Raw genomic sequence first — 144,179 nt, 5'->3', positions numbered from 1 at the left:
AGGAGAAGATGAAATATGTAGAAAGACAAGTAGAGTTCGAGTCTCGGTCCCGGACACAGTTTTAATCTGGCTAGAAGTTTCCTAGTAGAAATCTTTGGGTAACAAGAGAGATACTGATTTAATTCATGAACGGACGAAATATAAAAATGCTGAAACCAAAGCAGGCGAAAGGGAATACAAACGTCTGTGTTGTTGCTGCGTTTTGACGCAGCTCTCCATGTTACTCTATCCTGTACAAGCCTCTCCATCTCTGAGTAACTAATACAACCTACATCCTTCTGAACCTGCTTACTGTATTTATCTCTTGGTCTCTCTCTAAGATTTTTCCCCTCACACTTCCCTTCAGTATTAAATTAGTGATCCTTTGATATCTCAGTATGTGTCCTACAAACCGACCCCTTCTCCTGCTCAGGTTGTGCCACCAACTTCTTTTCTTCCCAGTTCTATATAGTACCTCCACATTAGTTAAGTGATCTACCCATCTGATCATCAGCAGTCCTCTGTAGCACCACGTCTCAAAAGCTTCTATTCCCTTCTTGTCTAAACTGTCTATCATCCACGTTTCACATCCATACATGGCTACACTCCATACTTTCAGAAAAAACTTCCTGACAGTTAAATCTACATTGGATTTTAACGAGTTTCTCTTATTCAGAAACGCTTTTCTTTCCATTGACAGTCTATATTTTATATCAGAATGATATTTTCACCTTGCAGCGAAGTGTGCACTGAGATGAAACTTCCTGGCAGATTGAAACTGTGTGCCGGACCGAGACTCGAACTCGGGACCTTTGCCTTTCGCGGGCAAACGCTCTACCATCTGAGCTACCCAAGCATGAATCACGACCCGTCCCTACAGCTTTAATTCCGCCAGTACCTCGTCTCCTACCTTCCAAACTTCGCAGAAGCTGTCCTGCAGACCTTGCAGACTAACATTCCTGGAAGAACGGATATTGTGGAGACATGGCTTAGCCACAGCCTGGGGGATGTTTCGAGAATGAGATTTTCACCCTGCAGCGGAGTGTGCGTTGATATGAAACTTCCTGGCAGATTGAAACTGTGTGCCGGACCGAGACTCGAACTCGGGACCTTTGCCTTTCGCGGGCAAACGCTCTACCATCTGAGCTACCCAAGCATGAATCACGACCCGTCCCTACAGCTTTAATTCCGCCAGTACCTCGTCTCCTACCTTCCAAACTTCACAGAAGCTGTCCTGCAGACCTTGCAGACTAACATTCCTGGAAGAACGGATATTGTGGAGACATGGCTTAGCCACAGCCTGGGGGATGTTTCGAGAATGAGATTTTCACCCTGCAGCGGAGTGTGCGTTGATATGAAACTTCCTGGCAGATTAAAACTGTGTGCCGGACCGAGACTCTATCTCGGGACTTATGCCTTTCGCGGGCAAGTGCTCTACCATCTGAACACACGCCGGTGCAGGGTGAAAATTTCATTCTGTAAACATTCCCAGGCTATGGCTAAGCCATGTCTCCGCAATATCCATTCTTCCAGGAGTGCTAGTTCTGAAAGGTCTGCAGGAGACCTTCTGCGAAGTTTGGAAGGTGGGAGACGAGGTGGGTAGGGCTATAAGTGCTCTAGTTTTCTACATTTTCTAAGTGCTCTACTTTCTTACATTTTACTCTACGTCAACGTTCAAGAAATCAAATTGACAGGAAGTGCAAAATAGCTAAGCAGGAATGGCTAGAGGACAAATGTAATGATTTAGAAGCATGTTTCACAAACGGAAAGGTAGATGCTGCGTAGAGGAAAATTAAAGAGGCCTCAGAAGAAAAGAGACCCCTGTATATGAATATCAAAAACTCAGATGGGAAACCAATCCTAAGCAAAGAAGGGGATGCTGATATGTGGAAGAGGTGTATAGAGGGTGTACATAAGGGAGATGTCCTTCAAGACAACATTATAGAAAGGGAATTGGACGAAGATGAAGAGGAGGTGGGAGATGTGATACTACAAGAAAGATCTATGTCGGAACAAGGCACCGGGAGTAGATGATATACCGTCGAAACTACTGACAGCCTTGGGAGAGACAGTCATAATAAAACTCTTCCATTTGGTGTGCCAGATGCGTGAGACAGGCGTAATATCCTCAGACTTCAAAAGAATGTAAGAACTCTGACTCCAAAGAAATGAGTCGATGGCTGGTGTGAAAATGACCCAACTATCAGTTCAATAAGTCAAGTTTGCAGAATAATGAGACGAATTCTTTACAGGAGATTCAAAAACTGGTAGAAGTTTGCCTTGGGGAAGATTAGTTTGGATTCCGGAGAAATCTCGGAACATTCAAGTCAATGCTGGCCCTACAACTTATCTTAGAAATTAGGTTAAGAAAAGGCAAACCTACGTTTACAGCATTTGTAGACTCGGAGAAGACTTTAGAAATGTTGAGTGGAATACTCTTTTTGAATTTCTAAAGGCAGCAGGGATACAATACTTGGAGTGAAAGGCTATTTACAACCTGCGAAACAGAAATGCGACGGCAGCTGTAAGAGTCGATGGGTATGAAAGGCAAGCAGTGGTTGAGAAGGAAGTGAGACAGGGTTGCAGTATATGATCGATGTTATTCAAGCTGTACATTGAACAAGTAGTAAAGGAAACCAAAGAATATTTTCGAGATGGAAATGAACTTCAGGGAGAAGCTCTAAGTCTCTGAGGTTTGCCGATGACTTTCTAATCCAGTCCGTGACAGCAAAGAAAATTGAAGAACAGCTGAACGTAAATGACAGTGTTCTGAAAGGAGGATATAAGATGAACATCAATAGAAGCAAAATAAGAATAATGGAATGTAGTAGAATAAAAACAGTTGATGCATGAGGAATTAGATTAAGAAACGAGACGCTTGAAGTACTAGACGCGTTTTGCTATTTGGGCAGCTAAATAACTCATGATGGCCGAAGTAGAGAGCATATAAAATGTAGACTGGCAATGGGAAGAAAGTGTTTCCGAAGAAGAGAAGTTTATGAACATCGGACACAGATTTAAGTGTCAGGAAGTCTTTTCTGAATGTATTTGTCTGCAGTGCTGTCATGTACGGAAGTGAAACATTGACGATAAACAGTTTAGACAAGGAGCCAATAGAAGTTTCTGAAATGTGATATTACAGAAGAATGTTGAAGGTCAGGTGTGTAGATCATGTACCTTTTAAGGGGGTACGGAATACAAAAGGGGAAACAAGCAATTTGTAATACAACTCGACCTAAAGAAGGGATCGGTTGACAGGACACGTTCTGCGACATAAAGGGATCACCAATTTAGTACTGGGGAGAAGTGTGCTGGGTAAAATTGTAGAGGGAGACCAAGAGATGTAAGCAGTTTGAAAAGGATGTAGGTGGCAGTAGTTGTTCGTAGTTGAAAAGGCTCACACAGAATAGAGTAGCATGCAAAGCTCCTTCGGACTCATGATCACAAAAACAGCAAGAACAAGAAGCTACGACATATTCTAGGATATATACGATGTTTCATACACCACCACAAGGATACTTACACTATTGTTCTAACACGCATGAATCTTTCTATCGCTTGCGTTCATTTGTAAATCATCATATTGAAATCTGAACTATTTTGAGCCGGTGAATATTTAATGTACTGTGGTCACTAAATGGAATTCGTCTTCGAGTGTCTTTGATGACTATTCGAAACGCTCTCATTGTAACTGTATTGCAACTGATAAGGGTATTTTCCGTCTGGATTTCAAGTGAATAGCCTAGGACCACTTCCCTTTTGTTTGAAATGTTCTTTCTTGAATGAACATTATTCAAAATAGTTCTCTGTCATCCTCATCAATTACAGACTTTACAATAGAACCATGATTATTAAGTTATTCATTTATTTTTTATTTTTTATTTCTGTGTATTTTATTAACTCGCAATTCTAGCCTATGCAGGATCGCAGCTACATGTTATTATTTGCAGCGAATTGGCTGCGGGGCATGAAAACAGATGCGGGCAGCTTGATCCTATGATTACATCGAGCTATTCTTCAAACAGAGCCCTGCATAGCCTCTGTAACTAAAGTACGAGAAACCGCAAGTGAAGATGTAGATGCTTTTCTCATATGGACTGCTGTTTAGAAGGGGACCTACTCGGCAGTGATCTTTAGGTATCGTCGCAAGCTCATGGCCGATTTGACCAATGTCAATAAAATTAAATATAACTTCAGTTATTACTGTATCTGTAAGTAAATTCCTTTGTTACTTATAAGGAAAAGTACAAAAGTACACTATTAAGAAGCTCTTGACGTTAGTTGACGTTTATAGATTTTGCTGTTAGTTGCTACTAGAATTAGAGTGTCATTATAAAATATGGTTGAGAGATGCAGGCTGCACGAACACTTGATTCTGGCCATGTGCGACCCATGGGCCGCAGTTTCACGAATACTGATGTACTGTTTTTGGTGTGTTAACATGCCTCGAAAGATGATTCCGAGCATAGACCTTGTAAGAATGGTTGTCAGTACGAGAAGGTGCCCTCTGAACTGGTCTAAATCAAAGCGACGTCATTGCAAAATTGAGACGCCCATGTACGACAATGTTTATAATCTGTATTCTGAGCGAGGAGATAAACGCTATCTACAGATTAAGGCACAGAGGCACCCCACAGAAAATTCAACAGGACTGCAACCTCCCCTTTCGAAACCTACTTGACGGGGTCTATCGATGTAGAGAGATGCAATCATGTCTACAAATTCAGTTATGCCTCTATACTTCCTTTATGAACGACAGCACAAGCCCGCCAAGAGCCATTTCGGGTTAAGAAAGAGAGCAAGGTTACAACTGGAACGGAACTGACGTCTGTAATGACGGGATGTCTTCACTGATGATTGTAGAATTTGTCTGATGCCTGATTCTCATCCTAGTAGAGTTTAGAGGCGCAAGCAAGCATTCCCACCGGTTCAGCAGGGAAATGGACCAGTCATGTTGTAGCCTAGTACTTAATATTAATGCTGCACTCCTGCCAGCGCAATATAGGGTACTTAAGGAGATGAGCAGTTTCGACAAAGGACCATCCTACAAATTGTGAGAATGTGTTCGTTTCAAGACAATAACGCAGTACTACTCTACGGCATCTATTAAACAATGTTCTTGCGTATGCGTACATCGTTTACGGTACTTGCGGATAGTGTTGCTTAGCTACCGTTTCCTTGGCGTCAAGTGGGATTAAATGCCTGTGCAGCTCACTCTCACTGTCCACTCAGAGCTAGTGGTTTTTCGTAATATTGCGCGGATTGGCAGCTTGTCCTGGGAGCTGTGGTTGTGCGAACTCTGATGTTTATCTTGTGACACAACAAACTACATTACAACATGGGTGAAGTATTTCGGTCATCGGGCTTGCGGGGCCCAAGCAGGGCTTTGGAGGGCGTGTCGGCGGCCAGCACTGGCGGTACATCTGACCAGTGGCAGCGGCCGGCAGCCACGTGGACCTATCAGTGTCAAACTAGCGGGCGTGACATCAGTTCCGACGCTAGCATTCTACTTCGTTAGCGTTTGCCCACCTACACCGCCAACTTTAGCAGGCACACAGAAGGAAAACAAGTCTAACTAAGGAGGTGAGCATCACAATATTGCCAATATGCAGATATGAGTTCTGATTAATATATCTGAGAAGAAACAGAACCGAGATGATTTTCTTAACTGAAATTCAGAAAATCTTTAATAGCTTTTACTAAATTTATGATTCAAAAGAGATCAAGCACTCAAAGTGTAGCAGCTAGTCTTGTGCAGCTATTGAACTACACATGTTCTATAATGTACTTAATTAAGGAGTGAAACGTTTTTATTTGCTGTTTATTTTAAAATCGATGTAAAATCTGACACAAGACACGTACATAAGCGTGGCAGTTTTAGTTGGTGTATGTCATTACACATCACTTCTATCATTTAGTTCGTAGAATGGAACATTTTATTGAGTGTTATAATTAATTATTTATAAACACGTATAATTTCGCCTGTGGCTTAAAAGCCATAACAGCTATGACTATTCTGATTTCTTCTGTGGAAATAGAAGGAATAATCAAGTAAGAAAATGGCGCGATACCCACATGTATTGAGATTATGAAATGATCTTCAGCGCCGCAACAAATATTTAGCATCTGTTTAAATTATAAGTCAACTGTTGCACATAAAATTAAGTTTAAGGCATCAGTTTTGATTAAAATTATAGGGTGCAGCTAATGACACAGCCACAATTTGGATATCATTTGCGTATAAATAGTTGAGAATCAGGATGGTTAAAGCACAAAGTCATTAAGTGATGTAGGTGCGGGGTGTGTTCTTGGAGGGAGGTCCGATGCCTGAATATGGATGTGTCCATTTTGCAGTTACTTTCGGTTTCATACGAGTCTGAAGACGCAATATCTATGCTAGGCTGAGCCATGACCAACAACAAGCGTCTTCAGTGAGTTTTCCGCGTTGTTAGTTCACAGAACTTATATTCCTGCATGAGTAGTTGATTCTGGACTCTGAATCTGAGCACTGAGTTTGGACTTTAGTTTGCCGGTGTTGGGCCTTTAATTATTTTCTTTGTCACAATGATACTTTGGTTTATTGGAAAGTGTGTGGTGAGACTCACATGTAAGTCGTGCTGGGGTGCAGCATCTGTTAAATTTTAGGTGTGAACACTGTGTGGTGTGTAACGTGTCGTGGCATGTAGAATGTCTGTCTGAATGAATCGTGTTACTGTATTAATGTATTGTAAAGGCATGCAAACGCTGTGAAATGTATCGTACGGAACTGATAAAGCTTTTTTGTGTGCAGTAAGTCATTGAATGTGGGCATAGATCAATATTGTACGTTACGTGAAACTTTCAAAATATACACAGAAAACAATCTGTGTGGATACTGAATGTATTAAAATGCAGAGAGCTTTACCTTTGAAACTTGCTTTAAATTGAAGCAGCATGCACATATGTAATAGTAGTTCTCTTTGGTGGTAAGACTCAATTAATTTTTCATCTGATTTATCGGAAACCACATCTCAGCTACACGCACAAACTACAACAACACGGTATTAAAGTACCTTTAGTGGGTAGAGCTACAAGTTCCGGTTAGTAAACTCTCAGGACTATGTTTTTATTAAATAATAATTATAGTTGTTTAGTAAAATATCCAACTCTCATGAGTTACGTCCTAGCATGAACAACTGTGTGTAACATCTAGTAATATTTAAAACTTCTCTCGATAAATATTTCCTTTCTTTAAGTGTTGATAAAACGTCGTCTTTGCCATAGATTCTATTAGCACATACAAGCACGATGTTTTTACGTAAAATCCCTTCAAATTAAGCAAAATATCTATTGATTCTGAAAGTGTATTATTAGTATTAATTTTTATAAAACAAGTCTGAGTTTAATATTATTAATCAGTTCAGAAATATAGTGGAATAACGCTATCTTTCTTAAGATAGGCGACAACAATACGAATATGCGCATCTCGCGCGTTGTTTAAAATATTCATAGACACTTCTTAAAGCACAGGCTGGTGGGGTTAGCAAATACTACAATAAGAAAGTGCAAATTTAGATAAAATTTCATCTGTTGCTTGAAATTACCAAATTACACTTAACAGGAATCACGTCTGGCCTCCAGCACGCTCAAGCTACATCAAAAATGGAAGAAGAGGAAGTAAGAACAAAAAAGTCATAAATGCATTTGTTCTAAGAATGACAATGATGATAGATATTAGTTTCCCGTATAAGAGTTATTTGTAGGTCATGACACATTTTATTAATATTTTTCGTAATATTTTTGTAAAGAAAATTCATCATTATCCGTTTTTGTCACTTTATAACTCATAACGAAGGTTTTCGTGGTAAATAAAGTTTACTTTCACGAAAGTTTATCACAGAAAAGTCTGCTCCAGGACGCAAGCAGAGCAACTGCCCATGTTTCCCTGGTATTTATTTTTATTATTTTTATATAGTGAGCTCGCTAACCACCATATTGGAGGCTCGAGCTGTTTTAAAATCACTAAAGTCTGTACTTCCGTTCATCAGCCTATGAATTAATGTGAGAATCTTAAAGACAATAAAATTTTATTAGTGAAATTATAAACAATTGAAGTTGGAGTGTGTTAGTTAACGTTGGACGCATAATATTCAATCTTGTAAAAATTAATCTGTCTGATTAACATATGAAAAGCAAATTTATAAGTTAATTTTACTTTAAAAGGCAACATGTTATGCATCATTCCGCTGGTCATGGTTTGGCCAATGACTAACATGGACGTGATAAGTACCTAACTGTGAAAAATTTAATTGTGAGAGGGTATCAATTTCAAAAGGCTACTTTCAGTTTCCCTATTTAAGATTTTAGTGTCTGTTATTCCCTGAATTTAAGCCTCTTTTTTGTGCTTAGGGTGAAATGAGTGCTTTGGGGATCCTGCGTAGTGCCTGTCATTTACTTGTCATGTTAAAATAATTTGTATTCTGTTTTTGCATATGTTAGATACTGTATTGAATCATTCAAGTGTTTTGGATGTCTACGGAAAGTTAAACAATTACTGTGTAAGTCCCCATGGTTCAGGCTCTGTCTCAGGCTGATACTGATCTTCGGCCTGACATGGCTGCTTGTCCTGTTCCAGAGGTTGCCCCTCAGTCTGCAAGATCCGGGCAGTCGCAGAGGGTGGGCTTACTGGTAGTTGGGAGCTCCAACGTCAGGCGCGTAATGGGGCCCCTTAGGGAAATGGCAGCAAGAGAGGGGAAGAAAACCAATGTGCACTCCGTGTGCATACCGGGGGGAGTCATTCCAGATGTGGAAAGGGTCCTTCCGGATGCCATGAAGGGTACAGGGTGCACCCATCTGCAGGTGGTCGCTCATGTCGGCACCAATGATGTGTGTCGCTATGGATCGGAGGAAATCCTCTCTGGCTTCCGGCGGCTATCTGATTTGGTGAAGACTGCCAGTCTCGCTAGTGGGATGAAAGCAGAGCTCACCATCTGCAGCATCGTCGACAGGACTGACTGCGGACCTTTGGTACAGAGCCGAGTGGAGGGTCTGAATCAGAGGCTGAGACGGTTCTGCGACCGTGTGGGCTGCAGATTCCTCGACTTGCGCCATAGGGTGGTGGGGTTTCGGGTTCCGCTGGATAGGTCAGGAGTCCACTACACGCAACAAGCGGCTACACGGGTAGCAGGGGTTGTGTGGCGTGGGCTGGGCGGTTTTTTAGGTTAGATGGCCTTGGGCAAGTACAGAAAGGGCAACAGCCTCAACGGGTGCGGGGCAAAGTCAGGACATGCGGGGACCAAGCAGCAATCGGTATTGTAATTGTCAACTGTCGAAGCTGCGTTGGTAAAGTACCAGAACTTCAAGCGCTGATAGAAAGCACCGAAGCTGAAATCGTTATAGGTACAGAAAGCTGGCTTAAGCCAGAGATAAATTCTGCCGAAATTTTTACAAAGGTACAGACGGTGTTTAGAAAGGATAGATTGCATGCAACCGGTGGTGGAGTGTTCATCGCTGTTAGTAGTAGTTTATCCTGTAGTGAAGTAGAAGTGGATAGTTCCTGTGAATTATTATGGGTGGAGGTTACACTAAACAACCGAACTAGGTCAATAATTGGCTCCTTTTACCGACCTCCCGACTCAGCAGCATTAGTGGCGGAACAACTGAGAGAAAATTTGGAATACATTTCACATAAATTTTCTCAGCATGTTATAGTCTTAGGTGGAGATTTCAATTTACCAGATATAGACTGGGACACTCAGATGTTTAGGACGGGTGGTAGGGACAGAGCATCGAGTGACATTATACTGAGTGCACTATCCGAAAATTACCTCGAGCAATTAAACAGAGAACCGACTCGTGGAGATAACATATTGGACCTACTGATAACAAACAGACCCGAACTTTTCGAATCTGTATGTACAGAACAGGGAATCAGTGATCATAAGGCCGTTGCAGCATCCCTGAATATGGAAGTTAATAGGAATATAAAATAAGGGAGGAAGGTTTATCTGTTTAGCAAGAGTAATAGAAGGCAGATTTCAGACTACCTAACAGATCAAAACGAAAATTTCTGTTCCGACACTGACAATGTTGAGTGTTTATGGAAAAAGTTCAAGGCAATCGTAAAATGCGTTTTAGACAGGTACGTGCCGAGTAAAACTGTGAGGGACGGGAAAAACCCACCGTGGTACAACAACAAAGCTAGGAAACTACTGCGAAAGCAAAGAGAGCTCCACTCCAAGTTTAAACGCAGCCAAAACCTCTCAGACAAACAGAAGCTAAACGATGTCAAAGTTAGCGTAGGGAGGGCTATGCGTGAAGCGTTCATTGAATTCGAAAGTAAAATTCTATGTACCGACTTGACAGAAAATCCTAGGAAGTTCTGGTCTTACGTTAAATCAGTAAGTGGCTCGAATCAGCATATCCAGACACTACGGGATGATGATGGCATTGAAACAGAGGATGACACGCGTAAAGCTGAAATACTAAACACCTTTTTCCAAAGCTGTTTCACAGAGGAAGACCGCACTGCAGTTCTTTCTCTAAATCCTCGCACAAACGAAAAAATGGCTGACATCGAAATAAGTGTCCAAGGAATAGAAAAGCAACTGGAATCACTCAATAGAGGAAAGTCCACTGGACCTGACGGGATACCAATTCGATTCTACACAGAGTACGCGAAAGAACTTGCCCCCCTTCTAACAGCCGTGTACCGCAAGTCTCTAGAGGAACGGAGGGTTCCAAATGATTGGAAAAGAGCACAGATAGTCCCAGTCTTCAAGAAGGGTCGTCGAGCAGATGCGCAAAACTATAGACCTATATCTCTTACGTCGATCTCTTGTAGAATTTTAGAACATGTTTTTTGCTCGCGTATCATGTCATTTCTGGAAACCCAGAATCTACTATGTAGGAATCAACATGGATTCCGGAAACAGCGATCGTGTGAGACCCAACTCGCCTTATTTGTTCATGAGACCCAGAAGATATTAGATACAGGCTCCCAGGTAGATGCTATTTTTCTTGACTTCCGGAAGGCGTTCGATACAGTTCCGCACTGTCGCCTGATAAGCAAAGTAAGAGCCTACGGAATATCAGACCAGCTGTGTGGCTGGATTGAGGAGTTTTTGGCAAACAGAACACAGCATGTTGTTATCAATGGAGAGACGTCTACAGACGTTAAAGTAACCTCTGGCGTGCCACAGGGGAGTGTTATGGGACCATTGCTTTTCACAATATATATAAATGACTTAGTAGATAGTGTCGGAAGTTCCATGCGGCTTTTCGCGGATTATGCTGTAGTATACAGAGAAGTTGCTGCATTAGAAAATTGTAGCGAAATACAGGAAGATCTGCAGCGGATAGGCACTTGGTGCAGGGAGTGGCAACTGACCCTTAACATAGACAAATGTAATGTATTGCGAATACATAGAAAGAAGGATCCTTTATTGTATGATTATATGATAGCGGAACAAACACTGGTAGCAGTTACTTCTGTAAAATATCTGGGAGTATGCGTACGGAACGATTTGAAGTGGAATGATCATATAAAACTAATTGTTGGTAAGGCGGGTACCAGGTTGAGATTCATTGGGAGAGTGCTTAGAAAATGTAGTCCATCAACAAAGGAGGTGGCTTACAAAACACTCGTTCGACCTATACTTGAGTATTGCTCATCAGTGTGGGATCCGTACCAGGTCGGGTTGACGGAGGAGATCGAGAAGATCCAAAGAAGAGCGGCGCGTTTCGTCACTGGGTTATTTGGTAACCGTGATAGCGTTACGGAGATGTTTAATAAACTCAAGTGGCAGACTCTGCAAGAGAGGCGCTCTGCATCGCGGTGTAGCTTGCTCGCCAGGTTTCGAGAGGGTGCGTTTCTGGATGAGGTATCGAATATATTGCTTCCCCCTACTTATACTTCCCGAGGAGATCACGAATGTAAAATTAGAGAGATTAGAGCGCGCACGGAGGCTTTCAGACAGTCGTTCTTCCCGCGAACCATACGCGACTGGAACAGGAAAGGGAGGTAATGACAGTGGCACGTAAAGTGTCCTCCGCCACACACCGTTGGGTGGCTTGCGGAGTATCAATGTAGATGTAGATGTAGATGTAATGTAACATATAGTGTTTGTATGTGTGTTTCTCTAAAGTTGTATCCGTAATGGAATTCTCACGCCAACAAATGATTAAAAATGATCCTGCCGTTGACAGTCTACACGTAACTATTTCCATGAAACGAAGTTTCGTTTTGTGGTAATACTTTACTTTGGTTTAACACATTAAACCAGTCACTGCTATCAGGATGCTACTAAAGTGCATCACAGCCTGATATCGTATAATATTTATTCTCAAAAAAGACAAGTAGAGAGCAAAAAATAGCATAAATATCAAGTACACGATGTCAGATCCTGTTCTATATGTAATTTAGAAGTCGGTAGAACGTATGTTTGACTTTCCTTAGATTATGCCCCCCCCCCTCCTCCTCCCCATCATTAGATGTACACAAAATTGGCTATATTGATTAATGTTGTGAACGGCATTTTCAGAAAAATCTCAGTCGACAGTAAAATGTGAGTGTTTCTCTATCTGACGAACCAGAGTATGCATATCACGAATAGAAGTATGAACGGCAGCTGCAAAGATGATCTCTCTGTTGCCTCGTTGGTCGCTGTGCAGATGATACGTGTGGTGCACCCGTGATCCTCTGTCTACACAGTGGATGTAATAAGCTTTATGCAAACTCCTAGCACTGAAGGTACTTCAGTACAAAACAGAAAATGAGTCAAGATTTCTGTTTGCTTACTAGCCAGGAACAGATATTCGACTCAAGTACTCTCTCATAATCAAGTACTTCTGTGCGTCAGTCCACAGAGAGCTACAGATTAGTCACTTATTTGAAGAGAATAACAGCTCTGTCACAGACAAAAGACTTCGCATCTCCGTGTGTCAAAAGCAACATTTCTCAAAATGTAACTGCCATATTCTCCGCTGCAGCTCTTGCCAGTTAAATCTCTAGGTAGAATCAGAGAGGGAAGTGTCTTCGATCGATCTCAGCAGGGAAGTGTCATCCGTCAATCCCTGAAGGGAAGTGCCTCTCCACGCCATATCCCATGCACTCCTGGACATGTGTCTGTGTTTGTGCTCACTTACGAATCCCAGTGGCCGTTACAAAAACATTGCCTCCACACACATGGGTCTTTAATCTGCCAACCAATCTCAAGCTCTTACTCCTTTCTAAGGATTTTCTGGAATTTTCCATTTCCCCTCCTGCTCCTTAGCAGTCCATCAATCGGATATCCATTTGTGCTTTCAGGCGCGAAGTGTGTCTTGATGCTTCCGATTAGAAGACTGCTTGGAGGTCAGCTCGTGATCATCGTTTGTGACCCACACATTCCTTGACACTGAAAAGATGACTTTTCACCTCGTTCTGCTCCAACTCTCTTTCGCCACATACACTAGTCTGAAATTTTTTTCCGTTCCACTAGAGGACAGCGCCGGCCGAAGTGGCCGTGCGGTTAAAGGCGCTGCAGTCTGGAACCGCAAGACCGCTACAGTCGCAGGTTCGAATCCTGCCTCGGGCATGGATGTTTGTGATGTCCTTAGGTTAGTTAGGTTTAACTAGTTCTAAGTTCTAGGGGACTAATGACCTCAGCAGTTGAGTCCCATAGTGCTCAGAGCCATTTGAACCATTTTTTAGAGGACAGCATTCCGTTCCTACTGTTTATGCTACGGGGCTTCAGTGGCTTTCAGCGTTGTAAGCCGCAGCCTGCTCGCTCTGCTCACTCTGGGCAGTAAATGTCTGCTCCTGCAGAACATAAGAAATCTTCTCCCAGCCCCTCTCTTTGCTGGTAGTTGCTTCTGCGAAACCCGTGGCCTACGTCGCCCATTCTGTCAGGGCTGAGCTTAAGTTAACTTTCAGACATGCAGTACTACAAAATTTGATAGTACATAGTGCTAGCCAGTATCAGCTAATGAACTTATTAATAATCCGATAGTGCATTGTCAACAATGATCTAATATAAATGTATATCGAGAAGAGTATACGGAATATTAAATGTATGTTGCCAAGATCTTTCTGCATTGCAGTAGTATCTGGTACATGTGCTATAGGTCCTTCACTTTTCTGGTATGTTTTTGCTCATAAAATAGCTGGTAACGCCAGTCGGTTGGTTAGTACTCCCCTTTGAAGCCTGGAAGTGACATATTCTAATACTTCAGTCTTCACAGTCTACCTCACAGACAAATACTTTATTTAGAACTATAATGAAAAAATAGGCAACCAGTTCCATAAAAGAAATTTAATTTCTTTACCGGTTTCGGGCAATTAGTGCTCTTCTTCAGAAAGCTGTACAGGAAAATACACTACAAATAAGACGAAGTCAGATAACAATATTAAAATTTGGGGACGAAAAGCTTAAAACATATTAAAAAAATTAATAGATAATAAACGGTACATACTTAAGCCGATCGCATTATTCGCTAGTGTCAATTATAAAATGCGTGCAGCGAGATGCCGTGGTGCTAAAAAGTATATGCAGGAACGATAAGTAATGTAATATTGAATCCATTAATACAATTAGAGCTCTTACGTGCCTACGAGTAGTTCACAGTGTCTGCATGAAACTAGTGCAAAGAGTCGAAACAACAAGTGCAGAAGTCACACCAGAATATGAGCCAATCAGCCTGCGACATGCATATTTAGAAGATGGCCTCAAAGTAGGGGTGACATAACGATTAAATAATAAAACAAAACCAGTCATAAACAAAATTGTAAGTTTATAGAAGCAGTGTAGTAAGCAATAAAAAACATAATAATAAATCAAATGAGTTAATATCGACGACAAGTGGTGCTATGGATGAGAAATTTGGGAACTAGTCTCCATACAGCTGTAGCGAGGTCAGTAGCACGCTTGTAGGGAACCTGTCAACAAAAACAAAGTGCGAAACGCATCTTGGGGCTGGAACATGTGACTGGAGTAAGTGGAGAGATTTTAATCTATCATAAGCTAATATTAAGTATCGGAAAGTGACAGTATAGGGAAAGAAGATTTGACACAATCATATAATAATGAAATATCTAGCACTGGAATACATGCGCGTCGCAAGTTCGTTTCAAAGAATTGTTTCAAGCTGCTTTAATATCAATTGTATGTCACTGTAAATTTTAAAACACGTTGGTGAATTGGTGTAGGGGTGTAAATGGCATGGCAACAGGAAATATGTCCTCGAAAACAGCGCGAGATGCATCAACCGGCGAAAAGCAATAACTGGAGTACGTGGAAAAGCAATTAGCAGTCAGTAGCTAAAACGAAGACTCAAAATTAACATTTATTGGCTGATTGGCTCACGTTCTGGCGTGACGTCTGTACTTGCTTCGGTTCTTTGTAATAGTTTTCCGCAGACGCTGTGAACTGCATGTGGGCATCTAAGAGATCTTAATGTGTTAATAGATTCAGTATTGTATTACTTATTGCTCCTGCACTTAATTTTTACGACCATGGCATTTTACTGTATGCATTTTATTACTGACACTCGGAAATAATGCGATAGGCTTAAGTATGTACCATTCTTTAGCTTTTGATTTTTAAAATATGTTTGAAACTTTTCGTCCCTAATTGTAATATTCTTATATGACTTCCTCTTATTTGTGGTGTATTTTCTTGTACAGCCTTCTGAAGAAGGGCACTAAGTCCCGAAAGGGGTAAAACAATTAATTTTCTTTTACGCAGCTCGTTGCTTATTGTGTCAGTATACACGACTACAGCTGCTGGAGCTCGATAAAATACTTAATGTAGAATTTCCTAATTTCTATGTTTGAGAATATTAGGAGATAACAATCTCCTCTATCTCCTTTACTGATAAGTACAAATTTTTTAGATGTCTACCATAAATTGTCTCATCTTTCAGCGACGGTGCCGTCCGGTCAGCGCCCTGGGGACCCATCTACTGGCTCGCCTCAGCCCCAGGTGTTACCGACGCTGCCTTCCATTATGCCCCATGGCGACACGCCGCCGCCGCCGCCTGTTCTCCCGTCGGCGACGCCCGCAGTGGACGCGTCGCTGCAACCGCCGGGCGCCTCCCTGGGTCACGCGCCGCCGATCGCTTCCCGTGACCAGTTGTCCTCCGACATGGAACTCTTGCCCGCTCCGGACCGTATGTCGTCTTCGCCCGTCGGGTGCCCCGGCCCGATGGAGGCCGACCCTTCGGCCCCTCCTGTCTCTCTGCGGGCGCATACACCGTATGTTGGCGTGCACCCTGGAGCAGGTTTTCAGGCGTTTCCTAGCTCCCCGCGGTCCGAATGGCAGGGTGCGGGTGGCACAGCCTCGCCTGTTGTTAGGCTCCCCGCTTCGTCGCATACGTCAACATGGGGTCCTCCCCACGGTGGGCGGAAGCCTTATGCCACAACCGTACGCCGATTTGCGGGGGAGGAATGTGGTGTCACTGCCAGACACCACACTTGCTAGGTGGTAGCCTTTAAATCGGCCGCGGACCGTTAGTATAAGTCGGACCCGCGTGTCGCCACTATCAGTGATTGCAGACCAAGCGCCTCCACACGGCCAGGTCTAGAGAGACTTCCTAGCACTCGCCCCAGTTGTACAACCGACTTTGCTAGCGATGGTTCACTGACAAAATACGCTCTCATTTGCCGAGACGATAGTTAGCATAGCCTTCAGCTACGTCATTTGCTACGACCTAGCAAGGCGCTATTACCAGTTACTATTGATACTGTGAGTCATGTAACGTCAAGAGCGACGTTCACCATTAATGGATTAAAGTTAAGTATTCCACCAGCTACGCCCGTTTTTTCTAAATTCTAATTTCCTTGTCCTGTTCCAGACCTCACGCCAACCTGCGTGAGCTAAAACGCGTGCCTTTCGGCTTCCTCTAGTAACACGGTGTTGGCTCTCCTGCCAACCACAACACTCTTCATTCACGCTTGCGAGTGTGCATTTTTTTTTCTCGCTCCTGTCTACCTACGCACTTGTGATTAATATGTAACTTCACTTTCAATTCAGTATTTAGCAATTATTGACTTTTACTCACTTGTGAGTTGGAGACCGAAAATTATTACTAGTAATTAAATTTCGTACAGTTTCAGTTAGAGTTACATATTCAAATATACAATTAACTGCAGTGTATTACTTAATTCCAAACTTAATTTCACTGCGATCCTTGTCGCATGTGATTAGTATGTGGATGATCAAGCTATTGCATACTTTCGGTTAGCATTTATCATTGATATTAAAATACAGCAGCCACTTGCGCCAAGTCACCGCAAGTGGTCGTGTCGGAGGAAGGGACCGGACTCTCTGGGGCGAGTACCCGGTTGCAGTCATTCTGCAAGTACACAGTGGGAAGCGGGGCCGACGTCCCCGCTTCACTCAAGAAGGGACACGATGCGAAGGGTCAGTCTGATAATGAGAAGTGTGCCGAGAGATGATGGACACCTGCAGCCATTAGGATGGAACGCCAAGAATGTACGCCCGAAAGGCTTGGTTCAAATGGCTCTGAGCACTATGGGACTTAACATCTGTGGTCATCAGTCCCCTAGAACTTAGAACTACTTTAACCTAACTAACCTAAGGACATCACACACATCCATGCCCGAGGCAGGATTTGAACCTGCGACCGTAGCAGTCGTGTGGTTCCGGACTGCGCGCCTAGAACCGCTAGACCACCGCGGCCGGCTACGCGCGAAAGCATATGAGTTCTGCTGGCCTTGCGGCAGTCATTTTACCCGCCTTAGAAAACAGGAATGTGCTGACAATTCCAGCACCCCACGGGCACAGGGTGGAGTGTACGAACAGCGCAGGGAATCGGCGCAGGGAAGCGTGTAAAAGAAGTCAACATTCTTAAGAAGATGTTTTTTATCAACAGTGAGGACATTCCTTGTAAATGACGGACACCAACATTGAGAAGGAGCCCAAACATGAGTCTGTCCAGGGTTCACGCAGAGAGTGCAATTATTAAGAAGGGTTGTGTAGATGCTCTCCCAACAGCCTCGGAATGCACGAAAACATCTTAAGAATGTGAATGATGCTAATTCACGAGGCACCCACCAGCCCACGCCAGACAGAAAATTTCCACCCTGCACGGAGAGGCGCGGCGATAAAATGGCGATCTGTCCTTGGGCTACATTGAAAATTTCGTCCGCCAATGACAACGCCGAAAGGAGTCATCTTTCGAAGTGGAGGAGGAGTTGAGCTGAGAGATGGATGAGAAGGGAGAAAGGTGGAGTCGTGGAAACACTGCCGAAGCGAGAGGACATGGGAGCTCTTCCCCCAGCGCGAACATCCGCCCTCCTACGCCGTGATAGCATAGTTTCGGTCACGCAGCCGACAAAGTGCAGAAAACGTGGAGACCCGCCACAAAGCCGCGATTGCTGATGGGGACAGCCGACACTCGTAGCACAGCTCCGAGGCGACGTCCGACACCAACGCAGCGCCTGCCTCTGACAGCACTACACGACGAACGATAATGAATAATGGTGAGACGATTCGTTCCTTCCTCCTTCCCCTTAATAACTGAGTCGTGCCCATGGCTAGTCAAATCGGCCCTGTGATTTATAATTTTGCTTTGTTTTAATTTTTTGAATTCACTACAATTTTGGCGCCCAACGTGGGGCCACCTGATTGGTAATTTTCATGGCATGTGATGTCACAAAATAATTTCTCGAGTTGACTACGACAGTATCGATGCCTTTTCTCCAAAATACTGAACGTGAGATCACACGGATCATTATATCACTAATATACTGATGAGTACGGGCGGGTTATGGTGTGAGTTTCTCCCCTTTTCTTTCACGTACGGAATGCGGAAAGAATGATAGTTTAAAGGTCTCGGCCCGACCTGTAATTATTTTAATCTTTCTCTCGCGACTCGTACGTGAACGATACCTGTGGTGGGAGGGGGGAGAGTTGTAGTGTATTCGTAGATTAAGGTTTCTAAGATGACTGTCAATCAGCGACTGTTGTGTAATAGAAAATTTTGAAAACCACAGCCCTCAGTGGCGAACACAATTAATTTGTGACCTAGGTTTCGGTGTCACAAGGGACACCTTCTTCGGATAAAATTAAAACAAAATGTTACAGCATAACGTACCAAAAAATACGAAAGCTGCGGTCATACCTGACAGTTTTGTGTTGACTGTAGCAGAGGACACATGGCAGCCCCTAGTGGCTTGCCCCTCTGTTGCATTTTATTTTAATTTCGACCATCTAACGCTGTCAGGTATGACCGCAGATTTCGTATTTTTTGGTGCGTTATGCTGTAACATTTTGCTTTAATTTTGTCCGAAGAAGGTGTCCCTTGTGACACTGAAACCTGGGTCACTAATTAATTGTGTTCGCGACTGCGGGCTGTGTTTTTCAAAATTTTATATTCGTAGATTAATTACTTCAAACTGGTCCTTCAAACTTCGTATGTAGGCCTTCTAGGGATAGGTCACGTTTGTCTTCAAGCCTCTGCCTGTCAGCTACCTTAGCATCTCCGTGAAAAATTCCAGTTCGTCAAATAAGCCTATAACCATTCGTGCTCACTTTCTTTGTATAAGTACAGTATGCCCCGTTATTCCTATTTGTCATGGTTTCTATAACTTAAGCAATATTCGGGGATGGACTGCACGATAGTTTTGAAGGGAATCTTCTCTACTTTAAACATAGCTGCGCTACAGCAATGGTTCCACGTAAATCAGACTAAGAACAGCCGACCAGTTGCAAAGGATAAAGTAATCTTTACCTAGGTTTCAATAGATATAAATCTATCTTCTTCAGAAGACGCCTGGGGACAATGAACATCGTAATATATATTAAGGTATGAAACATGAGTCTAGAATAAAGTTTAACATATATTAGGAAAATATTGTATTACAAGATGTGAGAAAGATTCTTGGTACTTACAGTATTATAACAACATGAAGTGATATGTCCTTATCGTTTAGGCAAACATCTGCATAGTTACATTAATCATATAAAATATAGCCCTGACAACAGGGTTTGTCAAACAAATAAAATAGGTACATAGAAGTTGCAGAGCGCCTAAGCGACTGAGTAAAATCGGCCAGCGTAGTAGCACAGCGGCCAGGGCAGGTGGCGCTCATGTCGCGAACTATGTGCCGATAGGCGTACTGAAGTAACATTTGAAACATCAATTTTAAATGCGTTCTTAAATAGAGTGATAATAAGTAAATTGGCAAGCATTTGACACTCCCGTTATGACATTGTGGGAGGTATAGGAACAATAACGTAGATACATACATCAAAAAGACAGGTGGCGCTTCCGCCGTGAGTTACATGCAGTGGTCTATATAGCCAAAATATAAAGTTATATTACCATATTAGTGAAGCCCATAGAACGTATATAAGTCAAACCATCAAGAACAATCAGTAATGGCTTTTAAGAAAATTACGAGACCTGGTCCACAATCCAGTTACTACGTAATATAGAATAAGAGAAAATTACATGAGGGCCGCTGTAGTGGCAGCCATATATCGTGAAAAGAACACATTATATAAACGATAGTAAACTGGAGGATTTGAAAGTGCATTATAGCTTCCTGAGGAAATAGACTACTGAGGTTACTAACATTAATGTTATATATTACACAGTACGGGTTTAAAGCCTTCGAAAAATTGTTTACAGGCAAGATTCAACTGATCATTCAGAATATTGCCGTCTTTGAGCTCTAGATGTTTGAAAATAAATAGCTCTTCCCACAGATCTAGTCTCCGTCCTTTGACCTGTCTATGTAGGATAACCGTGTCTTCTAACTGTTTAGGCGTATGGCCGGTTAACAAGAGGTGTTCAGCAAAGGTAGAGTTGCGAATATTCGTTCCTTTTTTACCTAACAGATGTTCTTTATATCGTGTTTTCACAGCTCTGCCGGTTTGACCAATATAATAAGAGGGGCAGTTATTACAGGTTAGCTTGTAAATACCTGAATTAGAAAACCAATCGCTGGCAATCTCTACTGACTGTACAAGATTTCTTTTTAAACTGTTATCTGTAGAAAAGGAGACGTTACAGTTATATTTTTTATTCAGAAGACGTTTAATCCTATACGATAAGTTACCCAGGAAAGGGATGGAAATAAATTTTTTAGTTTCTGTGGTATCCGTGGGGAGAATATTTCTCAAAGTCGAACATTTTTGGGAGATTTTCTTATTGAGCAGGTAATCGATCATATTCTGGTTATACCCATTATTAACCGCAATCGCTTTGATGACATTCAATTCCTTTTTTTGATCCGCAGGTGATAAAGGAGTGGTTACCATTCGGTGAATGGCGGAATGAAAAAATGCCAATTTATGAGCTTTTGGATGGGTTGAGTCAGCAGGAATGACATTATCAGAATATGTTTCCTTGCGGAAGATATTAAAATGGAAGGAATTATCTTCTATAGAAATTGTTAAATCGAGAAAATTAAGTTCACGTTTATCATTTTGAAGTTCTTTTGTGAAGGAAATTTTTTCATGTAAACCGTTGAAAGTGTTAAAGAGATGCTCTAACTCATGATCAGTGCCATCAAAAGCAATGAAAATGTCATCAACATACCGTGCATAATAGCGGATTTTGTGGCGTAATTCTGAACTTGAATTGAAGAACGTTGTTTCTAGGGCGTTAATGAAAACCTCTGCTAGAATACCGGCGAGGGGGCTACCCATTGCTAGACCATCTGGTTGTACATACATTTTCCCGTTAAATGTGAAGTAATTGTATTTTAAAATGACCTTGAGCAAACCAATGAGTTCGGCAATCTGAGTTTCACTTAATTTTTTGTGTTTAAGAAGATTCTCTTTTACAAGATCTATGATTTCATCAACCGGAACATTTGTGTAAAGGCTGACGATGTCAAAGGACACCAGTCTAGTGTCAGGTGTACAACTTATAGATTGAATATTGTTAATTAATTCCTTACTGTTTTTTACAGAAAAATTATTTTCAAAAGTGAAAGCATCTTTAATTTTAAAATGGAGGCGCCTAGCAAGTGTGTGATGTGGACTGCCTATACCATTCACTATAGGGCGGATCGGGTGATTTTGTTTATGCAGTTTAAACTGACTTCTAAGCACTGGTGGTTTAGGGTTCATATTTATAAGCCCTTTCTTTTGGAACTTATTGAACAAGCTGACGGAATTCGTTAAAGTACGCCGGATTTCATTTTGCAGCTCAGTAGTAGGATCTACAGTAACCTCAGTGATGTCGTTTTCCTCAAAAAACTTTACAGTCTTCTCTATATATTCATTTTTATAAGCCACGACCACGGTGTTCCCTTTGTCACTCTTAGTGATTAATGCGTCGTGCTCTCTAAGTTTATGATTAATGCTTTTTATTATACTATATTCGCCCGATTGCTTATTAGGAGATAATTTAATTTCTTTTTCTATTATGTTGTTACATTCGTAGGCACATTTGACTTGCTCCGTTTTCTCTAATTTCAGAGATTCTAAACCGATTTTTAGATCTACAATGAGATTACAAATAACTGGATATTTATCGAGTTTAGCAGGCAAGTTATATTTAAGGCCTTTACACAACAAGTCATTTTCGGCCTGCGTAAAAGAAATATTGGTTTTATTTAGTACTCTATCGTAAAATAGGTGCTTAACACTATTGTCTGCTGTATTATCACTTTTACTTGTGGTCCTATTACTAATCTTTAAAAGCTTTCTTTCATGTCTGGCCTTGAATATTTCTTTACGATTAGAGAGCCATTCATTAATACTATTCCACAGGTGGTCAATTAGAAAATTACAAAGATCTTTAAAGGCTTTAGTTAAAAATAGGTGTATACAGTAGGCTTCACTATTAAGGACATCTTTTTTCTTGTACAAATTTATTGTGCTCTCGGAAATGACTAAATGCACTAGCTTCTTTTTAATAGAAGGCACCCTGTTACACTGTTTAAAATTTACGTACGCCTTCACATAATCAGGGATAATGTCTTTCTCTAGGCACTGGTGATTAAAGTGAATAGCCATACCTGCTTTCACAATTTTTAATTTGATGTCCATATACCTGGATGCAGCCTTTTGATACCTCGCCAGGCAAGAATTTCAGTACTTTAAACATAGCTGCGCTACAGCAATGGTTCCACGTAAATCAGACTAAGAACAGCCGACCAGTTGCAAAGGATAAAGTAATCTTTACCTAGGTTTCAATAGATATAAATCTATCTTCTTCAGAAGACGCCTGAGGACAATGAACATCGTAATATATATTAAGGTATGAAACATGAGTCTAGAATAAAGTCCTTATCGTTTAGGCAAACATCTGCATAGTTACATTAATCATATAATATACGCTGGCCGATTTTATTCAGTCGCTTAGGCGCTCTGCAACTTCTATGTACCTATTTTATTTGTTTGACAAACCCTGTTGTCAGGGCTATATTTTATATGATTAATGTAACTATGCAGATGTTTGCCTAAACGATAAGGACATATCACTTCATGTTGTTATAATACTGTAAGTACCAAGAATCTTTCTCACATCTTGTAATACAATATTTTCCTAATATATGTTAAACTTTATTCTAGACTCATGTTTCATACCTTAATATATATTACGATGTTCATTGTCCCCAGGCGTCTTCTGAAGAAGATAGATTTATATCTATTGAAACCTAGGTAAAGATTACTTTATCCTTTGCAACTGGTCGGCTGTTCTTAGTCTGATTTACGTGGAACCATTGCTGTAGCGCAGCTATGTTTAAAGTACTGAAATTCTTGCCTGGCGAGGTATCAAAAGGCTGCATCCAGGTATATGGACATCAAATTAAAAATTGTGAAAGCAGGTATGGCTATTCACTTTAATCACCAGTGCCTAGAGAAAGACATTATCCCTGATTATGTGAAGGCGTACGTAAATTTTAAACAGTGTAACAGGGTGCCTTCTATTAAAAAGAAGCTAGTGCATTTAGTCATTTCCGAGAGCACAATAAATTTGTACAAGAAAAAAGATGTCCTTAATAGTGAAGCCTACTGTATACACCTATTTTTAACTAAAGCCTTTAAAGATCTTTGTAATTTTCTAATTGACCACCTGTGGAATAGTATTAATGAATGGCTCTCTAATCGTAAAGAAATATTCAAGGCCAGACATGAAAGAAAGCTTTTAAAGATTAGTAATAGGACCACAAGTAAAAGTGATAATACAGCAGACAATAGTGTTAAGCACCTATTTTACGATAGAGTACTAAATAAAACCAATATTTCTTTTACGCAGGCCGAAAATGACTTGTTGTGTAAAGGCCTTAAATATAACTTGCCTGCTAAACTCGATAAATATCCAGTTATTTGTAATCTCATTGTAGATCTAAAAATCGGTTTAGAATCTCTGAAATTAGAGAAAACGGAGCAAGTCAAATGTGCCTACGAATGTAACAACATAATAGAAAAAGAAATTAAATTATCTCCTAATAAGCAATCGGGCGAATATAGTATAATGAAAAGCATTAATCATAAACTTAGAGAGCACGACGCATTAATCACTAAGAGTGACAAAGGGAACACCGTGGTCGTGGCTTATAAAAATGAATATATAGAGAAGACTGTAAAGTTTTTTGAGGAAAACGACATCACTGAGGTTACTGTAGATCCTACTACTGAGCTGCAAAATGAAATCCGGCGTACTTTAACGAATTCCGTCAGCTTGTTCAATAAGTTCCAAAAGAAAGGGCTTATAAATATGAACCCTAAACCACCAGTGCTTAGAAGTCAGTTTAAACTGCATAAACAAAATCACCCGATCCGCCCTATAGTGAATGGTATAGGCAGTCCACATCACACACTTGCTAGGCGCCTCCATTTTAAAATTAAAGATGCTTTCACTTTTGAAAATAATTTTTCTGTAAAAAACAGTAAGGAATTAATTAACAATATTCAATCTATAAGTTGTACACCTGACACTAGACTGGTGTCCTTTGACATCGTCAGCCTTTACACAAATGTTCCGGTTGATGAAACCATAGATCTTGTAAAAGAGAATCTTCTTAAACACAAAAAATTAAGTGAAACTCAGATTGCCGAACTCATTGGTTTGCTCAAGGTCATTTTAAAATACAATTACTTCACATTTAACGGGAAAATGTATGTACAACCAGATGGTCTAGCAATGGGTAGCCCCCTCGCCGGTATTCTAGCAGAGGTTTTCATTAACGCCCTAGAAACAACGTTCTTCAATTCAAGTTCAGAATTACGCCACAAAATCCGCTATTATGCACGGTATGTTGATGACATTTTCATTGCTTTTGATGGCACTGATCATGAGTTAGAGCATCTCTTTAACACTTTCAACGGTTTACATGAAAAAATTTCCTTCACAAAAGAACTTCAAAATGATAAACGTGAACTTAATTTTCTCGATTTAACAATTTCTATAGAAGATAATTCCTTCCATTTTAATATCTTCCGCAAGGAAACATATTCTGATAATGTCATTCCTGCTGACTCAACCCATCCAAAAGCTCATAAATTGGCATTTTTTCATTCCGCCATTCACCGAATGGTAACCACTCCTTTATCACCTGCGGATCAAAAAAAGGAATTGAATGTCATCAAAGCGATTGCGGTTAATAATGGGTATAACCAGAATATGATCGATTACCTGCTCAATAAGAAAATCTCCCAAAAATGTTCGACTTTGAGAAATATTCTCCCCACGGATACCACAGAAACTAAAAAATTTATTTCCATCCCTTTCCTGGGTAACTTATCGTATAGGATTAAACGTCTTCTGAATAAAAAATATAACTGTAACGTCTCCTTTTCTACAGATAACAGTTTAAAAAGAAATCTTGTACAGTCAGTAGAGATTGCCAGCGATTGGTTTTCTAATTCAGGTATTTACAAGCTAACCTGTAATAACTGCCCCTCTTATTATATTGGTCAAACCGGCAGAGCTGTGAAAACACGATATAAAGAACATCTGTTAGGTAAAAAAGGAACGAATATTCGCAACTCTACCTTTGCTGAACACCTCTTGTTAACCGGCCATACGCCTAAACAGTTAGAAGACACGGTTATCCTACATAGACAGGTCAAAGGACGGAGACTAGATCTGTGGGAAGAGCTATTTATTTTCAAACATCTAGAGCTCAAAGACGGCAATATTCTGAATGATCAGTTGAATCTTGCCTGTAAACAATTTTTCGAAGGCTTTAAACCCGTACTGTGTAATATATAACATTAATGTTAGTAACCTCAGTAGTCTATTTCCTCAGGAAGCTATAATGCACTTTCAAATCCTCCAGTTTACTATCGTTTATATAATGTGTTCTTTTCACGATATATGGCTGCCACTACAGCGGCCCTCATGTAATTTTCTCTTATTCTATATTACGTAGTAACTGGATTGTGGACCAGGTCTCGTAATTTTCTTAAAAGCCATTACTGATTGTTCTTGATGGTTTGACTTATATACGTTCTATGGGCTTCACTAATATGGTAATATAACTTTATATTTTGGCTATATAGACCACTGCATGTAACTCACGGCGGAAGCGCCACCTGTCTTTTTGATGTATGTATCTACGTTATTGTTCCTATACCTCCCACAATGTCATAACGGGAGTGTCAAATGCTTGTCAATTTATTTATTATCACTCTATTTAAGAACGCATTTAAAATTGATGTTTCAAATGTTACTTCAGTACGCCTATCGGCACATAGTTCGCGACATGAGCGCCACCTGCCCTGGCCGCTGTGCTACTACGCTGGCCGATTTTACTCAGTCGCTTAGGCGCTCTGCAACTTCTATGTACCTATTTTATTTGTTTGACAAACCCTGTTGTCAGGGCTATATTTTATATGATTAATGTAACTATGCAGATGTTTGCCTAAACGATAAGGACATATCACTTCATGTTGTTATAATACTGTAAGTACCAAGAATCTTTCTCACATCTTGTAATACAATATTTTCCTAATATATGTTAAACTTTATTCTAGACTCATGTTTCATACCTTAATATATATTACGATGTTCATTGTCCCCAGGCGTCTTCTGAAGAAGATAGATTTATATCTATTGAAACCTAGGTAAAGATTACTTTATCCTTTGCAACTGGTCGGCTGTTCTTAGTAGGAATCTTCTCTGTAAAATGATGGTATTTCCACAGTATTCAACGAAGGCATTGGAGTCTTGAACCTGCTTTACCTACGACTGACCCTATATGATCGTTCGATTTCATATACCCACTAATTGTTACACTGTGGTATTTGTTTGAGTTGAACAATTCCATCTGAAAATCTTTGACATCTCAGTCATAGGACACTACGTGTTTTCGTTTTGTGAAACGCACAGTTTCACATTGCTGAGCATTTACAGTTGGTTACCAATCATTACACCATTTTAAAATCTTACGAAAATCCCACTAAATATTTGCGTAGCTTTTTTCAGACAGTACTTCATTACAGTTAACCACATCACCTGCGAAACTTTGAGGTCGTTGTTGATTTCGTCCGCAAGATACCTAATACACAGTGTGAAAAACCGTGGGTTCCAACATACTTCCTTGTGTGCCCGTTAAGTTGCTTCGTCTGTCCCTGTGTGGTGTGCGAAATGTAAGACCCTCAGTACACACACCATTAGATTATTTGACTTGTCGCTCGAACGAAGTAGGCGAGTGTCATCTATGTGTCTCGTGGTCTTATCGTGGCGTGTTTATCTTCTGCCATTAGGTCAGACGATAGAAATGCCACTTGCACGCTTGGGTGACCAACTTTAAACAGAACCTGATTAATTTTCACACACATTTATTAAAATAATAACAAACATAAAAATTACTTAACTTGGTTCTGGATACTATTTACAATCGACAATCTGAAGTCCCTTTGGTATTGGTACGTTAATCTTATTCTCACATATATCTCTGATACTTGACGAAAGTGTCTATACATTTATCTTCATAGCTATGTACAGGAATATGGTAATCTTATTAGGCGCAGACTGAAACTTTACTATAGACTGGTACAGACAAATGTAGAACTCGTACAGACTGGTACAGACTAATGCAGACTGGTACAGACTGGTGCAGACAAATGCAGACTGACTAATCGGAGGCCAGTACACTCGTTATAATACCTCGCGCAGTCATGTATCACTGCACGAGTGTAATCCGCGAGGAGAAAAGATTCTACGTAAGCAGCAATCTCATTGGCTGCGTTACATATTAATACGCGGATTGGCGGAAGCAGAATTTGCTCCATCTCTATGGCAGCGCCATCTCGTAGTGCGGAGACGGACGAGCGCTGCGCCTGCGCTGTTGCGCTTAGCGGGGCACGTTGTAGTGGGAAAGTTGTGTACACGCTGACTACGCGTAACTATGGACACAACACCCTGAGTTTAGATTCTTGATAGCAAACTGCGTCCTTCCAACCAAATAATCCTCAAGCGACTTACAAATTTTGCTTGATATTCCACACGATCGTACATTCGATAATAAGTGTAGGTGTGGAACCGAGTCATATATCTGCACTTTTCGGATTCAAGAAGTACGAAATCTACCTCAGGTCCTCACTTCATCCCTTTAGTGAAGTTCTGTGAGAGAAGTGCCAACTGGGTTTCAGATGATCAAATTGTTTCGGTACAATCTTGACACCTGGACGACCTCGGAGGTGGAGATTCCCAGGGGTTTGCCTTCCACTATCTATCCGCGACTGAATGCCCTGCTACCACGTTCGTACACTCATACATCACACCGACGCTAAGTACAAGACCTCAGGACATACTGTTAATGCGGATCGCTCGTATAATAAATTTTTCGTGTTCACTTTAGTGCTATCTCATCAACAAAGCATTAATTCTAATTTAGGTACTAACGAGTGATTGTTTTCGCAGATTAAAGAAAACAGAAACGGATATGGCTCTTATGTCACGTTCAACACTGCCTGTTGTTACGTTTACTCCTACTGGTCAGTCTGGGAACAAATACATTCCTGTTGTAGCAGCATACGTCGAAATTGACGCGTCTAACAATAACAAAAATTTTTCGCACAGGATGTTATGGAATACCTTATCGTGAACCTGCAGGCTAATTTTGTGACAGTTAACAGAAAAATAGTGACATCGAGCTGAATAACGCGTTTCACATTTCGAAAACTGCGTTTTTCACACAGTGCAAGATATAAAACTAGAGTTCTTCATCGTCAGACAGTTTACCTACCACCTGTCGAAATATTGATCTGTGGTGAAGGCCATAAACCAGCTGGTAGTTATCCTACGAAAAACGTCAGTGGCTGAAGTTATATATTTTTACGGAGTTAGATTAAAAAAATGTAAATGTCGTGTGACTAGGGCCACCCGTCTCGGAGACCGTTCGCCGGGTACAAGTCTTTCGAGTTGACGTCACTTCGGCGATTTGCGCGGCGATGGGGACGAAATGGTGATTATTAGGACAACACAATACCCACTCCCTGAGCGGAGAAAATCTCCAACCTAGCCGGGAATCGAACCCGGGCCCGTAGGATTGACATTTTGTCACGGTGACCACTCAGCTACCGGTAGCGGACAAGGAGTTAGGTCATCAAGTATAATTACGAGGAGTTGGATTACATGTCGCATCAGTTCAGAACCACTGATTCCTATCTTTTCCCCAATTCAATGGCAAAAGACAGATGTTCGGATAAGCTCTTCGAAACAGCTTTAAAATGCTCGAAGTTTTATGTACAGTGTGACCCAAAAATTTGGGATCTTGTAGCAAGCACTTGAAAGAGAGGTTCAAATGGCTCTGAGCACTATAAGACTTAACATCTGAGGTCATCAGTCCCCTAGAACTTACAACTACTTAAACCTAAGTAACCTAAGGACATCACACACGTCCATGCCCGAGGCAGGATTCGAACCTGCGGTCGTAGCGGTCGCGTGGTTACAGACTGAAGCGCCAAGAACCGCTCGACCACAGCGGCCCGCCCTTTCAAGGAGAGTTTTATTTTCATTCTTTTTGTCATCAATCTTCTGATGATGAGGTCTGCCATGACTTCCTCTCCTGTACCGAGCACTTCATCTTCGTAGTATTTACGCTCTACGCCCTCAATTACGTGTATAAATTCAGCCTACGTATCCACGTAAAGATTTACCCTCTAGTGCTCCGTTAGTACCACATAAGCTTGTCACTGATGTCTTAACATATCCTACCATACTGCCCCTTCTTCTCGTTGGTGATTTAAAAATATTTTTGCCGTAGCCCATTCTGGAGAGACCTCGACATTTCTTATCAGTCCATCAAAGTTCCTATATCTTTATATAACATCTCGTCTTAAACGATTTCGTTCTCATCTTTCCATGTTTTCCCACAGTTTATAAGTCTCTGTCATCCAGACGCACAATCCTACAAATTTATTCCTCTAATTAAAGCCAATGTTTGATACTAGTAGGTCTTCTTTAGCATGAAATACCCTTTTTGCATGTGCGTGTCTGTTACTTATGACTTTCATGTGTTATTTTGTTTCCTAGATGGGAGAATTCCTTCATTTAGTGATCCCCAGTTATGATGTTAAGTTTATCATTAATCTCAGTTATGCTGCTCCCCATTGCTTTCTTAAGATTATGAAAAAGTAAGACTTTCGAAAATCGGTTTTCATGAAGGATTCTACGAATACTCCTACACGTACTGTGAGGATAAATTAGACTAGCTGAGTTATCACTCCTGCGGAAAGAACAAATTGCGTGATGACTGGGTGTTGTGTCATGTCCTTAGGTTAGTTACGTTTAAGTAGTTCTAAGTTCCAGGGGACTGATGACCATAGATGTTAAGTCCCATAGTGCTCAGAGCCATTTTTTAGAATAAATTGCGGATTTTGTTGCATAGACTTCATGGCATTTGATCATAAAATGCAAGCTTTCACTGCTGGTACTTTCCTCATTTAAAACTTCCAGGCTATCAAGGAATGGTCGATGTGTAAAACTTTCTCCTAACGTTTCCCCTCCGACAGCGGGAGACATCTTCGGTGACAAAATGGCGCCATTTTACCTTTGAAGATGTCTCCCGTTGTCGGAGGAGAAACATTAGGAGAACGTTTCCTACATCGATCAGGATCTAACAGCCCGGAAGTTTTAAACGATGACTTCATGGCGGTCTATAGTATTTAAAAGTAGTAATGACAAGTCATATGTGTATTTTTGGAAGTGCAATATGTGTATGGGGTGTGCTGAATACATATTTAAATTTCTTCAACGTCAGTTCCCGAATAAACCATAGGAAGAATGGCGGCTCTTACACCAGTAAGCGACTTCTTATTTTCTTTGTTATACCTGCATGATCTCTATGGTATTATGTTCGGGAACTGGATAATGTGGCACTTTTTCCCCTAAAGGAGCTTCTAAAAATCAAAACAAATTGTCTGGAGACGTCTTTCTCGGAATGTTCATTAATGAAGGTTTCTCAGTATTTCACATAACCTGTCTAGGCACCCAATTGTGACGATTCGTATCATCCTTCTCTGTGTACGCTCAGTACTCCCTGTTAGCCCGACGTGGTAAGCGTCCAGTACCTATGAGTAGTAATCAAGTATTGGCCGTGCACATTCAGAGGTTCATAAAAGGGTTGCATACGCTAGTTAGACTGTTGCCAGTTGCCACCTGAACGTGGACTGAAGTCAATCAAAAGAAGATAAGACAATTATACTGACAGTGATAGCGCGGCGATTTACAAGAATGAATAAAAGCATTTTACAAAAATGGTTCAAATGGCTCTGAGCCCTATGGGGCTTAACTTCTGTGGCCATCAGTCCCGTAGAACATAGAACTACTTAAACCTAACTAACCTAAGGACGTAAGACACATCAATGCCCGAGGCAGGATTCGAACCTGCGACCGTAGCGGTCTCGCGGTTCCAGACTGTAGCGCCTAGAACCGCTCGGCCACCCCGGCCGGCTGCATTTTACACATGTTCATTTCCTACTCTTCAGCCTACTGAGAACCCAGTCTGTGACTTGAATAACGTAGGTTTATTGCGAATTACATCACACGTTTTATTTTTAAAATTGTGGACTTACATTTCATTTGTTAAGAAAGGAGATGGTCACAGCAGGCGGACTCGCAACAGTTTCAACCGAGGAATTTACTCTCTCTCTCTCTCTCTCTCTCTCTCTCTCTCTCTTTCTTATACACACACATGCGCGAGTGCGTACTTACCAAACTAAATTACAACGAACATTTACACTTCTGTTTATTCAGCACGGCCATGTGGATATTATTTTGCAAATTTTATAAAGTTATTGATATTGCAAACGCTTTAAGACTGTAGCAAAGTTTAGTAAGCAATCACGCATTACTCTGAAAATCAAAACCTCAAAATAGATCATGCACTTACTCTGTTTTCGATGGTACATTATCGTAGGCAACTACTGAAATATTTTATGGAACTATTAGTTTACGCAACTTGAGTTATGAGTAATATCAAATGCTAATCGTTAAAAGAGGGTAATGATACATGGAACATTAGCCCAGTTAACTCAAGCAGCCGTCATCCTCAGGTATTTTCTTGCTAAGGAAGATTTTTGCCATGAAAGCGGCTGAATCCTTTGCAGTTCTCGTCCGGTTCGGGCTTTTGAAGTCCACCTCGTACAGCCCGAATTTCCTCCTGTAGAATAACAAAACAACACTGTAGATTCTTTCCGACAGCAAATAATTTACGAATTAGTTACATGAGCATATGTTGATAGAAGCTGTTTCGTGGTGCATGTGAATGGTAAGTAAATTTCCGCATTCCTATTGTTACACAATATTAAGGGCTCTGAATTATTGTGATAAGAGAAACAGTAGTCACCAAATCTCACATGTAGGAAGTAGGTGATTGTAATGTCACAGCATAGTTGTTGATAGCTGCAATATACCACAAAACATGGAAGTGGCCCTGTAAAGTGCTCCACGTGCATGAACTGTGTTTCATGATTAGGTAAAATTGAAACTTGAATAAATCTCAGAGAATAAACAAGTGGATTGATGGTTTATTAATGCAAGAATTGTCATTCTATTCTCTTCTCCTGACCAATAGAATTTATGAAATCTTAGATTAATGAAATTCTTGAACAACTTTATAATTGTTCAGACACAATGAACCGTCACTACTCCAACATATCCTCTTAGGAAGTCGGTGACAGACTACCAGTACCGATAAAACAATATGATATAGAGATGGAGTATAAATTTGTTTTCCTGCATATAAACAGCTGTATCTCGGTGTGGAACACTTATGACGTTGTTTGCATTAAAATAAAAGTTGGATAAGCTATCTTTTCACTGATCCCCTTCAATCGCAAGAAATACCAAGAATGAGCGGGGAAGAGTGTATAATAGGCTATGACTACAAATAAAAGCTTTGCGCTTAGAAACTGAAGAGGTTAATGAAACTGCGAGTTAACATATACGATAGCATTACAAATACGAACAACTTGCAGGAGCAGATATCTAGGTAGTAAAGGACCTTGAATCTGCAAACTGAAAAAGGGATCTTAAGCACCTAGAAAATGTGATGCTCTAACTACGCGTAAAGACGAGATGAATAAATTTTTGAATCCTTTCTGTCTTGAATATTTAGAATATTTCAGAGAGATACGTATCCCATTAAAACAACTCTACCTCACCTTCTTCTTCTTTCTTTTTCGATTAATTGCCAGCGTTTGAGCTAGTGCATCCAGATCTAGTAGAACTGGAATGTTGTATTTTAATCGGAGGTTGCGCTTCTACGCGACCAAGCCAATAACTTAAAGAATTTTCTACCTGTGAGGTACTACTCTACCTTCATCTGACCACTGATCCCTACCAAATTCAGTCTTTCCATTTCAACTTACAAATTTTCTAACTTCCTTGCAACATTCAGACTTCTCATACACCATGCTCTGACTCACAGAACATTGTAATCTGATCTGTACATCACTCTTTTCCTCACGATCACCTCAGCATAGACTGTGCCCCAGAGGAAATCCGAATAGCTGACTAAATCGGCGTAATTTACAAAAAGTCGTCATTAATATTTTTCAAAATTCAAGCTGGATTTTGTGTATACTGAAATTATATGCCTCAAAAGGAACGGTTCCCAATGCCCGATGGCAGGACGAGACACTCCTTATACAACGACTTTCCGGCTGCCTTTCTTGTTAAATCTACTTCTTAATCTACGTTCTGGTTCGGATCTAAACCAGCAGCTAGTACTTTGGGACCGGAAGTCAAGTGCACTAACTCTAGAGCACCAAGCCAATAAATTGAACCTACAATCACAAATGTACATATTACTTGACATTCAGTTCCATATATTTTCAGGAGATTGCGGTTTAATGTCATTTCGACGAGGACGTTTTTAGAGCGGGACCACAAACCCGGGTTGAGGAAAGGTGAGGAAGGAGTTGGTTCATGTTTATTTATTTCCGAAGGAATCATCCTTGTATATTTCTCAGGTGATTTAGAAAGATAACAGAAAACGTAAATTAAAGTAGCTTAATAGGGACTGGGACAGCTGTACTCACGAATACGTTTTCATCTTTCCGACCACTGCGCTGCCTTGCTCAGTTCAGTTACGTGGGAAGCAGAGTGATTACAGTTGTCAAAGCCGGAGAGCAATTTAAGACCACTGCACACGATGTCTTGAATCTTGTCATAGTGAAGATAACGAATGGAATATGAAGACCAAGAGAACACTTACGTGAATCCTTCAGTCCATTCCAGATTGTCCATTAGGCTCCACGCAATGTAGCCAATTACTGGTACTTTGTCAATATTCACTGCTTGCTGGAGCTCTGTTAGATATTCCTGCAATTGGTAGTTATGTGTTTTCTTTACAAGAAACAAAGTGGCAAGGAATTCTAAGAGTGACTTAGGAGCAGTGTGTAGGGTCTTACCTTATAATATTGTATTCTGTCTATATCGTTTAATCCAGTGGATGTCTCAACTCCATTTTCCGTCACAAAGATAGAATAGCCGGGATACTCATTAACAATCCAGTTCAATATGTTCCGAAAACCCCATGAGTGTAGCTGAAACACGAAAATGTTTAAACTGTTTCATCTCAGTTTTAATAATAAATAAAGATTATTCTTAAAAAGTAAGTGAAAAATGTTCATTGTCAAAAGATGTATTTTTTTGAATTCTCAATTTGTTCTAGATCGCTTGCTACGTAAAATACACATCCTCTTCAGTGGAGAGTAGGTGATTCGCCAAAGCAATATGTCTGGCGCATATATGAAGGACATCAAGAATTTTGCTACGTATTTCAAAATTGGAAATATATTTTATATTGTTTAAACCACTGGATCCTATTTCATTAAACAAGTCTTGGACATAACAGCGTACCGGCACCGTACAACAAATCAGAAATGATATTAACCTATAAAGCTTGCTATTGAATACTGAATAAAGTAATTCATCTTACTACGTAGCAAGCGAATGCTAATAGTAATGTATGTTCTTGAGCAACAAATTGTATTTGTGATATACATTTTAAGTACGTAGGATATACCAGTAGGGTAACCCCATGCAGTATTTATGTCTGTCTATGAAGTGACGTACGTTTTTATGCCATACCTACAGAAATATCTCCAAATTTAATTTCTGGATGCCGGCCCACATTTATCAATTTAATGTACTAGCAGTTTTGACTGTACAATAACATTTCTCGCTAGTTAATTTAGAAAGTCCAAGAAGACGTGTGTTATTTGTTGGGATTCACTCGAAACTTGGGCGTAGTGATGCACTTCACTTTATCAGTAATAATACAGAGAAGAATAACATCCGTCTAGAATTAGTTTACACTGGTGAAACTCGACTGTCTCTGATTTTAGGTAAAAGCATGATATAATCATATTGGTCAATGTAGGACAATTCATGCACAGAGTTTTAATGTATTATTAGTAAATAATAGGTACATGTGACAGTTGCTTCTTTGCAGAGAATCATGTTCGGTTTTGAGGAGTGTTGTCTGTTTACCAGATGAAAGAAGAAATGTTTATGTAAAATGCACCAAGACCTCGCAATATTTTCCTGACATTTTAGTCAATAAGGCTCCCTTTATTGTAAATAATGTTCATAATCATACGACCGCATCAAAACATTTTGCTTTAAATGCTGGAAACCAAACGCCAATATGTGCAAAATTGAAATGTTACGTGCTTTAGTCTAGAGATCAAAAGGATAAAAATTATCTGCTTAACTTAAAAATATAATTGTATTTTTTTGTAATAAATTACTGATTTCTAACCATTCCGTTCTTTCCTTCCATCAAGTGACTAATGATTACGCACATTGGCATGACTAGGCCAGGATGGCTCCTAAAAGCTTTCCTCAGAAGCAGGCCATTTCTTGTTGGGAACGTGACATAATTTTTTTTTAAAAAAACCTATGAAAATTAATATGATTAAGTCATTGTGATAAATTAGGAAACGTTATTATTATTGAAGCTTCCTGGCAGATTAAAACTGTGTGCCGGTCCGAGACTCGAACTCGGGACCGTTGCCTTTCGCAGGCAAGTGCTCTACCACTTTGCGAAGGCAAAGGTCCCGAGTTCGAGTCTCGGTCCGCCACACAGTTTTAATCTGCCAGGAAGTTTCATATCAGCGCACACTCCGCTGCAGAGTGAGAATCTCATTATTATTATTGACAAAATAAACAAGGGTATCTTCTCATTAAGTCAAATATTGCTAAGTTAAAACCATACAGCTATTTCTGTGACTTCAGTTTTAATTCGTACAATTTTCGTCTAATTATGATGTCTAGCTTTTTGTTAGTCTTATTACAACAGTATTTCAGTTCTACTTTCCACTTCGCTGGAATAAATTATCCCAGTGGTAGTCAATGGTCCACAAACTGCAATTATTTCAACGAAGAAGGTTAAGGAATATCCCATTCCATTTTCCCCCTTCTTAAAACTTCCTCTGAGGCCATTGGCATTAATTCTGCAGATAATAAAGTAATGAGACGGACGAGGATGAACAATCAAAACAGATAACTCGCAAACAAATTGTAAGACTGTGAAGCATACGAAAGATGAGAAACACAAAGTTAATAAGCATACCTCTCGTTGCTGCGTATCATATCTTGGTCCTGTTGTATTATTAGTATTAATTCCCGACATAATCTGGACATGGAGAGAAGCGATCTAAATACTTTCATAAAATATTTAAAATCATGTTTTCACAACCCCTTTTAATAGTCAAGACCGCAAATGAAAACACATTAAATGACGACTAGTTTTAACTATTCATACTACTATCTTCATACCTGGAATAAGAAGCAGAACACCAAATTGCAATTATAAAAAGCAAGCGTAGTGTCAGCTCATAAACTGAAGCTAGGACACAACGTCTGCAAATTGTTGTACGTACGACACGGTTCATAAACGGTCCATTATTAGTATATTAATAGTTTATCAATACTTTCTATGAAGTTTTTTGCATACAACATCGTTACATAAGCAACTACTTTACCATCAAAATACTATGTACAGCTATGCAGGTAGGTGCAGAACTGAGCTACACATTCAGAATCGTACGCAAATTTTATCTGACTGGTATGACCAACATTTTATTGACATGGACTTCCATAGGAGAATGCAATATGAAGAGGAGACAACGTGTCCTAGTGTTATTTTGCCAGCTGACACTAAGCTGGATATTATAACCGCAATTTTCTATTATGCTTATTATTCCAGATCTCAAGATGGTTGTATGAACAGCCAAAACTATTTGTCTATCTACCTGCGATACTGGCGTATTTGTTGATCGAACAGTCCACGGGCGTAATGCCGGTCCACAGTGTCCAACGGGCGCAATATTTCGGTGATCAAACATGTCGCCATAGTAAGGTCCGCTGACGAACTGAGCTCCTGAAGGCCCGCGCCCCTGGGCGCGCAACGACAGTCGCAGATACGCTTCCGTCGGCCTCTGTGGTAGCATCAACGTAATGGCACCGTCACCCCTGGTCGCCAGTACTGGTTTCCAAACCTTGGTGAGACTACAGCCGCAGTCTCGCTTGACAAATTATCCCTCGTGTGGATTTCGACGTTTCACTAACTACACTGTAGCAGTTTTTGGAAGACGACGTTAAAATGTGTATTCCATAGCATGATTCCCTTACAACAGTGCTCTGTGACCGCTGAATTGCTAGGGTATATTAGTCCAGAGTGCCTCTGGTGTTCTCGACATCGATCTTCTATCGTGCTCACTGTTTGTCCAACGTTCATCTAGCCACATTGGCACGGAATCTCAGTGCCCCGGCCTTCCGAAAAACCAAGCTCATCTTTGACAGTCCCCAAAAGTACCTATTTTTTATTGGATGGGCATAACACATTTCTTACGTGGTGCCTTTTAAGTAAGCACCCGACTTTTCCCGATAATGCGTAATTTTTTGGTGTAAAGGCTGTGACTAGCTCTTCCCCCGCGATTTCTTCGTGTCCGTATGTTGAACTGTAGCGTTTAATCTGCCATTGTGGATAACCATATTTTCGGAATACTGTTCTGAGGTATTCCAGTTCGTGAGGCGGACTCTCTACGTTTGAGATTGTGTGCGCATTATATACTAGTGTTTATAGTAAACCACTCCTATGTGCAGGTGGGTGGCAGCTAAGTGCGCCCAAATAGATATCAGTATGCATTTTCCTCCGATTCGTCCTGTGGCCCAGAGTCGCACCGGCTCTTCTCTTGACCGTGACGTCCAAGAATGGTAGGCTTCCATTTTTTCGGTCTCTGTACTGAATTTGATGTTGGGATTTTCGGAGTATAGATGGACAAGGAATTCAAGGAATCTGTCTCTTCCGTGGTGCCAGATGACGAACGTATCATCCATTTGACGGAAGAAGAAGGTGGGTTCCCATCTATACGAGGTAAGGGACTCTTCTTCCAAGTTCTCAACACACAAATTCGATACCACTGATGAGAGTGGGCTGCCCATTATGACTCCCTCCGTTTTCACATACTAATCTGCATTCAACAGAGAATACGTGAAGGTTAGGGCATGCCTGAAAAGGTAAATGGTCTTCTCTGACCAATGAGTTCTACTGACTCACATAGAGGTACTGAGGCAGCCTGGTGAATAAGGGAACGACGTCAAAGTCCACCATGATTTCTGAGTCCAACAGGCTTAAACTGCTGAGGCTTTTCACAAAATCCAATGAATTTAGGATGCAATGCAGGCATTCACCCGCATAAGTAGCTCTTCCAGATATTTCGCCAGCAAAGACTACACCGATAACATGACGACTCCTATAGGATGATGAAAAATGACTTCATCAAGAAGGTGGAGAACAGGAGCAGGGGCGCTTCTGAAGCAAGTGGAGTTTGTCATGAAGAAATTGTCGCTGCAAGGACTTGTACCGCCAAATATTTATGCACTCCCCAAGGTCCACAAAGGTTGGGTGCCGTTACGCCCCATTGCCAGCAACATCACAGATCCTACTTACGTGCTGGAAAAATCTTGACACTGTTACTAAGTCCTTATGTGGGTAAATTCCCACATCACACCCACAATTTTGTTGATTTTGTGAAATACTTTAACAACATCACCCTGATGGACTTAGATATTATGGTAAGCTTTATTCAGCAAAGTGCCCCTATGTGAGTCACTAGAACTCATTGATCAGAAATTTGACGAGAAGACCACCGACCTCCTCACCAAGTTCTAACCTCCAGAATATCTTGTTTAACGGAGAAAACTATGCGCAAGCGGAAGGAGTCGCAGTAGGTAGTCCACCATCGCCAGTGGTTTCGAATTTTTATGTGGAGGACTTGAAGGAAGAAGCCCTGACGTCATCCTAGTGGAAACCAACCTGCCTTATCCGTTATGTGGATTACACGTTTGTCATCTGCCCTCATGGCAGGAACAAACTCCTTGACTTCCATGTACATCTGAACTCCATACAATCCGACATCAGTTCACAACAGGGACCGAAGAAGATGGAAGGCTATGATTCCTGGACGTCGTGGGCAAGAGAAGTGCTGATGGCACCCTGGGCCACGGTGTTATCGGAAGATAACGCACACTGATATGTATTCACCCGCAGATAGCTGCCACCAACCTGCTCAAGGGAATGGGATGTTAAAAACAGCAAGTAGTACACATGGCGCATACCATCTCAGACGCAGAGTTTGCCCCAGAAGCTGCAACACCTTCAGAAATGTGTTCTGAAAAAACTGACACTCATAATGGCAGATTATGGGCGCTCTTTGGTCCATCGCTGCAGTCCAACGTGTGGAAACGGAAAAAAACGCGGAGAAAGAGGTATTCACATCTTACATAAGATCGACCGTTGCGTTATCGGGAGAAGTCTGCCGCATACTGAAAAAGCGCCAGCTAAGAACTGTCGTTGTCCCGCCCAGTAAAACTCCGGCATTAATACGGAATGTAAAAGATGACCTCTGTTTACGGGAAGCCGGGGAATACCAGATTCCGTGCCAATGTGGCCAGGCATATATTGGACAAACAATGGTGACCATCGAAGATACACTCCTGGAAATTGAAATAAGAACACCGTGAATTCATTGTCCCAGGAAGGGGAAACTTTATTGACACATTCCTGGGGTCAGATACATCACATGATCACACTGACAGAACCACACGCACATAGACACAGGCAACAGAGCATGCACAATGTCGGCACTAGTACAGTGTATATCCACCTTTCGCAGCAATGCAGGCTGCTTTTCTCCCATGGAGACGATCGTAGAGATGCTGGATGTAGTCCTGTGGAACGGCTTGCCATGCCATTTCCACCTGGCGCCTCAGTTGGACCAGCGTTCGTGCTGGACGTGCAGACCGCGTGAGACGACGCTTCATCCAGTCCCAAACATGCTCAATGGGGGACAGATCCGGAGATCTTGCTGGCCAGGGTAGTTGACTTACACCTTCTAGAGCACGTTGGGTGGCACGGGATACATGCGGACGTGCATTGTCCTGCTGGAACAGCAAGTTCCCTTGCCGGTCTAGGAATGGTAGAACGATGGGTTCGATGACGGTTTGGATGTACCGTGCACTATTCAGTGTCCCCTCGACGATCACCAGTGGTGTACGGCCAGTGTAGGAGATCGCTCCCCACACCATGATGCCGGGTGTTGGCCCTGTGTGCCTCGGTCGTATGCAGTCCTGATTGTGGCGCTCACCTGCACGGCGCCAAACACGCATACGACCATCATTGGCACCAAGGCAGAAGCGACTCTCATCGCTGAAGACGACACGTCTCCATTCGTCCCTCCATTCACGCCTGTCGCGACACCACTGGAGGCGGGCTGCACGATGTTGGGGCGTGAGCGGAAGACGGCCTAACGGTGTGCGGGACCGTAGCCCAGCTTCATGGAGACGGTTGCGAATGGTCCTCGCCGATACCCCAGGAGCAACAGTGTCCCTAATTTGCTGGAAGTGGCGGTGCGGTCCCCTACGGCACTGCGTAGGATCCTACGGACTTGGCGTGCATCCGTGCGTCGCTGCGGTCCGGTCCCAGGTCGACGGGCATGTGCACCTTCCGCCGACCACTGGCGACAACATCGATGTACTGTGGAGACCTCACGCCCCACGTGTTGAGCAATTCGGCGGTACGTCCACCCGGCCTCCCACATGCCCACTATACGCCCTCGCTCAAAGTCCGTCAACTGCACATACGGTTCACGTCCACGCTGTCGCGGCATGCTACCAGTGTTAAAGACTGCGATGGAGCTCCGTATGCCACGGCAAACTGGCTGACATTGACGGCGGCGGTGCACAAATGCTGCGCAGCTAGCGCCATTCGACGGCCAACACCGCGGTTCCTGGTGTGTCCGCTGTGCCGTGCGTGTGATCATTGCTTGTACAGCCCTCTCGCAGTGTCCGGAGCAAGTATGGTGGGTCTGACACACGGGTGTCAATGTGTTCTTTTTTCCATTTCCAGGAGTGTAGATGCTGAGAACATTAGCCGCACACTCGAATAACGTACCCCAGCAAGCCGGCTGTCGCGGAACACTGTTTGTCATGCTATGGAGTATGAAAATATCAGGATTTTAGCTTAGACTTCCATGTACTGGGACGGGGTCGTTAGAGAAGACATCAAAATTGCACCATGGATAATCTTACCGATCGGGACTGTGGCTATAATGTCAGCAAGGCTCGGAACCAGCCCTAGGACTAATTAAGAAGACGCTTAGCAAACACAACGATCTAACGTGCATGGCGGGCACAGTAACTACATCGATGTTATCACCGACGCCAACACAAGCGTTTCCGCAACTACCGAAGCGCACCCTTGGGCGCGGACCGAGGAGGGAACGGCTTGCGGGTGGAAGGCGGCGCACCCATACTTGATAAGTGATCGAACCCTAAGTTACTCATACGGCCCGCTCTTCCGCTATAATGGATAATAATAAAGAAACAGAGAGACAGAGAGACACAGAAGGATGAGAGAGAGAAAGAGAGAGAGAGAGAGAGAGAGAGAAAGAGAGAGCGAAAGAGAGAGTGAGAGAGAGAAAGAAAGATGAAAGAGAGAGAGAGAGAGCTCAGCTTGTCAGAACACCTGACCATGTCGATATGCCTGATAAACGAAATATTGTGACTGTTGACACTATGACCCACCTGTATACCCGTAGGTTGTTCCGTCATTTTCTGATGTGTTTTCGTTTGTGATCTAGTAATGAAATATATCGTGAAAAAATTTCTTAAAAATCTTTTTTGTATAATACGTCTTTGGAGGGGCAAAGGCACAGAAAACTTACAAAAGGTCTTTTATTACTTCCGTCTAAAGGAAGGGGATTAGGCAGGGCTGTGGAAATTAACAGTGCATAGGAGATATCCTCAATAGTACGATTAAACGGGAAAATCTTAAAGGAAGGAATAGAGATGGAGGCTAAAATATCAGAGAACAGAATGGTTTTAGATCAGCGTGCTTATGGAATATTCGCATTGCAGAATCTAATACAGAATAGACTTCTTGGATCTGCAGTAGCGTATGATACGCTACCACAATACAATTTGTGCCCCAGTATCAAGTATAGTGATGTATCAACTACCTATATCAAAAGAGTTAAACATTTCGGTAAGGACAACATGAGTGCTGTCAAAGTAGGAAATTCAGTGTCACCGGAGTTTCCTGTCAGAGCAGCTCTATTCCTAGGGTGTGATATAGCACTGATGCTATTTAAAATCTATGTAGCGGAAACACTTAAACCGTGGAGGAGCAAATGTGACGGCGTGGGAGTCCCTGTGAGCGACGAAATCTTGCACACACATCAATTCACTGACGACCAGGCCATCGTAACAGGAAACCAGGATGTTGCTGTGAACATGCTTCGGAAGTTAGAAGAGGAATTTGAAAGATGGTGCCTCACGATTAGCTTGGCAAAAACCGAAAATTTGGAGTTTTGAAGACAGTATTACAGGAAGTCTGGAGTCTGCAACCAGCAAGATTGAGGGATGGAAATCTCTTAAGAGTCAGATAGTTAAATATTACCGAAAGGAAGAAAAGTGAAGATTACATAAATAATAAAATAGGTCAGGGCAATAGGATCGTGTTCCGTCGCTTGGAATAACAAAACAACCAAACAGGTGACACATCGTTCATTTGTTGAAAACATAGGTACGTACTAGCAAAGACGTATGACATAAATAAACATCAGAGTAACAAGCTACTCGCGCTAAAGATGGACTTTTGGAGGTGAACTTATGGCATCAACAAGCTAGACCGTGTACCAAATACCAACAGATGACCGGCTAAGGGTTCCGACAAGTCAATAAGAGACACCACAGAGACGTGAAAATTGTTTTGGATGTCTAGGGAGGACAGGCAGCAGTCAAAGGCCAAAAAATGTGTGGCAGTGGACACCGCAGAAAGAAGAAAGCGTAGTGACCTAGGAGGATCTAGGAACGAGGTGTGCGGAACGTGGTGGATGCCAGAAGGCTGCAAGAAGGAGACTAGCGTATTCGGTAGAAATGGAATACGTGAAGCGAAATGTGGTGCCAGCCTTAGGATTCCGACAATATGATGACGAGAAAGTGATGTAAAAGACGACCTGTGAACGGTGATGGTCTCGACGTAAAAAGAGATAAAAGATTTACCTTTTTGAGCCTATTTGGGGGTGAAGCTCTTGCAGTTACGTCCTCTGTTGACGTACTGAAAATGACTTTACGTCTTAAAATTATAGTTGCTGAAATATTTCACGACATAGTAGATCATGCCTATAATGTACTGAATATGCTAGCAGAGGTATTTGTGATGCGAAAATTTATTGTGACTCGCCACCTATAGAGACAATTAAACTAGCGATGTTAATTTTCGAGAAAGCTCATATCTTTCCTCCATTGAAAAATCCCTTAGAAGATGTCTGGAAAACTCCCATCGCCAACCGCTTACAACTTAAATATGAGATTGTACTTGATCCCAATACGCAAGAATCGTTTAATGCTATATACGATTATTTAGTAAATCAGAGTAATGTATATAATTTTATGTTAAACGAATAAAATTGTTTCTTAAATGCATCGGAATGATACTAGTATTGGATGACATCACAAGAAAGTACTATATAACTTACATACTTTGGAGTGTTCACTTCAGTTGGTTTTGTCCCATGGAATATAATTTATTTGGAGTTTTCCATACAATAATGACTCGTGATTTCTGAATACGATTTACAACAAATAATTGTTGTTGTAGTCCTGAACCTGAAGACCGGTTTGACGCAGCTCTCCACACTGTCCTATACAAGGCTATTCGTCTCTGAATAACGACTGCAACGTACATACTTTTGAAACCACTTCCTGTATACACCTCTTGGTGTAGCGCTAAAATTTTAAACCCCGCACTTCAAATACTGAGCTGGTGATCCCTTGATATCTCGGAATGTGTCCTACCAACAGATTCCTTCTTTTAGGCAAGTTATGCCACAAATTTCTTAGCTCCCAACAAAATTTAGTACCACTTCATGATCTACCCGTCTAACGTTCAGCATTCTCCCTTAGCCAATAATTCTAAAACATTTGTTCCCTTTCTGTCTAAACTGATTATTATCCACGTTTTAGTTCCATACAAAGCTACACTCCTGGCCAATACCTAGAGAAAAAACTTCATGTCATTTATATCCATATTCAATGTTAACAAATTTCTCTTCTGCAAATAACGCTTGTCTTGCCGTTTGCAGTGTATATTTTATATCCTGTCTACTTCGGCCATAATGTTGTTTTTCTGCCGAAAATAGCAGAACTCATCTACTACTTTCAGTGTCTCGTTCCCTAATATAATTCTCTGAGCAGCAACTAATTTAATTCAACTACATTCCATTACTCTTGTTTTGATTTTATTTATGTTCTTCTTACATCCTCCTATCTACACGCCGTACATTCCTTTCGACTGCTCTTCCCAGTCCTTTGCTGTCTGTGATGGAACAACAGTGTCATCGGCTAACCTCAAAGCTTTTTATTTCTTCTCCCTGAACTTTACTTACAAACCTTTCTTCCTTTATTGTTTGCTCAATGCGCAGATTGAACAATATCAGGAATGGGCTACAAGCCTCTCTCACTCCCTTCTCAACCACTGGTTCCCATTCCGTTCCCTCGACTCTTGTAACTGCCTTGTGGTTCCTGTACAAGTTATATATAACCTTTTCCTCCCCGTATTTTACCCTGACAGGCGTATAACTCTTATACTCGTCTTCTTCGGATGTAATGTCAGTTTATTCATGTCTTAAAATGTGGAAACAAACGGCTGGAAGAAACCGTAATGTGTGATATCTCAGAACACGAATATAGTTTATTGACCTTCACTTAATACGAGTATGCAGCAACGGTGTTCGCTGTCAACTTACGCCATTTCTGACGGCAGTAGCGCCCGTGTCGTCAGCCTTTGAGGGTGATGTGACGTTCACTTCATCAGTTACGAAGTCCGTCCAGTAGTGGTTCAACCCGAAGAAGTCAGCAGATCCTGCAACAGTCAGTCAAATAGTGAAGAGCATATCTCAACAACTCACCGTTATGCCAGTGCCAAATCAGCAACATGTTAGTGATAATTCTCCGCAGAGCAAGAGCAAGTGGAGACTTAGTAAGAATCGATGTTACTTTGGAAGCTGGTAAAGGTTTTTTAAATTACCGCTACCAGTCACAAACTTTTTTAACTATAGCATTATTTATTTATATTGATAGATGTTTCGAGGGAATACCTCATCTTCAGGCTAAATGGCATTACAAAAACAATTTCAGGCTAACATTATACTGATGTTACACAGTCTTTTCATAAATGCTGTGGTTATTCTCTTACTCAGTTTCCTCTTCTTCCACAAGATAACCACAGCATTTATGAAAAGGCTATGTAACATCAGTATGATCTTATCGTGAAATTGTTTTTGTAATGCCATTTAGCCTGAAGATGATGTATTCTTTCGAAACATGTAGCAAAATAAATAACTAATACTACAGTTATCAAAGTTTGTGACTGGTAGCGGTAATTAAAAAAAAAAACTTGTACATATTTCTAGAGACACTCACGGTCGAAAAATAGTCAAAATGACAGTAGATATACTATATGAAATACTCTCGTCTCATTATCAATTTCGTTCCTTTGAAACAAGGTCTATATGTTGCAAAATATGTATTCGGGAAAAGTGTCCACTTGACTACAATGCCCGACTGGACGCCAGTACACTAAAAGTTGTCTCAATAGGAAATTACATAACCAGGGTGATTCATAAAACGAGCTTTTGAATGCTAAAATATAAGGTTTTACCACCACTGCAACAATTGACTGTCAAAATGCATATAATTTTAATAGATGAAAACGAATCTATCATTCGCCTTATGTCATTGCAAGGGAGCGCGCGCAGCTATCGCCAGGTAACTCGCTGACAAAACCAAAGGTTGCTCTTTGGATAGTTACAAATTTTCGCACTAGGCTTCAGGTACCTCCATGACAGTGAAACTTTGCCCGCCCCCCTCCCACTGCCCACTACAACCATCTTTACCTAATAAGCTAGAATGTCATTCGATCATACCTGACGTCTCAGTGGTAAAAAGACAGCTCCGCAACGGAGTACCTCAACTTGTTACCCAGCAAATTCAACGACTTCGTCACGATTTTAGTGAACACGAGATCATCGAGACAGGACCGTGAATCAATTAAAATCTGTCGGCTGACCGGATGAGTCGTCTTCTTTCTACGCCCGTTAGTTGTCTCTGGACATGTTGTGACACCGACGAACGGCAGCTTGAAATACGCACTGCGGCACAGATGTAGGCCGGTTGGGGAAGTATTAAGTTCTGGGGACATTCATCTCGTCTTCAATGCGACCTGTAGTAGAGATCGACTGGTCAGTAATAGCTGTGGACTTAGTGAATGTAACTGCAGACCGTTTGCGTCCCTTCATGGTTGATATCTTCCCCGACGGTTATGGCATCTTTCAAGTGGCCAATATCGTACTATACCGGTTTAAGAACCATGACAGTGAGTTCACTGCACTTACCCACCAAATTCGTCTGTTTTGAACACGAACTGGACCCCGTAGCAACTGGAGCCAGTTCTGCGCCCACAAACTGCAGGTTAATGAATTACGTTGCATGTACGTTGTCATCTGGTACTACATACCTCCAGAACCTACCAAGGTCTTATCCAAACCATACCACGAAAGTCGCTGCTGCAGTGCATTCCAAAGGTGGACCAACATGATATCAGACATAATAATTTGGTCTATCACTGTATATCATTCGTCAATTCACGAATGTGGAAGAAACATTTAAGCAGAACAATAATTTCACATTGCAGTATGGAAGTTGAAGAACGTAACCGGGCACAGAGCTTACAAGGGGACCGCGCCTTCCCTTCGTCACCGTCTTCGTCCAGATTGAAGTTATATCCAGCATTTGGCCGGAAGCGAAAGTGAAAAAAGAGTGTATATTAGGTAGCCAAAAGTTTAGAAAATAATATCATTTTTGAGGCATGTTGGACGAATCGTTATACATTAACTTAGTCGTCACTAGGCAACGGACAGAGCAAAGAGAGAATTACAGAATTGCAACCTGAAGGTCGTGCGATCGACTCACAATGCAGAAAAAATTATTTTCAATTTGTTCGTTACATAAACTGCAAATCAACCGAGATAATGCTCATTATATTGCAGCTGATGTGATAAAACACTATGTAAAAGGGAGCAAATGTCTTCTGATAAATGACTTTTGGGGAGGAAAATCCACAATTATGCGACGAGATTTTTGAAGATGAAGAATGATTGGCGTTGTGCAGTATTAAAGTGGGTCACCTGCCCCCACATACACTCGCTAGTGCAACCCTGCGATGTCTGTTTTTCTCGTCAGCTAAATAATTTTATCAAATAGCTTCAAAACTGCCCTTATCTCTTCGAGAGAGAAAAAGAAAGCAAATCCCGAGCAGACTATTCCAAAATATATTTCATTGCACATAATCAGCTGTCCTTAGCAATATTAGGCGAAATGATGATGTGGTTTACTGTAAAACTGCGATGAGAGAGAACCTCTCATTACAGCAAACCAAGTTATTTTTTCATTAGAAACTGTAAGAAATGCGGCGTGTACAATGTGTGTAAGATGCTGGAAACATTACAGCTTCCTCTTATTTTACGATGACTATTACCCAGCATATACAGATCATCAACACTAGAAGTATCTAACTCTACATACGAATTTCTCGTGTACGCATTACGATCCCTTCCCAGAAATTTTTTCGTAATCCCAAATTTTCCTTTGTCTCTCGATTTCATGCCTTTGATGAAAACGTTAAGAAGTACAGCACACAGTATTATATCGGTTTATTTGCAGTGTAAGTAATGTAAACATTGAAAATTAAGAAAAAGCATCCGCAGAGGAACTGTAGCCCTCGACCTTCGGATTATCGCTCTGTAGTGTTTTTCGTGGGGGAGCCAACCGCTGCCTGGAGCCTGCGAAGATGTAAATGGTTCATACTCGTGCCAGAATTGTTATTTAGCTCCCAGCTCTGTCAATTTCATTTCTGGTCAAGCGCTAGACACTCCATGAATCTGGCCGAAATAGGTGATGACGAGAAGGTGCGCTGGCCTTGTTATCTCGATCGCAGGATCAGTACCATTGCACGTTTGAAGTACACATTGAGTGCGCCCGTACTCACGAGTCGTGTTACACGGCAAAATACGATTTCCTCGAAAACCACACGAGGCCATACATACTTCTGAACGGCGCAGCTCATGCACGTGGTGGTGATTTCACCAGTGGGGGATGCAAATTGCGATGAAATGTCGGGCCTGCCATTGCCAGTAACAGTACAGAAACCTACGGTCCTTGAAATAGCATGCGTTGATTTTGTCTCTTGTATCCGCAAGAGACCTAAATTTCAACATCGGGCTCTGCCCCTTCACAACTCAGATGTGATTGAATGGTGATACAAATTACTAAGGAGAGCGTAGTAAAACACTCTTGTTCATGAATATTAAAATACAGTGACAGAAAAATAATCGCAACATCAAAATATAGTTAATGTAAAGTCATGAAATTCCACGACTGCTTTTGTTCAGGTAACATATTTATGTGATTAACAAATGGCTCTGAGCACTATGGGACTTAACTTCTGAGGTCATCAGTCCCCTAGAATTTAGAACTACTTAAACCTAACTAACCTAAGGACGCCACACACATCCATGCCCCAAGCAGGATTCGAACCTGCCACCGTAGCGGTCGCGCGGTTCCAGACTCTAGCGCCTAGAACCGCTCGGCCACTACATCCGGCTATGTGATTAACATTACAAGATCACATGTTAATGTAAGCGTGAGATAAGCCATTGCAAATGTGAAATGCTGGTACATTAATAATCCTTGGAACTACCAGAATGCGGATTGTAACCATGTAAATGCGCAAGCATTGTGTTTAATGGGTGCCAGATGTCAGTTTCTGGGTTGGATTTCCATGCCTATTGCACTTGGTGGGTCTATACAGGATCGGGTAATGTTGCTTGTGAATGACGCTGGAGTTGTCGCCCGATGATATCCCATATGTGCTCGACTGGAGACAGACCTGGTGGTAGAGCAGGCCAAGGCAACATGTCGAGACCCTATACAACAAGTTCGGTTACAACAGCTGCATGTCGGCGAGCATTGTCCTGTTGGATAACAGCCGCTGGAATGCTGTTCATGAATGGCAGCACTGCTGGTCAAATCACCAGACAGATGTACAAATTTGCAGTCAGGATGCGTGGGGTAGCCGCGAGAGTGCTCTTGTTTTCATAGAAAATCACGCTCCTGACCAAAACTCCAGTTTATGTCCATTCCGTCTAGCATACAGACAGGCTGGTTGTAGGCCCTCAACGGGCGTCGTTCTAACCAATACACGGCTATAAATGGTGCCGAGGCAGAATTAGCTTTCACTAGAAAAGGCAACAGATCTGCATCCTGCTCTTGAGTGAGCTCTCGCTTGACGTCACTGATATCCCTAACGACAATAGTTTGGGGTCAGTGGAACGCACGTTACAGAGTGTCTGGTTCGGAGCTATCCTTGAAGTATCCGTTTTGTAACAGTTCGTCGTTTCACTGTGGTACCAACTGCTACTCATATTGCTGCAGGAGATGCTGTACGATGCACCAGGGCTATAGGCGGAATACGGTGGTCTACCCTCTTGGAAGTGTTGAGGGATCGTCCGAAGTCCGGTTTCCATCCACCGTAACAATCATGTAAAATGGCTACGTTCCTCTGAAGTCATTCTCTATCATCACAGAAGGAACATCCAGCTTCTCGTAGCGCTATTAGACGAGCTCCTTCAAACTCACTGAGGTGTTGACAATGGTGTCTTTGTCACCTTAAGGGTATTCTTGACTAGCATCAACTCACCATGGCCACTCTCAATGGTAACTTACGCACACGACCATTACAGTGTGTATTTAAAGCAAATGTGATTTTCATTCTCATAGTGACGCTATTAGCACCAATCTTTTGCGACTGGTGCGAAATCTGAATTGACACCATCTTTGAGATGTAGAAACACGCCTACCAACTTTTATTTATGTCGCACAGATTCTTCTTGGTATTGCGATTTTTTCCGTCAGCATAATTACTCCTGATTCTTCTTAGTTCTTAACTGAACACTGTAGAAGAGATTTTGAATTATATTGATTTTATATTTGACAACTTCCCTTTGATCCACTATCGTCAGAAGTTTCGCTATCTGAATCCCATGACAGTGACAACATGAGCGTTTAGAGTGCGTCATTCTCTAGACAGAGGACGAGGCCTGGCCCAAGACATCCGTCCTGTAACGATACTGATAACACTTTTGTGTGAGCCACTCAAATCCTTTTTATGTTGAATAATGTTTACTAAAGTTAGGATCAATCACAGTCTATAATTCCATCCATTTGTGTCTTGTCGGTGGCCGTTATCGATTGCAATAAATAAAATTTCATCCCTAAGACAATTCTCATTCGTAAATGCTACCTGCCTTGGAGGATTAATGCCACATTTCAATGTGTATGAACGTGGACAGGGGAAGCCACCAGCCTCAAGATTTTGGAGCCATGATTAAAGCCAATACCTTCTACGTTAGCGCGAATCAAAAGCACCGCGATCATCGGATGGCATACCACCTACAAACGAAGGATTTGGTTACAAAATTCACCACTTCCCCTTACTACATTGTATCACAGTCTACTATAATATCCGTCCATCGAATGGCTACGTTAAGCCCCACAAAGTTCAGTTCTTTCCAATTGGAAGTGCTTGGGAGCCATCCCACCCACCCACCCCCCTAATCAGTCATTAGCAAGCAAACTCAACACCATCTTCTTCAGTCAAGCATCACTTCGGTCTACTGTGGAAAGTTTTATTGAACACATCAAGTGCTGTACATCAAGTGAAATTCACAACTGACATCATTAAAAATTCTTGTCTATTAACTGCATCATCTTCAGAAGACTTCATTACAAATTTTAATAGTAAACACTTTCTGTACAACGCTTGTGATTTCCCTTCAATGTATTTTCTGTTGAGTGTAAGTACTGGTTAAAACGCACGCAACTGAATGTATTTGAATGTGCGAGTGTTGTGTGTGTGTGTGTGTGTGTGTGTGTGTGTGTGTGTGTGTGTTTGTGTGCATGTACCTCTGATGTACTTCACTTCCTCTTGCGTAAATGTTGGCAGCCTCGAACGTGGTCGACCCTCCCTCTTGCTGTTGGCGTCTACTCTCTGGCGCATTACTGCCGGATAGTCACCTTCTTGGCTGAATATGGGATGAGCGAAGTGTCCTGCCTGAAACAGGGAGTGTTTGAGTACAATCGCCGGCTAAATTTAGACTATGTGGAAATGTTGCTCGTGTACATTGAGCTAATTTGTACGCTAATGAAATTAATACTGAGAAAATTGAACCCACAAGGCTTCAGACCAATGAGACTTGTCAGCTGAGTAACATCACAAAAGAATTTTACTCGTATTTCCTCACGGGATTTACCTCAAACTGCTGGTATCTGTCGGCAGCCACAACGTCTTCTGTCGAATTCGTAAGTGGGGCACTTCCTTGGACATCCAATGAAATCCCAACACTACCTGAAACGCAAAAAGTTCTAACTAAATAATTTTACGAAGCCCAAAAAGTAACACACATATAACGTGAAACCGAGTAGAACTTTATGTTGTTTTTGTGCACCGTTTAAATTGCAATTGAAAAAAAAGAACAGACATTTGAAGGATGATACTGTACTTGTATATTGTCATATATTATGTCAATGTATTAATTCGATTTCCTGGTCTTGTAGGTACACACTATACATGGAAAGTGTATACACAGTATGATACAATTTATTCAAAAAGGAAGGAAGGGATTTTAGGGTTTAACGCCCCTCGACATCGAGGTCATTAGGGGCAGAGCAGAAGCTCTGATTGTTTTCAAGGACAGGTTAAAAAAATGGTTCAAATGGCTCTGAGCACTATGGGACTTAAAATCTGAGGTCATCAGTCCCCTAGAACGTAGAACTACTTAAACCTAACTAACCTGACGACATCACACACATCCATGCCCGAGGCAGGATTCGAACCTGTGACCGCAGCGATCGCGCGGTTCCTGCCGCCTGCTGCATGAAGTTTTTTAAAACTAATGACACTCCTAAGAGTCGATGTAACTTAAGGAAATCCCTGACAGCTGGTCACTCTTTTGACAGCTTTCACCTACCAAGCGCAAACGGCTGTAGGCGAAAACAGCAGCCGTTTGCAGTGCTATGAAAAGGCGTTACCATAGAGACGATCGTAAAATCGCGTTTTAGACACGCGAAGCAGCTGCCCCCAGCGTCTAGAAACTGTCCAGGATAATGTTTCTTCTCCCGGATACTGTACTTACACATATGTTCATTATGCACATTTATCGTGCGACTGTTTCATAATGCCAAAGATATTTTCGCGAATACATTTTACAGTAGAAACACAGTTCACTTTTTGTTTTCGTTTGTAATAGAAAATTAGAAACATGGATACCCGAGCAACGCCGGACTTGTCAGCTAGTATATAATAAAAATGACATTTCTCGCGTTAATCAAATTCACTGCAGTTGTTATAAGCCTAAAATTACAAACATAAGGCAAAATAGATATTATTATTTATAATAATAATTTCCACACAATGGAACTGTTAATTTGACCTGCAGTTAGTGTAAATATTTATTCGTAAGAATACTGGCTTCATATCTTTATCTGTCGACAATAGAGGTGAATCTTAAGCGCATACTCCGCGAGGGTAATAGAAGAGCAGGTGCCCTCCGCTCCACACCGCATAGAGTAAATCTTCGCTAACCGAAATCGCACCATGTGCCACAGTACACAGAGTAGACAGTCCACATCAGTTTGAAGAAATTCTGAGAATGTAATGGATGTGGCTACCAGCAAGTGTACCCAGAACCCAATGTCATAAAATCTCAAAGTCATTACGTTATTTTAATTATGTTTATCGGAAGGCTGTATTTTAATTTTTAGGATAAGCTGAAGGCTGGAGAGGAATTTATGGGACATATGACGAATGTTTCGCGAATTATTCTAGCACATGAAGTCAGCTTTACGGGAGAAGAATTTGACTTAATAATTTTGAACTCTATGTACAAGTTCTGTCCTGCTCAGCGGCGGTTTAATGAAAGATATTGAATAAAGATGCATTAGTTCGTCACAATCGTTATCTGCGCTCTGAGTATGTTACTATCATTTCCTTCTCCGGCTGTACAAAGCCGAACCTGAAATCTAAAAACGGAAATTCGTATTATATAAATGCAGAATATTTGTACACTGGAAAAGAATATAGAACTCTGAGACTTTTTTCTATCTGATTTGTTATGCTGGCTACAAAACACGGCCCATCTAAAACGTGAATTCGCATTCGGTAATTAAAGGAACGCAACACCGCACCCAACACAGGAGATGGTAGCAGGCAGTGCAGCGGCGGCTGGGATCGAAGCAGTGGCTGGCGTGACGAGGACAACGTGTTATACGGGCCTCGCATAGCGCCCCGTACCTTCCACTGTGTGCGATATTCACTCGCTCACTATGCACTCTTTATGTTGCCGAGATGGAGACTATTTCGCCCCAACGTCAACGTTCTAAGATAAGTGGGAGACGTTTGTATGTAATCCCAATCGTCGTGCTTCTGGGTGACAACGTTATGGCGCAGGTGTCAATGGGAGCTTAGAAGTTGACTCACATTGCCACAGGATAAATTTGCAATAGGAATGTCCACGAGAAAACGATACCATTACTATTCATCTGACCTCCTACTTCGTCCTTGCAACTTTCCCTTACAGACGCATGCTTAGCTACTTGGCGTATACTTTGACTGCAAACTGACGTGCACGTGTCAAGTTGCGTTACTAATAGACATGGTGGAATACACTGCGAATACATCGCGGATGCTTGCGAGACGTTGGTGGTGAAAGGAACCGACTCCTGTTACCTCTGTGTAAGGTCTTCGATTATGGCAGCATCGTCTATGATAAAGCGTCAAAATCGATGTGCAACCCGATGTATCCAGTATAGATGATCTATCTTATTCTTGGAGCCAAGAAATCTATGCCCACAAAGTACTACCAGTGGAAGCGTCTGCCATGCCGATCACCATACGACGACAGATATTGTCCAATTATTTTCTCTTTAGTCAGTCTTCCATAATTGACTGCGCCTGCCTGAAGGAAGTGCTTCAGTTCTGGAGTCTCACACAGGCTCCTAACAGATGAAGGACGAAACGAACTCATTTACCGCTGGTCCTGCAAAGCTAGGAACTCCTTTGTTGTCGCACTCTGTCTTGCAGCCCCGGAGTCGTACTTGCCATCCAATTTCGGAAAGGGGATGAACATTGATCTCGACGTGGAGCACTTCCTTACCCGACAATGGCCAAAGTATACTTCCATCGATAAGGCTGGATCTAAAAGTCGGGCCCTCTAACGACACGTACCAAATGTTTGCACTGTCGCTTGAATCTCTGTCTACACGGCGGAGTTACTGACAAACAGAAACAGTATTTATTATGGCAGGAATGTCTTCCGGCTCCTATTGATCCTTGATTCCCAAAGTTGCAGAAAACACAGTTCTTGAGTTTGATAAAACGTCTCTTGTTTCAATTATGTTGCTATGCGTATCATTATCCTCTCAGATCGAACCGCTTCTAACCTTGGGTAGCAATTTCGTGTTTTCTTTTTTTAATGTACACTAATGACCATTAAAATTGCTACACCACGAAGATGACGTGCTAGAGACGCGAAATTTAACCGGCAGAAAGAAGATGCAGTGATATGCAAATGATTACCTTTTCAGAGCATTCACACTAGGCTGGCGCTGGTGGTGACACCTACAACGTGCAGACATGACGAAAGTTTCCAACCGATTTCTCATGCACAAACAGCACTTGACCGGCGTTGCCTGGTGAAACGTTGTTGTGATGCCAAGTGTAAGGAGGAGAAATGAGTACCATCACGTTCCCGATATTGATAAGGGTCGGTTTGTAGCCTATCGTGATTGCGGTTTATCGTATCGCGACATTGCTGCTCGCGTTGGTCGAGATCCAATGACAGTTAGCAGAATATGTAATCGTTGGGTTCAGGAGGGTAATACGGAACGCCGTGCTGGATCCCAACGGCCTCGTATCACTAGCAGTCCAGATGACAGACATTTTATCCGCATGGCTGTAACGGATCGTGCAGCCACGTCTCGAACCCTGAGTCAACAGATGGGGACGTTTGCAAGACAACAACCATCTGTACGAACAGTTCGACGACGTTTGCAGCAGCATGGAGTAGCAGCTCGAAGACCATGGCTACGGTTACCCTTGACGCTGCATCACAGACAGGAGCTCTTGCGATGGTGTACTCAACGACGAACCTGGGTGCACGAATGGCAAAACGTCATTATTTCGGATGAATCCAGGTTCTGTTTACAGCATCATGATGGTCGCATCCGTGTTTGGCGACATCGCGGTGAACGCACATTGGAAGCGTGTATTCGTCATCGCCATACTGGCGTATCACCTGGTGTGATGGTATGGGTTGCCATTGGTTACACGTCTCGGTCACCTCTTGTTCACATTGACGGCACTTTGAACAGTGGATGTTACATTTCAGATGTGTTACAACCCGTGGATCTACCCTTCATTCGATCCCTGCGAAACCCTACATTTCAGCAGGATAATGCACGACCGCATGTTGCAGGTCCTGTACGAGCCTTTCTGGATACAGAAAATGTTCGACTGCTGCCCTGGCAAGCACATTCTCCAGAGCTCTCACCAATTGAAAATGTCTGGTCAATGGTGGCCGAGCAACTGGCTCGTCACAATACGCCAGTCACTACCCTTGATGAACTGTGGTATCGCGTTGGGAGGTGCATGGGCAGCTGGACCAGTACACGCGATCCAAGCTCTGTTTGAATCAATGCCCAGGCGTATCAAGGTTATTCTTGCGGCCAGAGATGGTTGTTCTGGGTACTGATTTCTCAGGATCTATGCACCCAAATTGCGTGAATATATAATCACATGTCAGTTCTAGTATAATATATTTGTCCAATGAATACCCGGTTATCGTCTGCATTTCTTCTTGGTGTAGCAATTTTAATGGCCAGTAGTGTATATAAGAAAGTTATCTTTGTACTTCACACTCTTATCATTGTTCAGTTATGGAAATTGCACTAATACAGATGGGCACTACTGTAACTACTAGTGCCTCTCTGGTGTTCGGCTTTTAGTGTTTTTATTTTACATTAAGGACTTATAGTTTTACATTGAACTCTTTTTTATTGTCCTACTGTGGAAATTGCAATTATGTTACATGAGCCGCTTTTGTAATTACTGTTGGCTGTATAGTCTTTGAGGTCCTACGCCAAAAATAAATAAATAAATAAAAGCAGTGGCTGTCGACGTAGAACCCGTATCTAGAGGCGGACTAGCGCTGGGCCTGCATCGACGTTGCTTTGGCCCCACCGTAGCGCAGCCTCGGTGATGGACGCCTGTTTACTTCGCGTCGGGAAAGTCTGTCGCCCACAAACGCGACACTATCCAACACTGTACCGTCAGCTGTGATGTAAGCAGCCAAGTCAATAGCCGTTACGGCAGGGCGCCCGACGTGTGAAAACACATTACGTGCGGAGCGTACCGCTGATCAACATGTCCTGCATTGGGAAATACGATCGCTACAGAGCCTCGTCCAGGCGGAGTGCTCTGATGCTTGACATTCGACAGCGGCTTCTGGCTCGGCTTGTACGTCACCTTACGTCTTTTAGTTGAGGTGATACAGGAGTCTGCTTTTGATTTAAATATTCTTTCTTGTAGCTCCTGTTTTTCCAGTCCGATGCTGCTAGTTACTCTGTTTGGCGCTTTACTGTTTCGCGTACCTTGTTTCACTTTGCACTTTAAAAGTTTAGTCTTTCCACAGTACGAGTTGTCTGATGAATTGTGTTCTGATCGTTAACTGAAAATGATTTTATGTTGTGATAGTATCTCGCCAATCCGGGAGAGACTGTTAGGGCAGCGATTTTATTTACACGGTGGAAACTTATATTTATCTGACCCTCATTAATCCGGATTTCGGCTCCATTCAGACAGTTTTTTAAATAACCATCTACGACGAGAATCATTGCAATTAAATACATCTAACCATCGTACAGACTCTGGCAAGGCGTCAGTCAAGAAGTAAAGTGTAGAGCACTGTAATGGCCATGTTTGTTGCGATTATAAAATGACAGCAAAGAAAATGAAGGTCCTTTTTTGCAAGGACAATAGGTTAGATGCACTAGATGTAATGAGGAACTGTTGGAAAACATTGCTGCTGTATATATTCCTGAAACATTTGCAAAGATCCCAGGATCCATAGACGGAGGATGCGAAATAACGTTGGCTGCGGAAAGATTTTTGACGGCGGAATTATCGCCATTTGTGTGGTTGCGGCCAATAGCGATAGTCTTGACGGATTAACTGAAGAAGTTGGTGGTTATAATATCTCAGGATATTATATTATGACACATACAGCGACAACAACGAAGCTGAATTAAAACAATAGTTAAAAATATTTTATGGGGTTGATGTCGTACAGTTTTTATGAATTTTCAGAAATGCATTATGCAGTACACTGCTGTGCAGTATTTTTATTAGAGACGATCGATTTCGGTCTGAGATCAGACTACAATCAGTACAAAAATACATCTCACTACGTATTTGCCTAACTGGAATGACAGTTAACAGATGCACATTGTTCCATCACTGATAGTGAAGGAGACAGTGTTACGCATACAGGGTAAACATTAATAAAACCGACATATGTAGTGGCGGATTCGTGACTGGAAATAGAGGAGCAAAAGCTCCTATGAACATGTGTCCGGGAAAGCATCGTTATCATGGCTCTGACAAATGACAGTTCCTCACACCACGTGCCATGTGTCCCTGGTGCGTTGCAGGCTGTGTGATTGATGTAACGTAATTTAAGCAGCATAAATGTCCGGTATTCATGTTGGAAACAAGTAGAGATGGTGCTTGCGTACGGCCAAGCGGATGAAAACGGTCGAGAGGCAGTACGGCTATATCAAAACAAGTACCCTCACAGACACCAACGACATAACATTTCATTTCAAGCCCTTTTTTGGCGTTTGTGGGATAGTGGGTCCTTTCACACAGACGAACGTGTAGAGAGGCGGCAGACTGTGTGTACACCACATCTGAGGACCGAGCTCTAGAGACCGTTGAGACGAACTTTAGTACAAGCTCCAAATCTTGTTTAGGCATAGTCCGCCACTCCACGAACGTTCGTCTGTGTGAAAAAACACAAGATCACACAAAAGCCCAAAAAGTGCTTGAAATTCTGTACGATGTCTGTGATGGTACTTCTTTTGGTATAGCCGCGGTGCCTCTCGACCATTTCCTCCACTTCCAATCACGAATCTGTCCCTACAGTTCAACGATTTTATTAATGTTCACCCCGTATAAAAGTAAAATTATGTCCGTTTAACCTCATAGACGTTTGTGTCTATGAGGTAAAATACAGACAATGTTACGTTACCTAAGGACCTCACACACATCCATGCCGAGGCAGGATTCGAACCTGCGACCGCAGCTGTCGCGCGGTTCCGGACTGAAGTGCCTAAAATCGCTCGGTCACAACGGACGTACGTGATGGAATAATGTGCATTTGATAACCGTTATTCCAGACACGCAAATTCATAGCTGACATGATGTTTGGATAATATGTTGGTCTTACCCTAGATCGAAATCGATCGTCTCCAATAAAATATAACGTTACGGTTATGTATTGCATAATGCAGTTCTTAACAAATAATGGTTTGTTTGGAACCGCCATGCAGAAACAACTTCAACCGAACAATTCTTTGTAAATCGCCTTCGAGACCGGGCGGAACGTAAAAAGCATATTTAGCTCAATAGGAACTTCATGAGTCTTCCGGATGACGAACGTTACTCTTAAGCAATCTCTAACCAACATTTACGTGAAAATAATGTATAATACGTGCATATCTAAAAAATTAAACATTAATTCTGTGCTTCTAGCATTTGAAGGACGTCTTTCTTTATACATTCCAGATGCTCTGGATTCTTAACTATCCGGGTGATCTATGATTCCATCTAGACCAAATATACGAGGCTCCCGTACCTTTCAGTTTTATTACTGAGGTAGCGATGTTAATAGCTGCTCTGGCGCTGTTGTGGTACATCTCTGGCTGCCTTGCTGTTAACAGGCATGGAATTGGAATTAAGTTCTGAACCTTCTGATCCCTATCATCTTTACCTACCTGCGCCAGGCAAAATATTCCGTTACAGCCAGCCGTAACCATTTTACTTTTCTTTAAATTTACGTTTTTTTTATTTAATTTTTTATAAATTGTACATATAGGTTTGTGAGAAACACTCGCTCTTATGGTGTCGAAATAAAAATGGTTCAAATGGCTCTGAGCACTACGGGACTCAACTTCTCAGGTCATTAGTTCCCTAGAACTTAGAACTACTTAAACCTAACTAACCTAAGGACAGCACACACATCCATGCCTGAGGCAGGATTCGAAACTGCGACCGCAGCGGTCTCGCTGTTCCAGACTGCAGCGCCTAGAACCGCAGGGCCACTTCGGCCGGCAGTGTCGAAATAAAATAGAAACATAGAGTGCTGCACGTCTTTCCGATTTTTTATTAATCGCTATGCTTCTGTTTATGATTCGAAATAGTTATTTCTATTTTGGTAGTCAGAGGATTTCGTATATTTTAGGTACGTATCCTGTTCAAAAAATGGTTCAAACGGTTCTGAGCACTATGGGACTTAACATCTATGGTCATCAGTCCCCTAGAACTTAGAACAACTTAAACCTAACTAACCTAAGGATATCACACAACACCTAATCATCACGAGGCAGAGAAAATCCCTGACCCCGCCGGGAATCGAACCCGGGAACCCGGGCGCGGAAATCGAGAACGCTACCGCGCGACCAAGAGCTGCGGACAGGTACGTATCCTGGATGTCTAACAACTCCTATCACCATTCCTACACTCTCTTCCTAAATTCCGCTATTACAAAAATTTCGGTGGTGGTGTGCACCATTTCTGGGAATCGTTAAGAAAAATTAATTCGAAAAATATAAAAATAATTGTGCAGAATGGAGATGGGAATCAAAAGCAGTAAGCCCTTGCGAACATTCACGTTCTCTGCACAAACTGTGTACGTCCAAACGTTCCGTGCTTCATTTGAGAGGTCACACTGGTCATTGCATGTGTAGCCGGGTTACTGTCCTACATAAGCAGTTGGAGTGTTGCCTGTGACACGGGAAAGTTGGTCGATTTTACTTACGTATCGGAGTGTTGCTAGCGTAACCCTTTCGCCGCATCGTCTGTTAAGTTTGACATTAAAATGTAATTGCGTTTATATATGTCAGTTGGATCCATTGTTACTACATTTTTACTAGAGTTAAATTAATATACTAAATGATTTTGGTATGGTTTTATTCATTTCTGCAGAATGAATGCCCAGTTTGGTGATTAGATGGTGCTGACCTTCAATATGTATCGAGTGTGTGTCGTGCGTTATTATAAATTATTATACCCCTGATACATTCTTTCCCGTTTTAAAATGTGTGTTACTTCCACAGGTCTCGCAAAGTTCTGAAGATGAACACGTTTTTACTGTATTACTCTTCATGTTACTTGTCTTGGTGCCTGCAGACCACACATGAGCCGGCCGCGGTGGTCTCGCGGTTCTAGGCGCGCAGTCCGGAACCGCGCGACTGCTACGGTCGCAGGTTCGAATCCTGCCTCGGGCATGGATGTGTGTGATGTCCTTAGGTTAGTTAGGTTTAAGTAGTTCTAGGTTCTAGGGACTGATGACCGCAGCTGTTAAGTCCCATAGTGCTCAGAGCCATTTGAACCATTTGAACCACACATGTCTCTGTGAACGTTACATTTGAAGAAACAAGCTCAAGTGAGAAATCTGGGAATATATTACAACACAGCATGCATCGCTCCTGTCTTACTGCACGCACACACGCACAGAGGCGTTGAAGCAAATGGTCTTAGTGAGCTTTATGCGCGTATGGAACGACCAGAAACTGGTTCAACGTGAAGTGCTCTTTACAATGCACAGACACATATACACACACCCGCCCACTCACCCACCCACATACCCACAAACCTACACCCATACACACCCACCCACACTCACCCTCGTACACACCCTACCACACACACACACACACACACACACACACGTACACACACACTCACATATATGTACACCACGGACCCTGCCGTTGGTGGGGAGGCTTGCGTGCCTCAGCGATAGAGATAGCCGAACCGAAGGTGCAACCACAATGGAGGTGTATCTGTTGAAAGGTCAGACAATCGTACGGATCCTGAAGAGGGGTGGCAGCCTTTTCAGTAGTTGCAGGGGCAACAGTCTGGATGATTGACTGATCTTGTAACATTAACCAAAACGGCCTTGCTGTGCTGGTACTGCGAACGACTGAAAGCAAGGGGAAACTACAGCCATAATTTTTCTACAGGGCATGCAGCTTTACTGTATGGTTAAATGATGATGGCGTCCTCTTGGGTAAAATATTCAGGAGGTAAAATAGTCCCTCAATCGGATCTCCGGGAAGGGACAACTCTAGAGCACGTCGTCATCAGGAGAAGGAACACTAGCGTTCTACGGACCGGAGGGTGGGAAGTCAGATCCCTTAATCGGAAACATAGCATAGAAATTTTAAAAAGAGAAATGGATAGGTTAAGGTTATATGTAGTGGGAATTAGTGAAGTTTGGTGGCAGGAGAAACTAGGCTTCTGTTCACATGAACACAAGGTTTTAAATACAAAATCAAATAGGGGTAATGTACGAGTAGGTTTAATAATGAATAAAAAATAGTAGCACGCACAGCAACGTGAACGCCTTATTGTAGCCAAGACAGACACCAAACCCATGCCTACCACAGTAGTACAAGTTTATATGCCAACTAGCTCCGCAGATGATGAAGAGATTGACGAAATGTTTGATGCGATAAAAGATATTATAAAGATAGTTAAGGCACCCGAATATTTTATATTCATGGGGACTGGAATTCGATAGTAGGGAAAGGAAGAGAAGGAGAAGTAGTAGGTGAATACGGGCTGAGAGTGAGGAATGAATGAGGAAGCCGCCTGGGAGAATTTTGCACAGAGCATTACTTAATCATAGTTATCACTTGGTTTAAGAAACATGAGAGATTTAGGAGCCAGGTTCTAAATTGTAAGACATTTCCAGGGTCAGATGTGGTCTCTGACCACAATCTATTGGTTATGAACTGTAGATTAAAACTGAAAAAACTGCAAAGAGATAGGAATTTAAGGAAATGAGACCTGCAATAACTGAAAGACCCAGAGGTTGTAGAGAATTTCAGAGAGAGCATTAAGTAACGACTGACAAATACAGGGGAAATAAATGGTTGAAAATGGTTCAAATGGCTCTGAGCGCTATGGTACTTAACATCTGAGGTCATCAGTCCCCTAGAACTTAGAACTACTTAAACCTAACTAACTTAAGGATATCACACACATCCATGCCCGAGGCAGGATTCGAACCTGCGACGTAGTGGTCGCACAGTTCCAGACTGAAGCGCCTAGAACCGCTCGGCCACTCCGGTCGGTGGGAAATAAATACAGAAGAAGAAGAATAGGTAGCTTTGAAAGATGCAACAGTGAAGGAAACAGAGAATTAAGTAGGTTAAAAGACGATGGCTTGCAGAAGTCCTTGGGTAGCCGAAGAGATATTGACTAATTGATGAAAGGAGAAAATATAAGAATGCAGTAAATGAAGCAGGAGAAAAAGAAGACGAACTTTTCATAAATGAGATCGACAGTAAGTGCAAAATGGCTAACCAAGAATGGCTAGAGGACAAATGTAAGAATGTAGAGTCATATATCATTAGGGGTAAGATAGATACTGCCTACAGGGAAATTGAAGAGACCCTTTCAGAAAAGATGACTATCTCTGTGAATATCAGGAGCACAGATGGAAAACCAGTCCTAAGCAACGAGGGGAAAGCAGAAAGGTGGAATGAGGATACAGAGGGTCTATACAAGGGCGGTGTCCTTGAGGGCAATGTTATGGAAACGGAAGAGGACGCAGGTAAAGATGAATGGGAGATATGGTACTGCATAAAGAATTTGACAGCGCACTAAAAGACCTAAGTCAAAAATAGGCTCCAGGAGTAGACAACATTCCATTAGAAGAACTGATAGCTGTCGGAGAGCAAGCCATGAAAATATTCTACCATCTGGTGAGCAAGATGTATGAGACTGGCTAAATACCCTCAGACTACAAGAGGAATATAATAATTCCAATCCCAAAGAAAGCAGGTGTCGACAGGTGTGAAAATTACCAACCTATCAGTTTAATAAGTCATGGCTGCAAAATACTAACACAAATTCCTTACAGACGTATGGAAAAACTGGTAAAAGCTGACCTCGGGGAATATCAATTTGGTTTCATATAAATTGTGGAACACGTAAGCCAATAATGACCCTACCACTTACCTTAGGAGAGGGATTAAGAAAACCCAAACCTACGCTTCTGGCATCTGTAGACTTAAAGAAATCTTTTTGACAATGTTGGCTGGAATATTCTCTTTCAAATTATGAAGGTGGCAGGGGTAAAATACAGGGAGCGAAAGGCCATTTACAATTTCTGCAGAAACCAGATGGCAGTTATAAGAGTCGAGGGGCATGAAAGGGAAGCAGTGGTTGGGAAGGGAGTGAGACAGAGCTGTAGCCTATCCTCGATGTTATTCAATCTGTATATTGAGCAAGCAGTAAAGGAAAAGAAAAATGTTGAGTAGGAATTATAATCCATGGGGAAGTAATCAAAACTATGAGGTTTGCCGATGACATTGTAATTCTGTCAGAGACAGCAAAGGACTTAGAAGACCAGCTGAACGGAATGGACAGGAGGGTACAAGATGAACATCAACACAAGCAAAACGAGGATAATGGAATGCAGTCGAATTAACTCAGCCGATGCTGAGGGAACTAGATTAGGAGATGAGACACTTGAAGTAGTAGATGAGTTTTGTTATTTAGGCATCAAAATAACTGATGACAGTCGAAGGAGCGGGGATACAAAATGTAGGCTTGCAATGGTAAGGATAGCTTTTCGGAAGAAGAGAAATTTGTTAACACAGAGTGTACATTTAAGTGTCAGGAGGTCTTTTTTTTGAAAGTATTTGTATGGAACGTAGCCATCTATGGAAGTGAAACATGGACAATAAATAGAACAGACATGAAGAGAATAGAAGCTTTCTAAATGTGGTGCTACAGAAGAATGAGGAAGATTAAATGGGTAGATCACGTAACTATTGAGGACGTACTGAATAGAATTGGGGAGAAGAGGAATTTGTGGCAAAACTTGACTAAAAGAAGGGATCGGTTGGTAGGACACGTTTTGAGGCATCAAGGAATCACTAATTTGATACTGGAGGATAATAATTGTAGAGGACCACTGGATGACTGCACTAAGCTGGTTCAGGATGTAGGTTGCAGCAGTTACTCGGATATAAGATGTTTGGATAGAATAGGGTAGCATGGACAGCTGAATCAAACCAATCTCTGGACTGAAGATCACAACAACACACACAAACGCGCGCGAGCGCGCGCGCGCGTGTGTGTGTGTGTGTATGTGTGTGTGTGTGTGTACTGAAGAGCCAAATAAACTGGTAAGCCTGCCTAACGTCATGTAGAGCCTCCGCGAGTACACAGAAGTGGTATGGAATCCACTAATGTCTGAAGTAGTGCTGGACGGAACTGTCACCACGAACCATGCAGGGCTGTCCATACATCCGTAAGAGTGTGAGGGGGTGTACATCTCTCCAGAATAGCGCGTTGCAAGGCATCCCAGACATGACCAATAATGTTCATTCTGGGGACTTTGGTGGTTAGCTGAAGTTTTTAAACTCAGAAGAGAGTTCTTGGAGCCACTCTTTAGCAATTCTCGACATGTGTTGCATTGTTCTGCTGGAATGACTAAGTGCGTCGGATGTACAATAGACATGAACGGATGCAGGCGATCAGAAAGGACGCTTACGTACGTGTCACCTGTCATATTAGTATATAGACGTATTTGGGGTCCCATTTTACTCCAGTTGCACAGCTGATTCTCCACCAGCTTCAACAGTCCCCTGTTGACATGCAGGACCATGGATTCATGAGGTTGGGTTCATACCCGTACAGGTCCATTCGCTCGATACAATTTGGGTCGAGGCTCGTCCGACCAGGTATCACGTCTCCAGTCATCAACAGTCCAGCGTCAATGTTGACAGGCCCAGGCGAGGTGTAAAGCGTTGTGTCATGAAGCCATCAAGGGTACACAAATGGACCTTCGGCTCTGAAAGCCCATATCGATCATGTTTCGTTGAATGGTTCGGATTCTGACACTTGTTGGTGCCCTAGCGCTGACATATGCAACAATTTGCGGAAGGGTTGCACTTCTACCACGTTGAACGATGATTCCCTTCAGTGATGTTGGGGATTTGATGTTTTACCGGATTCCTGATATTCACGGTACACTCAAGAAATGGTCGTACGTGAAAATCCCAAATTCATCGCTACCTCGGAGATGCTGTGTCCCGTAGCTCGTGCATCAACTATAGCATGACGTTCAAAGTTACTCAGAACATGATAACCTGCCATTGTAGCAACAGTACCTGATCTAACAACTGCGCCAGACACTTGGTGTCTTATATAGGTGTTGCCGACTGCAGCACGGTATTCAGCCTGCTTACATATCTCTGTAGTTTAATACGCATGTGTATACCAGTTTCTTTTGCTCTTCAGTATAAATTTTGTACGACTCCTAGAACCATTTGCCATTTGTGAGTAGCCGTTATGCCCCATTGCGGAAAAAAAACACTGACGATAGTTTCTTTTGACAGCATGGAAGAGCACTGAGAGGGGAACCTACTTTGTTATAGACAGGTAGTATTTACATCTACATCAGCACTCCACAAGCCACCTGATGGCGTATGGCAGGAGATCCTGGTAGCACTAACTGACGTCCCCTTTCCACTTTCACTCGGTAATGACTATTGGTAAGCCTCTACATTGCGTCTAATTTCTCGAATTTTTTCGTCGAGGTCATTTTGCGTAACGTTTATGGGTGGGAGGAAGTAGTACGTTGTCTGAAACTGCCCAAAAAAATACTCCCTCGAAATTTCAACTGCACATTTCACAGAGACGGACAACCTTCTCTTCTAGTGCGTACCACTGGAGCTTGTTGAGCAGCTCTGTAACGCTCTCCCGCCGACTAAACAATACTGTGATGTAGCGCGCCGCTCATCGTTGGATCTTCTCGATGTCTTCTGTCAGTACATCCTGGTCAGTAACCCAGATAGATGAATGAGAGTCAAGAATCTATCGAACAAGTGCCTCGTAAGCCACTTCTTTCGTGGATGAGTTACGTCAATCTGTTGTCTGCTTTTCCTAATTTTTGATTTATGTGGTTATTGCTCTTCAGGTCTGTCTAGATAGCTACTCCAAAGATATTTTTCGGTGCGTAGTGTTTCTAGCAATTTCTCGTAACTAGTGTGGTTGTATAACAGTGGTTTTCTTTTCCTAAGTGTGTGCAATATTTCCCACTTATTTACGTTGAGGACCAACTGCCAGAGCCTGCACCACTCGTCAGTCTTCTGTAGATCATTTCGCAAATCGATACTATCTTCTGTCGTTGCTGCTCTCTTACAGACATCCGCATCATCTGCAAGCAGTCTTAAAGAGCCTACGACGCCTTCTACTAGATCATTTATATACATTGTAGAGGGTAGGGTTCCTCTCACTCCATAAATCACGTTTAAATTTATCGGTTTGGTTCCGTCAAGAGCGATATGTTGAGTAGTTTCTCCAACGAAGTCCTGAACCCAGTCGAGGATCTCGCCCGATTCTCGTTAACATCGTATTTATCACTAGACGACTGTGCGGAACGGTATCAAATGCCTTCATGAAATCAAGGAGCACGACATCAACCTGACGACATCTACAGTTCTATGGATCTCATGGACGAACAAAGCAAGCAGAATTTGGTTAGATTTCTGTTTTCAGAATCCATGTTGCTTTTTATAGAGTACGTTTCCGTTCTCCGGAACGTCGTAAGTCTTGAGCTAAGACAACTTCCATAGTTCTTTAACGGATTGAAGTCAACTGTATCGGCCTATAATTAAACGCTTCTCTCGTGCTACTTTTCTCTAAAACTGGAATTATCAGCGCTTTTTTTTCCAGTCGCTGGCTACCATTCATTGCTCCAGCGAACGTGATAAGCTGCTGCTAGAAGGGAAGCAAGTTCTTTCGCGGAATCTTTGTAGAATGTTGCAGGTTCCCCGACTGTTTCTCATGTCTTTCCAATGCTAAGCGGTTGTAGTTGCTTTTCTATTCGGTTATTTAAATATCTGACAATTCGACGTTCGTGCGGTGATTGAAGGGAGGCACTCTTTTACGATTTTGAAACATTTTCGGAAGAACGTATTCAGTACCTCAACCCTCTTTCTGATACCTTCCGTTTCTGTGCCCGTACGGTCACTGAGTGGCTGAATAGATGATTTCCATCCGCTTACTGATTTTACGTAAGACTTAAACCTCTTGGAGCGTTCTGTCAGATCTGGTGACAACCTTTTATTTTCTAAGTCATTGAATGGTTCTTTCATTGATCTCTTTACCCTCATCCTCACTTCGTACAGCTGTTGACTTCTCTTGAGTCTGTGATGAAGCTCTGTTCATCCAGCAGCACCGTCGGAGACGCGGGCGTACGTGGAGGGCCCAATCTCGCTTCTCAATAGGAACAGTGGGAACTATAGTCATCCCTATAAAGAAACTCCATCGTGAACAATCGACTTCTGGATATATCGCCGCAAGAACGCCATCACAGGGTGAACATAGGCTATCGCTACTCTACTGTTTGTAGAAAATGAAACACTACGAAGCAATAGTCTGCAACATGCCACGATAAGAGGATGTGTATAACAGCAGGAGCATAGTAAGTGATTTAATTGGTAGACAGGTAGCATGCACCTAAGCCCAACACCTCCCTCGTTTACGTGACCGTACAGGTCACTGTCACGCAATATTCAATCGTTGCAGGGACGTGATACGAAGTGCCAGTATGCCTCGCCGAGATTACCGGGTGGAATATCGGCATGTGAAAGCTTTCAAAATGGGCAGAATGACTGGTCTTCGGCAGGCGTGTCTGTCGTTTCGTAACACTTCGGCTCTTAGAGTGCACACTGCTTCAACACTAAGGCGTATTTGGAACCAATGGGGAGAAGAGGAATGCCCACAATGCCGTCGGGGGCGAAAAAATGTGAGCACAGTGCGAGATGACCGCCATCATATTCTCTTGGCCGTAACGGACAGAATAGCCACATCCACAGTGTTGACGCGATGTAGGAGCACTGCAACAGGTGTGGAGGTGTTCGTCGATGGTTAGACGCCTTCTTCTGCTTGCGGGACTGATGGGATGAATGCCATTTCGTCGGTTTCCGTTAACCAAAACCTACAAACGCCACAGACTGCTCTGGACACTCGAATGCCGAACTGGGATTCTGAGTGTCAAAATGCAGTGTTTTAGGACGAGTTCCGCTTCAACTTGTCCTGCAGTGATGGCCGCATAAGCGTTCGACGGCGCCGTGGTGAACGCAATCGTGCAGACTGTATTGGTAAGCGGCATAGCGGACAAACTCCAAGTCTGATGGATTGTGGTGTTATTGCCTATAACAGGCGATCTCACGTTCTACGTCTTGATGGCTAAATCAGGGAGGTTCTACAGCCCCAGGCATTGGCCCTCCCGCGGGCCGTTCCACATGTCATATTTCAGCAGGATAACGCCAGCCCCCACGTGACGAAGAATGTGAAAAACATTCTGCGAAGAACGACGGCCACTGCTTCCCTGGCCTGCCCGTTCGCCTTACAAGTCGCCCTTCTAAATTGTCTGGGATGTGGTCGGTCGGTAGCTTGTTCGTACTATTCCTTCTGCAGCCACAGTTAAACCTTAGTGGACACGCCTACAAAGCGCTTGCCAGAGTATTCCTCAGAATCATAATCAGGCACCCTTTAATCCTATGCCACGACGTCTAGCAGCTCTGACTGCACAACATAGTGGTGCTACTCCTTTCTGAATTTTCACAATCACAGTGAATACAAAGGTGTATAAATCTAATCATTAGTAGAGCGTCATGTCCCCAAACGGAATAATTTTCACTATGATCACATCTCTCGGTATCGATGTTCCACTTTTTCCAAACAGCACTGCACTTCGGGCGAAGATGACGAGAATGACACTCACCGAAACGTTGCGGATTTTCGACGCAGCTACCCAGATGGAAGCCCGAGAAGATTTCATCAGCAGTATTCACCGGGAAAGCCTGCATTCAGAGAGGGGAGATTTGTCTAGTGAAATACCGATCGTTTAAAGATTAGTGTTGGTTCTCGCTTATTCCTCGAAGCACACAGGCGTTCAAGACAGTGCGAGGCAGTGAACTGTGCGACGCGCGCCACGCGCCGCCTCACCGTTCTGCGCGGCCCTGTACTGCTGGTGGTACAGCCGGTAGACGCGGCCGTGCGCCCTGAGCAGGGTGTGCGCCGCCAGGTAGTCGCCGACGCCCGGCGATGGCTGCGAGGGCGCCCGATACTTGCTCGCGTAGCCCTGCACGACCATAGCTGGCTCGTTGAAAGTGATCCACCACTTCACCTGCAAGGATGAGTCGCATCAAACTGTCACTGGAGAGATGTAGTACCGCCGATGTTCAAAGGCGACCTGCTAGTACTCACCCTGTCGCCGAAGTTTTCAAACAGCACCCTGGCGTATTCCACGAAGTAGTCTGCCATCAGGCCGTTGGTCCATCCGCCAATGTACTGCAGCGCTTGTGGCAGATCCCAGTGGTACATTGTCACCTGCGTCAGAAATGCACTCGTCAAAGAATGAATAACTTGGACTACAAAGGGTAGAAAGGACATACCTAACAAAAGCGAAAATGATCGGTAGACACAAATATCTTCGTAGATAGTTTGAAACAAAAAATATTGCTTTTCAAACTTTACTGCACCTTTGCAGTCATGTTTTGTCCCAGCACTGATTGGAAAACTGTTCTGACATGTGACATTCACACAATTCTTGTTCAACATGTGAGGTTCATTCCATCAGTTATGGCAACTATGGTGTATCATGCGAACATGTGGCGTCACCGTAATCGCAGTAAATACTTTCGAAAGCTAGTGGCAAATAGTGTAGAACCCAACCGACAGATTGCGACTACATCTGTTGATTGCTCGTTGCCAAGGTCGGAAACACTCAGTGTGACCTTGGCCACGCAACAATATGGTTGTAAACAGACTGGAGCAGCGAGTTCAAGTGACAATTGCCTTTCTCGCTGTCAGAAATGCTGCTCACAAGGGAACCTCCCCATCGCACCCTCCTCAGATTTAGTTATAAGTTGGCACAGTGGATAGGCCTTGAAAAACTGAACACAGATCAATTGAGAAAACAGGAAGAAGTTGTGTGGAACTGTGAAAAAATAAGCAAAATATACAAACTGAGTAGTTCATGGGTAGATAAGCAACATCAAGGACACAAAGACCCCAGGAGCGCCGTGATCTCGTGGTAACGTGAGCAGCTGCGGAAAGAAAGGTCGTTGGTTCAAATCGTCCCTCGAGTGAAAACTTTAATTTTTTATTTTCAGTTTATGTGACAAACTCTTATGTTTTCATCACTTTTTTGGGAGTGATTATCACATCCACAAGAAAACCTAAATCGGGCAAGGTAGAAGAATCTTTTTACCCATTCGCCAAGTGTACAAGTTAGGTGGGTCGACAACATATTCCTGTCATGTGACGCACATGCCGTCACCAGTGTCGTATAGAATATATCGTATGTGTTTTCCTGTGGAGGAATCGGTTGACCTATGACCTTGCGATATAATGTTTTCGGTTCCGATTGGAGAGGCACGTCTTTTCGTCTACTAATCGCACGGTTTTGCGATGCGGTCGCAAAACACAGACACTAAACTTATTACAATGAACAGAGACGTCAATGAACGAGCGGACAGATAATAACTATGCTAAAATAAAGAAAGTAAAATTTTCACTCGTGGGAAGACTTGAACCAAGGACCTTTCCTTCTGCAGCTGCTCACGCTTCCACGGGACCACGGCACTTCTGAGCTCACGTTTTCCTTGATGTTGCCTATGTAGCCCATGGACTACTCAGTTTGTATATTTTGCTTATTTTTTCACAGTTCCACACAACTTCTTCCTGTTTTCTCAATTGATTTGTGTTCAGTTTATCAAGGCCTATCCACTGTGCCAAGTTATAACTAAATCTGAGGGGGGGTGCGATGGGGCGGTTCCCTTGTCAGTGTCATGCGGAGCTACAAGCAGCTGTGGGGACTGCTGGATAACGCAGCCATACTCCATGATACAGCTCACACTGCAGGCGTCACCAAGAATTGTGTACAACGGTGGGGTGGTAAATCCTCCCCCACCCACCCTACTCACCGGACCCCAATCCATGCGACTTCGACCTCATTCCAAAATTAAAGAGACCATTGGATAGGAGGACCTTTGTAAACAAGGCGGATATCCTCACGGCATTTCAGCCACAAGTGCCACACATTGATAGCAATGCTAGTGGTATGTGGCGCCTTCCCCATCGTTGGCAACGCTGTCTGGATCCACTCTGGTAGTATTTTGAGAGACAGTAGTTGATTTTGTTTCATTTTTGTTCCATTTGTACTCCAATACAAAAATTTTTCGCAGAGTTCCAATGCGTGTGTTTCATTTCACCCCCTGCCTTGACCTCCTGTAATGAAACCCTATTTTACGTTGATATCCAGACACACAGTGTCTTACCATTTCAACGCACATCCTAGAATTCCCATGATGTCACATTATTAATGCGAAATGCTATTAATATTTCCCACAACGAAACTCAGTCTCGAAATTGGTCGTATGTTAAGTACACCAGCGGCAAGACGCAGTCAATATCTTCAATTTGTGATAACAATGTTGATGTTACTGATGGCAGTGCCACAAAAACAGAATTACTAGTCACGGTTTTACGACATTCCTTCTCCAAAGAAGAAATAATTTTCCTAAATTTCGAATCAAGAACCACTGCTGAGATGAGTAACTTAGAACGACATGTCGTCGGTGTAGCGAAGCAGCTTAAATCTCTTAATAGAGGCAAGACCTTCGGTCCAGATTGTATACCAGTCATATTCCTTTTAGAGTATGCTGATACAGTTGCTCCTTATTTAGCAATTATATACAACCTCTCATTCGTCGAAAGATCCGTACCTGAAGGCTGGAAAGCAGCACAAGCCACAAGGATAACCAAGAAAGGAAATACGAGTATCCGCTGCGTTACAGAGCCATATCACAAACGTAGATCTGCAGTTGGATTTTGGACCATACGCTGTATTCGTACATCAAGAGTTACCTCGGAGAAAACGATGTATAGACAAATACCACGGATCCACACAATATCATTCTTGCGAAACACAACTAGCTTTTATCCTTAAAAAGTAATGAGTGCTGTCAACAGAGGATGTCAAACTGATTCCATAATTTTAGATTTCCAGAGGGCCTTTGACACCATTCCTCACATGCGACTACTAGTGAAATAGCGTGTCTGTAGAGTATCGCCTCAGTTGTGAGTGGATTCGTGATTTCCTCTCGAAAATGTTAGAGTTCATAATAATTGAAGGAAGGTCAGTGAATAAATCAAAAGCAGTGCAAAAATACAGAAATTGAATCCGCCTTGATGAAAACACCATGTTAATTGTTTACTTGTTTATTTTCTTAAACTAGTTTCGGCGACAAATATCCCCATCATCGGTGTTTTTTTTTTTTTTTTTTTTTTTTTTTTTTGTGTGTGTAATGTAAAACAGGCAGAAAATAGCATAGTTATACAAACACAGTGGCAAATTATTACATTTTTACTATTCGTTTTTTGAAATAGCGTTTTCTATGGATGCTATCATACTACCTTATTTACTGTGTGGTATAACATGCTTTTGAGAATTATTGTCGCTGTTTACGACATATTTTCTGTGCTTTTCTTCTGTTGCCGATTTTCCCATCGAACATCATGTCATTTGGTACTGTGTGAGTGGCTATTAGTAAAAACATATTGACAGGTTCTAATAAAACCCAATGTCATTTCAAGCATGTGTGTCAATTTGTACCTCTCCATCTACATTATTCCGTGATTTATTCAGTTTTCAAATTTATACTGACTTTTTGATCACCCGGTATTAATTTTCTTCCGTTGTTAGATGTCGGAATAGACTGTTGCTATTTTTCAGATAGTGTAGATCGTTTTCGATATTAGTGGGGTTATGCTTTTTTGTTCATTAGATGTTCTGCAAAGGTTGAGTGTGTGCTGTCACCCTTTAGAGCTCTCATGTACACTGTGTACCTCGTTCGGAAGTTTCTGCTTGTTTGTCCTATATATTGGGCCTGACAGGAGTTGCAAGTGAGTTGATAATTTGTCTGAGTTTTTTTGACTGGTCTTAATCTTTTCTGAACTCTGAAACGTCCCCTTTGAACAATTATACATGACTGTCCTTAAACTGACACACACAGTATTTTTAGCGCAACGCAGTCTGACTTTCAATAATCCCTACAAAAGAATGGCCCTGAGTAACATTAACCTATACGTTTCACAAATCACTTACCTCACCAAAAATCTTCGTTACTCGAACTACTGCAATACAGCGAGCGCCACTACTGCCAGCTAAATAAAAGATTCAAACTATTGAAGGCACTAACTTCTAATAGGCATAGTTAGCAAATGAAAGATTTTGATAGAGAACAAACAATGTATTTACTTTACTAGTGTTCAAAAGTCATAATATATATAGCAGTACATGACATCCAGTCTTACAAATTTCAAAACTCCGCTATCTCTCTCCCCACATCCACCACTGCTGGCGGCTCACCTCCAACTGCGCAACGCTACGCGCTGTTCACATCCAGCTGCCCAACACTACAATGGCAAACAACAATGCAAACTAGCCACAGACAGCACACAGCACAGCCAGTGATTTTCATACAGAGCGCTACGTAACGTTGCCTATACGAAAACATAAACAGCCTACTTACAACTGTATTGTTTGTTCTTAATGTTACTGGGATCCCTTGTTTTTTCAAGATGTTTCCAATTCTGTGTGAAATTTTGTTATTGTATGTTAGTGTGTACCATCTGTCTCATTTTCTTGAAGTGGTGTGGTCTGCTGTGTTGTGTGTGTGTGTACAGCATGTTTCAGTTTTACCTTGCTGTTGAGTTTGTTTATGATGTCTGCTTTGTAGTCGCTTTCAACACCAATTTGTTTGATTATATTTAGTTCAAGTGTGTAGTTCTCTGGTTTAAGAGGGTTCTGTTTTTCCTGTGGAACATGTGTAAACTGGCGTATTTATGCACTGTCAGGTGGTTGGATGAGCTGTGGATGACAGCTTATGAGTGGCTGAAGAAAACATTTCTGAAACACCGACTTTTGGAAGTGACACAAAAGGCCTCAGGAGTTGGTGTATAGGACTTCAAGGAAACCATCCCCCTTCCTTGGGACGTTGATTTACTCCCACTTCGCAGTCAGAAACGACTGTTCGCAATGTGATGAGGAACAGGGAGACGTTTTGGGCAACTTTTGACACTATTAACACCTTCTGGGCGATTCAACCCTTCTCGACGGAAATCACAGGGCTGCTACCCCATTGAAAATTAGCTCACCCCTTTGGAGTGCCGTGGGACCAGAATTTTTGCCTTGTGTACGAGATGGAACCTCTAATGCTCATTCAAAACAATTCGACCAGATGTGAACGTGATCAAAAGTAGTAGAGGTTGCTTATACTTTTTCAGTGCTCTTGTTTCATGGCCGCCTATGGTGTGATCATGGAGGGATGTGACAATGCATGTATACAATGGGAAAGAGTACCTTTAAGGCACCTGAGGTTGGAATTACACTTGGTGGCATCTGCTCCCGAATAGAAAACGTGACTCTACAGAAAAAGGCCAGCGAAATAGTGCTATGCTACTGCAGGCTTGCAGCTGGCGTCGGAAGTGTGTCAAATGCTTGCCTATCTGCTGGCACTAGGGTACTTCACCGATTATCTCTGTAATGGCTCATTTTTAAAATTCGAATTTACCGAAGATTTCGTCGAAATGGGTGAGCTTAGAGTGACTCCTTCCAATTTTATTCATGTATCTGTTAATGTCGCAGCCCTCTGTGATCAGGAGTGTGTGAAACAGCAACACTGTAAAAGCTTAAGCACCTTTTGCTGCTTCAGATCGCATTCAAATTTCGTCGAATGGTTTTGAATGGTCTGTAGTGGTTCCACAGAGCAAAAATTGTGGTCACACTGCACTCCAAAGGGTGACGTCACGTTCATTGGGGTTGAAGCACCATGATATCCACCGAGTATAGCTGGAGCGTCTGGGAAACATCACTAGTATCAAAGGTTGTCAAGAACGTCTTCCTGTTCCTCAACGCGCTGTGAACTATCATTTTCGATCGCAAAATGTATGGGAATCGACGTCCGAAGGAAAGGGATGGTTTCATTGACACACTCTATGCCACCCTTGAGGTATAGATCCTGTCGATTCTGAACGGCTGTGTATCCGAAATATTTTCCTCGGCCTCTCATAGGGCAATCGAATCATTTTAGCACTGGCATTGGCGCTTTTGATCTCCATTGCATGGCCGTCAAAGGAAGGGATGAAATGTAGTTAAGAGGGACTTAGACGTCCTTCTCATTGGGTGACACATCCATGTTGGCGTTGGGCAGAATAGATGTAACATTTTGTGTCAATGTGACATCATTAACCCACTCTAGACGTCACATGAACTTCTGAGCTCGGGCTTTTGATCGCATGTGTCGACACTATGCTGTTTGCAGCGTAGGTGAGCCTTAGGTAAACTTTGTAGGATGCCACGCTTTTGCACCATTTGTAAGCATCTTTGGGTCAAATTTCAAACTTGTTCGTGGCGACGGGCGACAGTTACGCGGTTTCGAAAAAGTGGTTCTTGATTCTGTTGCGCAGTGTAGTTCTTCTGGTAGTATTATTAGCAGAAGCGAGTAGATGATGGAGCGAGTAATTAGTAGACGTAGTGGTAGGTTTCCCTCCGACACTATCCTACCTTATAGTGGTGGTGGGGCTTGCGTGGTCAAATGATCCTCAGAGATGTTCCGGCGGTACTTCAGTAATCACCAATCACCAACAGACGTAGAATGTTACACAATATTCTATGGGGAGGCAGGGAAGCACAGTTTTCGAACTGGTTTCTGTGTTAACAAAGACACTGTACCAATAGTAAAGAATTTTACTGCAGTTCTAAATTTATCGGTGAAAAACTACAAACTGGCCTTTGTGAACAGTCATGCATTAACAGCGGGAACTGAAGATCAGTTAATGGCTATATTCAATGCAGAGCTGGAAAACGTTATGGATTCCATCCCTAAAAACAGCTGCAGAATTCTCAACGGCAATTTTAGTGTCAAGATTGGAAAGAAGGCCATCTTTACTCCCACAATAGGTCTTCGTAGTCTCCATGAAAATAGTAACGACAATGGAATAAGCTTTGTTACGTCCAAGGGCACGTTTATCTATAACACTAACTACCCACATAGACAGGTGCACAAAGGAGCATGGGTATCCTCAAATGGAAAAACAGTTAAACAAATATATCACATAACAATTAACGCAGAATTCAGGAATTGGATTATGGATGTAAGAAATTCCCGTGGGTCTCAGTGCTGTTCCGACCATATCATGGTTAAAAGCCAACTCAGAGTCACCCTGAAACCGAACCAAAGAAGTAAACTAAGGAAAGTGGCACGTTTAGAAATAGAAAAAGTAGCACAGGAAGAAACCAGAAATGAACTTCAAGTTGAGAACAGGAATCGTTTTATAATACTGCCGGCAACAGAGGACTCAGATGTAAATCAGCAATGGGAAGAAATTAGAAATGTGGTTACAAAGGCTGCAGGAGCAGTCATTGGAAAAAGAGTGGCGAGGAAGAAGAAATGGTACACTGAGGTCTGTGAAGAGGCGGTCAACAAGAAATAAGGAGCCCGTGACAAGTGGTTACAGTCAGCAACAGATCAGAGCAGTAAGGGAGAATTTGACAGAGTCCGAAGAGAAACTCGAGCGGTATTGTGGAAGGAAAGAAAAGTTCGTGAGTGGCGTTATTACAGAAGCAGATGAAGACTTCCAGGGAAGGAGGACGAAAAAAATGTACAGAAAGGTCAACTATCTGAGGAAAAGCTATAAACTGATTGAGAAATTCAATAAAAATGCCAAAGGAGAGATGCTGACAAATGAATATCAAATTGCAATGAGATGGGAAGAATATTCCAGTGACTTGTTAAACTGTGAAGACCCACGATACTCTTTAACTCCCCCTGCCCCAGACAGCGGACCCTGAATATCTACCACCAATTGTAGGAGAGTTCAGGAAGCAGATAAAACAGCTTAAAAGGTCAGAAGCCCAGGAGAAGATGACATCCATGCTGAAATAATTCAGGAACGGGGTGCATACCTTGTCGCAAGGATTCTCACATTAATAGAGACCATTTGGAACACTGAAAACATTCAACAAGACTGGAGGAATGAACTGATCTGTCCCATCCACGAGAAGAATGATCGAATGGAACGTGAAAACTACCGTGGTATGACTCTGTTCAGTATTATAAGATCTTCTCAAACTGTCTTCTAGACCGAATCCAACCGTTGGAAGACACTGTTATTGGAGAATATGAAGGAAGATTTCGTCACGGGAGATCTAATATCGACCAAATCTTTGTCTTACACCAGATCGTAGAAAAAAGGTGGGAGTTTGACCAAGAACTACACATGCTCCTTGTCGACTTCAGAAAAGCGTATGATTGCATTCATCGGTAAAGTATGCTGAGATGTCTGGAAGTGTTTGATTTTGTCAAGAAACTAGTAAGCCTCACGAGGGTCTGTCTGATGGATACTACCACAAAGGTAAAATTGGAAATAAGGTAACTGAGGCATTCAAAACAAATATTGAGCTACGGCAGGACGATGAACTATCCCCTGTTCCTTTCAGTCTCGCATTAGAGAAGATAATGCGAGAGATGTCATCTAATGAACTCACAGGAGTCCAGACCGTGGATGTGAACATCAAATACTTTGGACATGCCGATGATACAGTGTTACAATCTGGGACGCGAGAAGGATTAGAGGAAATGGCTGACATTCTTGAAGCAACAACGATGAAAATAGGATTTCAAATCAATCGTGACAAGACGGAACACATGGTTCTACACCGTCGACATAATGATACTCAAGAGCCACTTCCACTCTTACAGATAGCTGAAGGCTATTATCGTCAAGTCAGGGTGTTGAAATACCTGGGCTCAGTATCCTGAGATGAACCATTCAGTAAAATGGAAATACAGGCAAGACTACAGGCAGGTAATCGTTGTTACAACGACCGTAATGCTCTCCGCAGAGCCACAAGTTTGTCAAGACATTTCAAAATAAGCATCTACAAAACAGTCCTAGAACCGGTAGTACTATACGGATGTGCCACCTGGAGTACAACCAAGCAAGATCTGAACAGACTAATGATATTTGAAAGGAAAGTCCTTCGGAAGATTTTTGGACCAGTTTACGAACATGAGAGTGAAAAATGGAGGATTCGTCACAATACAGAGTTCTATCACATTTACAAAGAACCGAACATCGTGGCTATAGTGAAGGCAGGGCGACTCCAGTAGGCAAGGTATGTTCCAGGAATGCATGACAACCGATGACCGAAAACTGTATCCAACACCAAGCCAACGGGCAGAAGGCCTGTAGAAGACCTAGAACTCGATGGAGTGACTGCGTGTCTAAAGACCTTCAGAGAGTGGGACTGCTGGAAGGAGAGCAGAAGGGAGCCGAAGACATATAACATATCACAGCTGAGGATTCCGCATGCTGTCTGTTCTTTTGGACGTGTCCGAAAGAACAAATGCCACGAATTCATATAACTGATTCGCCCAGATGACCAATGGATCCTCCTTCTTCAGTGTGGATGCATAAAAGCGATCGACCTCCCACGTGAATCCCAGAGTAGCGAGCATGGAGGAAAGGGACAGGGACGGCGAACAGGTGGCGCACGGCTGGAATGTGGGTCGGCCGTCATGCCTACCGAGGTAGTCAGCGCAGTTGCGGTAGTCACTGTGTCCCGGGTTGCACATTTGTTAACGCAACTGCCCAGTAAGCAGGACATCCTGGGTCCAAAAACTTGGTCTGACACACTTTTCACTCGTTGCTGTTGATTCCGCGTCATGTCTCGATGCAGCTGACGTCACTCATCCCTTGCCTTTCCTTTCCTTTTTCGCCCCTCCCCCTTCTATTTACATATAATTTTCGGATATGACAGGAACGATCGGTTTATACAATATACTTCATGTGGTTATTTGCCCTATTCTGAATTGTTCCCAAGGTAGAACGCAATAAATGCACTTCGGCATTTAGTTTCTTGATTACTGGATAGACTGTCAGGTATATATCTGTACACTTGACCAACTGTTAAGAAAGGTCACACCGTCCGTTTTGTAAAGTTTGAATTAAAAATACGTATGTTTAACGCATTCACCTCCAAGCAGTGTAACGTTACACGTATGCAGGCGAGTGACTGGGCCATATGGAAGTGATATGAGGAGAACTGAAGTTGTTGTGTGGTTGAACGCTAGCAGGTCCAGGGCTCAGGGCCCACAGCACCACGTCCGGTTAGGCGAGCGCTACAGATGATTCCAGGTACAAATAAGTGCAGCGTCGCCGGAAACAGGTAAATCCCAAAGCTTTCAATGTGGGCTGTTTTAGCTCGCATAACATTTGTGCAGATGACGCACCAAAAATGGCGGATGTGATGCAAGCAAATAGATTGTATCTTAAGTGTCTACAATAATTCACAGTTCAGCATTAAAAAAATTCTGAATACAGCTGCGCCGCGCGGGATTAGCAGAGCGGTCTAGGCCGCCGCAGTCATGGACTGTGCGGCTGGTCCCAGCGGAGGTTCGAGTCCTCTCTCTGGCACGGGTGTGTGTGTTTGTCCTTGGATAATTTAGGTTAAGTAGTGTGTAAGCTTAGGGACTGATGACCTTAACAGTTAAGTCCCATAAGATACATTTGAACAATACAGCTGCGAACTCAGTAAAATGGGATGCATCAAATGACACAACAATATTTCAGTATCTTTAAAACTAAACAAATTAATAATTCACAGCGAATAAACGTTTTAACAATGAATCTCCGAATTAACATCTTTTAAAAGCTTCATGCCATTTCTATTTACGTTATCTTAGACGATACCATTGCACAATAGCTATCAATCCTAGAACCTATATATCTTTTACTATTTTACTTCTTGATTTATCATTTTTCTTAAACTTTCCATTATATAAATGTTTGTCAGAACACCGTATACAGCATAAATACAGAGCAAATGCATGCAGCGTGAATGCTTCACGATTTGTCATATTTCTGTATTTATTTAATGAACAGTTTACTATTTCGCCAGAAACTTTATATAATTTTCAAACAAAACTGATAATACAAAACCACGATAGTTTAAGAAATGGCCTGTCGCATGCTTTAACTATCACCACCTTTGTAAAATAGCGCCAGAGAAGGCCTAAATAATAGATTTAAAAACGTTTAACGACAATTTATTTTCATTCATCGTGAGTGTACTTGCGCAAGAATACTGGCTTCTTTATTTATGAACAAATCCTTTTATATAATTTTTGTGAATCGTCTGAGTGTGACCGAATGTTTATAATATTTATTTATTTAAATACTGTTGTAATGTTTTAGTTAAGTCCGGAAAGTGATCAAACTTGATCAGATCATGTCTGTAGCAGTTAAAAGTGATGTAATTTTGTTGAGGACGGCCTTTAGCCAATGGGAAACACTGAGAGTGATGTGGAGCTGCGCCTTTTCGATTGAAGAGCTCAGGGGAGCGACTCTGGGCACTTTTTCGCGACTTCTGGAAGGAGGCAGACCTGCAGACGAGTGGGCAATACATTCTGTCGACGAATAGCTGCTGCAATACTCTAACCTCTGAAGGGACCTTAGATTTCCAGAGTTTTGAATGTGCTCCAGAGTAGAATTCTTCACCTTTTCCTCTTGTATTACGCAAATGAAGACAGATGAGTGTGAGTTACTGTTCTTTGTATCGCGCGTGTTACTTTGTTAATCATCATGTTGAACTGTGAACTGTTCTGAGCTGGTGAATATTTCGTGTATTGTAATCACGAAATGGACTTTGTTTTCGTGTATCTTTGATGACTGTTTAGTTTGGGGATTTTGTTCCAAATCTCGTAAGGCTCTCGACATAATTTTGCTGCATTTGATAAGGATATTTTATGTCTGTACTTTAACTGAATATCGTTGGCCCACTCTCATTTATTTGAGATGTCATTCCTTGAATGAACGGTATTCAACATAATTCTCTGTCGTTTCCATCTTTTACAGACGTTATATATAATAATTTATCTTCTGCTTTATAATTCTGTGTATTTTATTAATTTGCAGTTCTAGACAACGCTTAGAGTAATTGCCTGCGCGATAGCAGCTACAGATTATAATTTGTAGAGAATTAGCTGCAGGGCGGCATGAAAGCAGATGTGCTTGTGTCGCCTTGTGAGTACATCGAGCTATTCTTTTTAAATATAGCCTTGAATAGCCCACTACCTAAGGTACTAGCAACGTCAGGGAAAGTCTCAGTCGGTTTGCTCGCATGGACTGCTGTTTAGAAGAGCAGCTGCTCAGCAGTCACCATTAGATGCCGTCACAGCATTATCGTACACATCACTTTACAGCTGTTGTACAATTCACAATAAATGTTCGAATATCCCACAACCATTTATAATGCATTTGTGCACTCTTGGGAGGACATGTTGTTATGCTTTCCTGAGTGCTCCTGTACGTTCCCCTACAAGGAGAGCAGCGACCATGATGCGACCAAGTGGTTCGTCTCGCATTGTCACCTTTGATTTGCACACCTCGGACGTCCAATACAATAAATAAATATCTACCACACGTCCCACATATTACATACCTGTGCGCCACTAGCCAAAAACAGTTATACATTAAATTTGTTCTGCCTATGAACGATTCGGAATAGGGCACAAACGTAGGAAGCTTTTTCTTCACATGAGCTCCAATTATATGCGTGAATATTAATTATTCCTTCTCGGACGACCTGTACGTTTTCTGGTAAAGTACGTAGAGTGGAATGACAGAAGTGTCAGTTACTAGTAGTTTTGGATGAGGTTTATATTATGTACATGTGGTCACCGCCCAGCACGTAAACAAAAATAATGTGACCTAATACGGATTACTAGTTGATACAGAGGGATATACTATTCACACCAGGAGTGTCATATCAAGTATACCCTCTACCAACATATTATCGTGCCACAGCACGGCGCGAGTGAACGTAAGGAATAACTAGTGTGTGTCTCATTACGAAATAACTAAGCCTTCAGTGCCCAGGAAGCGGTTCGTCATTATGCATCACTTTATCATCGACGATATGTCCGAGTCGGCTGCTGAGCGATGCCGCTTCCAGTAGATCGTATTATGCGCTCGTTTCTACTATCAATGTCTTACTTTCATTTCCAGTCTTTTTATTTTTATTTTTCCTGACTACAGCCAATGTATTCTACCTAGTGGAACCCTGGGCATAGTGGGCATTCTGTTTTGACAAGCCAAGTATTGATTTCTACCAACGGTTTGACTAACAGTCAGCTGTTTCGGTGATTGTTACAGTGAAAAATATTTCTTGGTTCAAATGGCTCTAAGCACTATGGGACTTAACATCTGAGGTCATCAGTCCCCTAGACTGTAAACTACTTAAACCTAACCAACCTAAGGACATCACACACACCCATGCCCGAGGCAGCCGTAGCAGCAGCGCGGTTCCGGACTGAAGCACCTAGAATCGCTTGGCCACAACGGCCGGCGAAAAATAATATCAAAGATATTTTACAAAAGACGTTTCCGATAGCGTAATGACGTGCTGTAAGTCATAACATGGTTCTGCCTTTCACAGAGTAACAGCACGTTTACTAATAGCGTATGCAGACGTGGTGAAGACTGGATCAATTTCACGAGAGATGTATGTGCGCAATGTTTTTCTCGGAAAATACCTAATTTCACACTAAATATGGCTTTGTCTATCAGGGACACATCGACAGAAACAGTAATAGATTTATTTTTCACCATTCTGGTTGGAATGGAAAGGATTCGGTGAGTAGTGGGGCTGTTTGAAGATGAACGACTATGTACCCTGGCACTGGAAGAATGTTTTCTGCAATGTTAACGGGCATACCAGGTTTTCCGAAATATTACAATGCGACTTCATCTCGCCAGAAATTTTTAAGAGTTCATCTCTGCACGAAATATGCCGTGTCGAAGCTTAAACCGAAGTCAATACAGCTGCTCTTTGCACTGGGATAAGATTTATCTAGAATCCCATGATTCAGCGAGTCAGTCAAATCTAGTCTGATTGAATGAAAGACTCTTATCGCAGCGCGTAACTACCACTCTTTCTGCTGATAACAGAAAAGTAATATTGCTTCATTCCTCGGTACAATGTGGGATTTTTTGCCTCATCTTAATGCGTAACATTTCGGTATATTCAAATTAATTTCATCGACTTTTGCCAATGTCAGCGGAGTTTTCATTCTGAAAAGCACATAAATAGAGAGAGAGAGAGAGAGAGAGAGAGAGAGAGAGAGAGAGAGAGAGAGAGATACGCAGTAAAATTAATCTCTCAGCGTGTGACATGCCTGCCTTCAGAATTAGTAATTAGATCAATAGCTCCCTGAATTAAGTTTCGGTGTAACGAATTGTTTTAAACCGGATGAACATACAAAACTCATATTTATCCTAGCAGACAAGTGTCCTCGCTTCATCGCATCGCATCATCATGGAAATTTTACTGAAGTGCAAATTCAGCTTGTACTTTTCCTAGAAACTGAAAACTACGTGAGTATATCTCACGTAAGTAATCTGAAGTCATGTATTCCACAAAAAGCGCTAGAGTTAGTGTCCAACGTAACATTTTGACTTACCATGGGCTGGATACCATTGTCGAGCAGTTCATTGATGAGGTTGTTGTAGTAGTCGATGCCCGGCTGGTTGATGATGTCCACATCTCCAGTCGGCAAGATGCGAGGCCAGGAGATGGAGAAGCGGTACACGTCCACCTACATCAGTATGTCAGTCTTTTGAGAAATAAGTTACTTTATGTGGCAATGCACATTCGTCAGTAAGTAAAACCTTAATAAATGCCATTTCAGTACGTTCTTTTGTCAAAATGGTTATTTTACTTAACTGATCGTGTGCTTTCGGAAGCACACACAGGGGATCATTCTAAAGATATATTATACTATGTATATGCACTATGTACAGTATAGTGTATACTATAAGAGTGCACAACAAATAAGATGAGACCAGGCTGCAAGTATAAAGCACACCATGAACTGTTCCAGGTTTCCTCTCGTTCAGAATGTCCTACAAAAAGCTTTGGGTAAGGTTTGACAGTTTGGGCACCTTTCCCTAAAAGAACTTAGGCCATTGTACGAGAAAGTACTTACTGAAAGGCGCTGTAGAAGGGATGGGAATAGGAAGAAGCAGAAGAGGGAGGAAAATAATGTTAATAGATAAGGTTAATAGATAAGTGCCACAGAGTTATACAATGATTGAAAATTGTCTGAAGGAAGAAAACGGTGCAAAAACGTTAGTATGGGTCATCGGGAGACGGCTGAACTTGCAATCTGAGTCATAATACGACGACGGAAATGGTGTACACCTCCAGTATCCAAACGGCCACCCTGTCCTGACGAGAATTTTAGCGTATGCCGGAGTGATGGAATTTGTTGTGGATGGATCTCAAAGGAAACAGCCAAAGCTTGACAAGGACAAACGATATGGATTTTGGACTGGTTAAGAATAGGAAACTGAAGTGTACAAGACTGGGACGAAATGGACAACAGCAAAACAATGAGTTAAAGACCAGAAACATTAACATGATGATAATAACTGAAATTACAAATAAACTAGAAGGAGAAAGGGATTTTGTTGATCATGTAATGGCTTTCAGTAGATAGAGTCAAACTACCACAACAAAGTGAGGAGTAGCATTATTAATTGATAACAAGTGGAAGAACCAAATTCACTGCTATACATTGATAATTGAAAGAATGACGTCTATAACGCTAAAACTAGACAGGGCTATCTCGCTTTTTTAGATTTCCGTTTCTCTGAAGAATTGAGGAGAGAATAAACTCAAATATTTTGTGAAGATCTTGAAAAGCAAGTTGACCAAAGCAAAAGATACTCGTATACTCTTACTACAAGACGAAACTTTAAGGCATTTGTGTGATATTTGCCAATAGTTGGAACAATAGGAACTTTTGAAGAGCAGGTAATAAATAACAATGGACACGAATTATGTCAGTTAGTGACATATAACGAAATGGAAATTACCAGAGAAGGAAATTCATAATTTCACGTGGAGTGCAAAGGGCTACAGACTGATTTTTGCCTATATCGTAGCGAACGGAACTCTCGGAGGTCTAGTACAAGGTGTAAGAGTACATAGACGCAGTACGAAGTCAGATCATTTCATGGTGACAGCCGAAGTGAACCCGATTTCGAAACTGAAGAAACAAACTGCTACAAAGAATAAACTAGTAAACGAAGTTCTCAAATTTTACCTATTGCAACAACACAGAGTAAGAAGACTGTTTCAACAGTGGCATTCGCGTTATTTACAATGTAAATTCACAAAATGGGAAAATGTTAAAGCATGTGTGTTCAAAGCTGTAGTGAAGGCACTAGAGATGAAAAAAAAGTTTGAAAGGAAAAAGGGGGTCCAAATGTGAATTCAAGATATGGCAAATGCAATTAAAGGGAGACAAAAGGCTTGCGTTACAGATCTACAGCACGATACAGAGGAAACGGAAGTGCAGTGTTATGAGTAACGTAACTCTGATAAGAAAATGGTGGGTGAAGGGATCAGTAATCTTGGGACAGAATGAAATCAAACATTAAAATGATCTACCATTTAGACAAGAGATGACTTACAAAATTTTGGAACAACTTAACAAACAGGAAAAGATTCTGCACGATTATACGTAATAGAAAACGAAAAGTGGGAAATACACTGTCAAGAACTGTGAGTAAAATGCAATGATAAAACCGAAATAAAGACCATATCAGAGCAGGAAAAAGAACAAAATGATTAAATACACCAAGGAGACAATATTACACTGAAGGAGATGCAAGAAGGATTAAAGCAGTTGTAGAGTAGAAAAGCTACAGCACCCGATTATATGAATGCAGCACTTATTAAGTATCGAGGTTTAATGTCCCAACTGAGACTGTTACATTTACTAAATGAATGCTGAAAATGGAAGATAAAACCGACCCTTCCAGAGTGGCGGGCGTAATATCACTCTATAAAAAGGAACTGAAAATGCTGATGAATATTTTAGACGAATAAGTCTGTTGAACACCGGCTATAAGTTATAGGCATAAATAATAATAACAGAAAGAAAAAACTACCTGATGCCCAATTACTGTGGGAAGAAAGGTTCTAGAAGAGGACGATCAAACATGACAATATTAAAGTAGTGCGGAAGATAACTGAAAAGAGGCGAGAGTATGATATGGAGAATTATACTGTACTGTTTTGAAGATTATGCAAAACCTTAGTTACAATGAATAAGTATATTGCTGTGGAATGTAATGGCAAGACGATTTAATGCTAAACAATGAATACAAGTGATAAAAAGTTTGACAATAAACAACGAAATTTTAATTACTACAGGTAAAGATAGATTAGGTCCAAAACCAATTAACAGAGGGGAATGACAAGGGTGCAATCTCCCACCCACTTTATTTAATGTATACACCGATGACGTTGTTGGTCAATGGAAAGACCGAGGGTGATTTACAGTTCGAAACTCCCTGGTATATTGAAACTGCTTTTGGAAGGTTGATGAGGTACTGGCGCCGTTAGAGCTGTGAGGACGAGTCGTCAGTCACCCTTAGCTAGCTCAGTCGGAAGAGCACTTGCCTGCGAGAGGCAGAGGTCCGACACGCAGTTTTAATCTGCAAGAAAGTTTCATATCTGCACACACTCCGCTACAGAGTGCTAAATTAATTCTGACTTACCGTTTGCTCTACATCCTTTGGAATTAATAGGTAAGCATTGTAACTTGAAGGTGAAGGATTTAGGAAATGAAACCAAAGTTATGGAATTTAAAGGAAAGCACTTAGTAAGTTCTAAAATAATGCTAAATCGAAAATTGTCTGATTAGCTACCACACTTTAAGTTATTAGTTAGTGATGTAAGCTATGAATTGGATGATGTCATCTCTACTAAGTGGAACTCGTTGCAAATGCAATGTGAAACTATACACAGAACGTTAGCCAATGAAACCACAAAAGACATAATGAAAATCTACAAAGTAATGGCAACATATATGCTCACGTACGGAACTCAGACCTTGACAATAATTAAGAAAGATCAAAGAAGGATGTAGTTAGTTGTAATGAAATTTTTAAGGGTGTAAATGGATGTACTTCGATTGATCAGATAAAGAATTCTGACACAAGGAATAGAATCGACATAACAAAATGGAAGGTGCATACTGAAAGAATAGTGGCAGTAAGAGAAGTCGGACATGCAACAAACAATAGACGTATAGAGAAGAGAGATAAATGAAGGCCCAGGAAAAGGCAGGTTTTGCGAAGAAAGAAAATTTATAAGCCTGCTCCTTGAATCCTTGAAATGAAGAACAGAAAGGAGACGAAGCAGGTGAAGATATACTGAATTCTCCACTTTGGACTGATACTCACGTTCAGAGCCTTCAGCATCTGCACGTCCTCCTTGTACTTGTGGTAAGAATCGCAGGCTACATCCCCGTTGTCGCCGTTTGTTCCGTATTCCGGATGTTCGTGGAACATGTGATCCCAAATATTCTCGCCCTTTCCTAAAAAAGTAAGATCGTTCTTAAAAATTACTGTAAGTCACTGGAAACAATTCATTCTTCAGTTATGAAAGTGTGAAACATGTAGTAGTTAAGAGGAGACATTGCCACTATGCATTACGTGAAACTGGAAAAACAGAGTATAGTTCAAATGTCGCAATGGTTTCTAGGTAATAGACCGTACCAGTAGCTACATGAATTTTTCTCAGTTCTGCTTTCTGCCACGATTTTTTGAAGTTACACTCGCATTACACGAGGGTATACTCTACTTCTCGCTACACGTTTCTCTCACATATATGTTATACAGACATGGCTCTGGAAACGCTTTTGTTACCGCATTATACCGTTTCATGCATGAGGTTGAAAAATTGTCTCCAGGACGCCTCTAATTGAGTCGTAATGCCTAGGCTCAGCGGTAGATATTTGGTTCCTTACACTGTCAATAATGTTGACCCATGATGTCAATTTCGGTAATCAGTAAGCGTGTCAACGTGCCACTAGCGTTGCTTGGATAATGGCGTCCTCTCAGTTTTGTAAGAACCGTCACGTATACATGTGTTGTCTGTAAATAAGACTTAAACTAATAAAACTTTCTTCGAGGTCCAGAATTCGATAGAAATACCATCGAATCAAATGCCTTTCAGTATGCATCTTGCGTTTGCAATCGGCTATCGATGAGGATACATTTCCATATGCCCTCTTTCTCACATCCCCATAGTTACACTGTAACAGATATGCATGAAAATCAGAATGGAAGGTAGGAGACGACATAGTGGCAGAAGCAAAGCCGTGAGGACGGGGCGTGAGTCGTGCATGCGTAGCTCAGTTGGTAGAACACTTGCACACGAAAGGCAAATGTCCCGAGTTCGAGTCTCGGTCCGGAACACAGTTTTAATCTGCCAGGAAGTTTCATGCAGGAAAATGTATGCACAGAACATTAGCGAGGAAAATACAACGCGTTGATTGAAACTCGCGCCACACTAATGAATATTGCTGTGTATTCCGAACAAGACACAGGCAGGGCAAAAGCACCCCAGGCGCAAAAATGCGAGCTGGTTTTACCAGTGACACGAGCGGCGCTGAGGATGACGATATCGACTTCGCTCAGCCAATTGCTTTCTGAATACAATCCACCAATGACCGGACGACGACGGACAAAAGCCTGCTCGGAAGATAGAAGAGCAGCTCTCGCCCACTTAGTTATAGATCATCGTCCAAGGCTGACTTAGACAGGGAACGACGTTTAGTTAAGTCTTACACGTCAACAGACAGTTGCTGTAAATTGCATTTGCTGTGTACTGTGAAGATTACCTAGGATTATTTGCAATTACAAATTGATGGCCTTTTTTGGTTGTATTATATTCAGTGTTGCACAGTTCGTTATTCGACAAGTCACAAAGATAAGTAAACCTTTTTAACGCATTTGTCTAATTTGGTTACTAATTTGTTGAGTGTTTCAGAACATTCGTTCTCCTATCCTGTTACCTGACTCTGGGGCATAGCTGTGTAATAGTGGCAAGGAGAAATTGCCTTAGGGTGTACCGCAACAGAAGCAGTTTCACGAACTAACAAATTCGGCCTACGAGCGACAACACTGGCAACTCGGCCTCCACAGCTGTAGCGACGAGACCTTTACAATTGTGGCGACGAGAGTTCACAAAAAAATATTAGTAATATTTTGTCGCTATAATGGAAGCAAATGTGAAGAAAATTCAAAATCTTTCATAACATTTTTCGACCCGGGAAAAGAGTTCAGCAATGTAAAAACGTGCAACGTCTTCGAAATTTTGGGAAAAGTACCTATAACGAAAGATGGGTAATATACAGGGTGATCAAAAAGTCAGTATAAATTAGAAAACTGAATAAATCACGGAATAATGTAGATAGAGGGGTACAAATTGACACACACGCTTGGAATGACATGGGGTTTTATTAGAACAAAAAAAAAACAAAAGTTCAAAAAATGTCTGACAGATGGCGCTTCATCTGATCAGAATAGCAATAATTAGCATAACAAAGTAAGACAAAGCAAAGATGATGTTCTTTACAGGAAATCCTCAACATATCCACCATCATTCCTCAACAATAGCTGTAGTCGAGGAATAACTTGTGAACAGCATTGTAAAACATGTCCGGAGTTATGGTGAGGCATTGGCGTCGGATGTTGTCTTTCAGCATCCCTAGAGATGTCGAACGATCACAATACGCTTGCGACTTCAGGTAACCCCAAAGCCAATAATCGCACGGACTGAGGTCTGAGGACCTGGGAGGCCAAGCATGACAAAAGTGGCGGCTGAGCACCTCGGTATAATATGTACAGAACCAAGAGGGAACCATAACAAGGGAAGGCCAAGATCGAAGTGTTCGTATTAAAAAAGGTGTAACACGGCGATGTAGTTTTCCACCCATGCTGTTGAATCTACACATCGAAGAAATAATGATGGAAATAAAAGAAAGAAAAGATCAAAATTCAGGGTGAAAGGATGTCAATGATAAGATACACTGATGACAGTGAATAAGATATGCAGGATTTGTTGAACGGAATAAACAGTCTGATGAGTATAGAATATGGATGGAGACTAAATCGAGGAAAGACAAATGTAATGAGAAGTAGCAGAAACGAGAACAGTGAGAAACTAAACGAGAAATTTGGTGATCACAAAGGATATGAGGTTGAGGAATTCTGATGCTTAGACAGCAAAATAATCCATGACGGACGGAGCAAGGAGGACATCAACAGAAGACTAGCACTGGCGAAAACGGCATTTCTCGCCAAGAGAAATCTTCTACTATCAAACATGGGCGTTATTTAGAGGTAATAATTACTGGGAATGTACTTCTGTAGCACAGTTTCGTTTGGTAGTGAAATATGGACTATCAGAAAACCGGAACAGAAGGGATTCGAAGCATGTGAAACGTGGTGCTGTAGAAGAATGTTGAAAATGAGATGGAATGATACGGTAAAGAATGACGTGGTCCCCCACAGAACCGTCGAGGAACGGAATGTATGAAAGTCACTAACAAAAGCCGAAGGGACAGGGTGGTAGGTCAAATGCTAAGACATCAGGAAATAACTTCCATGGTACTAGAGGAAGCTGTAGAGGGTAAAAGCTGTAGAGGAATATTTGAATACATCCAGCAATTAATTGATGGCGTAGATAGCAAATGTTATTCTGAGATTAAAAGGTTGCTATAATACTCGTATTAAGTTCGTCTCCGAACTGAAGCCTCTTCATATCACCACACCGTTAACTTCCAATGTGAATCATACCACAAAATTTAATCTTGAAAGGTAAAAGGTAATCATCCAATTTAAGAATAATTAAACGGACTCTTTAATACAGGGTGACTTTTCAGCAGTAACAGATGTAGACATTTACAGTTAGCTTCAACTGTATTCCACATATTTTTTCACAATATTTGAATAATAAAAGCTGCGAATTCCATGCCCAAATTTACAAACACTACTAGCTTGTACCATAAATCGATACAGAGACTCCAATATTTTATTCACTCATCAGAAAATGGATAATGAACAAAATAATGTCATCAGAGAGAACAATAAGCGCTGAGGGCATAGTCTGATAAAAACAGAACTTGATATGCTGTAGCATATCATATCGATACCTTCTTTAAACTATTATCTCGCAAATTGCTCTTTTTCGGACTCATGTTTACTGCTACGTTTTGTTTCTATCGTCGAATATTTTCACCTGGGTCTTGTTTCGCTATTATTTATGGTGTTGTTGTTCTGGTCTCCAGTCTGAGGACAGGCATGACGCAGCTTTCCTCAATACTGTTTCTTGTGCAAGAATCTTCACCTTTACATAACTATTGCAACCCACACCTATTCAAATTGCTTACTGCATTCATGCCTATGCCTGTTCTACCATTGTTACCACCCCTCCCCCCTGTCCCCTCCCCCAAACACACACACAATTTCCTTTATTGCCAAACTGAATTTATGTATCAGGATATATCCTGTCAACTGACCTGTTCTTTTAGTAAGATTGTGCCATAAATTTCTTATACCGAATTCTGTTCAGTATCTTCCCATTAGTTATTCGCTCTACCCTTCTAGTCTTTATCATTCTTGTGCAACACTGCATTTCAAAAGCTTCTATTCTCTTCTTGTCTCAACTGTTAACCGTCCACGTCTCCCTCCACTCAGTGCGAAAACCTTCGGAAAAGGACTCCTAACATTTGAATTTATATTCCACGTTAACAAATTCATCTTTTCCAGAAATTCTCTTCCTGCTATTCCCAGTCTATATTTTATGTCCTCACTGCTTCGGGCCGCCCAAATAGCAGAATTCGTCGACTAGTTTTTGTCTATTTCCTAATGTATTCTCCTTAGTATCACCTTCATCTATTCGAATACATTCCATTATCCTTGTATTATTTTTGTTGATGTTCATCTTATAACCTATTCTGAAGACATCATTCATTCCGTTCAGCTGTTCTTCCAAGTCATTTACCGTTGCTGACAGAATTACAATGCCGCCAGCAAACCGCGAAGTTTTTATTTCCTCTCCTTGAACTTTAACGGCCTCTCTAAATTTCTCCTTCCCTCCCTTTACAGTTTGCACAGTGTACTGATTGAATACCATATCTTGTCTCACACTCTTCGCAGCTAATAAGTACGTTTCACGTCCATCGACTATTATAGCTGCAGTCTAGCTTCTGGATAAGCTGTACGTAACTTTTCGCCCCGTGTATATTATCTGTAATACCTTCTAAACATCAAACAGTTATTCCAGTCAACATTGTCAAAAGCTTTCTCTAAATCTACAAAAATGATAAATGTACGTCCCTTACTTTAACTGATCTCCCGAAATAAGTCGTAAAGACGGCACGGCTGGAAAGAATTCGTGTTAGTATTTGCAACAACTGTGACTTATTAAACTGATCGATCGAGGTTATTCACACCTAACAGCACTTGCCTTCTCTATAGGGGTAATTATTACATTCATCTTGAACCGTATGGGGACTTCACGTGTCTCATATATCTGGCACACCAGGTGGAATAGTTTTCTCATGGCTGGCTCAGCAAGTCTGAGGGAATGTTGTCCACCCCATGGACATTGTTTCAACTTAGGTCTTGCAGCACGCTGTCAGGTTCTTAGTTGATAACACTGTGTACAATTCAACGACCTTTCATATCAACAGCTAAGGCTACGTACCTTTGATTTTCTGTCACATGTGATGAAGGTTTTTTTATGTGGATCGTCCGTCTTAATTTATTTATAAATAACACATTTTGCAACTTCACTCACATTTACAACAATATTTAGTTTGGAACGATGCATTTCGGTTGGATTCTGTTATTATCTGCTGCCCATTGTCTTATTACATACCATTTCGTATGATTATATTTGTCACAGATTCCACGTTTCCACAACGTTACAGTGAAAACATGACTGAGTATCGCATTAACAATTACTGCAAATCAGCAATAGCTGTCTCCGTAAATGATACTGGGTACTGGATTCACGATAACTGAACTTCACATAATCCGAGAAATAAGCATACATTATCTAAAGGATTCATATAAATGAAAACCTCAAAATGTGGAAACAAGATGCTGAGTGATAAGCTTGAAAGTAATATTCTAATTATTTTTAGAATATTCTCCACATTTGAATTTCTATTTCACTAACAACTCAGAAATATGGGCATTTATTGGGCCTTTGTTTAACACATCTAACTTTTAACATGATCTAGTGCCCGTTATGTCAGTGAGAAATTCAGTTTTCCGAACTAATTGTTGTTAAGTTCAATTGCAATAATACATTTGTTGAAGTTCAGAATCGTACCATTACGAATATATTTGTCTCCAGTATAAACATAGACATGTGGAAGTTTTTGGCATATGTACCAGCAACTTGGATGTGTCTTTTTACCACATTTATGAAATATTGTGGTTCACTGAATAAGCGCCACGAGAAAGTACAGAAACGTTTGGATTGTAACTCGCGAAAGAACGAACGAAGAGCCACCTAACCATACTGGCGTAAAAACCACAAATGACATGTCCTGTATACTCGTATAAACTAAGCTATTATCATTGTATGGGCATCTGATGACGACAAGATGCTGCCGAAATGCTACGTGTCAAACTGGACATTGATACTGGACGTGAATGTAGCTTCAATGCGTGTTGTTCATAAAAGCAAATATTGTTACATCTGAATTTGTATGGTCCCTCATTTCTGTTACAGATCGTAGAACATAATTTATGCATTGGTGTTAAATTTTTTGTCTGCTTCTGCAGGTCAGAGGTCAGCAAGTGTGTTTGCCATGCGCAGGATACGAGTTCCATTCCTGGTACTGCCAGGGATCTTGGGAGAGCTGGAACGGTGTTCACTCAATATCGTGATGGCAATTCAGGAGATACTTGAATGAAAAATAGCGGTAATAGCTGCACCTAGGTCTAGAAAGCCGATAACGTGCTGGAAGGACCCTATTCTTAACGAACGTGCCTCTATTCCGCATCCAAATGAAACCATTCGCAGGGGATGAAGTGGCAGTCGGTTGGTCGCGATTAGCATGTCTGAGCCAGAAGGCGGAGGCTTGCAGTCTTAGCTTCGCTTAATTTTATTTATTTGTCTTCTGTGTCGGTTCCGTGGATGAGTTATATCCGTAATATATAGAAGGAAAACATCTGGTACCAGTCACAAATCGTGATGTTCATTCGATATCGCGGATCGTTTTGACGTGCTCAACACCATATTGAAGTCAGTTTTTGTACATAGATGTTCCTACTGGTTCCCACAACAAAGATATTATTTCCTTTAGTAACAATATAGAGCGATTAACGCAAATACCTGTAAAGAAACTATATAATAGGTATGTGATCAGTTGCACAGGATGGAAGAACGAATAATTGATATCATATAGCAGAAAATGTGATCATAACATTGCTTCGAGTACACAACGGATGACAAAATTATGTTAAGCACCTGAAGATGGACCTTTAAACTGTCTCATACTTAACACAATAACTACCACTATTTGTAACTGAGGGAAAATATTTGTTCTGTCGTATCTCGTTGGTATTTTTGTATCACATTTTTACGTTTTCCCCTCAAAAATTTCAGCGTACGGTATTTGTTCCCAGTTGTCATGATATGCTATGAGAATCTGTCATCAACCACGTACATCCTTCCTCATTTTAACATTAGATGTATCATCCACATAATAAGGCGGTGACACAACGGTATGTACACCAAATGCAAGTAAAAATAAAGAAAAATATTCTATTCCATTCACTGTTTCCACACATGGTTCAGAGACGTAACAATAAACCCCTTCGCCAAAGACAGATGACGGTAGTGCTTCAGAAATCTCACACAGGGTAATATGGCACACTTTCACTTCGACAAGAGATACTGGCGCTCGCTGTCTAGTTTCCACTTCATTTTATTTATCTGCCATGAATGACCTTGGCATGTCATGGACCATTCTCATCATGCAATACAGGTCGCTGCTGAAAATTAGCGCGCTCCATCTCTCTGCAGTATTAGTCATCCGTTTCTCGTAGATCCTTCTACACCCTATCCGACTACGTGTTACAGTTACGTCCAACAAATAAAGGGCTTATTTCAATAGTGGTACAAGTCCATTTTCGTTTATAATGAGATATAGACTCCTAAAGTTAAATGAGCGATGAAAAATCTGCAGTTGAGATACCAGAAATATTCAAGCATATGGCTTCTTGCTAGAGATGAACCTTTCTTTCTGTTTGTTTGGCTCATTAATTTCAGAAGCATTATAGACAGAAAAGTGGAGGTAATGGACTTGTATCACTATTGAAATAGGCCCTTCGTATCTGCATTTTTACATTATCGGATCTTCCACGCATTTACTTTTTCAAATTGAGTATACTCGAAATCTGTGGTGGTCTGAAGTAGGCTACAGCATTAACTCGAGAGGTATATTCATCGAAGTCCCACTTCGGACCCAACATATATATATAACACTAACAAAGTCATATCACGACTGAAGCTATAAATTTTCAAAGAATTATCATCACACAATCACAGTGAATCTGGACAAATAATCTTAACCCACACCATAGTAGTTATATCTGAATACATGATTTCTCCTGAAATTCAATTCTATATTAAGATCTTTTTCTCCAACAACTGGTGTCCAAGATGCTTGTGACTGAATGTCTACACTATGCCGAAAATAGGAATTGGGATACACCATGTTTCATGACTTCCCTCTGTCAAATCTAAAATATCTTTGTTTTCAATTTTAGAAAAGCTTTCAAAGTTTTCACACTTGTCGTCAACACTGTACTATATGCGCACTAATTCTTTCAAATGATGAGCTTATATCAATGTTGCGAGATAGGATTCGTCTGGTTTTATTAATGTATTTAAAGTGCTTCACTAACTAAACTACAGTGTAATTTTAAAATTAGCACTCACCGTCTTCGTTCCATGCTCCCTCTACCTGGTAGGAAGCCGTTCCGCACCCCATCAAGAAACCATCTGGGAACTTGTCTGACGCCCGTGTGTAGCCGAGAGTCACCAAAGCTGCAATTAAGGTGGGCGCCCACATCTTCACCAGCACTGATCGCTCACGACTCGCCGCGAGGTGTTATTTATATACGTGGACTGACATGCTGAGTCACACCACTACTTATTCGGCGTAAGAAGGAGCTATGAAACTTTCTATTCACCTTTAAGCATGTGAGATGGTGCATAATCTTCGTGTGAAGCGCCACAAAATATTTTGCGTTTAATCGCATTTTAACGTTGGTGTACTGGCATTTGTTTTCTAAAAATATGTACTTCCTTCTCAATAGTTTTGCTAATATCTACAGGAAACCAGCATGCACACATGCCACAAAGAATAAAACCTCATGACACTCACATAGGCACAAAATGGCATCATACACAGCAAAGCACAATAGAGTGCACATAATCTCATTGGAAACAGCTGGTCGAACCGAAACATCGCTAAGGCAGTTACTTACTATAATAATTGCTGCAGTATAAAATTAATATATGAGGTAAATAGTAAATTCAGTTGCTATACAACCAACTATACTGGTAAATCAACGCTAGATTACGCAGGTAACAGAGAAATAGGTGATCAATCCATTTTTAGGAAAACTGTCATCTACCAGGGCTAATCTTTACGAGGAACAAATGTCAAAATTAGCTTTTACACAAACAAAAAACTAAGGACATCGGCATCCATAATATCGAAGATAACTTCAAGCCATACAGCCAAGCAGAAACATACAAACATAACTGTAATTCATGTTCGAAGACATACATTTGCAAAACATGAAGAAATTTTTATACACGTTTCCGGGAATACATGGATGCAAAAGTTAAGTAAATCCATATGTATCTGAAGGTGGCAGCAATAGCTTACAGCTTACAAACACTGCACCTGTCCTACAGAGCAAAAAGGAAGAACTTGCTTGCATGAAGGAATTGAAATTTATTCTTACAAACGAGATATCCTAAATGACCAAACAGAGTTACACAACAAAAATGTTCTAAGAAACTTCCATAACTTTCGCGTACATGCATTCACTAAGTACAGGTATGTAGAAACACAGCCCAATGCATATAGTAGTTCTACATCCAGGAGGTCTGTTGTTGTGGCTTTTTTCTTTTTTTTTTGTAAATTTTAGTCACACTGTGAGAAAAATATGTAATACCAGTTCTTTTACATAAAATGTATCACTTTTTTCATAATAATCGGTATATTCTGCTTAAACAGTCACTACTACATTTATTTAATAACAATACAGAGCACTCAACACAATCATGTAACACAGAAGCTTAAACTAGAAATAGTATTTTCCAAACCTGCACGTGGGAGTTGACCATATATATAATTTTTCAGGAGAACAAAGACGTCAGTGGACCACATGGCTGATACTACACTGTTTTTATGCAACTCGGAATAACAGCAATCTGAGTAGAATGTAAGTAAACCTGACAAGTAATACATCGTAAATATGTAAGTAAGAAGTGCAGCAACTAAACAGATTTGTTAATTTGCACAGACCAGCTGCAGCATCCAAATCGCTGTCTATGCATTTAACGACGAACTTACTGTGGTAGTGTATTACACAATACAAGATGGGCGAAATCTCAAAACGGTAACTGGAATAAATAAAAATACATAAAAAGTGGATGGTTGCTGCATTTCTTAAAATAATCTTAACATTTCATTTTCAGTGTGAAACACAACTGGCATTTTATTCGCAGGAAGTGATGAGTTCTACTGACAGGGGACCTCGATTCCACATTTCTAGAAATCCAGATTAGACAGAGTTTTTCAAAAGCGGCTTCTAAGTAAATTGCATGCCTATTGAATATATTCTCAGTTGCGCGACTTAGTTTGTGAAATAATGTCAGAAAGGCCACAGATCACAGTAATTGACGTGAAGTCGTCCACGAAACTGAAATAATACTGGGATTCACTAGGCAGGTGGAACAGGGCCTCGCAATCTTGCAGGAGGTAGTCTGAGAAGCCCTCATAGAATAGTTGCACAGACGCTATCGTTCACTGTCTAATAAAGTCATCGGAAGACGAGAACGAATTGTAAAATGATTTAGATAAAATATGTGTATTTCTACTTTCAAAAATAGAACGGGCCTCTGAAAAGACAGATTTAATCGACGACGAACTGCCTATAAGCAGGGACTAAGATTTGGTACAATAAATATACAAGCATTGATTGGAAAGGTGGAGGAGATGGTAAAAATGATGGAAAAAAGGAAGTTAGACCAATTGGGGTTAGCTGAAATGAGATGGAAAGGAGAAGGAAGAGAGAACAGAGGAAAGGCTACCAACTGTACTGGAGTGGAAATGAGTAGGGAAGGAGAAATGGAGTCGGAATAGTAGTAAGAGATGGATTAAAAGAGGAAGTGAAGAGAATAAGTGATAGGATGAGGAAGACCAAAATATCACTCAAGGGGACGATCATAGAGGTAATACAATTGTATGCACCGCAGGTGGGTTGCACTTCTGAGGAGAAACCGGAGTTTGAAGAGGAAATACAGAACCAGATAAGAAGGAAGAGTGTGATAATAATGGGGGATTTAAACGCACACGTTAGACGAGACAGACAAGGCTGCTAAAGTGTGCTTCGACCAGAGGGTTGGGGCTGCCGAAATGAGGAAGGTGAAAGACTATTGGAGTTCTGACAAAGAAATGGCTTGCTGATTGGGAACTCTTGGTTCAGGAAAAGGGAGAGGGGCAAGATTACCTGGTACAGTCAAGACTTAAAGAGAAAATCGATAGTTGAGTACTTCCTGTAGTGACATGAATAGGAACATTATTGACATTAAGATATTACCATCAGGGGCCTTGGATAGCGGCCACTGTTTGGTAATGAACCTGAGAGGGACTAAGGATAATAAAAGGTACAAAAAACCAGGAAAGACGTATAAGGGTATGGAAGTTGAAGGAGGAAGAAAGCGGGCTACAGTACCTAAAAGTAGTAAAGCAAAGCATCCCAAAGGATGAACTAAGAACGGTAGAAAAGAAATTGGGGTAGGTTCAAGGGAACATTAGAGAGTGTTGTGGAAGCATCAAAAGAGATGGAAACAAACACCCTGTTGGAATAATGAAACAAAGGATATAGTACAAAAGAAGAATAGAGCCTTCAGGGTATGGTTCCAGGAGAGAACAGTAGAGACAAGGGAAGAGTATTGGGCAAGAAAGAAAGAAGCAAAAAGAGTGGTGGCGGAGGAAAGAAGAAAGTGGATAGAACAGTGGACCAGAATGATGGAAGAGGATATTGAAGGTTCAAAAAAGGTGTTACTTTGGATGATTAAAGGTGAGAGGATAACGGTACGACAGATTCTGCTCGAATGGTGAACAAAAGAGGACCAGATGTAGAGAATAAGGAGGAACTCCAGAATATGTGGAAGGAGTACTTTGAAGAACTCCTGAATCTGAATGGGGACCTGGATGAGGGGGAACAAGCCGAGGAGAAAACGGAGGAGGAACATCAAATAGAAAAGACCTTACATGGGGAGAAGTGGAAGAGGCATTGGGCGAGATGGAGGGAGGGAAGTCACCAGGTCAGGCTGAGCTAAGTGTAGAGATGGTGAGAGCAGCAGGAGAGTTGGGGATACAATGGCTATATCGACTAATGAAAATTGTGTGGAGACAGAAGATCATCCCAGAAGACTCGAAGAAGAGAACAATTGTCCCGGTATTTAAGAAGCGAAATAGAAAAGAGTGCAAGAAATATCGGGGAATAACACTGATGAGTCACTGAGCTGATATTTTTGAGGAAATTTTGGAAGCACGAATTTGGGCGAAATTAGAAGGAAGAATGAAAGAAGAGCAACATAGCTTCAGAACAGGAAGGTCCACGGTGGATCTCATTTTTGCTGTAAGACAACTGCAGGAACAACACTATGAACATGGGATAGATCTACTAATGGCCTTCCTGCACATTGAAAAAGCGTATGATTACGTATGTAGAAGCAAAGTGTGGAAAGCCCTGGAGAACAGAGGAGTAGCGAAACAGATTATTTGGAAGATAAGGGAAATGTACCATGGTAGTGTGAGCTATGTGAAACTGGGAGGAGAGAGATCAGCTTGGAATGAATAGAAGAATGGCTTGAGGCAGGGAAGTGCACTTTCACCATTACTCTTCATTGTAGTGATGGATGATATAATGAGTACAGTAGCACAAGTAATTGGTGAAAGGAAGATGAAAGCTATGATGTTTGCAGATGATCTGATGATTTGGGGGAATAAGGAGGAGGAAGTATAAGAGCAGTTAGATGTATGGGAACGAACAGTACAAGAATATGGGATAAAATTTAGTACAAGTAAAAGTGAAGTGATAATCACAACAAGAATGAAGGAGAGAGGAACAACTGAAATAACAATTGGTGAGGAACGATTGAGGTAAGCGGAGAGTCTCAAGTACGTAGGAAGCCTGATACAGGAAGATGGAAAAAATAAAGGAGAGGGGGAGAAAAGCAGAAGCATTTCGGAAGAGTGTCAGAAGCCTGACATGGAACAAGGAAGTACCCCAAATCAGTAAAAAGGTTACATACCGGTCCTACTATGTCCCAGTCCTGATATATGCATCAGAAACCTGGGTTATGAAAGGAAGAGAGAAAAGCAAAGTACAAGCTAGCGAGATGAAATTCTTTGGAAACAGTATTGGAGCGACAAAGACAGACAGGTCAAGAAACGAGAGGATCAGCGACTTAATGAAGGTGGAACCATTACAGGAGGAGACAGAAAAATCAAGGCTGAGATGGTGTGGACAGGTTACGAGAACAGAGGAGAAAAAGATACCTATGAAGATACAGGAGATGAAACTGGAAGTAAAGAGACCAAGAGGAAGACCGAGAGACAGATAGCTGAAAGGAGTAGAGAAATGCTCCAGAAGAAAGGAGAAGACTGGACCAAGGTGAAAACGGAGAGATGGTGGCAAGACAGAAGACGACGGAGAGGACTATGTTCCATACAGACCAGGCCAGAGTCTGGAAACTGTCCAAGATGATGATGATGACGATGATGATGATGATGATCAGTGTGGTGCGAAGAGTGGCTATTGGCAATAAGCAATGAAAATTAGGATGCTATCCACATGCATACCAAAAAAGATCAATTACATTTAGGTTTCACGACAAGTTACACAAAATCGAAAGTTTTCAATTTAGCCAAATACTTAGGGATAACAAATATGAACAACTTAGATCAGAATCATGATACCGAAAATTATGATGGGAAGACAAACTGTAGACTGCATTTTACTGACAGAAAATTTAGAGGATTTAACAACTCCAATCAATAGACCGTCTACACTACGCTTGCACGCCATCTTCTGGAGTACTGCTGTGCTCTGCGGTATTCTTACCAGGTAGGACTGTCAGAACAATAGTTTAAAGAAGGGTAACACGTTTTGTATTATCACGAAACAGAGGACAAAATGTCAACGTGACAAGCGAATTGTGGTGGCAATCATTAAAAAGACGTTTATCGTTTAGGTGAGATTTTTTAACAAATTACAATAATAACCCCAATTTGCATTGGAATAAATGGCCATTCTGATAAAATAAAAATCAGAGCTGCCAAGGAAAGACAAAAGCGTTCATTTTTCCTCACGCGCTCGTCGAGATGGAAACGGTTGACAAATAGTTGAAAGTGGTTTGGAGAGTAGCTATGAAAATGTAGATGAAGATCGGTAGGTCCCACAACTGAAGTGGTATAAGTTTGTATGAATAACGTATACTGGTTATGTTTGATCTGTTTACGGTGAATAAAAATTTTCCTGTATCTGAGTGCCTGTTGCCGGCCGGGGTGGCCGAGCGGTTCTAAGCGCTTCAGTCTGGAACCGAGCGTCCGCTACGGTCGCAGGTTCGAATCCTGCCTCAGGCATGGATCTGTGTGATGTCCTTAGGTTGGTTAGGTTTAAGTAGTTCTAAGTTCTAGGGGACTAATGACCTTCGAAGTTAAGTCTCATAGTGCTCAGAGCCATTTGAACAATTTTTTTGAGTTCCTGTTGCTGGGCCTACCATTTGAAAACCCAGCCCCTAATGCTGAAAAGTGTTCCTACATTACTTCAAAAGCGGTCGTTAATAACTAGCCAGTGATTAAGAGAGTGCCTCTTATTTCTAGTAAGTTGTTATTGCAATAACATATAAAATTCTGTGGACCTGCGAAGCATAGTACTATCAAAATAAATCCGTTAAGATATTTCAGTTCCTTAATGCAGTGCAACACGTGCTTGTTGTCTAAATCAACCATTAACCTTCATATCTTGAATAACAGGAAAGAAATAACTTGTGCAATAATCGTCATCCCGTAACTCTACAACTACATCTCCTCTCTGAAAGCCACGTTATAGTTTGTGGCGGATGTGTTATAATTTCTCCCTTTCCTCCGCCATTCACCAATTGTGCACGTAAAGAATAAATCTCCAGTAATACTTCTAATTTCTGTGATTTTACCATCATGGTCGAGCCATAACATGTACGTGTGACAAAATAATGTTCCCCGACTCTACCAGGAACTAGCGTTCGCAGAATTTCAACAATAATACCCTTCGCAAAGGAAGCACCGTAATTCTTTTATCATCTGCCTTTGTAGCTCGATAAGCATAGTCGTAATGCTTTGACCGTTAGCAAACGAAATCATAACGAAATACACCGCTTGTCTTCGGATCTTCTCTGTCTCTTCTGTTAATCCGTTCAATAGCTACTACATATCTTCCTGTTGGTATGTTTGCAGCACTTTATCGTCAATAGTATAATCGAGTAATGAGAGGTCTTTCAGTCTATTTATGTGCAATATGAAGATTTACTTTCTTTGAGAAACTGCTCCTTGTCCCTTTGCCAAATGTCGAGTCGCTGTGGGACTTAATGCATTTTACAAGAGTTTTCTGCCTTTGAAATTTACTTACATACCACAGTACCACCCTTGGACGATCTTACGGAACTTCTGTCTGTGATTCACAAATCACGACCGCCGCGCACACTTTTTTAAAATCTTGAGATTAGTTCGATGCCGCCCCCCTGACTTTGTCTCTTATGCCAACTTCTACATCTCTTAGGTAGCGCTCATACACAACGCCCTCAATCATTTGTTGGGCGTATTCCTATATTTGTTTTTCCCTGTCGTCTGAGCCGTGGACATTCTTCCCTCATACCTATCATCAAGTTACTTCTTCTAATCATTGATTTCTTCATTTCCTTTTCTCTTCGTTTCTGCGGTGGCTCTTCTAATTTCATTTGTTATCCGTCCATTTAATTTTTAAGATGCTTCTGTAACATCACATTACAAAAGCACCATTTCCCTTCCATCCTGGTACTCCCACAGTCTTTGATTCCCTACCATACAATGTTGTCCAGACACACGTATATTACCACAAACGCCTTCCTCAAATTGTGGCCTACGTATGATACTAGTAGATTTCTGTTAATAGCGAATGCTCTGTTTCCCTTTTCTAGTCACTTCTAACGTCCGCCTCGCTTCGTGGGTCATACGTTGGTAATCCCAGCGTAGCAGATTCCCTTTGCCTACTACATCGTCTGCTATCTTTATATCAATATCACCGATAATCTCATTTCTGCTACTCAATATTTTTTCTCTGACCATATGCAGCACCCAGTGCAAAACTGATTCCAAGCAACAGATCATATAGCTCTTCCTCATTTCTGCTGAAGATAGCAATTATGTCGGCGAGTATTTAAACCCTTATCCCTAAGACTGCTTTGGTTTTAGCCACTGCTCCTTAGGTCACAGTTCTAAGAGTAGGGGAGAAAGACTGCACCCCTGCCTCAAGCCTTCTTTAGCACGGGGAACTCACCCATAGTTTTTCAATCTTACTGCACTCTCATTGTTGTTGTAATTGCACATTGTCCTTTTTTCACTATAATTTATACCAATTGCTCTGAGAATTTCGAACATCTTATAGTATTTTACGTTGAAAAATGCTTCTTCTAAGTTGCCGAAATCTATTAAATTATCTCAATTTTTTAAAGTCGCAACCCATCCTTCTCCCCCCCCCCCCCCCTACACCTGTGTACGAAATCCATGTTGACGTGTACAGAGGAGATATTCTATGTTGCTCCAGTGACATGCCTCTAGAAGGGAGATAAGTGCTATCGTATAATCTCTCGAGAACGCCCAGATTTCTCATGCGATCTAGACGCCTTTCCACTATTTCACGCCGGCCGGTGTGGCCGAGTGGTTCTAGGCGCTACAGTCTGGAACCGCGCGACTTCTACGGTCGCAGGTTCGAATCCTGCCTCGGGCATGGATATGTGTGATGTCCTTACGGTAGTTAGGTTTAAAGTTCTGGGGGACTGATGACCTTAGAAGTAAAGTCCCATAGTGCTCAGAGCCATTTGAACCACTATTTCGCAGTTTTTGTTGATTTTTTTCCCCGATCGCTTATCTCTATATCTACCAGTTCAACATTCGGGTGATGATCGAAAGGAGGGACCGAATTACGATTTTCTGCAGTGAAACAATTTCGGGAGACCGACTTCAGCATTTCAGCCTTTCCTCTGTTATCTTCTGTTTCGGTGTCATTATGCTCACTAAGCTATTAAACAGATAATTTCAATCGTTTTACTGCTCTTACATCAGACCAATACTTAATGAGTTTTTTGGTCACATCGTCTGGAAAAATTTTACTTTGACGTTTCTCGCATTCTCCTCCCAACGTACATAATGGGGAAACTTTGCCTCACTCAGTATGGTTCCGAAATAGGATAGAATCTTGCTAATATTGGTACGAAGTAGTTTTTGTCAGTCACTATTATACACTCAGGAACACTGAAAATAGTACACCCAGCGGGATGAAAGGTACAATCATGAAACTTTGCAAATAAGTACAGTGAGATACGATGTCCATAGTTATGCAAGTTTGGTGTCAGTGCACATGTTTACAAAGCCTACAATAGCGCTCCATTCCGGCAGGAAACTCCATTTAAACGGGGCGTAGCCGACAAGTCATACACGTGAAGGTCACATCCCCACTCGAGGAGGTGGAGAACGGCACGTATACGTGGTAGACGATATCTCTCACAGTCAATCGAATTTGTGAGGGTCCTAATCACCGGAACAAAAAGCGCATGCTGGCGACACGCCGTGTGGCTCGCTAGGTCTAGCGTTCGGAATGTTCCGTCAGACGATTTTGGGAGCAGTGAACACGAGATGGCAGCTACGTTTGACCCACCGGGTGTGGAGGGACCAGGTAGACGAAGAGGCAGGCTGATCGAAGGATCGATCGACTAACGATCAGGGATCTAAAGTTACTTGCCTCACGATACAAGTTGATTTACAGGAGTCAGTTGTTTCACACAACATTTCCTGATGCCTTTCGAATGCAAATTTGAAATCCAGGCGTCCTTGCCATGTACTGCTGTCAACACCGAGACATACGCGACATTGGTGCCAAACCAGATAGGCGTGGACTGCTAGAGACTGGCAAAACGTGGTGTTTAGGGACGAATCCAGATTCATTTTGGGGCGGATGCAAACAGCATTCGGAGGTAGAGGCAACCGTGTGAAAGGTACAGTTCCACCAAGGCTGTCCCGCCTCGCACAATCCACACAGCAGGCGTAATGGATTGAGGGCTATAGCCAGTCCCCTATAATTGTGCCAAGTGGTACCCTAACGTAACAGCATTATGCTCATGACATCCATCAGTCCCATGTGAGATCTGTCCTACATTCTCCTCCAGGGCCACTTTTCTAGTATGATACTGCTCGTTCGAATAAAGATCGAGTTACTCAAGTCTTACTACGTTATGTTCCGACTCAAACATGGTCTGCTTAGTCCCAGGACTTGTCCCCTATAGAGCACCTTTGGGACCAGCTGAAGCAACAGGTGTCGTCGTGACTAAGAGATGGCTGTTCAAGATTTGTGGACCAGTCTGCCTCAGTACAACATCAGAAGTGTCATCAACTCCACGACGAACCGTCTATCCGCATTTATTGCAGCAAAAGGCGTTCCAACGCGTTATTGGTGTTGCACTGTATTTTCCGATATGGACTCATTGTATCTGCTCTTTTCTTGACTTTGGGATCAAGTGAATCTCTCATCTGTATCATTACGTTTTATAAATTTCATTTCCTTCAGATGTTCCCCTCTCTGCAATAGCATGAACACAAGCGAGCGCTACTTTGCAGTGCGCGAAAAATTCCATTACTGCCACTTGAGAAGGACTTGAGTGGAGTACCGCTTTATCGGACGCAATGACTGATAATGTGTTTTCCATTCAAGTGCCTCAGAAAAGATAACAGTCCGTCGGTGCTACACAACGTCGGACGTACCTACCTGCGGGACTTAATGTCCTTGTTTTCGGGCTGCCGCTGCGATAAACTTTCATGGAAAAGAGTAAATGCAAAACAATATTACAGAACTGGAGAGCAGTTTCCAAACGTACAACCCTTCAAATGAAAAGTTACTGAAATTCTCCAGCCTGTATATTAATTAGTGGAGCAGAAGAAGGTCAGAGGTTAACGTGTCATCCACGTCGGCGTTATTAGAGACTGAGCTCAGGTGGAAAACGGTGGCTGAAGGAAGTGGCCGCGACCCTGGATATACAAAATATTATTTTACGAAACGAGCGGTTGACTGCTGTACGCAATCATAAAATAGAATGTGCAATACAGCAGATAATGTTATAAGGCGATCTTTGACACGTAAAATTAGGAAAAGCACCAACACAATCAGTAAATAGAAAGCTAGAGAGGATTTTAGGAATGTTTATTGCAGGCAGTCCCCATGTATACAGAAATTTATAGAGGATTTTTGGCGTCTTATGAGTTACAAGTGGAAACTATTAATTTTAGTCTGCTGTGTCACTTTAGACATTGGCCCATTATCGAAAATAATAAGAAATTAATATTTTAGCGCTGATGTGTACACTTGTTTGTGGAAAGCCGTTGACCTTTTATAAGCTATAATTATCATCCATTAATCAGAATTTGAAGTTCCACTTTAGACATACGTACAATGTCGAAAAAGCAACAAAAATTCTAAACAGCTTAATAATTTTAGGGATCATACTATCATTGACAGGAAACAAACACGTTTTCAGTGGAAATGTTGTTTTTATATTATGCGTTTCCATGGAGGTCTACTTGAATCATTCCTTCTGGTTTGCTAGGTATCTTAATTTCTTATTTGAATTGCCAAAAAAAGTGAATTTCAGCATGACACTTGAAACACGGTGAAATTTTATCAAAGATCAACTTGTATATCACTGCATCCAAACTGTTGCGGCCTTTTTCATATTATTTACGCCAGAAACATGTATAAGTATGGTATCTACGATAAAAAATGTGAATGAGAACGAATTCAAACCAGTATTCAAAAATTCCATGATGAATTAAAGGGCAATTAACGTTCGTGAGGATGGAGAACAAATATCTGATAGAACAATCTTCCGAATATGCACGATACAGAGTACTTTAGTAAAGCAAAAACCGTGTGGTTGCAATTGCATAGAACGAGATAAGTATTCACAGACAACAAAGTACTTCAATACTGATTAACACAACCGAAAAGATGGGTGAGACCTCTGGTAAAATTCTGTAAGAAAATGAAGGAGAGCACTCATACTATTAAAGTTCTGAACGAAGTCTATGCCGCACCATACTGCAGCTTAACAATGGGAACTTTACATCTACATCTACATTCATACTCCGCAAGCCATCCAACGGTGTGTGGCGGAGGGCACTTTACGTGCCACTGTCATTACCTCCCTTTTCTGTTCCAATCGCGTATGGTTCGCGGGAAGAACGACTGTCGAAAAGCCTCCGTGCGCGCTCGAATCTCTCTAATTTTAAATTCTTGATCTCCTCGGGAGATATAAGTAGGGGGAAGCAATATATTCGATACCCCATGCAGAAACGCACCCTCTCGAAACCTGGCGAGCAAGCTACACCGCGATGCAGAGTGCCTCTCTTGCAGAGTCTGCCACTTCAGTTTGCTAAACATCTCCGTAACGCTATCACGGTTACCAAATAACCCTGTGACGAAACGCACCGCTCTTCTTTGGATCTTCTCTATTTCCTCCGTCAACCCGATCTGGTACGGATCCCACACTGATGAGCAATACTTAAGTATAGGTCGAACGAGTGTTTTGTAGGCCACCTCGTTTGTTGATGGACTACATTTTCTTAGGACTCTCCCAATGAATCTCAACCTGGTACCCGTCTTACCAACAATTAATTTTATATGATCATTCCACTTCAAATCGTTCCGCACGCATACTCCCAGATATTTCACAGAAGTAACTGCTACCAGTCTTTGTTCCGCTATCATACAATCATACAATAAAGGTTCCTTCTTTCTATGTATTCTCAATACATTACATTTGTCTATGTTAAGGTTCAGTTGCCACTCCCTGCACCAAGTGCCTATCCGCTGCAGATCTTCCTGCATTTCGCTACGATTTTCAAATGCTGCAACTTCTCTGTATACTACAGCATCATCCGCGAAAAGCCGCATGGAACTTCCGACACTATCTACTAGGTCCTTTATATATATTGTGAAAAGCAATGGTCCCATAACACTCCCCTGCGGCACGCCAGAGGTTACTTTAACGTCTGTAGACGTCTCTCCATTGAGAACAGTATGCTGTGTTACGTTTGCTAAAAACTCTTCAATCCAGCCACACAGCTGGTCTGATATTCCGTAAGCTCTTACTATGTTTATCAAGTGACAGTGCGGAACTGTATCGAACGCCTTCCGGAAGTCAAGGAAAATAGCACCTACCTGGGAGCCTGTATCTAATATTTTCTGGGTCTCATGAAAATAACGCGAATTGGGTCTCACACGATCGCTGTTTCCGGAATCCATGTTGGTTCCTACAGAGTAGATTCTGGGTTTCCAAAAACGACATGATGCGCGAGCAAAAAAAATGTTTTAAAATTGTACAACAGATCGACGTCAGAGATATAGGTCTATAGTTTTGCGCATCTGATCGACGACCCTTCTTGAAGACTGGGACTACCTGTGCTCTTTTCCAATCATTTGGAACCTTCCGTTCCTCTAGAGACACGGCTGTTAGAAGGGGGGCAAGTTCTTTCGCATACTCTGTGTAGAGTCGAATTGGTATCCCGTCAGGTCCAGTGGACTTTCCTCTGTTGAGTAATTCCAGTTGCTTTTCTGTTCCTTAGACACTTATTTCGATGTCAGCCATTTTTTAGTTTGTGTGAGGATTTAGAGAAGGAACTGCAGTGCGGTCTTCCTCTGTGAAACAGCTTTGTAAAAAGGTGTTTAGTGTGGTGTCACCGCCAGACACCACACTTGCTGGGTGGTAGCCTTTAAATCGGCCGCGGTCCGTTAGTATACGTCGGACCCGCGTGTCGCCACTATCAGTGATTGCAGACCGAGCGCCGCCACACGGCAGGTCAAGAGAGACTTCCTAGCGCTCGCTCCAGTTGTGCAGCCGACTTTGCTAGCGATGGTTCACTGACAAAATACGCTCTCATTTGCCGAGACGATAGTTAGCATAGCATTCAGCTGCGTCATTTGCTACGACCTAGCAAGGCGCCATTACCAGTTACTATTGATGCTGTAAAACATGTACCGTCAAGAGCGATGTTCACCATTTATGGATTAAAGTTAAGTATTCCACAGCTACGTCCTTTTTTGCTAGTCTAAATTCCTTGACCTGTTCCAGACCTCACGCCAGCCTGCGTGCCTTTTGGCTTCCTCTCATAACTGGGTTGGCTCTTTTGCCAATCCACAATATTTAGTATTTCAGCTTTACGCGTGTCATCCTCTGTTTCAATGCCATCATCATCCCGGAGTGTCTGGATATGCTGTTTCGAGCCACTTACTGATTTAACGTAAGACCAGAACTTCCTAGGAATTTCTGTCAAGTCGGGACATACAATTTTACTTTCGAATTCACTGAACACTTCACGCATAGCCCTCCTTACGCTAACTTTGACATCGCTTAACTTCTGTTTGTCTGAGAGGTTTTGGCTGCGTTTAAACTTGGAGTGAAGCTCTCTTTGCTTTCGCAGTCGTTTCCTAACTTTGTTGTTGAACCACGGTGGGTTTTTCCCGTTCCTCACAGTTTTACTCGGCACGTACCTGTCTTAAACGCATTTTACGATTGCCTTGAACTTTTTCCGTAAACACTCAACATTGTCAGTGTCGGAACAGAAATTTTCGTTTTGATCTGTTAGGTAGTCTGAAATCTGCCTTTTATTACTCTTGCTAAACACATAAACCTTCCTCCCTTTTTTAATATTCCTATTAACTTCCATATTCAGGGATGCTGCAACGGCCTTATGTTCACTTATTTCCTGTTCTGCACTTACAGAGTCGAAAAGTTTGGGTCTGTTTGTTATCAGTAGGTTCAAGATGTTATCTCCACGAGTCAGTTCTCTGTTTAATTGCTCGAGGTAATTTTCGGATAGTGCACTCAGTATAATGTCACTCGATGCTCTGTCCCTACCACCCGTCCCAGTTTATATCTGGTAAATTGAAATCTCCACCTAAGACTATAACATGCTGAGAAAATTTGTGTGAAACGTATTCCAGATTTTCTATCAGTTGTTCTGCCATTAATGCTGCTGAGTCAGGAGGTCGGTAAAAGGAGCCGATTATTAACGTAGCTCGGTTGTTGAGTGTAACCTCCACCCATAATAATTCACAGGAACTATCCACTTCTACTTCATTACAGGATAAACTACTACTAACAGCGACAAACACGCCACCACCGGTTGCATGCAATCTATCCTTTCTAAACACCGTCTGTGCCATTGTAAATATTTCAGCAGAATTTATCTCTGGCTTCAGCCAGCTTTCTGTACCTGAAACGATTTCAGCTTCGGTGCTTTCTATCAGTGCTTGAAGTTCTGGTACTTTACCAATGCAGCTTCGACAGTTTACAATTACAACACCGATTGCTGCTTGGTCCCCGCATGTGCTGACTTTGCCCCGCGCCCTTTGAGGGTGTTGCCCTTTCTGTACTTGCCCGAGGACATCTAACCTAAAAAAACCGCCCAGTCCACGCCACACAACCCCTGCTACCCGTGTAGCCGCTTGCTGCGTGTGGTGGACTCCTGACCTATCCAGCGGAACCCGAAACCCCAACACCCTATGGTGCAAGTCGAGGAATCTGCAACCCACACGGTCGCAGAACCGTCTCAGCCTCTGATTCAGACCCTCCACTCGGCTCTTAACCAAAAGTCCGCAATCAGTCCTGTCGACGATGCTGCAGATGGTGAGCTCTGCTTTCATCCCGCTAGCGAGACTGGCAGTCTTCACCAAATCAGATAGCCGCCGGAAGCCAGAGAGGATTTCCTCCGGTCCATAACGACACACATCATTGGTGCTGACATGAGCGACCACCTGCCGATGGGTGCACCCATTGGCCCGAAAGGATATTTCTATATACAGTCTTCCCCTGCAAATTTTATTCGATCCTATTTTGAGGAGATCTAGTGTACTTAAGAGCCTCTGCTTGCCAGTAACTCGTGGCATCAGAATGTCACGTAAGGTGCTTCGAGTACTTAGGCTTGTATCTATTCGAACTCTGTGACATCTAATATTGAGTTGAGAGTATCAGTAGTTTGTGACGCTCGCGCTTATACAACATAGCACGTTATGATAACTGTATTTTTAGCTCAAAATAAAATCATATTATTCTGTAGTGCTTGCCTAGAATCTCAATTTACGTGGTTCTTACTTCACACATTTTCATACCTCAATCCAAAAAGGATAAAACGTCCAGGCTGAATAGTGAAAGGGTTGTACTATAACAGTTCTACTAAGGTTATAGAAGCGTACGGTTGTGGCTTCACGAGAAAATATCCGGCATCAGTCATAGATTTGAGTGACCCTTTTTAACAGTTATTAACATTCCCAATATCGGAATAAGGCCACGAAATTTCTCATAACCTCCTCTGTGTTCGCTGGTGAATAAGAGGAATTTGTGTCTGACGAATACCGCAACTCACCACCGCAGGCCTTGCTCACGATGAATTTCACGACTGTTGCTGTCTCGTTATCGGTTGTACGCTACTGCCGTCTATAACGTGTCGAACACCTTCACACTGACAGCTTAGCCCCAACCTTCATGTGAAGACATGGAAAGTCGAATTGAAGATGGCCGCTAAAGAGCTCTAAGTCGTGCACGTGCAAAACCTTATCGCCAGCACCATTATCATCGTCATAATCGAACAGATGAAAAATCAGTTGGTAGAGCACTTGCCCGCGAAAGGCAAAGGTCCCGAGTTCGAGTCTCGGTCGGGCACACAGTTTTAATCTGCCAGGAAGTTTCAGATGAAAAATCATCATTGCAACTTCCAATAATACCGAAACGTCGCGACTTCACAGCAGTCGACGTAAACAACAAGACAATACATCGTTAGTTTCACAGTGGATGCCAGGAAACGCGATCAACACGTCCGAAAATATCAGACTTCTGAATGAACTCCTCGCCCTCTGATGCCTTCCATATAATTACTGACCACAGTATGACGATATGTACAGCGGTCGGTGTAATGAAGGCGAAAATAAACCGGCACTCTTAATGTAGTTCAGTATAGCACTGTGTTTACAATCGAAAAATCGAAAATGCCTGTGTGCAATATTCGGTCTCTCAACGTTCTACGAATGGTAAGTTCAAGCTTACACTGAACGAGTATTGTCACGTTCTGGCAAGAAGAAATATCAGCATGGTATGTTGGGCGCTGAATTCATGTGCCACCCATTGAGGTCACACGATAAATCGATCGATACAGTGTGTCATTAAACTTCGATTTGCACCTACTAATCGTCAGCGGTCATCATGCTGTACAGGCTGACATTTCGGCTACTACGAATGAATAAAGTTACTAGATTAAAGAATTCTTTCGAACGAAATGTTTCTATCAGTCATGAGCATATTGATGAGTGTTTTACCGAATACATCAAAATTAGGGGACTGTGGTTAACGGGCACTAAATGGCGCCTAATAGCGTCCTAGGTATGTCTCCATAGAGGACGGCTTAAACGTATTTAGTACGCACGACATGGGTGTCACCTCATTCCATGCTTCTTAAAACATTGTAACACATTGATGGCTTGACGCACGTACAATTATTCTACAGTAGATGTTATCAGCAATCTAAGGAAGCAATACAGCAGTGTCAATCACTTAAGAATGAAATAAATAGAAAGTGCGGGGTAGCTAAGGGCGAAAGGCTGCTGGAAGGATGTGAAGAAATAGAAAAGAAAAAAAAGATCTTTGAATGAACTGACTGAGTGTATAGAAAAACCAAAACAACCTTTGGTGAAATGAAAAGCAACGGTGGCTACATGTAGAGTGCAATTGGAATCTACTGTTCAATGTAGAGATTAAAGCGGACAGGTGGAAAGAGTGCACTGAAAGCTTGTAAGACGGAGAAGACTTGTCTGAACAGTGGGTAGAAGAAGAAACTAGTTTCGATTAGTAGAAGGACGTAGTGCGTTCAGTATTAATATTAGAATTTAGGAAAGGTCTGAACTTCAAATCAGAATTAATAAAATCATTGGGAGAAGTGGCAAGCAAACGGCTGTTCAAGTTGGTGTGTGGAATCTATCAAACAGCCGGTTATTCAAGTTGGTGTGTAGAGCCTATGAGCCGGGTGACGTGTCATCCGACATTCGGGAAATTTCATCCCCAACATTCCGAAGATTCCAAGAGCATACAGACCCAAAAACTATCACACTATCAACCTAACACATCATGCATCCCAGCTGATAACGAGAATAATATGCAAAAGAACGGAAAGAAAACTGAGGATCTGTTAAATGACAGTCAGTTTACCTTTAGAAATGGTAAATTCACCTGAGAGGTAGTTCTGAATGTGCATCAATTATGAAAGGAAGAGTGAAGAAAAATATAATTACGCTCATTTGATGTGATGATCTGAGAGAAGCGTTCAACAGCATGAAATGTGCAAACAGTTCCAAATTCTGAGAGCGATAGGAGTAACTTACAGCTAAAGACGGGTAACGTATAATACATACAATATCCAGGATGAAACAATAGACTGAAAGACCAAGAATAGAGTGCTTCGACTAAAGAGTGTGTACGACAGGGGTGCAAATTTTCGCCCTTATTGTTCAATCTAAATACCGTAGAAGCAATAACATAAATAATAGTAAGGTTCAATAGTGGGAAAGGATATCAAAGATAACATTCGCTGATGGCATTACTAACCTCAGTGAAAGTGGAGAATAGCTTCAAGAACTATTGAATCTATTGAACAACCGAATGAGTACAGAATATGGATAGAGAGTACACCAGAGAAGGGGAACAGTAGTCAAAAGTTGCAGAAAAGAGAATACCTTGACACTTTACATCAGAATTGGTAGTCAAGAAGTAGACGAAGTCAAGATACGCTGCTAACTTGGAAGCAAAATAACCCAAGACAGACAAAGAAAGGAAGACATAAAGAGCAGACACGCAGGCACAGAGGACATTGCTGGCCAAGGGAAGTCAACAGCTATCAAAAATGAACCTTAGTTAGAAGAAAAAATTTCTGAGGATGTACGTTTCGATGATGATGATGATGTTTGGTTTGTGGGGCGCTCAACTGCGCAGTTATCAGCGCCCGTACAAATTCCCAACATTTGCTCAGTCCAATCTCACCACTTTCATGAATGATAATGAAATTATGAGGACAACATAAACACCCATTCAGCTCGAGGCTGTACGTTTCGAGGACAGAATTGTATAGTAATCGTGGACAAAGGGAAAACCGAAACAGAAGACAGTCGAAGCGTTCGAGATGTGGTGGTACACAAGAATGTTTAAAATCAGATAAATTGGTCAGATAAGGAATAAGGTGTTTCTCCGCTGTATCACCAAAGAAAGGAAAGTATGGGAAGCAATGTCAAAAAGAAGGGACAGGTTGCTAGGACATGCGTACAGGTATGAGGAAGCAAACTTCATGACGCTAGAGAAACTGCAGAGGTTAAAAACTGTAGGAGAAAACACAGGCTGGCACACATTCAGCATATAACTGAGGACGTTGGATCCAATAGCTAGTCAGAAGCGATATTGTTTCTGTGGCGGAGCGCATGAAACTAGTTAGAAGACTGATGACATAGACAATAAAGAGAAGCTCTCGCCATCGGCGAAGACATAAAACACGTAGTGACACAAGTGTTCCGCAATACCGTTCCCACCGTCCTCTACTATCAAGGCTGCCTTTGATTGCTGCCGCCTGTTCAATGAAATCCCAGTTTAATGCCCCAAAACTGCAGTATCAGTAGTGCCAAAGTGCTGTTTCAAGAACAGATAATGTACTCATCACAAGTTCACTGATGAGCTTAGACTTCGGGAAACTCTGCCCTCGGATCTGTGGCAACAGGGCTTGTTATCATCAATCACTTGAATAACGATAATAAAACCAACAGCTGTAGTGGAATCCAATGTCGTTTATTTAACACATGCTACCAGTTTCGACGACAAATAGTGTTATATTCAGGCTTCTGCTTGTGGAAACACACAAATCGTGATGCCAGAGTGTGAGATTACAGACAACGTAAATCACAGTTTATTACAAAATGGGGATACATCGCATCATAAAATTACGTAATTAAAATACGTTATTGTCATCCACACAAAAAATCAGCAATTAATTTACATTGCAACTTTTTTTTAATCCAATGGAAACATAGACCAATGACGTAATTGACCTGACGGAAACACATACGTACAATGAGTCACACCAACAAACCAAAGTCACATGCATCCCTAAGTGGTACACCTACAAATATACGATGTACCAATAATAAAACGAAACAATCTAATAACAGAATACCAAACGGCTGGAGTGAACATATGCAACACAAACCTAACGAAAAAATGTTCATTGGAAATGCAAAGCCACCGATATAATAGCATATACTTTAATGACCTCAAAAACATAAACAATGTACAATACGATCTAAAACCTGGTATACAAACACACATATGCTCAGTGATGTTAGGTGAATTGGTTCATCAAGTAGTACCTTACCAAAATATGGTGGCCATATTACCGTAATTAACAGTGTCAAACGCCCATATTCAAGTATTGTACCTTAATTATTTGAAAATATTACCAGTTGGCGTTGGGAGAGCCAGTCCTGACAAAACTCTACCATCTGGTGAGCAAGATGTATGAAACAGGTGAAATACCCTCAGACTTCAAGAAGAATATAATAATTACAATCCCAAAGAAAGCAGGTGTTGACAGATGTGAAAATTACCGAACTATCAGTTTAATAAGTCATAGCTGCAAAATACTAACGCGAATTCTTTACAGACGAATGGAAAAACTGGTAGAAGTCGACCTCGGGGAAGATCAGTTTGGATTCCGCAGAAATGCTGGAACACGTGAGGCAATACTGACCCTACGACTTATCTTAGAAAATAGATTAAGGAAAGGCAAACCTACGTTTCTAGCATTTGTAGACTTAGAGAAAGCTTTCGACAATGTTGACTGGAATACTCTCTTTCAAATTCTAAAGATGGCAGGGGTAAAATACAGGGAGCGAAAGGCTATTTACAGTTTGTACAGAAACCAGATGGCAGTTATAAGAGTCGAGGGACGTGAAAGGGAAGCAGTGGTTGGGAAAGGAGTGACACAGGGTTGTAGCCTCTCCCCGATGTTATTCAATCTGTATATTGAGCAAGCAGTAAAGGAAACAAAAGAAAAATTTGGAGTAGGTATTAAAATCCATGGAGAAGAAATATAAACCCTGAGGTTCGCCGATAATACTGTAATTCTGTCAGAGACAGCAAAGGACTTGGAAGAGCAGTTGAACGGAGTGGACAGTGTCTTGAAAGGAGGATATAAGATGAACATCAACAAAAGCAAAAAGAGGATAATGGAATGTAGTCGAATTAAGTCGGGTGATGCTGAGGAAATTAGATTATCAAATGAGACGCTTAAAGTAGTAAAGGAGTTTTGCTATTTGGGGGGCAAAATAACTGATGATGGTCGAAGTAGAGAGGATATAAAATGTAGACTGGAAATGGCAAGGAATGTGTTTCTGAAGAAGATAAATTTGTTAACATCGAGTATAGATTGAAGTGTCAGGAAGTCGTTTCTGAAAGTATTTGTATGGAATGTAGCCGAGTATCGAAGTGAAACATGGACGATAAATAGTTTGGACAAGAAGAGAATAGAAGCTTTTGAAATGTGGTGTTACAGAAGAATGTTGAAGATTAGATGGGTGGATCACGTAACTAATGAGGAGGTATTGAATAGAATTGGAGAGAAGAGGAGTTTGTGGCACAACTTGACTAGAAGAAGGGATCGGTTGGTAGGACATATTCTGAGGTATCAAGGGATCACCAATTTAGTACTGGAGGGCAGCGTGAGGGGTAAAAATCGTAGAGAGAGACCAAGAGATGAATACAGTAAGCAGATTCAGAAGGATGTACGTTGCAGTAAGTACTGGGAGATGAAGAAGCTAGCACAGGATAGAGTAGCATGGAGAGCTGCATCAAACCAGTCTCTGGACTGAAGACAACAACAACAACATTGCCAGTAAAATATTGAAAATTTTCTGTAAACGCTCTATCTCTCAGTAGTACGTACAACAGTGATTGATTTTTACACAAGTGCTAACCATTTTTTGCTATTCCTGAGAATCTAATAGCATTTGTGACTTATAGGCAACCTTCTTAGTCTCTGGCAAACATATTTTCAAGCAGGATGGCTTTGACAATGGCTCCCTGTATGACTTCTTCGCACTTTTTGCCTACGATAAATCTTAGTGCATTATCGACACGTTTCTTATTGTCTGCCTGGTCCTTTGTAAGGTTTTCAGTCTTAACTGAACAGAAAGCATCCGCAATTTTACCCCTTGTATGGCTCCAGAGTGCCTCCATGTTCACATCTCTGGCACTCACCATATAAGGTCCAACTTTACCCCATCCTTGGACCCTGGCGATGGCAAACTGTAAAAGTGGTCACTGACGGAGGCATTACAACAGTGAAGTGAGGTTCCAGTGTCTACCACATTATTTTTCCTTATTTCTGTTTGTTTTCCTTATTTCTGCTTGTTTTTATAACTATTTCTCTGCCATACAGGTAGCGACGACTCTTATTTGGCTTCGTTATAGCGTTATTTGCTATCGATCAGTTAATCTTAGTTAATGATTTTCATCAACCGTCCACGAACAGCAAAGTCATTTGCGATTGACTAAAAGTAAATTGTTGTAGCACTTTGAGGTATGGCAACTTCATCGTGGTTACGAGTCTTGCCAACGTGGACTCTTCGTGCCCGTCCTACATTCGATACCTCTTAGAACAATGTAAATTTTAACCTTCATTTAAAAGTATTACATGTGTTTTCAGTATTTCTGACATTCATTAAAGGTTTCAGGCTCACTGACACAACGCAGAGGGGTGCACGGCAAACAATTATCATTCTGCACTAGCAAGAAACGGATTTAATGTATGAGATGAAATGAATTTTCTTAATGTAGAGCAGTTTTCTAAATTTTATAGCTCTTGTTTAAACATCAGCTTGGAAAGCTAATGTCATGTAGTATTGTTTTTTTCGTGAGTAAGTTTTGTGGCTCGCTCCAGGAAAGGTTACGTATGTAATATGTTAAATTATTTCCATAATGGTGAGTAGAACCCATAGGGCAGTAGTGTTCGAACTTCATAATTTTTCATTACTGCTCTTTGCGATACGCTGTCGAGCACAGACAATGTCGACACTGCAGTTTATAAGAGGCAGGAGTACTAGTGATCATCACATATTGATAATAAATTTCTTTATTTACATAATTGGTTTTCGACTTGCTTACAAGTTAAACAACTTCCTTACGTGGTATATTTTTGTTAAGTTTTCCTGTCATAACACACTTGTCTCACGGTGAGCAAGAAGGGGCAGGGGTGAGGGGAGGTAATACATCAGGATTTTTGCATGTGTTAAGTCAATACGGAAGACTTGCTTGAATGTGGAAGAAGGTTCAAATGGCTCTGAGCACTATGGGACTTAACATCTATGGTCATCAGTCCCCTAGAACTCAGAACTACTTAAACCTAACTAACCTAAGGACATCACACAACACCCAGTCATCACGAGGCAGAGAAAATCCATGACCCCGCCGGGAATCGAACCCGGGAACCCGGGCGTGGGAAGCGAGAACGCTACCGCACGACCGCGAGCTGCGGACGTGGAAGAAGGCTGTACCGTGAGCTAGGTCATAGTGGTATCTGAGTTTCGTCCAGTGCCCGACTACCAATAGGAAGGAAATATGAGCGTAACTTTAATGTATTGCTCACTCTTAGTGCAGCTTAACCTCAAGCTTGTGAGTAAGATGACAAAATTAATACGATACAAAATGGAATGTTTGATGCAGCCTGCTACGAATCCCTCTCCTGCGCCAACTCCTTCACCTCGCAGTAGCATTTGCAACGTAAGTCCTCAGTTGTTTGCTGAAAGTACTGCAGTCTTTGTCTTCCTCTACAGATTTTACCCACTTCAGTCAGTCTAGTGCTATGAGGGTTATTCCCAGATGTGTTCACACGTGTAATACCATCCAGTGCCTTCTTCTTGCCAGTGTTTTCCATACGTTACTCCCTTCATCGATTTTGTGGAGAACTTCCTCAGTCCTTATTTTCTCACTCCACCAAATTTTAGACATTCTTGTTTAACATCGCATCCCAGACGCTTCGTTTGTTCCCGTTTTCCCACTGCCCATGATTCACTATCGTACAGTGCTCTGCTCCAAACGTACATTCTCCGACATTTGTTCCTCAAATGAAGACCTACGTTTCGTACCAATATTTGCCACGAACCCCCTCATTGTCTATGCTAACCCGCCTTTTATGTCCTCTTTACTTTGTCCGTCTTGGGTTAGTCTGCTTCCAGAGTAGAAGAATTCCTTAACTTCCTCTTCTTCCTGATCACCAGCTTTCATTTGAAGGCCTCACTATACTTATTTCTGGTACCTCTTATTACTTTTTCTCCGGTTTATTCTTAATCCATATTCTGTAGTAAGTAGACTGTTCATGCCATTCAACGGGTCCTGTAATTCCACTTCATTTTTACTGAGTATAGCAATATCATTAGCGAATCTTATCACTGATATCCTTCCACCCAGAATTTTAATCCCACTCTTGAAACTTTCATTTACGTGCATCATTGTTCCTTCGATGAACATAGTGAACAAAAGGAGTAAAAGACTATGTCCCAGGGTCACACCCCTTTTAAGCCGACCATTTCGTTCTCGGTTGTCTATTCCTATTGTTCCCTCTTAGTAATTGTATGCATTGTGTATTACCTGTCTTTGCCTGCTGCGTACTCCCGTTTTCTTCAGAATTTCGAACAGTTCGTAGCATTTCACTTTATCGAACGCTTTTTCTAGCTCAACATATCCAATGAACGTGTCTTAATTATCTTCCGGTCTTGCTGCGATTATCAAGCGCAACATTAGAACTGCCTGTCTGGTACCTTAACCTTTCCTAACGAGAAATTTATCGTCATCTGACTGATCATCAGTTTTGTTTACCGTTCTTTCGTATATTATCCTTGTCAGCAGTTTGGATGCATGAGATGTGAAGGTGATTGTGGATGGTTCCAGCACCTATCTGCTCCGGGTGCCTTCGGAATTGTGTGGATGTTAATTTGCCGAAATTCTGATGCTACGTCTCCAGTCCCATAGTCTACAGACCAACTTAGACAGTAATTTTGTAGCCATTTGCCGCAATGATTTTAAAAATTCTGATGGAGTGTTGTTCATTCCTACTGCCTTATATGATGTAAAGCTCTCCGGAGCCCTTTTGACTTCTCATACTGGATGCCGTATGTCATTCCTACGGATTCCGATTTCTTCTTCTATCACGTCGTCGGAAAATTCCTCCCCCTCAAAGTATCTTCATTCTACATGTTCCATCAATCCGCTTTCTTCTCTGCGTTTAACAGTTGAATTCCCACAGCATTCTTAATGTTACAACCCTTGCTTTCAGTTACATCGAAGGTTGTCTTTACTTTTCTATAAGGTGAATCAATCCTCCCAGCGATCGTTTCTTCGCCTACTGCAACTAGGGGAGGAAGCTAGGGACACGATTAGGAGGCCTGGACGGTACCCACTGCTGCACGGTTTGTGCCTACCCGACAACTCAGCCACAAGACGATGTTCCACTAGGACGAATTATGATTTGAAGAGATGGAAAACAGTTTATATCTGATAAAACCTGCTTCCAACTCTATTATTGAATATCAAAGTAATTCCCTTAACATACTTGGTGATAGGACGCTGTTAACACATGAATTCTCGATCAAGTGTGAGGTACGGGTGACCTACATTTGTTTCATAGTTCTGAAGACTGTATCCCTTTCACACACCAAACATCGATTCGCACTTTATACGTTTGCCTTCTATTTGGGCAATGAGGCTAGAAGTATCATCAACGTGTGAAATTTCAATGAATAACAAATCGCTTAGCCATAGTGCAAGGAAGGAAACGAAGATATTTCTTTCTCTTAGACTGATAATAGTCTCAATAAGTCCATCTAAATTAAATCTAAAGTATATGGAATAAACGAGATTGTCTGATAATGCAGAATGATTGAGAAAATGAACTAAACCGTGGCAGGTACTTTACATTGTACTCTTAAGACTATGACATATTTTAATTTACTTATTGTATTTTCAACGTAACTTGACATGCGGCATTGGAAAACAAAACACGCCAAAAGACATAAGGAAGTAGATTTGTCAACAACGTCTGCTTGCTTTTCGAATGACTTCAGTTTTTATGCGCGATCTCATCTTCAACAAAAGATAAATATATCCAATGCACTTGCTTCATTCAGAATGAAGCTCCACGTGGGTTGATGTCACATCTGTCTATTATTTTCGTTGTGTTCTGAGGTACCTCCAAATTCTCCGTCCTCATTTTCGCTACCGTACACGAATTTAACACCCTCAGCTTAAGTTGCTTCGAAGTGCTGATCTTGTGCATATTTATTACTCAGATTCTGAGACCTAGCTTCCTCGCAGCTGTTAATACTGTATCGTAAGAGATAAATAATCACTTGCACTTGCAACCACTGTTCTCGATTTTCATCCTCACGCAACTATGTGATGCAATAATTTAGCAGTGTTGTATTTCGATTTTTTGGATACATGAGCTTGTAAACTGATTGTGCGGCAATTCTCGCAGCTGTCAGTCCTTGCAGTTTTCGGAATTGTGCGGATGATCAGATGTCGTCTCGCCAGACTTGTACATTCTACTCACCAACATGAATAGTCATTTTGTTGTCACTTCCACTAATGGTTTTAGAAATTCTGGTGGAATGTTATTTATATCTTCTGTCTTATTTTATCTTCAGTCCACCAACGCTCTCTTAAATTCTGCTTGTAATATTGGATCCCCTATTTCTTCTAAATGGACTCCTGTTTCTTCATCTATCACATCAGACAAATCTGCCCCTTCATAGAGGCCTTCAGTGTATTCTTTCCACCTACCCGCTGTCTCCTCGGCATTTAAAAGTGGAATTCCAGTACCTCACTTCATTTTACCACTCTTGCCTTTAATTTCACCGAAGATCGTTTTGACTTTCCTATATGCTGAGTCAGTCCTTCCAACAATCATTCCTCTTTCAATTTCACCACATTTTTCAAGCAGCCATTTCGTCTTAGCTTCCCTGCACTTCCTGTTATTTTCATTCTTCAGCCATCTGTATTTCTATGCTCCTGAAGTTTGTTGAACATTTTGGTACTTCCTTCTCTCATTGACCAACTGATGTATTTTTTTCTGTTACCCGTCGTTTCCTCGCAGGTACCATCTTCGTACCTACGTTTTTCTTTCCGACTTCTGTGATTGCACTGTTTAGAGATGTTTGCCTAATGAGCTATAATTCATTAATGTAACTACAACCTTACTGAACTTCAAGCGTGTCTCATTCCTTAGAATTTCCGTATCCCACTTCTGTGCATACTGATTCTACCTGAATAATCTTTTTAGCTTCAACTTACTCTTCGTCACTATATGTGCTGCTGGGTAAGCCTTACAATCCAATATCTGATTTCGGAATCTTTGCCTGTCCGTGAAGTAAACTAACTGAAGTCTCCCCGTATCACTTAGCCTTTTCCAAGGATACCTCCTCCTCTTGTGGGTCTTGAACAGAGTATTCGCTATTACTAACTGAAATTTATTACAGAACACAATTAACCATTTTTTCTCTCTCATTCATTGTCCCAAGCCCATATTCTCCTGTAACCTTTTCTTCTACTCCTTCTCCTACAACTGCATTCCGGTCCCCCATGAGCATTACATTTTCATCTCGTTTTACGTACTGTATTACCTTTTCAATATCCTCATATACGTTCTTCATGTTCATCTTGCGACATTGACGTGTATAACTGTAATATCGTTGTCGGTGTTGGTTTGCTGTCGATTCTGGTAAGAAAAATCCTATCACGGAACTGTTCACAGTAACCCACTCTCTGCCCTACCTTTAGCTGACTTGATTAAACTTAATATATTTTGGTAGAACTGCTTTTTCCTATGTTCATAAACTTAGGTTACTTCGAAATTTGTTTACTAGCATAAGAATGTAAATTTGTTCTACATATCTTAAAATATATTTAAAAAATCTAGTCACAGTGACTCAAGGTGACTACTTATGTAAGTTTATGACAGACTAGAGCTCAAGGGTTACAAATGCAATCCCCATTAATCAAAACATAAACTTATGCTTAAAAACATGTGATTTTGAAATGGTATTATTCAGCTTATGTATGTATTTGAATTTACCAATATTTTAATTTGACAATCATCAAAAGTTTCTTGTGTTACACAAAACAGTGAGTTAGCTTTTGTATATTTATCACATCCCTGCTTTATCTTTATTAGCAATACTTATCACATACCAGTTTGAATGCATGGCTTCGCAAACATTGTTCCAGCACTTCGTTTTCAATTGTTTATCGATGTAGCCCTTCGATTCGACAACATAAATGGCTAACCGCTTCTCAGTTTAAAATGTCAATTTCTCCTTTTGAAACAATTACCAACAACAAATGACAACTCGATGGACCGAAATACGGTCTCTGCGCGTTACCAACGCCTTCAATAGTATGGTACTGAAGTTTATACATATCTGCTTATATTTATATTGGTGAAAGTATATCGATAACGTTTCCTGTGTTTTTAAGTTTGTTAGATGCTAAACTTCAGGTTTCCTGTTTTGAGTCATACTAGACCTTACAGTTGATAGCTTGCGTAATGCCAACTGTTGGCGACACAATAACTGCGTGAATGTATAAAGATATCATGCTGAGATTGTAAGAAAGTAATGCTCTGTCTGAAACTTATAGTTATCAAAAATCTGACTAGGAACTTTGATGAAAGACTGATAACTTTGATACTAAAGTTGGTTCCAGGGAAATATTATTAAAGAAAGACTCTGTTTGCCAGACTATTTCGCTTACCTGTATCGCCCTGGACAACGCCGTGAAAACTGCTCTCATAGCTATATGGCATCTGCGCAGAGCGAAATCACCTCTGACTCGTCTCTGTGCAATGCAGCTTCTCTGCCGAGGCTGCGCGTACATGTCTAGCAATTCAAACCCTGTGAGAGCGATTCAAGATGTCCTAAACAAGAAAAATTCTTACGAAAATTTGCACACAAACTTTCCAACGTCACTGCAGTCGCATGTTTACGTGACAGGTTGCGTGGCTAGCGCTCTGCCCCGGGCTAATGCTGAATCATCAATGCCGGATCCAGTCATATAGCTAGCCTCATTGAAGTGGCATTGCTCCAGTCAGCGATTTCAACCCCTCGATCTTAGCGCTCTTATGTGACAGCCCTTAATGTAGCGTTTATCTGACTCCTGCACGCACCCATGCGCGTATGAGCGAGTGCAAACGCGCTTACACACACGCACTCGCACACACCCACACCCATCCACCCAACAAACCCACCCACCCACCCACACACACACACACACACACGCACACACACACACACACACATACACACACACACACAAACACAAGACATACACACGCACACACACACACACGCACACGCACACACACACACACACACACACTTCAGCTTACACACATTCCAGCCTTAATATTTAAAATAACTTTTGTTTCTGATTTATATAGTGTTCTTCATAGCTGTAGGTTTCTATTCATATAAGTTTTGATACCTCCGCGCACGGCCACATTCGGGAGCTAGCAGCGCTGCAGCCGAGGAGCAGGAGGAGGAGGGAATTGGACACCTGTGACGAGCGCCCAAGAAGTGGACACTGCAGCCATTCTGCAAGCACACAGCGAGAAGCCGGGCGGACGCCCTCGCCTCGTTAAAGAAGGGAAAAGAAGGGACATGTTTCGAAAAGCCTGGATGACAATGAGAAGCACTCCGAGAACTAATGGACACCTACAGCCGTTAGGACAGAACATCAAGAGTGTAAGCACGAAAGCATGTGAGTTCTTCTGGCGTGCCAGCTATCGTATTATCTGTCTTAGGAAGCATAAATGTGCTGACAATTTCAGCACCGCACGCACACAGGGAGCATCGTACATGAAGCGCGGAGAATTCGCACGTAGAGACAAGTGAAAGAAGTCAGCGTTCTTAAGAAGATGTTTCAGTTGACAGAAAGGATGTTCCTTACAAATCACGGACGCCAGCAAACTCTGAGACGAAGCCCAAACCATGGGTCTGTCCATACCTCACGCAGAGATAGCGGTTACAAAGAAGTGTTGGGTGGTAGCAATCACAACAGCTTCGGAATGTAGAGAAACTTGGTAATAATGTGAATCGTGATAAAGATACGGATTCCCGAGGCACGCACCAGCTCACGCAAGATAAAGTATTTTCACCCTTCCCTGGTAGAGGCGTGGCCATAAAGCGGTGCAGGAGAAAATGTCTAGAATGATGTCTGTGGAGAGAAGAATAGATCTGTGAGACGGTGCGGGAACGAGAAGACATGAAGGATCTTCCATCCGTCACCAACCTACGCCTTCCGACACGGTGATATCAGAGCTTTGGCTACGCAACCGACAACGGATAGACAACGCGGAGAACGTACCTGTGTCTCGCCGCAAGGCCGCGATTGCTGATGAGGACAGGCGACTCTAGCAGCACCGACCCAACGCCTGCCGCCGACGGCGGTACACGACGAACAGCAACGAAGAATGGTGAGACCCAACCCTCCCTCCTCCACCCACTCTCTGCCCTTAACAACTAAGTCGTGTCCATGTACAGTCAAATTGGCCCAAAGATTTACAATTTGGTTTTGGTTTGTGTTGCAGACACTGAAATAAAAACATTTATTTTTGTGTTTGAATCGTCTAAGCAAACTTTTTCATCTATACATTGGCCCATTTACTTGATAACTTCTTGTGTCTGATTTCATTTAAATATTGATATAGTTAATTCTTGGCTCCCAATGTAGAGTGATCTCTTTGGGAATTTTCATGTCATCCGACGTCACTAACAGTTACTGGATTCACTACATTTTTGGCGTCCAGTGTGGGGAGATGTCAGCGGTAATTTTCATGTTATGTGACTGCACTAACAATTTCTCTAATTCACAACAAAGTATATACACTGAACCGCCAAAGAAACTGGTATAGGCATGCATATTCAAATACAGAATACGGCGCTGCGGTCGACAATGCCTATATAGGACAACAGGTATCTGGCGCAGTTGTTGGATCGGTTACTGCTGCTACAATGGCGGGTTATCAGGATTTAAGTGAGTTTTAACGTTGTGTTATAGTCGGCGCACAAACCATGGGAAACAGCATCTCCGAAGTAGCGATGAAATGGGGATTTTCCTGTACGGATATTACACGGGTGTATCCTTTATATCAGGAATCCGGTGAAACATTATATCTCTGACATCGCTGCGGCCGGAAAAAGATGCTGCAAGAACGGGACCAATGATGACTGAAGAGAATCGGTCAAATTGATTGAAGAGCAAACCTTCCGCAAAGTGCTGCAGATTTTTAATGCTGGGTTATCAACATGGCCGGCCGGAGTGGCCGATCGGTTCTAGGCGCTTCAGTCTCGAACCCCGTGACCGCTACGGTCGCAGGTTCGAATCCTGCCTCGGGCATGCATGTGTGTGATGTCCTTAGGTTAGTTAGGTTTAAGTAGTTCTAAGTTCTAGGAGACTGGTGACCTCCGATGTTAAGTCCCATAGTGCTCAGAGCCATACCATACCATCAACAAGTATCAACGTGCGAACCACTCAACGAAATATCATCGATAAGAGCTTTCGGAGCCGAAGGCCCACTCGTGTAACATTGATGACTGCACAACACAAGGCCTTACGCCTGGTGTAGGCCCATCAATACCGACACTGGTCTGTTAATGAGTAGAAACATGTTGCCCGTTCGGACAAGTCTCGTTTCAAATTCTTTTGAGCAGATGGACGTGTACGGGTATGGAGGCAACCTCGTGAATCCATGGACGCTGCATGTCAGAAGCGGAATGTTCAAGCTATTGAAGGTTCTGTAATGGTGTGGGGCGTGTGTTGTTGGAGTGATAAGGGACCCGTGATCAATCTAGAGACGGCTCTGACAGGTGACACGAACGCAAGCACCCTGTCTGATCACCTACATCCATTCATGTCCATTGTGCATTCCGACAGACCTTGGCAATTCCAGCAGGATAATGCGACACCCCACACATCCATAATTGCTATAGAGTGGCTCCAGGAACACTCTTCTGAGCTTAAACACTTCCGCTGGCCATCATACTCCCCAGACATGAACTTTATTGAGCCTATCTGGGATGCCTTGCAACGAGCTGTTCAGAAAAAAAAAATTTTAATTTGTGGTAAGTTCTATGGGCCAACCTACTGAGGTCATCGGTCCCTGAGCTTACAAACTACTTAATCTTACTTAAATTAACTTACACTAAGGACAACACACACAACCATACGCGAAGGAGGACTCGAACATCCGTCGGGCTACCCCGCGCGGTTGTTCAGAAGAGATCCCTACCCCCTCGTACTCTTACGGATTTATGGGCAGCGCTGTAGGATTCATGGTATCAGTTCCCTCCAACACTAGTTCAGACTGTAGTCAAGTCCATTCCACGTCGTGTTGTGGCACGTCTGCGTGCTCGTGGAGGGATGAGAAAATAAGCAGAAGCCACAGGGATGGATATATAACTGAACACTGTAATGAATGAAGAAGTAAGGAGGACGTCTGCATCCATCAGTGGATACTGAACGGCTTATCATAGCGATTTATAGGCTATTATGTTTTGCCCGCCCCAAACAGCGGCAAATATCTTAATACTTTGATCATGTTCGTCATTACAAAGAAGTAATTATCTACTGTGCTCCAAGGTTTACTTCAGTCTCAGTTCGCACTCGAGGCCAAGCTTTCTCTGTAAGCGAAAGCCATTGCTAACGGAAACACAGGTCATGGGAAACGAATTTCGCTGCTATACTCCGACAGATTTGTTTCTCACATTCGCGTATCAAAGAACTGAGTTCCGGATGTGTGGAGTTATTGTTGCGCAGACGTTTTAGCGAAGAAATAATCTGGGTCCCCAGCGCCGAGATGAGCTGCCGGGCGCAGGCCGTGTTTGTGTTTGGCTCCGCGCGCGGCGCCTTTGATCTGCGACGGAAGTTTGTGCTGCCTCTGCTCCAGCGCGGCGATCGGTTTTTGTTCACGTGCAGAGGCCAGCCTTGCGTAGGAGATGTTTGCCCACCGAGGAGGGACGCACCTGACTCTCCTGTAAACAGACACGCAGCGATCGGACCACTTCAGCTTTCGCAGTCGAGCGAACTGGCAGGTTATTTCACAGATACCTAAACAGCAATTTAGTCCAACAAACAAAATCCATTAACAGATACTTATGTTCTTCCATCACCATTCCATGTCGATGCCGTACTTCAGAAAAGATTTTCTCAGAAGTACACTGATGAACTTATCAGAATTTCTTTTAGTCTCCGGCAGGTAAAGGAAAACAAATACCAATCGTTGGAGCTATGAAGCAATTACAATAACACAGCTGCTTAATCAAAATAACTCCAATGTGGCTATCTGAAGTGGTAAATGCTGCTAGGTTTGTTTGTGAAATGAAAGCAAAGCCCACCATTTGCGGCACAATCGGCAGGAATTCCGGACTTCTGATACAGAGCCTAACGGTGGGTCTGAATTAGAGGCTCAGACGCTTCTGCGATCATGAGTGCTGTAGATTCCTCGACTGGCGCCATAGGCTGGTCGGGTCTCGGCTTCCGCTAAGTGTGTGAGCAGTCCAGCAAGAGACTGCTACACGGGTAGCGGGGGCTGTGTGGCGTGGACTGGATGGTTTTATGGGTTAGTTGGTCTCGAGGAAACACCAAAGGGGCTTCCGCCTCGAGGAGTGCAAATCGAACACAGAAAGAACGTAGTAGATATAGGAACTATTGGTATAATCATCCGATACGCCTGATTTATAATAGTATGAGCAGAGCGTACCATTATTTAGGCAAATTTCTTCATGAAAGACTGAAAAAATCGTTCGTCTCCCAGAACAATTATTTCATCCTTAATACTCACGCCGTAGTTCATAAAATAAAAGATTTAGAATGCAGCCCAGATACTCTTTTCATTAGACGTCAAAAATCTTTATACAAACGTTCCCGTACAAGAAACGCTTAGGATCTTAAAAAAAAAAAAAAGAAATATTTATGCCATTTCAAAAAAGAACTTTCTGATAAACAAGTCACTGACTTCATGATTCTAACCACAATCTTAGTCAAATAGGACTACTTTGAATTTAATGAACAACTATGTCAGCAATCCGATACTCTCGCTATGGGGAATCCGATGGCTGGTATCCTTGCTAAAATTTTCGTTAACTTTCTGGGAGAATAATTCTGCAACCGTTTCTCAGCTACAGCGCCGGGTAATTTCCTGTGGCATTCTTGTTGCTGTTTTCCCTTTCCTTCGGTTTTATTTCTCATGTAGCATTTTCCTTCTTTTCCTGCTTTCTTTGAGTGTGTGCTTCAGTTTTATTAGGTCTGTCCGCATTCGTTCCTTTTAATGTGTGTCAGGGCGCTGATGACCTCGATGTTGAGCGCCCATAAGCCCCAACACAAACACACACACACACACACACACACACACACACACACACACACACACTATTTCAGATACGTCGATGATATATTAGTGATCTACAAAGGATCTGGTGATGGTACTGACCATATTTTCAATCTTTAATGAACTTCACGAGAAAATATCATTCACTCGAAAACGAGGCCCAGCAACTGAACATTCTTGACTTGACGCTAACAGTAGAAGAAAAAAAAATCTCTTTAATGCTTTCGTAGAGAAACATATACCGATTAGATCGTACCGGCTTCTTCAATGCACCCTCGGTCTCATAAAAACGCTTTCTTTCACTCTGTTATTCTCTAAAGAAAAATTCGAGGAAGAAATTAATTTGATTAAAACTATAGCTGTTAATAATTAATACGAACCTGCCATAGTTGACGACATCCTTAAAAAGAACACTGTTAAAAGAGTTACTACACTCGGCACCTCTATCATTGAGTACAACCAAAAGAAGAAGTTCTTTTCTATTCATTTCTTGGGACCCTTCTCCCATCATATTCAACGCCCTTTTCGTAATAAATACAACGAAAATGTCGCTTTCTCTGCCAATAATAGTTTCAAAAGAAAATTTTATTCTCAACTTAAAAATGACTTATTCCCCTTTGAAAACTTTCGTGGCTTTAACATTTTTTGTGACACTTGCTCTTCTTAGTATACCGGACAAACACCACATGCCTTTACAGGCTGTGGCCAAAAGCTTTATGTAAGTATCTTTTAATTGTGCTGTCTGCAACTTGAGCAATCCGCCTTTTCCCAAACTGTTGATATTCCTACCTAGATTTTCCATTGTTTGCTTAACGTTTTAAATATGTGTCGTTGAGTCTGTAAGCTTGAAGAATTTTGGGAAAGGTTTAAAAAATGTGCTGAAAGTTTGTTGTAAGTCGCTTAGTCGTCTCATTATGAAACACTGGATGGATATAGTCTGCGTGGTTTGCGCCCCACTTTCAAAAAGAGAAGAGAAACCGTGTATTTGTGCGGCGTCTGTTACGGGCTCTCTAAACGGGCGGACGCTTTTGCCAAACGCGCCCTTCTGTAGCCAAGGATTTGTCAAACTAGCCCGTACACATACAAAAAAGTTTCTCCTTTTAACCACACTTGGTATTTTGACAGGAGTGGGAACATCCACAAATGTTGACAAAGAGTCCTGGCATTGAATTTGTCACTGTGTTTAAATAACACGAAGGAAACAGGACGATGGTCCAGGGAATGGCTTGAAATCAGAAAGAGATTTAACCAAGAAAATTTACTGAAGGAAATGTTACTCTCAGAATCTGATGATTACATCAAGTGTCTCTGAATGCGGAATGCAACTTTAAAACCTTGCTAAGGCTATCGAATAAATAAAACTTATCTGCGAAATTCACTATGTATGGGTCAAACAAGCCGTATACCTAACAAGAAAGTTTCTCAGTTTAACTTGGTTTTTAATGCAGACGCTGCATTTTGACGCTAGTGGGAATGGCTACAAATGCAGATAAAGCGTTTCTAACTTTGCGTCTGGCACTGTGCTTAAAGAAGAGCAAAAAAAAATAAGGCGCTCTTGATGGACAGTGAAACGTTTTATAGCATGCTCAGAGCTACTGCGGCATCACATTGTAGAAGAAAGCGCTAGTTTACGAAATTTTATTTTCTACTTGGCTCTAATGGTTAACTGGGAAGATACAGCCCATATCGACTGTGGAGTAACCGAAATACTTCGATTTCTTTTTTCATTTCCTGCAGTCCCGCTTGTATGTCATGCGTAAAATATTGATTTTGTTTATGACCTCTTCTTCGTAATATATGACTGGGATAAATATGATATCATACCTCTACCATTTTGGTAATTGTCGCCGATATTTTGTTTTTATCCTTCACCCTGTTTCTGTGGTTGTTCAAAATGGTTCAAGTGGCTCTGAGCAAAATGGGACATAACATCTGAGGTCATCAGTCCCATAGAACTTAGAACTACCGAAACTTAACTAACCTAAGAACATCACACACGCCCATGCACGAGAAGGGATTCGAACCTACGACCGTAGCGGCCGCGCGGCTCAGGACTGTAGCGCCTAGAACCTCTCGCCCACTCCAACCGGCTTCTGTGGTTGTAGAAACTCACCATACAGTGGGATAAATTGAAATAAAACAATTTTTGACTACACGTATACGACGAAACAGCGGCACAAACAACGCCCACCATGTTCTCTAACATCCTGTCAATCAAAATTTCTCGCAAACACATCAGTCTCGATCTATACTTGACAACGCCATCAGACACCCCCAAACGCGGTAAAATATTTGGCAAACATTGTTAACAGAATGAGATTCCCACTCTGCAACGGAGTGTACGCTGATATGAAACTTCCTGGCAGATTAAAAGTGTGTGCCCGACCGAGACTCGAACTCGGGACCTTTGCCTTTCGCGGGCAGGTGCTGTACCAACTGAGCTACGGAAGCACGACTCAGGCCCGGTACTCACAGCTTTACTTCTGCCAGTATCTCGTCTCCTACCTTCCAAACTTTACAGAAGCTCTTCTGCGAACCTTGTAGAACTAGCACTCCTGAAAGAGTGAATCTGCCAGGAAGTTTCATATTAGCGCACACTCCGCTGTAGAGTGAAAATCTCATTCTGGAAACATCCCCCAGGCCCCGGCTAAGCCATGTCTCCACAGTATCCTTTCTTTCAGGAGTGCTAGTTCTGCAAGGTTCGCAGAAGAGCTTCTGTAAAGTTTGGAAGGTAGGAGACGAGATACTGGCGGAAGTAAAGCTGTGAGTACCGGGCGTGAGTCGTGCTTCGGTAGCTCAGATGGTAGAGCACTTGCCCGCGAAAGGCAGAGGTCCCGAGTTCGAGTCCCGGTCGGGCACACAGTTTTAATCTGCCAGGAAGTTTCATATCAGCGCACACTCCGCTGCAGAGTGAAAATCTCATTCTGGAAACATCCCCCAGGCTGTGGCTAAGCCATGTCTCCACAGTATCCTTCCTTTCAGGAGTGTTAGTTCTGCAAGGTTCGCAGAAGAACTTCTGTAAAGTTTGGAAGGTACGAGACGAGATACTGGCAGAAGTAAAGCTGTGAGTACCGGGCGTGAGTCGTGCTTCGGTAGCTCAGATGGTAGAGCACTTGCCCGCGAAAGGCAAAGGTCCCGAGTTCAAGTCTCGGTCGGGCACACAGTCTTAATCTGCCAGGAAGTTTCAAACATTGTTAAGTTTGACTAAATATTTGACCATTAACGGGCTCCTTCAGGTTGCCTCAAGACAAATACAGTTTAGAACGGTAACGCTGTTGTTGTATTACTGTCTTAAACTTCAGTGAGAGTATATCGCTTTATGATCAGATAAAGACAGTATTTCAACGTTTTAAATTCTGTCAACAATCACGCGAGATAATCGAAATCAGATTATTGTTGCCCTTTGGCCATTCGACCTGCAAGTGGTACGGCGTTCCAAGTTCCGAGATAGTCGCTTACAATAGAGATGATCTAAACGATATCTTCAGAACCGAACAGCGAGTGAAACTGCATAATAATCCAACACAGCTCTGATTAAGGACGGCATCTGGAAACCGACAGTGAGGTGCCGGGAACCCTCCGGCAGTTTCTGGGCGCTACTGCGCGCTGCCCCTGGGGCCTGTGGCTGCTGCAACTACAATTACAACTACAACCACAGCTGCAGCTTCAGCTACACACAGCCAGGTGACAGCTGAGCCGGCGGCTGTGCGCCGGACGCGCGCCCACAAAGCTGTGCTTTCCCTGTCAACACGTCAGCCGCCACAGTGCCGTCTGTGACGTCAGCCTCCGGCCACTGCCGCAGGCCGCGGCCACCCCGCCGCGTCACGGATCAGCGTCGTGTCACGAATCAGCTCACTGCCGCATTACCTGCTGACCGATCTACGCGCAGAGTGCAGCTGACACATTAACGACTTCCGTAACTGTAAATTACTAAATAAAGACTATACTAAAAAAAGCTAATTATAGGCCATGACAGTGTCACCAAAGGCTAGTTATTAAATACGGTTTTCCGAAATTCCTTCATCAAAGAAGACAAAGTACACAGGGCGTTCGGAAATTCGTGTTACAAACTTCTAGCTCCTGTAGGGGGTCGTGAGTAAAAAAAATGGTTCAAATGGCTCTGAGCACTATGGGACTTAACTTCTAAGGTCATCAGTCCCCTAGAACTTAGAACTACGTAAACCTAACTAACCTAAGAACATCACAAACATCCATGCCCAAAGCAGGATTCGAACCTGCGACCGTAGCAGTCACGCGGTTCCAGACTGTAGCGCCTAGAACCGCTCGGCCACTCCGGCCGGCGTCCCAATTTACAAACATTTTATACCATAACTCATATGTGATTACATTTTCATGTAATTTGGGTGCATAGATCCTGAGAAATCAGTACCCAGAACAACCATCTCTGGCCGCAAGAATAACCTTGATACGCCTGGGCATTGATTCAAACAGAGCTTGGATCGCGTGTACAGGTCCAGCTGCCCATGCACCTCCCAACGCGATACCACAGTTCATCAAGGGTAGTGACTGGCGTATTGTGACCAGCCAGTTGCTCGGCCACCATTGACCAGACATTTTCAATTGGTGAGAGCTCTGGAGAATGTGCTTGCCAGGGCAGCAGTCGAACATTTTCTGTATCCAGAAAGGCTCGTACAGGACCTGCAACATGCGGTCGTGCATTATCGTGCTGAAATGTAGGGTTTCGCAGGGATCGAATGAAGGGTAGATCCACGGGTTGTAACACATCTGAAATGTATCATCCACTGTTCAAAGTGCCGTCAATGTGAACAAGAGGTGACCGAGACGTGTAACCAATGCCACCCGATACCATCACACCAGGTGATACGCCAGTATGGCGATGACGAATACACGCTTCCAATGTGCGTTCACCGCGATGTTGTCAAACACGGATGCGACCATCATGATGCTGTAAACAGAACCTGGATTCATTCGAAAAAATGATGTTTTGCCATTCGTGCACCCAGGTTCGTCGTTGAGTACACCATCGCAGGTGCTCTTGTCTGTAACGCAGCGTCAAGAGTAACCACAGCCATGGTCTCTGAGCTGATAGTCCATTCTGCTACAAACGTCGTCGAACTGTTCGTGCAGATGGTTGTTGTCTTGCAAACGTCCTCGTCTGTTAACTCAGGGATCGAGACGTGGCTGCACGATCCGTTACAGCCATGCGGATAAGATGCCTGTCATCTCGACTGCTAGTGATACGAGGCCGTTGGGATGCAGCATGGCGTTCCGTATTACCCTCCTGAATCCACCGATTCCATATTCAGCTAACAGTCATCGGATCTCGACCAACACGAGCAGCAATATCGCGATATGATAAACCACAATCGCGGTAGCCTACAATCCGACCTTTATCAAAGTCGGAAACGTGATGGTACGCATTTATCCTTCTTACACGAGGCATCACAACAATGTTTCACCAGGCAACGCCGGCCAGCTGCTGTTTTTGTATGAGAAATCGGTTGGAAACTTTCCTCATGTCAGCACGTTTTAGGTGTCTCCACCGGCTCTAACCTTGTGTGAATGCTCTGAAAAGATAATCATTTGCATATCACAGCATCTCTACCGGTCGGTTAAGTTTCGCGTCTGTAGTGCTTCATCTTACTGGTATAGCAATTTTAATGGCCAGTAGTGTATTTTGAATAGGAACCCATGCTTAGAAACGTACCACTGCCGTACTACGCCTTCGTCAATTCGAATATTTATGTCACCGCCGTCTTCCTAAGGAACTGAGTTAGAAGTGACGCAGCACCAATATTAGGTAACAATTATATAAGAAGTGTAATGTAGCATCCACTTATCACTTACTTACTACCGAGCGAGGTGGCGCAGTGGTTAGACACTGGACTCGCCTTCGGGAGGACGACGGTTCAATCCCGCGTGCGGCCATCCTGATTTAGGTTTTCCGTGATTTCCCTAAATCGCTCCAGGCAAATGCCGGGATGGTTCCTTTCAAAGGGCACGGCCTACTTCCTTCCCCGTCCTTCCCTAATCCGATGAGACCGATGACCTCGCTGTCTGGTCTCCTTCCTCACACCAACCAACCAGCTTACTTACTTTTGTTTGTATTAACTCTTAAACAGTACGTGTTTACATTATTCCTAAACAAAAAAGAACGCAGCATACTATACGTATAGGACGTAATATTTAATTCATACGAGGGTTGCCCAGAAAGTAATGCACTGAAATTTTTTTTTCTCAGCCGAAAACAATGCTGCGAATGCGGAAAGTTACGTATGTATTATTTGAAGTCTCCTGAGTGAGCGCACCAAGCTTCTGTCACTTGCGACAGATAGCGTAGCTGCAGGACTGTTTCAAAGTGGCATCTGTAGGTGATGTACCTTACAAGCAACGTGCCGTCATTGAATTTCTCACTGCAGGGAAAGAAACTGTAGGAAATATTCACAAACGCTTGTGCAAATTCTAAGGAGCATCTACTGTCGCCAGATATACAGTTAGTCGCTGGGCACGGAGAGTGAGGTCATCAGGAAACGGTTCGGCGGAGCTCCACGATTGCACCGGTCGGGGAGACCATCCACGGCTGTCATATCTGGCACGTTGCAGCGAGCTGATGTTGTCATTCGCGAGGACAGACGCCATTCATGGAAGATATTCTGAGGACGATGAGGTGGTGATTCACATAGTGAAGCACTGGCTCCGCCACCAGGACAAGGATTAGCACCTACAAGACATGCATGACCTTGTTTCGCGCTAGAGGAAGGCCATATAATGGCATGGAGATTACGTGGAAAAATAGAGTGCGTAGATAAAAAAACACTTTTTCATGTTTGTATTCTCATTGTGTCTAGTAAAGAATTGTTGAAGAAAAAAAATTTCGGTGCATTACTTACTCGGTAACACTCGTAATGCAAAGAAAATTGCTTAAGCGATAAATGAATGTTTCGTTATGTTTCCTTTCGAACTATTACCTAATAATTGTAATGCATCACACTTAATTCAATTCATCAAGCAGAAGCGGGTGAGTCTCAACTCAAACCATTGTAGAACGGAAACGATGCGTTTCTGGACATGGGTTTCCATTCAAAATATTATGAACTCACTTCCCACTAAAGGTAGTGGAAGTTTGTAACGGTAATTTGGGAACACCCTATATATTTCACACTTCGAGTCGAGAACAGCTGACAACGTAACTTAGATGGTTCAAATCGCTCTGAGCACTATGGGACTTATAGGTCATCAGTCCCTTAGAACTACTTAAACCTAATTAACCTAACGACATCACTCACATCCATGTCCGAGGCAGGATTCGAATCTGCGACCATAGGCCGGCCAGAATGGCCGTGCGTTTCTAGGCGCTACAGTCTGGAACCGGGCGACCGCTACGATCGTAGGTTCGAATCCTGCCTCGGGCATGGATGTGTGTGATGTCCTTAGGTTAGTTAGGTTTAATTAGTTCTAAGTCTAGGCGACTGATGACCTCAGAAGTTAAGTCGCATAGTGCTCAGAGCCATTTGAGCCATTTTGCGACCGTAGCAGTCACGCAGTTCCGGCGTAGCTTACAAGGGAACCGCCCCATCGCACCCCCCTCAGATTTAGTTATAAGTTGGCACAGTGGATAGGTCTTGAAAAACTGAACACAGATCAATCGAGTAAACAGGTAGAAGTTGAGTGGAACTACGAAAAAATAAGCAAAATATACAAACAGAGTAGTCCATGTGCAAGATAGGCAACATCAAGGATAATGTAAGGATAGGTGCACCCTGGTCTCGTGGTTAGCGTGAGCAGCTGTGGAACGAGAGGTCCTTGGTTCAACTCTTCCCTCGGGTGATAAGTTTACTTTCTTTATTTTCGTAAAGTTATGATCTGTCCGTTCGTTCATTGACGTCTCTGTTCACTGTAATAAGTTTAGTGTCTGTGTTTTGCGACCGCACCGCAAAAGCGTGCGATTAGTCGACGAACGGACGTGCCTCTTCAATGGGGACCGAAAATATTTGATCACAAGGTCATAGGTCAACCGATTCCTCAACAGGAAAACACGTCTGATATATTCTATACGACACTGGCCACGGCATGTGCGTCACATGACAGAAATATATTGTGGACCCACCTAACTTTTACACTTGGCGAATGGGTAAAAAGATTCTTCTACCTTTCCCGACTTAGGTTTTCTTGTGGATGTGACAATCACTCCCAAAAAGTGATGAAAACACAAGAGTTTATGACATAAACTGAAAATAAAAAATTAAAATTTCCACTCGAGGGAGGACTTGAACTAAGGACCTGCCGTACCGCATTTGCTCACGCTAACCACAGGACCGCGGCGCTCCTGAGCTCACCTTGTCCTTGATTATGCTTATGTTGCGCATGGACTACTAAGTTTGTATATTTTGCTTATTTTTTCATAGTTCCACACAACTGCTTCCTGTTTTCTCGATTGATCTGAGTTCAGTTTTTCAAGGTCTATCCACTGTGCCAATTTAGAATTAAATCTGAGGGGGGTGCGATGGGGAGATTCCCTTGTTAGAAGCAGATATTCTCGATGTAGCGAAGCAACTCGAATCACCAAATAAAGAAAAGTCTTCTGGTTCACATTGTATACCATCAATTTTCGTTCAGAGTATGCTAATGTAATAGCTCCACACTTAGAAATCTTATACAGTCACTGGCTCGAAGGAAGATTCGAACTTAAAGGTTGGAAAGTTACACAAGTCACACCAATACTCAAGAAGGGAAACTGGAGTAATCTATTGACCCAATCTACTGACGTCTATTCGCAGTAGGATTTTGGGACATATAATGTGTCTGAACGTTCTAAAGTACCTTGACGAAAGATCTATTGACTCATAGTCAGCACGGCTTCAGAAGAAAAACATCTAATGAGAAATTAAACTAACACTTTATTGTATAATAAGTTTTATTGACAGGCGATCTCTAATTGATTCCGTATTTCTAGCTTACCAGAAGTCTTGTGATACTGTTCCTCACAAGCGGCTGCTGATCAAGCTGCATACATATACGTTATGACATCAGTTGGGCGACGACATTTGTGTTTCCTATCAGAAAGGTCACAGTTCGTAATAATTTGCGGAAAGCCGTCCAATACAGCAGAATAGATATCTGACGTTACCCAAGGAAGTGTAGTAGGCCCTCTCTGCTGTTCATAAACTACAAAAATGATTTAAAAGGCAATCGGAGCAGCTATCTTAAACGATTTGCTGATGATTCTGTATTTACGATCTATTAAAGTTATCATAAAATCAAAACCAATTGCAATATGACTCAGAGAATATATCAGTATGCTGCGAAAAGTAGCAAGGGCCCATAAATAATGGAAAGTGTGAGATAATCCACGTGAGAACTGAAAATCCGTTAAGAAAGACTTTCGATTGAAATGAATACTTAGGGATAATAATTACGAATTTCTTAATCTGGAACGATCACATGTTGTGGTGAAGGCGGACCGAAGATGTATAGGGTGATTCAAAAAGAATACCACAACTTTAGGAATTTAAAACTCTGCAACGACAAAAGGCAGAGCTAAGCACTATCTGTCGGCGAATTAAGGGAGCTATAAAGTTTCATTTAGTTGTACATTTGTTCGCTTGAGGCGCTGTTGACTAGGCGTCAGCGTCAGTTGATGCTAAGATGGCGACCGCTCAACAGAAAGCTTTTTGTGTTATTGAGTACGGCAGAAGTGAATCGACGACAGTTGTTCAGCGCGCAATTCGAACGAAGTATGGTGTTAAACCTCCTGATAGGTGGTGCATTAAAAGTTGGTACAAACAGTTTACAGAGAATGGGTGTTTGTGCAAAGGAAAAAGTTCTGGACGGCCGAGAACGAGTGATGAAAATTTAGCACGCATCCAGCAAGCATTTGTTCGCAGCCCAGGAAAATCGACTCGCAGAGCTAGCAGAGAGATGCAAATTCCACAATCAACTGTATGGAGAGTCCTACGAAAAAGGTTAGTTATGAAACCTTATCGTCTGAAATTGGTTCAAGCACTGTCTGCAGCTGATAAGATTAAAAGAATCGATTTCTGTGATTTTATCCTAGCTCAAATGGAAACAGATGAATCTTTCGTTTCAAAGATTGTGTTTAGTGATGAAGCAACTTTCCACACTAACGGGAAAGTCAACCGTCACAATGTCTGTATATGGGGCACTGAGAATCCGCGGGCAACAACTCAGTATGAACGTGACTCGCCTAAGGTGAACGTTTTCTGTGCCATTTCAGCCAATAAAGTTTTTGGTCCCTTTTTCTTCGAAGGTGCTACTGTAACTGGACTACAGTATCTGGAGATGTTAGAGAATTGGCTGTTCCCTCAGCTCGAACAAGAAGCACAACAATTCGTATTTCAGCAGGATGGAGCGCCACCACATTGGCACTTATCTGTCCGTAACTACCTGAACGTTAACTACCCGAGGCGATGGATCGGCCGCCAGGCAGCCCGTGACAGAGCACTTCATCACTGGTCTCCAAGAAACCCTGATCTTACCCCCTGCGATTTTTTCTTATGAGGGTGTGTTAAGGATATGGTGTTTCGGCCACCTCTCCCAGCCACCATTGATGATTTGAAACGAGAAATAACAGCAGCTATCCAAACTGTTACGCCTGATATGCTACAGAGAGTGTGGAACGAGTTGGAGTATCGGGTTGATATTGCTCGAGTGTCTGGAGGGGGCCATATTGAACATCTCTGAACTTGTTTTTGAGTGAAAAAAACCTTTTTAAATACTCTTTGTAATGATATGTAACAGAAGGTTATATTACGTTTCTTTCATTAAATACACATTTTTAAAGTTGTGGTATTCTTTTTGAATCACCCTGTATTTTATTGGCAGAACACTTGGACGATCCAACAAATCAGCTAAAGTGGCTGACTACACTACGCTTTTCAAGTCTGCTATAGTATTTCTGTGCGGTTGGGATCCTTATCGGATAGGACTGACGAAGTACATTGCAAAAATTCGGAGATCGGTAACTGATTTTGTATTACCGTGAAATATCATAGAGTTACGGAGATCCTACGCTACTGGGGTGACAATCATTAAAACAAAGGCGTTTTTCTTTGCGACAGAACCTGCACATAGAGAAATAATCACCTTAATAAAATGAGAGAAATCAGAGCTCCCACGAAAAGATTTAAATGTTAGTTTCTCCTTCTCGTCTTTAGAGAGTGGAATGGTAGAGATGCAGCGTGTTAGTGGTTCGATGAGACTTATTTAAGAAACTTTAGTGTGAATTTCGGAGTAGTCGTGCAGATGTAGATCATTTGGATGTGGATGGACATAAAGTGACGTAAAGCTTTCGCAGATTTAATTGTAACTCTTAGTTAGATCGACATCTGCAGTCATCTCTGCCGTCTGCAGACCGCTGTGTGCATGGCTGAGGTATTACGCAGGCGTACCTTCACCTCTGCATAAGGTCTGAAATTCAGTCCACACCACGTCTTTCTTCACGTAGCCGCATGTTATTCTTCTACATCAATTAAAGCGAATGCTTCATTTTAAAGAGCCGATTTCACTTCTCATCATCCGTCTATTCCAAGTTTGGGCTCTCTCTGATGTCAGTTGTCGAAAGGGTGTTAAACCATAATCTTTTTATCTTCTGCCCGAGTTCGAGTTATCTCACTTAACCACTGCTCCACCTCCCTAGGTTATGAACAATGGAAAATTGGTGACGATAAAGATTGAAAGGTCCCCATTTCTTGCTCAATTTTGAATACAGGAAATTGCCGTGATTAAAATGCCCTCATATTGACAAATAAAATTATATTAAACACTATTTTACTATATTTGAAGGGCAAGTTTACAACGTAAACACCTTACAATACTGCACTGGACTTGTGGTATGATTTGTAAGACTACAGGTGACTTTAAATTTACACCCTGACAGCAATCACTTTAACTTATATTGTTGGTTGGGTTGTTTGGGGGAAGAGACCACACAGCGAGGTCATCAGTCTCATCGGATTAGGGAAGGAAGTCGGCCGTGCCCTTTCAAAGGAACCATCCCAGCATTTGCCTGGAGCGATTTAGGGAAATCACGAAAAACCTAAATCAGGATGGCCGGAGACGGGATTGAATCGTCGTCCTCCCGAATGCGAGTCCAGTGTGCTACCACTGCGCCACCTCGCTCGGTTTAACTTATAGACCTTTCACGAGTCTACCTGGCCATGCAATTGATATATTGATTCTGCATCGGACAGTGGTTGTTGGAGGTATCGATATTATCAGAATCTAAATAAAACTTGAATTCTGAAATAATTTAATGAAATGGTCAATTATTGACGGGTGGTTAATATATACACAGGACCTATCTTTTATAAAAAAAATTATGGCAGTACTTTATTGATCCTACAATAAGGTAAACAACATGATTTGAACGATATGACAAATATATAATGAACTGTTGGCAACACAAATAGAGCGTGACGATTTGTTGGCAAAAACTAAGGTTTTCCTGTTTAATCTGTTTACTCTGGCTGGAAACATGAATAAGGCAATCTGAAATTATCTAACGCTGCATAGACTTTGATGGATTTACTCTACACAGAAGCTACACTAGGTTGATGTAGCTGAGAAAAAGTGGCGGACTGTGTTTCTGTTTGCCGTGACAAGCCGGAGCAGCAATACTGTACCTGACTCTCGATACGTAGAAATGTCTCAGGCGACGGTAGTGGTGCAAGCGGCTGCAGCGTAGCGATGGGCGGCGCCTGTGATTTACTACCGTGGACACGAAGTGTGCAGAG

The 144,179-nt window shown here is 42.0% G+C and overlaps 1 protein-coding gene across 1 annotated transcript; it reads right to left on the bottom strand.

Moving 5' to 3' along the window:
- Positions 1-32,403: 32,403 nt before the first annotated feature.
- On the bottom strand, positions 32,404-97,464 carry LOC124622973 (myrosinase 1-like). Its single transcript, XM_047148761.1, has 10 exons — positions 97,332-97,464; positions 88,763-88,896; positions 84,967-85,101; positions 70,643-70,765; positions 70,382-70,562; positions 52,320-52,414; positions 51,973-52,120; positions 45,699-45,814; positions 34,595-34,701; positions 32,404-32,536 (listed from the first exon to the last, which is right to left on the bottom strand). The coding sequence occupies exons 1-10, from the start codon at positions 97,462-97,464 to the stop codon at positions 32,404-32,406; spliced, it is 1,305 nt and encodes a 434-aa protein (XP_047004717.1).
- Positions 97,465-144,179: the final 46,715 nt, after the last annotated feature.

This window comes from Schistocerca americana, chromosome 7 (assembly GCF_021461395.2).
Source record: "Schistocerca americana isolate TAMUIC-IGC-003095 chromosome 7, iqSchAmer2.1, whole genome shotgun sequence".
NCBI lineage: Eukaryota > Metazoa > Arthropoda > Insecta > Orthoptera > Acrididae > Schistocerca > Schistocerca americana.
This window is presented reverse-complemented; position numbering and strand designations above follow the sequence as displayed.

Excerpts from the sequence above, each read along its gene's own strand:
- LOC124622973 (XM_047148761.1), bottom strand. The coding sequence starts at position 97,464 with ATGTGGGCGCCCACCTTAATTGCAGCTTTGGTGACTCTCGGCTACACA. Across the intron at positions 85,102-88,762 it reads AGATGCTGAAGGCTCTGAAC|GTGGACGTGTACCGCTTCTC; the intron begins GTGAGTATCAGT and ends ATACTGATGTAG. Across the intron at positions 52,121-52,319 it reads ACAGATACCAGCAGTTTGAG|GCAGGACACTTCGCTCATCC; the intron begins GTAAATCCCGTG and ends TCCCTGTTTCAG.